Consider the following 144,179-nt stretch of genomic DNA (forward strand, 5'->3'; position numbering starts at 1 on the left):
CCATAAAACGATGAATGAAGAACAAACCTAGATTAGATTCTTACATATTTTCCATTTGTAAAAATATAAAGTAGTTTCATTATGCATACGTATGTGTATATATTATGTATATATATGTCGATAGCGGAGAAGTCTATATTTCACTTTGGGACTCTCTGTATGATCGTAAATAAATTAATAAATGGTTCATATAAGACTTCTCATTATATGTAATACTAAACCGAAAATCAGTGTTATGTCAGGCAGAAAAGAAAGCAACGCTTTTTCCTAGTTTACATATTTAATGAATATTGTCAGTTTTTACAATGTATAACAATTTTTTTTGGAATCGAATTCCAAATGCTCCGTTTCAATCTTCAACGACTTCAGCTTCTTCAGGAAACTCTTTTTCTTATCAGTACTGAGTTGTTCTTCCCTCGTGTAAATCCAAGCTATTTATAGAGAAAATAAATTTAATATAAAAATAATTCTCTTTTAAAATAACAATAATTAGTAATTTTTTCCCTTGATACGAAAGTAAATTTGGAAGATATATAGAATTATAAAATTTTATAGCAGATCGCTAGATACTGAAAATAAATATACTAATGAATAAAATGTTTTGCTTAAATAATGTTATATCGTACTGGATCAAAGAAATAATAGAAAACAGACAACGTTTCACCCTCCAAAGTTTATTCACGAAAACCAAAGACAAAATACTGCATTTGCACACATATAATGTCATAAGAGCTTTTACAAATAAACCCTGACACCAGTGGCGTAGCTAGAACTCTTGGGCCCTTGTGCAAAAAATTTTCCTGCCCCCCCCCCCAATAAATTTACTGTGCTTAAAAAAGGGGGGAAGAAAGTATAGATTTGCAGAGATTTTTAAATAAATTCCAGTAAGTTTTACATGCAAATATATTTCGAGTTTCTATATAAAATCTGCGCCAATCCAAGTTTTTTTCCGCTTAATTTAGCAAGCTAATAAATAACTGGTTATGTTATAAACTGACAGACAACATGATAGGTAAACGTACAAAAAAGAAATTACGCTAATATATGATTACACTCTGTGATCAACTGAGCCTATGAACATGACTTATGCAATAATATGCAAGTCATAAATAAGAACTTTTATAATGTAAATGATACATTTGTTAAATATAAAACATATTTATCATAAATTTCATAAAGAAAACTATTTGAACATACAATTTTTGTAGAAAATAAGTATAGTAAAGTTTTCCCCCCTTTCTTTTAAGAAAACTTTTTGGTACACTAAACTACTCGAATACATGATTTTTATACGTGTTTTAAGTTTTTATTTTAAGTTTAAATATGTAAATGTAGTTCAGTAGGACATTCATGGGCCCCCTAAGCCTTTGGGCCCCTATGCGACTGCATTCCTTGCATACCCTTATTTACGCCACTGCCTGACACCATCTATTGGCAAGCTGGGGATAATCAGAAATTTGTATCCTCCATACATCCATAAATGAATGTGCTAAATTTACTGAACTTCAGGATTATAAATATTTTCAATGGGCCTTCTAACAACAACCTTATCCAATTGAATCCCGCATGATCTAATTTAGCTATGTCTTCCAGGAAATAATTCTGTAAACCTAACTAGTTTTTATTTTAGTATTCTTATTATGTGTAACTTCATTCAAGTCATTTTCGCTTCGATTGTTGAATCGTAGCTTTTTAGTTCATTAATTTTTCTCAATTAACTGTTCCTATAAATCTTAGCTTATTTCCTTTTTTTCCTTTCGTAGAATATCATTTGAAAAAATTCGTTTCGACTTTGGTTAGCAGTTTAATGTTAACTGCCTTACAACAGATTTTTATTTCTAATTTTTTAAATGTACGCTCCGTTTTTTAAAATGTTTAGTTAGTCGAGTCGATTATTCGGAATCGTAATATTCCACAGAGGAAAAATATGTACCTGTCGGTCTTTATTAAATCAGACTGGATCATAGAAATAATACCGAACAAAGCGCCTTTTTCTGTGGAACATTTATTCAGGAACACCAAAGACAACTACTACATATACAAAAGTATAACATCATAGTTTCTTTTACAAATCAAAACTACCTCCATCTATTGGCAAGGTGAGAATACATAATCGCAAACTTATATTTAACCTTTCAGCACACGCGCATGTGCAAAATTTACGACAAATTCAGTTTTTAAGGCACATTTTTCGCATATCGAAGCTGAGACGTCTGAAAGTCATTTCTATTCCTCCTTTCTACCCTTCCCCACATCATGAAATGTGCCAACAGAAAGTCATTTGACTGTTTTTTGTAACTGGGTTTTTGTGCTACGTGGAGGCTTTTTCATAAAAGTTAGGACACGCGCGTGGTCGTGTTTTAAAATTTGGAAAATACTTTTTTTCTCAAATATATTGCAGTTTTGTGTTATTTATTGCCGTGTATTATCTTAATTTAAATACATTTGGCTTTGTAAATTTTATATCGGTTTCCATGGCAAAAAACATATGTACAACCAGCTGATTTTGCTCGGATTCTGCAAGAATTATCTGATGAAGAAAAGGAAGAAAAGAAAACCTTTGGATGGGAGACCAATAGCGATTTCCATTCCTTATTTTAGGTTATTTCTATTTTTTAGAAATAAATAAAAACATTAAAGTCAGTTTAAAGTGTGTTTTTGTAACCAGTAAGAAGTAAATTTCCTTGCAGAAGTAAGTAATGCTAATCTTATTTTTTTCCAAGGTGCTTTCCTTTTTTATTATCTATACTTGTCTTTGATGCATATTAAAATTAGCTTCGATTTTAAAATATAATTATTAAATAATAAATTTAAATTTTTCTATAATGAAATACATCATTGCATTTCCATCTCACTAACATAAGAACTTAAAAATAATTTACTTATATTTGAATGTGATATCATTTGTATTTTGCAATAATAAGATTAACATTTTATTTCTTAACAAATTTATTATCAATATTCATTCATTTCTGTCGTTTTTCGTGCCCAAAACGGTAAAATAACGGATGTCGTAAAAAATACGACGCGCGCGTGCTCATGTAAAATTGCCAAGCGCGGGTGCTGGAAGGTTAGCACTGTACGTTCATAATAAACATTAATATCCATTCATTTCAAATTAAAATACAAGCTATTTTTTCATCCAGTTTAGCTAGCCGTTTAGCAAGCCTGTATGTTTAACCATACTATATTTGAGCATGATTTAGAAATCACTAGACTTAGATTATTAGAATAGCATGATTTAGATATTTATATATCGTATTTTACATTTCTTACAAAACTTAGTCTAAAAATTAATTATAGATTTGGATAAGGGTTTAACTAGTGTTCTCTATTCTTGTGAAAGCATAACATATGATATTCAGTTACCTAAATCATGCCTATAAAAACATTAGTTAAATTACTTACCCTGTTTGTAGAATGGAGAAACATTACAGTGATAGAAAATTAAGTAGTCGTCGTACTTCGCATCAACAATGTTGAAGGTATCCTTAAGTCCCACTACAGTTTGTACAAACAAATAAAATATGTAAGTAACTAGCTTATATAATAAATTCAAATGCTTCTGTTAATGATAAAAATATTTCATTGAATACGGAAGCAGTAAAAAATTAATTTAAAAAAAATATTTCGTATGCTTTTGATTATTGCACCATTTAGGCACTATTGGAATCAGCAGCACAGTTCAGATACTTGGTGGATACTTGGCATAGTTTAGATACTTGGTTAGGTTGTCAGTGGGCTTTGACGAACTGCCAGTTTATTTTAGCTGTGAGAGCATTCGTAGCTCAGTAAAGGCTATAATTTTGAGATAAGTTCAAGAGGATACAGTAAGACCCCGCTTAACGCGGGGGATCCGTTCCATCAAAGTAGAGCGTAATGCGAAACAGCGCTAAACGAGGCTATCTTAACATGTAAATAATGGAGTTAGGGGAAGATGGATAGAAAATTGGTTATGTATTAAATTTAATAATGTTTTTTTTAATAAAAATAAAAACGAAACATTTATTTCTTACAAAAATAAAAACAATATAAACGAATATACTTATAAAAACAAATAAAATTCTAAGCCAGTCAGATCATTCAGTCTATTCTGTGCTTCCAATTTTCTGCCATTTTGTCAAGAAGGCTTTATGATAGATTGGCTTAATGGCATACTGCGTTCAATTTCGTTGTCAGTCCATATAGAAAGTCGTTTTTCCACTTCCTCTATAATGTTTTTTCTAGAACGGGTAATTCTAGTTGCAGAGCTTGACGTAGTTGCAGTTGCCGATGACAGTATTTTTTCTTTATTCTTAAGAATTGTCCTTATTGTTGAAGTTGACATATTCAATGAAGCACTAATTTGAGATTGACTCTCACCAGAATCTAATCTTTAATCATTTGTTTTTTAGTTTCCAGTGAAATGCTTTTTCTGGTTGCTTTCTTTTCTTGTTTTTTATTATCACCCATGGTAAAAACTAAAGATCATAATATTTGTCACTGTATTAATCTTTATAGTATTATGTAAATTTATGCTTACAATAATGTCAACAAATGTTTCAAATGATAAAAATGCGTCCGTACAGCACCGCGCCAAACAAGAAACACGACTACACTGTTTCGGATATGTTATTTGGAAACCTACCGCTGCGCACAATTTCGAGGAATCCCCGTAGTTCATGCAGCGAGCAATTTCGGGGAATCTCGAGATTGAAATAAAAGAGCGCTAAACCGAAACAGCGCTAAAAGAAACAGCGTTAAGCGGGGTCTTACTGTACTTCTATCCATGTTACTGTTTCTAGATGTAGATGCGCTTCTTTCACAAATCGCGGAATTTCGTAGAGCTCAACTGTTGAGCTAGTAGTGCTTATGCAATCTGTGTCTTCATACGAGACACTAGAGGCGAATCTAGGTGGGCGAGGGTGTTGTGGAGCTGCACCCCCTCTCCTAGCTAAACAGAATTCTTAATTTTTTTTAAATCACTACGGCTGTTTGTTCTTAACCTCCATTTCTTTTAATGGTGGCAACATTAGTTTCTGTCTTGACAGGTTATATAATTTTCCATGTTTTTGTAGTCATTCCACTCGGACTCGATATCATTGACGCGGTCGAAAATATTTGATGGCTATTATTTCATCAAGTTTTGATTAAATTAACGAAAGTATTGTAGAGACCTTTGTGATTCAGTAAAGTAAAATTTGGGGACATCCGTCAAAGAAAGCGTACAAAGAACGTATGAAGCTTCGAATCATCAACCATTTAGAAGCACAGCAAGCAATCACGGAAGCAAGGAGATGTATGAATATTTTCAGACAGGCACTTTCCACGCTATAGGAACAATTTCAGAACTTTGGAAATGTGGTAAGAAGACCTGTACAAGTTCGTAAACGAATAGAAAACTGTTTATCAAGATATTGGGGAATAACTGCTTGTCGTAAACAAGCAGTTATTCTCCAATATCTTGATAACAACAGGTAGTCCATTGCTATAACAGGTAGTCCATTGCTATAACAGGTAGTCCATTGCTCGAGTAGTTCATTGCTAAAGGTAGTCCATTGCTCAGGGGAATAACAGGTAGTCCATTGCTCAGGGGAATAACAGGTAGTCCATTTTTCAGATAAAAGGTAGTCCATTACAGGGAATAACAGGTAGTCCATTTTTCAGATAACAGGTAGTCCATTACAGGGAATAACAGGTAGTCCATTTTTCAGATAACAGGTAGTCCATTACAGGGAATAACAGGTAGTCCATTTTTCAGATAACAGGTAGTCCATTACAGGGAATAACAGGTAGTCCATTGCTCGGAGCTTGCAGGTGCTACTGGGCCTGTTACATCATGCCAAAGGGTATGCAAAAAACTTAAGGAAAAAGGCCTTTATGCCAGTCAAGAGTATATGTTTCACTGCCGCCCTCACAACAAAGGAAAATCACTTCCATTAGTTTAAAGAATACCAGAACTGCAGTGAACACTATTGGTCCCATGTTAGTCAAGGTTCAGTTTTACATCTGGTTTTAAACGTATTTATATCTGGAGGAAGTCAGGAATTCAAGATCTTTCCAACATTAAAAAACATGACCGTTTTGGTAATGCAGGTGTGACGGTTTAGGGAAGACGCTTATACACGTTTTCAGCAGAGGATCTGATACCAATTAGGGATATCGGGTTGAGTCTTAGAACCTTACGTAAGATTTTTCAAAGGTACATGGGTATCTGACGTTTTATTTATGCACTATAATTCTCGTTCACATCGAGTAAACCTCGAGAAGTGGAACGAAATTCCCAAAACGTTGTTAGCAGCATTATTCCCAGTAAGAAAGAGGAGGTCTAATCAAGTTCTTAAGTTTTAATTTTTCCAGTTATTCGTTTTTCCTCTGAAATCTCCTTGTACTTCAGTTAAGTTAGTATTATTACCATTTGTATTGTGTTTTGCTACAGTTTTGCACCATGTGAGGTGGTATTAAAATTTTGCCTTTGTGCTACGATGTGTTATGACGAAAATTCAAGAAATTATAGTTAACAGTTTTTGAGCAATCTGTCTTACTTTGGTATAAATATAACTTTGTTAGATGTTTTTTAAAGTACCATTTTAACTACTGTTTATAGGTCACAAACAGTTGAATAATAATGTGCATTTAATAACAATGATTCTGTTTATTTAAATTACATAGAAAATAAATATAGCTGTAGCAGACACTTCTCTGTTATTTGCTTTCTAGAATTAAATGAATGATACGTTAGAAATAAGATACATTGGATAATTTTAAATTAAAGTATGGGCACTACTAGTAGAAGTAATTACACAAGACGAATCAAGCCGTAATCAAATACTTAATCCAGTGAAAGGTTGTAAGGATTATGTTAATTTTATTAACAGTTAAATTTCAAGTTCCTTTCCTGTCAAATTCTTAACTTCAGCTTACTACTTCCGGCTAGAACGTAGTTTTAGAATCACGTCTGAATACATAATGAGGAAGAGCGGTATTTAACCGCGAAGTTCTTTGGTCTTAGCGAGAGAGAATTAGAGTTTCTAATTTACGCGCGTCTGCCTTTTGGCTTCTCTCTCTCTCAAAGCTGTTATTACGCTCAGCCGTACACAGGCCCTTGCTAAGCTTCGTAGTCAAATAAGTTAAGGGGCCAACTCGATTTGAATCTTGATAGCTTCGGCTATATTTCTTTAGTTAATCTTAGTTTTAGTTTAATTCTTTGTCTCTTAAGTTCAAGCCCAAGTGTCAGCTTTGATTGTACACTCCAAGACGGAGTTTTGTTAAATCTTATTGGAATAATAAAGGGTTAGTTACCCTTCCATCTTGTTCTTTCTTATCACACGAACTTAAGCGATAACTAGTTCTTAAGATTCGTCACTTTCTATAGTAACTGAAAAATTACACTAAATGAAAATCTTACAAGGTAAACAAATGATCTTACTTAGTGCTGTTCGGATTCAGCGCCAAGGAATCGAAATAAAGAGCATCTTAATCGATAAAGCAAGAAATACATTATAGTATAATAATCTTTATAGTATTTAATGGGGAAAATATATGTATATAGGATACAGATGGAACGGAGTTGTATTACTTCGCGATTTGTTTGCATTTCCATCGTTTGAGAATGATTACTTCAGTTAAGTTAGTAGTTGATTTGAGCGAGTTCTGAACTCATATTAGTACGTAAGTGACTCAGTTCTTGTTTTTATCGTTTAAATCCCGAAAAACGAAGGGTCCACCAGCGTCCAAGCGGTAAAGCCGCCTAAAGTTCGTTTTACCGTGAACAGGCTGTCTGCATAGTAATATTCGTGGTTTTCTTTTATGTGTAAGGTGTATACGAGCCAGTTTTCCTTGTAACGTACTTCACGAAGGCATCCCTCCCTCTCGGCAGACAGCCCTCGCGGCTTTGCCGCATTCAGAAATACCACTACAAAACTGGTTTCTACTATCGGTAGATATACGACATATCTCAAGTAGAATATATAAAATCAAATAAAACAAACCATTATGATAATATAAACAGTAAAGCTTAACTGCATATTCATCAAACACAAGCAACAAATTATACTATACTCTTTGTTAAATTTTCATCTATAGCCAATCAAAACGATGTTTATTTTTTGATGTTAATAAAAATAAAAAAGGAAATATACCGCTAGGTATCATAGCCAGCACTTTCCCAGGGTTATGAGGATCGCTGGTTATTCTGCCTTTCAATTTACGTTTTTCCTCCGATCTATTTAGAATGTACAATAAAATAGTTTTAAATCGATTTGAACCACATTACATTACACAAATAATTAACTGAATTTTATAATATAAAGAAAGATATGACTTGTATGTATGCAATTGATGAGTGTAATCGCTAGTAAGTAATGATTTATGAAATATTTTTAATCAGTTAAGCTATAAAGTATTCTTCCCGCCTTCCCAGCGTGCCTTCGAGGTGTAGTGGTCACCAATCTGAGGCCGGTCTTTCAGAGGTCCGTGGTTCGATTCCCGGTGAAGGCGGTTGCTAATATTTTATCTTGCCTGCTTTCAAAAAATCCTAATGTCTCTACAAAGCATTGGAGGTAAATTTCTACCGTGAGAAAAATGGGTTTAACTCTGTTAGTTTAGGGGTTCACCAGCAGGGGAGCGCTACAGTCGATGAACACTGGTAGTTTGGACCGAGGTTCGATCCACGAACGGTCTAGCTGCATGAGTGCTTTCGTGGTTTTCCTCATGTGTAACATATATACTATTCAGTTTTACTTAGAGCGTCATCCACGAAAGCATAATTTCCCTTAGGCAGATAGACCTCGAGCGCTTTGCCGTAATCAAATAAACCAAGCATTTTATTCGTTTACAACGTTAGGCGAATAATCCGTTTTTTAACCCTTTCCGGCACGCTAGCTTTTAAAGTCGGAGTTTTGATAAAAAAAAAAAAAAAAAAAAAAAAAAAAAAAAGGTAGGCAGTCTAATTAGGCCTAGAGGAGTGCACAAGTAAAATTTTGTGAAGATAGCATTTATCGTTTTAATTCTGTGGGTGTGCCCAAACTGGCACACTGATTGAATAGAGCTTCGAAACGAGCGCTGAAACGAGCATTGTTGGCAATTAACGGACCGATGAGATGCGCAGAAACAAAGAATACAGACTCTCAGTTGTCCTAGATTATCGGTGAGCCCGGTCTGGGCACGCCTAGGGTTCGCCGTCTGATTTTAGGCAAGATTTCAAGGTAAAAATTTAAATTAATATAGAATAAAAAGATTAGTATACAGCCAAAAAAAATAACATAGAAATCTCTTTTCAAACAATTCCCTTTATACCCTAAAAAAAAATCTGGACGATTTTTTTGAAAAATGAGAGTCTTAAAATCTAAGCATGGCTAAAATATATGGACTGGTTTGTGTTGAGCTGCCATCTACTATAAATAAAGAAGGTTCAGAGTAACCTATAGTAACCTATAAATCCTTTTTTTTTTTTTATTAAATTTTTCTCTGCGTACAGAAAGAAATTTTTAGGTGTGTACAGACCGGACACACTGTGCCGCAAAGGGTTAAGCAAATCCGTATAGGCCTCATTGCACCAGAATTACTCCAGTAGAGTTGTTCTATGCAAAATTGATCTCGTATGGTCATAATGAACTGAAAGTACTAGAAAATTTTCACAGAGCGATGGGGGCTTGCAAAAGGTTACATTTTTGCTAATCCGTAATTTTAAAGACGTTAAATTCCTTTAAATGTTAAAAAAAATAATTCTCATCTAGAGTTGAATGATCCAAAAAATCAGGTGAAGGCAGTGACATCTATGATAATAAATCAAACGATTATTTTCTGAGGGAGCAGTATAAGGTATTTTCTCCTTCCTTTCCGCGTGCCTTCATGACGTAATTGGAAGCATACTCGACGCGTATTCGAGAGTTTCGGGGTTCGAGTCTCACAGCACATTTTTCACGTCTCCTGCTGAAAAATATCTTAATGACTCTACAGGAATTAGAGACATTATTTATTAAATAAACTGAGACTGTAAAATATTTATAATTATCAAACAATAATCACTTGATAGCTAGCATATAACAGATTACAAATATTTAGATAATTATTGATTAAATTAGCTCAATTTCTTAAGCAGTTATAATTTGAAAGTTAAATATAAACATCTTTACGTCATGCCGAATTGTAACACTTTGCAGACTGGAACTGGCAGGTTTTTTGCTCGTAGAAGATGAGCTATTACACGCCAGGCAATGGCAACGCTTGGCAGGTTCCATGGATGGCAAATGACACAGCACTTCTTTTGACGTTTTTAAAATCCATCAGGGTTTCCGAAAATTTCAATATTCAAATGATTCGTTTTAATAACTTAATAATCAAACAAACAATAACTTTTTCAAAACATATTAGAAAAAGCATGAAAGCATTCAAAACATTTCAGCAGTTATCTTCTGAGTTACCAGAAATCTTAAAAGATCAAATGAGCTTTCTGAAGGTATTTAGAAACTCCCAAAATCATTTGTAATACGTTTTATAATAATGTTCTATCGTCATTAGTATATTTTTATGCGGGGAGACGTGAAAAATGAGCATTGCCCTCAGCGGTACTCGAACCTAGATTTCTGGAATACGCTCCGAGTGTAATACTGTTACACCACCAAGGCATGTTAGAAGGAATGAGAATATACCATATATACTTCCCCTTTTAAAAGTTACTTGGGGATTAGGGGACCCAGTCGCCAAATCCTGGTAGTGAAGAGTTATCATCCACCACCTTTTAGTTCGGGCGTCACTGTAGATGTTTTAGGCTCCCTTTTTTGAAGCAGGAGTACATGACAAATGAGCAGTACCCTGGAACTGGAACGTAGACCCAAAGAATATGCATTGTTAAGAAGGAAAGCTTCGCAGCAGCAGGAGTGGCTCCCTTTGAACGAAAAGGGACACAACTGTGCATGCGTGAAATATCTGTCGTCAAAAAGCGCCAAACCTCGAAGCTGATGTCGAAGTTCGAACAGGTTCGACGGTCGCGTTTATCAAGAATTTAAAGCTGTGTGACTCCATTTTTTTCCCTACATATTGAGAGATATAAAATCAGACATCAAACTGCGATATGGATAATACAAGTTCAACTAGTAAAGCAAAAAAGTACGAAAATTCTAGTATCGCGAAAAGTCAAAGGACGATTCATTTTAACCCGTATTCCTCAATTTCTTGTACACGTGGCGGAGGTGGAAAATCTCGCCAACAGGTTCCGTCGCCAAATCCCTTGGCGAATCGTCCCTCTTCTTTCTAGCGGCGCAGAAGACAAACTGGTTTACATTACGTCTATGGAGCATTTCCTTCTTTACATAGACTTTCTTTGCGTAGACCAAAGAATATGTATTGTTACGAACGAAAACTTAGCATCAGTAGGAGTGGCTTCCTTCGAGCGAAAAGGGAAACAGCTGCGCATCCGTGAAATATCTGTCGCCAAAAAGCGCCAAAGCTCGAAGTTCGAAGATCACGTTTATCAAGAGTTTAAAGCTATGTGACTCCATTTTTTTCAGCTCCTCCATATTGACGGATATAAAGTCAGACATCAAATTGCGATATGGATAATGCAAGTTCAACAGCCAGTGAAAGTGGAACTTCACCTAATTTTCTTTCTCATCTTAACCCGTGTTCCTCAGTTTCCTGTACACGTCGCGGAGCAGGAAAATGTCAGCCAGATCCGGTACATCACAGAAGGGGAGATTTTCCCCAACGGGTTCCGTCGCCAAATCCCTTGGCGAATTTCCCTCTTCCTTCTAGCCGCGTAAAAGACAAACTGGTTTACATTACGTATATGGAGGCTTTCCTTCTTTACATAGACGTTCTTTGCGTAGACCTTTCGAATACGCGCCGAATGTACTACCGTTGCATCGCGAAGGTATGCTGGAAGGAGGGGAAAATACCTTATAATGTCATTGGCAAAAATACGTATTTATTTATAAGCATAAAACATTTTTGCTAAAACCTAAAAGTCCATTTTTAAAAGATTTTTAACAAAATATTTTAATTTGAGAGTTTAAATTATTTTTGAGGGACAGAAAGCGTGGTTAAGCAAACTTTAATTCCGTTGACATAAGAAAGCTTTTTCACTTAATTTTCATAAGAAAAAAATTATCTTACTTACTTTCCAGTTTTCTCTAGATAGGTTGACGTGGTGACAATGTCATCGCCTTCTACCGCCATACGCACTGTGTAACATCTCATTGTGCTTGCATTTTGATAAATATTTGGATATCTAGCAAACTCATACCATGTACCTGCGATCTTCGAAGAAGAAAAATTCATCAGATATTAATAAAAGGATCTAGCATACTGTAGAATATTAAACACAGATGGAGCAAAAAAAAAAATCGCTATATTGGCTTTAATGTAAGACAATGCAGTTTCGTATGGGAGGCAAATTTTTATAACTTTTTTATTATAACATATGTAAAACTTTCTCAAATATAAGTATAGAAACCGGGAGATTACGTCCAAAAGTTAGGTTCTGTTATTTGTCCAATTGTTTTTGAAATTTCACATTGCCAAAATATTAATGTTCTTTTTATTTAAAACACTTTTGTAAGTGGAAGTATTTGACTAAAAATGGTTGCGACAAACGATTACGACAAGCAATTAAAATTCTACAAACTATTACGACAAACGATTTTGAAAATAAAGTCCGGGTAAAGACTTTTAAACCGAGTAAGGAAGTCTGTGTGTGTATATATGCTACCGTGAAAGACCGAAATTGGAGAATGTCGACTTTCACCGGAGAATGTCAACATTCATCAAATACCTCGGTGAAAGATCGAATATTTCTTTACGTTCTTGTACATTCGGACACTCACCGGTGTATGTCGACAATCACAGATATGCTCTGATGTAGGTCGAAAAGAGAGGAGTATATGTACACGCTGCCATTGCAAAAGGAAGTGTTCCACAAATAAATGCAGTTGTGAAAGCAGGGGCCTTTTGTGCAATTCAAAGTGTCATAATAATTTAAGTTGTTGCAATAAATAAGCCTTCAATCACATAATTTAGTAAGTTTTTAATTTCTATTATTTTCCTTTCTCATTTTGAATGTACTGTGTGTTTTAAGTTCTTATATTCTTAAGTTCTTATTTTAAGTTTCAAGTGCGTTTTTTCGCGAATGAATTACGGAGAAGGAAAAATAATATTCTTATATGTTCAACATTCATCATTATTACATGGTGAATGTCGACATTGACCGGTGTAAGTCAGAAATAAGAGTGTTTGGAAAATATTTCGTACATACACCAAGCGACTATGTGAATGTAGACATTCACCGGTGAAAGTCGACATTCTCCAGATTTCGGTGTTTCACCGTAACATCTACATATATATACGTTTGGTATTACTGACTGCAATAAAAAGGGGACGTGCACAACTAGACATTACAGCAGTCCCGAGTATTCAAGCATCCAAACCATTATTGCAGTCCTTTTAGCGTCATAATGTTAATTTGTTTTTAAATAAAACACAGATTAAATATTTTAAATTGATTTTTGCACTTCAGAGTCTATTTGACGTATTACGTAACTGGTAAGGATAATGCTATACTATAGTGAAAGTTTTAATCTAATACAGTAAAAATAAAATTTAAGAAATTTCCACGTCCTATGGAATACGTACATACATACACATTCCGCATCATTTAGTAGTAGAAAAATGAGTTAACGTTTTTTTCGAATTATCTAAACAAAAGCTTTCGTATCAAGATCATTAAAGAAAAAAAAAACTGCCGCTAAAACATTTGCAAGAAAAAAAGTAGTTGATATCATAAATCAAGTTTTTTAAAATTCAATTTTAACTGAAAAACTTAAATATACATGCTTAAGAGGAGTAATTTATTTCCTTATACCTTCAAAAGCTGGAAGTCTTCTTTTACAGGAGGCTCGACTTCACAATCGTCGCCAGTTTCGTGAGCTGCAACGACAAAACATAGCCCAATAAAGAAAACTACAAGATTTATTGCGGAAGCCATCGTATGAATGTAATAATTCCTGCAACCAGAGAGGAAATAAAACTGTTTAAACAAAATAGTGTAAAAATCGTTTATATATACCGTTTGAGACCCAAACAGCTGTCTAAATCTCATATTATGTCCCCTTTCGGAATGTTATCGATACGAATCTGAAACTAACACAAATTAAATTGTACGATAATTTGTAGAAATGTGCTTAAGTATTCAATTTCTTGATTTTTGTTTGCAGCGTGAATTTCCTTATCTGTCATATCGTCATATTGTTTTAAGGGATTCTATTATTAAAATCTTTATCATATTATGCTTAAGTATTCAATTTCTTGAATTTTGTCTGCAGCATGCTATCCTTATCTGTCATATCGTCACATTGTTTTAAAGGAATCTATTATTAAAATCTTTATCATATTTATCATATTGCTATCATATTGCTATCATATTGCTATAATCGTTTTGAATATTTAAAATTCTTATTACGAATAATAAATGAAATCCTAAAATGTGCTTACCATCTGTTTTTTCTCGTAAGACAAATTCAGCAGTTCTATTTCACGAAGCGATATAAATTACAAACATTTGGCAATCTTGAAAATTATTTACTGATTTTTTTTCAAAATACGAGTACATCAGCAAATTTTTGAGTGACTCAAAAAGTTAGTTTTTGTGGTCCCAGAGTTAAAATGATACGAAAAATATGCGGATAAAGTAGCTAAATAATTATAATGTACAGCCACGACAATAAAATACTTACACCTTGTATAGAAAAGGCAAACTTTGACGCAGGTTTTACCGAACTGTTTTTTACTTCCTTGTACGAAGTAAAAAGGAAGTATTGTAATCGCGAAAAGTTTCAGGCAGCATATTTCAACGAAAATATCACATTTGTATCTTACAAATGCAATTTAACGATGTATTTCCGTGATATCTATATGTAAGGACAGAATAAAACACTCTTTTCCTCCAAAAAAATTATAAAACTGCTTTAAAATGAATTCTGAAGACAATTTTTCGTGGCGTCTGTACGAACGTATGTACGTAAGTACGTGCGTACGTACGTACGTATCTCGCATAACTCAAAAACGAGTAGCCTCAGAACGTTGAAATTGTGTATATAGGACTGCTATAACATGTAGATGTGCACCTCGTATTTTGGTTGCAATCGTCCGCACCAAACGTATATAAATATATTTATATATATTCATCCACTCTGTTACCCGGCTCAGTGATCTCAGTTTCTTTACTCTTATATGTTTGTAAATTGTACATTTTTTGCTTTAAAAATGATTAAATTATGTTGTTTTTATCTTCCGGTTAAGGTTTTTATGCCTTTAGTAAATCTGTATGCAATATGTTTAGAATTATCAACAATTTTAAAGTTTTTTAAGTGCCGCTAAGCATTTTTTTTATGGCAGCAATTGATTGTTTACATTTGAAACAGCGTACTAGTGGATTTGTTGCCAATCTAGAGGAACGTAGCTTCGCAGCAACAAAGATAACGCCTTCATTTATTATTGTCAATTAAATCATGCTTAATCCTTTCCGGAATTTTTTCGAGGAAATAAGTGTTTAAGATTTACTTCGTAATTTTTAATATAGATTTTTTGAGTTTTTATGTATTTTTGCCTTCTCGCGAAGTGAGAACTGAATTAATTGAATGAGAAATACTCAATCGTCTGTGGAAAACTGTTCCTTTTTTTTTTGTTTTGGTTGCTTAATTTCTTTTATACATCATTCTAGCTTTATTATAGTATTTGAATAGAACATGTGGCAACGATTAGTATAATTCTTTTCTTTAAATGATATAAATTTTGTTCATTATGAGTTATAATATGAACGAAATATAATACTGTTAAATGAATCTAGCGCCGGAGTGTCGCTATGGTAAACAAATACTAGAGTGAATTTTAAAGAATGCATTTATTCTATTGTGGTTTATGCGCTGTCGGCGAAGTAGATTTAATTCAATCCAATAAGTTTAAATGAAATGCAAGAAAAAATGCGTATAATTTAATATTCCGTACAAGGAAGTCATGTGGTGTACACATCAGATTTTTTATTTTCGTTATACATTTAGGATGCAAACTTATAGAAATATCTGGATGATTTGTCTTCATCTGTAAAGATTGCTACTGCTTGGGGTCATTAAAAAAGTTCCAGTTCTTTGGTTAATTTGTCTAACATATTTAGAAGTATTGAAAACGGCATTTGAAAACACTGGAAAATATTAAAACGTTAATTTAATTATTCTTTAAATCTGTGGATGTCAGCGGTTTGTAAGACAATAACTTGTAAAATGGAGTCCTACGTTTTTTAACTTTTATTTTGGAAAACAAGGAAAATGTTACTTTTATGTAATTAAAATTATGAATTTTAAGTTTCCAGTAATGCAACCAATAGGATGTTATAAGTTGTTTTATTCCTCCTTCCAGCGTGACTTTGTGGTGTAAAGGTAACGTTGTATCCAGTCCAGGTTCCAGTCCAGGTTCGAGTATCCAGTCCAGGTTCGTGCTACGTATCCAGTCCAGGTTCGAGTCGCGGTAATTACACGTTTTTCACATCTTCTGCTTCAAGATAGCGTAATGACTCTACAGTGATATAAGTCTTATTATTATGATTTGCATTATGTGGGTAGCTTTGACGTTATTTTTATGATATTATGCGATGAATTGAGTTGCCTACTTTAGTTATTATTTACTGTTACTTTAATTATTATTCCCAGCGTTAGAGGAAGTACATAAACTAATAACAGTGACAATTAGATGCTTACGTCTTACCATACAACACTATCAGAGGTTAAATTTCGGCTGAACGTACCGGAGCTCGGCTCCGGTATTTCTCAGTTTTAAGATAAATCCTAATTCTAGCGTAAGTGTATCAGATCCTTAACACTTGTAGGGTTTATCTTAATTTATCTAACAGTTAGTTTTTAGCTAATCCTTTCCGACACGCTACCTTTTAAAGTCGGAATTTTGATATAAAAAAAAAAAAAATCTGAAATGTTTCAGATTTTAAATTACGTCCAAAGGGGCTTCTTTTAACATTTTGTGTGTTACCTTTCTTTATTAAATATCATGTTCCTCGCACTTAAACCATAAGATCCAGTGCAACAGCAATATCGCAAAATAGTTTTAAAACGAGCATATCTTTAGAATTTCCGATACAGAGACTCACGCGCTGGAGATAAAAATGTTTTTTCTGCACAACGCTGCCATTGCTCGCTTTGAAATCCTTGAGTTTGTTAATCAAAAATTCGTCAAAGTTTTAAAAAATAGGAAATCGATCATAAAACAAATTTCAAATTTCAAATTGGGTCTTCCACATGCTCATATTCGTTGGAGGATTACGTTATTCAAAATTCGATGACTCTATGTACCGTTATTTTATGAAAATGTGAGAAATATACATACATTTACGCAGATTTTCATTATTTAATTTCTTCAAATATAATGCAGGACTCTAACATTTTATGGCAACAGTTTGAAAAGTGAACCGACATTTATCCGTCCGACGCAAAATGCCAAAACGAAACTAATAGTCCTTCGGGATTCAAATCCCTTTGGATTAAAAAGGTAGGCCGTCTAATTAGGCCTAGAAGAGTACACAAGTAAAATTTTGTGAAGATAGCGCTTATCGTTTTAATTCTGTGGGTGTGCCCAAAGTGGCACACTGATTGAACAGAGCTTCGAAAAGAGTGCTGAAACGAGCATTGTTTTCAATGAACTGACCAATGAGATGCCCAGAAACAAATAATACAGACTCTCAGTTGTCCTAGATTATCGGTGAGCCCGGTCTGGGCACACCTAGGGTTCGCCGTTTGACTTTAGGTAAGATTTCAAGGCAAAAATTTAAAACTAATATAGAATAAGCGAATTAGCATACAGCCAAAAAATATTATTAAAATTTATTTTCAAACAGTTCCTTTTATACCCTAAAAAAGATCTGGAAGATTTTTTTGAAAAATGAGGGTCTTAAAAAAACTAAACATGGGTAAAATATATGGACTGGTTTGTATTGAGCTGCCATCTACTATAAATAAAGAATATAAGTATCTAATTGTATAAGTACATAAGTATCTAATTGTCACTGTTCAGAGTAACCTATAAATCCTTTTTCATTAAATTTTATGTGCGTACATAAGGAAATTTTTAGGTGTGTCCAAACCACACTTAAGGGGGCTCATACACCTTAAAACCCATAAGATATTCGAATACGTGACTGTTGCAAGAATTGGGCTGTTTTATTTATTTTAAAAGCAATTACTTCCAACGTTTTACAGCTGACTACATAACATAGCTGCTTTGGAAACTAGTAACCAGAAAGTTAGTGTTGCCATAAATATTTTGTAATTTAATTCGTTTTGTGACAAAATGTTTCGTCATCTTGCGCACAGTTTAAAACATTCTGCTGCATAATTTAATTCCATATTTAATATATACCTTTTATAACATTTGGAAACGACTGTGAACCAAAAATTCTAATTCGAATAACATGTTAAATTTTTAGTTTATTCGGAGTTGAGTTTATAAAATGTATTTTATTAAAAAATCTGTAATGTTTTCGTGCATAAATTTTTTTAATATTAGAATATTCATCAGATTTTTGGTTCAGTTAGAAAATAGTGCTGATATAAAGACTTCCACCAAATTTCAAGTATGTAATATTAGCCATTTTTAAAATATCATGCGCGCAAGGCGGAAACATGACGAAACATTTTGTCCCACAGCGGATTAAATTACAAAATATTTGTGGCAACACAAAATTTCTGGTTACTAGTTTCCAAAGCAGCTATATTATGTAGTCAGCTGTAAAACGTTGGAAGTAATTGCTTTTAAAATAAATAAAACATTCCAATTCTTGCAACAGTCACATAGTCGAAGTTCATAAGGGGTTTAAGTTGTATGAGCCCCCTTAAAGGGCAAGGGACGTAAATTTATGTTCCTCCATCTTCTCTTTCCAGTACGGGCAACGTAGAATTAAGTTTTTACTCGAAATTATATTACGTTGCGTTAATTTTACATTATGCGAACTGGGTTTGTTTCTTGTCACCATTAGTTGCAATACTATCTGTCGGTTGGACCTACGCTGCAGTTTTGCAGTTTAGGTTATTTTTTTAGCAATTTTGTAACTGTTAAAATGGGAAGCATGAAAGAGTTTTCTGTGGAGAATGTGTAAATCTGTGAGGAAATTAATGCAGTTAAGTTATATAATTCAGGAAGTGGTAATGAATCAGAAAACTGTAAACAAAACAAGATATAGATTTGAATTCCTTTCAGGTTCCACTGTTCAAGAATGATTTACAAAATATCATAGTCGTAAGAAACGTTATACATGTATGTAAATAACTTTATCAACTTTCTTTAAATTTCTTTAAAACACTAATGTTATCAAAAATATTGTTGATCAATTAAAAACTGAAATATTTTAAAACCCTATATGCATGGTTATATAATTCTCTTTAAAGTGGCCTGAAATCAACGAAAACAATTTTACAACAATCAGTTTTAGACAAGCAATTTTTACTTCTTTGTACGAAGTAAAAAGGAAGTATTGTAATCGCGAAAAGTTTCAGGCAGCACATTTCAACAAAAATACCCATTTTAACCGCTATCGAATGCAATTTAACGATGTTTCTGCGTGATATCTGTACGTAAGGAAAGAATAAAATACTCTTTTCCTCCAAAAAAATTATAAAACTGCTTGAAAATGAATTTTGAAGAGAATTTTTCGTGGCGTCTGTACGAACGTGTCTCGCATATCTCAAAAACGAGTAGCCTCAAAACGTTGAAATTTTGTATATAGAATTGCTATAACATGTAGATGTGCACCTCGTAATTTGGTTGCAATCGCTCGCACCAAACGTATATAAATATATTTATATATATATATCCACTCTGCTACTCGGCTCAGTGTGATCTCAGTTTCGTTACTCTTATATGTTTGTAAATTGTACATACAAATTGTAGTTTAAAGGAAATGTAAGAAAAAAATGCGTATAATTTAATATTCCGTACAAGGAAGTCATGTGGTGTACACATCAGATTTTTATATTCGCTATATTATTTACATTTCGGATGCAAACTGACGAAAATAACCGGATGATGACTATTTCCAGATATCTTCATGTGGAAAATCTGCTACTGCTTGAAATCGTAAAAAATGTTCCAGTATTTGGTTAACATTTTGCTCTTCTGCCGTGTTTATACAAAGATTTCATATGAACTGTTAACACAAAAAAAAAAAAAAAAAAAAAAATACTAATTGAGTATTCGAAAACACTAGAAAGTACCAAAATCTTAATTTAATTAGCCTTTGTTTTGAAGCTGCGGATGGCAGCGGTTTGTACAGCAATGATTTGTAAAACGGAAACCTAAGTTTTTAAAACTTTTATTTCGGAAAACAAGGATGATGTTAATTTTATATTCTGAAAATTATGAATTTTAAGATTCCAGTAATGCAGTTAGTAAGATGTTATGGTGTGTGTGTGATTATGGCAAAGCCTCGAGGGCTATCTGCCTAAGAGGAGGGATGCCTTCGTGGAGGACTTTCTAAGGGAAACTGGCTCGTATACACGTTACACATGGGGAAAACCACGAAAACACCCATGCAGCCAGCCCGTTCGCGGGATTCGAACCTCGGACCGAACTACGAGTGTTCAGCGACTCTACCGCTCGGCCGCTGGTGGGCTCAGTAAGATGTTATTAACAATGATGTTATAAGCAATGTTATAAGGTTTGGTAATTAATGTTATCGTGGTTCGTAAAGCAATGATGTTATTATGATTTAGGTTTTGCGGGTGTTTTGATGTTATTTTTAAGATATTATGAGATGAATGAGATTTCAGGTACGAGTTGCCTATTTTAGTTACTATTTACTGTTAATTTAATTATAATTTTTATCTTTAGCAGCGACATCAGCATCTTGGTTAATAATTTATTTTGGAAACATGATAGATCCTGAATGGGAATTCAAGCTTACTCAAGCTATGTTCAAATAGATATCGAATGGATAACACAAGCAGGAAGGGTTGACTTTACTCTTTATTTGCTACAAGGTCACAGGTGCTCTCGCACTTTGGGATACAGAGATCAACCACTTGTGGTCTGGCTGTAAAAATATAAAACTACTAGCTAACTAAAAATAAGAGTTAACTTTGAATTAGTTTACGCAATGGCTTAACGCTAAGACTGGCCTTTTAAATTATTACGTATGTAGTATGCTACTACCGAAACTACAATACGTTTTGAATAACCTAAACCTCTACTACTAAACCTCTGGCCTTATGGGGACTCATACACCTTAAAACTCATAAGGTCTTCGAATATGTGACTGTTGCCAGAATTGGGATAACTTATTTATTTTAAAAGCAATTACTTCCAACTTTTTACAGCTGACTACATAATATAGCTGATTTCTGAAATAGTAATCAAAAAGTTGGTGTTGCCACAAATATTTTTATAATTTAGTCCGCTTTGTGACAAAATCTTTCGTCATGCTTCCACCTTGCGCGCACAGCTTAAAACATTCTGTTGCATAATTTGATTGCATATTTAATATATAGCTTTCATAACATTTGCAAACTATTGTGAACCAAAAATTCTAAGAATTTCATGTTAAATTTTTATTTTATTTGTAGTTGAGTTTATAAAATGTATTTTATTAAAAAAAATCTGTAATGCTTTTGTGCATAAAATTTTTTAATATTAAAATTTTCATCAAATTTTTGGTTCAGGTAGAAGATAGTGCCCATATAAAGAATTCCATCAACTTTCATTACTTACAATTAGACATTTTTAAAATACCATGCGCGCAAGGTTGAAATATGACGAAATATTTTGTCACAAAGTGGATTAAATTACAAAAATATTTGTGGCAACACAAACTTTCTGGTTACTAGTTTCCAAAGCAGCTATATTACGTAGTCAGCTGTAAAACGTTGGAAATAATTGCTTTTAAAATAAATAAGATATTCCAATTCTTGCAACAGTCACATATTTGAAGATCGTAAGGAGTTTAAGGTGCATGAGCCCCCTTAAAGGCAAACAGCAGCTGGATGAAGACTCGCATGAAATGCAGTGGCAACTCTGCTCACTTACTCTCTCTGTCTACTCTTGGCAAAAATCCACAACTTAAATACTTAGGCATTAGCAAGTAAAATTTGCATAAACAAGTTAATGCGTTTAAATCTGGCCGGAAGTGGAAAATAAGGGAGGATAGTAAAGTTTTTTAAAAAAATAAACGTTAGTGAAACTTAAGATCCTTACACTATAAAGTATTTCTCCCACTTTTCTAACGTCCTCCGTGGTGTAGTGGTTCTGCACGCTGGGCCAGTATTCCAGAGGTCCATTGTTCGATTCCCGGCGATGGCGGTTGCATATTTTTCATCTCTCTGGCTTCCAAAAAATCCTAATGTCTCTACAGTGGCGCCCGAACTAAAAGGGTTGTGGATGATGATTCTCCACACCCAGGATTTGGCAACTAGGTCCCCTAAAACCCTAGTCACCCGTTAAAAGGGAGTACATAAGGTATTTCTCCCACTTTCCTGGCATCCTTCGTGGTGTAGTGGTTCTGCAGGCTGTGCCGGTATTCCAGAGGTCCGTGGTTCGATTACCGGCGAAGGCGGTTGCATATTTTTCATCTCTCTGGCTTCCAAAATATCCTAATGTCTCTACAACACTGTTAGATCTGTCACCGTCTGTATTGACAATAAATTTGTGTAAAGTTCTAATTTTATCTGCTTTACAATTCTTCAATGCAACGTTAATTTGTTTTACTTCACTTAGAATCATTGTCAAATATGAAAACAAAATCTACATACCTTCTATCTTCGAAGTTATTTCAATATGTAATCTTACGTAGAATTTCAGTAATTGCTTGAAGCATTCTATAATCCAAACTTCTGATATAATATGTAGACTTGTATATCCCACTTCTGATATAATGTGTGGTAATAGCTTCTAGAAAAGAAATCTAAGAAACTACTTGAAAGGACAGCACGTTTAATTACATTTAAAGTATTTACATCTTTAACAAATAAGTTAGTTTAAACTGAATTAACTTCTTCAATACATTTTTATTTACGTCTTTATCGTCGTCGTTCACCTTAATGTGTCAAAATAAGCGGACGCGTCGGGAAACTGGAACAGAGAATTGGGACTATGTTTTTACATAGTTTATTTAATTCATTAAAAAATTTGTCGCGCACAGTTTCAATTGTCTGTTTCGGCAAAACGCGTGATGGGGTTAGCTTAGTTCGAATTCATTTTAAAAAATTTCCCTTGACAAGCCAAAATGAACTAAGGCTAATTAACCATTTACCGCTTCTTAATTTAAATTTTTTATTTTTACCTCAATCAATTGATTAGTATTTTACTTTGTTTCATATCTACTTAATTCGTTTAGCATATACTTAACTATTTTTATTTTTACCTCGATCAATTGATTAGTTTTTTCTGTGTTTTAAATCTACTTAATTCGTTTAGCATATAGCTTACTATTTTTATTAATTTTACTTGTAAATATTCATATGTTGTATATTTCTCCTTTTTTTCACACATTTCATAGCAACTAAATATGCTTATGTTGAAGTTTTCACGGAGCCACAGTTTTTGGTAACTTTTTAGCGTGCGCACTAAAATTTATCTTCTAATTTGCTTAATTTTGCAGCACAATAAGCAAAATTTTTGACCACAATGTCTTTTTTCGTATGTTCTTACTACGTAACTTCAAATTATATATATATATATATATATATATATATATATATATGATATCATATATATATGATATTTTGCAGGAGTCTTGGCACATGAATGACAAAGCTTGGCATTGTGATGGCTGAGTGTTAAGTCGGTATCCAAAGACGACACAGGATTTCACTCTTTACTATTCCATATCTTTATTTCAATTTCAGAAGCATATCAATGTTCGTTACTAAATAAGACTACTTTAAATTTCCTGCGTCATACTTTGAACAAAGAAAAGCAGCAGCGAGGTGTTGTAGCGCAGCAGGAGAGGAGCTTCTGTTATTGCGTGTGTCAAAATAACGCGAGCTCATTATTTATACTAGCGGTTACGTAATAAGCTGGCAAGTTCTGAAAGGTACTGGTCTAAAGGGGAGATTCTAAATTGCAGAAAGTTAATTGGAGGTTGTTTGTTCGCGTAGAGCAAAGCCATCGTATTTTTTATATTTTACATCGTCCCCCCCTCAAAACGAGTGGCCGGGCGAGCGAAGCATTAGTACATTAGTGAAGCCAGGAGTATGAGAAAAGACATGAAAAACATCCAGGACACAGCTTACAGGCTTTAACTATGCCCTATAATAACTCATAATCTTTCTCATATAATTACAAAATTTTGAGTTATATAGTTTTACAAGAGAACTTATTACAGTCATAAAAATCATGAATTTTTCTCAAAATGTCCATGGAAAGTGAAATTTTAGTTTTAAAGTCCTTTCATAAAAATATTTGAAATTCAATGAAATACTTTTTAAAGTCTCCTGATGCCAGTAAGTCCAGAAGATAAAAATGAGCTCACAAATATGATACACTTTTTTCCAATAAATATGGTTCCATAATAAATTCTGAATAGATCTTCTCATTGTAGGTAATGAACAATATACTGACATAATTTAAAAATTCCATACAAAGCATTATGATATAATACCTTTAGAAAACAATTCAATATAAATAATAATATGATACAATAAGACATTAACACTTTGAATCAAAAGTTTGGCATGTCCTCTTCAACAGATCAGCCTGACTAGCTTGCTGATGGTTGGGAGGTGCTAGGTACAAAATATCAAAAACTTCCGTTGCCTAATAAAAGGTAACTGGTTTTGGGCATTGTACATAGTATCAAAGTGTTTTTATAAAAATACAAAATCCTACAAAATTAAAACTTAAGACAAATAACTTGTATAGTCTAGTTAAAGCCTTTGCTAGAAATTTAGAAACTAGAAATAAATATTACCCTACAACAAGAAGAAAGAAAGAAAATTTGTTACAAAATAATCTAAAATTATGTGAAAAAATATCTCATCAAGACATGAGATATATAATTTTGAAACATACAAAATATAAGCTTTTGAACAATAAATTTATAATACGTAAAATTTTGAGTTCAACAATAATTTTTAGATTCCTATGAAAATTTGAGTTTTTAATTCTGTTTATATATACGTGACATTACTTTTTTACTAATTTCTTATCATTAAAATTGTGTATTGGATAATCAGCGACATACTGTAAACGACATAAAATATGCATAAAATGTAAAGCATAGCTTATGAAATAACGAGAATACTCATTAAGTTTGTATTTTTATGTTATTAATAAAATACTTTTTAGATTAAAAATGCATTAGAAACTATACTTTCATTGAAAATGCTACGTACTGAAACATTTGAAATTTACGGATTTATTATTATGCACAATGAAAAAGATTTGTATAGGTATTCATTAATATAAATCTTATTCATTACATTAATACTAATAATACATCAACAACTTTTAAACCATCGCGTCTCTCTCTATGCATATGTAAATATATGATTTATTAGATGTGTGTTTATTTATATGTATATATGAATATAAAAATGAGCATTGCGAACCTGCTTAATTGAAGTTACTTCTAATTCACATAATGATCATGTAATTGGCAGCAACTGTACTCATCAGTTCTTTGCACATTATCCTGGCTGTAGAATACACAGTGAAAAATAATTTCTAAGCGTAGGCACGAAAGAGTGTACACGTTTTGTGTTTGGAATAATACATAATTATATCCTATGTATGATTTACATGGTATAAGCATGGCTCATGAATAACAAGAAATTTAACAGCTATGCATTTAAAAACATTTGAAAAACTTAAAACATACGGTGCACAACTGATTATCACTTTTATGTGTGTTTTCGCTTTCCATCACCTTTTTATTATCTTCCATAAATAACAAAGAAGTTTAAAATGAAAAGAATGTGAGCGATACAATATACAGGGTGGCCCAGAAGTCAGTTTACATTTTGAAAATTAAATAACTTTTTTTCTATTAATATATTTCTTTTTCTCTTTTCAGAATTAAAAAATATAATCCCTGGAAATTTTTGGCATGGATAAGTTTACAACAGAACAACGAGTGAAGATAATTGAATTTTACTTTGAAAATGGACGGTCAATTGTTGCAACGCAATATATGCGCCATTTTAATGTTCGACATCCCCCTAGTAGGCCTGCAATAAGGAACTTAGTGACGCGTTTTCAAGGTTCAATTAGTGCAATCTTTAAAACCAGCAGACTTTCAGAAACGAGTAAATTATGCTATCAGGTTTCAGAGAACTGCAAGAAATGACAATGAGTTTATTCACAAGTTGATCATGGGAGATGAAGCTCATTTCCATTTCAATGGACATGTGAATAAGCAAAAAATAAAAAAGAATTAATTAAATACAGTCATTTAAGAAAAAGTTATTTAATTTTCAAAATGTAAAGTGACTTCTGGGCCACCCTGTACAAGACGGAATTTGAAAGCAAACGTCTCTTTCGCCAATCTGAGCGATAACTGATTCCTATTTGGCTTTCAAGCTTTTACCAAGTGAAGATGGTAACCCAGTTACGTAAGTTTCGCGGAAATGGAGGCTCTGAGAAATGTTTCTTTCGACGCTGTGTTCCGGTAGCAATAGTAAACGTGATAGCGGTTTTAGGCTAGCGCTCATGGCTTTGCTATATTCAGATAGCCTACCATATCCTAACGTAACGTAACCTAATTAATCCCTATTATCATGAAGACATCTTAAAAGCAAGAAGTCTTAATAGTTATGCATGTTCTAAATTCCCCAAAGCTCTTTTGTTAATATACCGTAGACGAAAACGAGTTTGATCTCGAAACAGCACCTTCGGCATAGATTTGTATGAAATTTTATTTATCTGCTAAATAGATTAGTACAATTTCAGACATTTTTATTTATCTTTTGAAGCCATCCTATTTTTAACACGTGCATTGTTCAGACAATCATAATATGAACCTTTTCCTGTAATACATTCAATGAACGCAATAAAAAAGGTCATTGAGAAACACCGAAATTGAATTTTATTTGAAATCAAAATATTTAGCTTGATGTGATGAAGATAGCAATGCAATTCTAATTATTTATAAATTACACAAATTAAATATGATGTGGAATCATTTTCTGATAAATACAAATGTAAACTAAAGTGAAGTGTCTTAACATAAAAGCATTAAGCTTTTTTTTAAATATCTTCATACACTTTTGAATTTCCATTCACAGTTTCAAAGATTTATAATGTATCTCCATGCAGTGGAGGTCTTAATCGATAATGTCGATGATGTCTAGGTGACCGCCTCACTTCACGAATCTGGAGGAAATCTATAAAATGAAAAGCAGCAATTACGGTAAAAATCTAAAATTTAATAATAGTGAAACAATGGATTAAATTTGAGAAAATATTTGGACATTTTATTAACAATTTTATGTAATATTTCCGTACAGGATTATTCTTTTATTTCTCATTTTTGAAATACAGATAATATGGTAAAAATTAAATGCATGTAAAATATTTTTCCTTTTAGTGGTTAGAGTTAATGAATTTTATGTCTTCTGAAGCTTTTGATTAAATAAAGATATGGAAAAACTGTTTCATTTTCTTCAACGTATTTATATTTATATTTTTTATTGGTGAAATCTAAGAAATCAGCTGTTTGCTTTTAATTCTGAGGCGCATACAATGAATTTTGATGGTTTACTGTAAGTTACAGTGGCTGTTGCAATAATTCATTTGCGAAATAATTTTGGAATTTGAAAGCACTAATGAATGAAGAACGAATAATATATTGTTGAATCTGAGAATACAGAATTACTCACATTGACAGTGATGCAAATGTGCATGTGATTGACATCTGCTTCAAACCATAGAGAAATATATTCTGTAGGAGATCCGCTAATGTCCAAGGTTTTCAAATTGAATATAACCATCAGCGCGACTTATTTTTGTTTCTTATGACAGCAATCTTATAGCGTTTTTGTATTTCGATTTTTTTTAAATAGCAGGTTACAAAGACAGAGGTAGACAAAACAAGAAAATATGAAAGAGAAGAACAACAAAACTAAAAGCAGTATAATCTATAAATCCACAGTATAATTTATATTTATCCAGAATATAATTTATATTTATCCACAGTATAATTTATATTTATCCACGGTATTAGCTATAAAGTTATTTTATGCCTCGCCCCCCAATATATCTCCTGGAGTGATCCAGCCTTAAGTGCTGAGCAATTACTCAGATGTGAGGCGTCCATGTCCTCATAGAAGTTGCTTAACTTACAAATTGGGCTTGGGACACTGTTAATTCAATGCAAATGTTGCAAAAGACAATCATGGCCAGTAACAAGACAAAAGAGAGGAATATATTTCTTTCTGGGCCATGAAGGACTGTCAAAAATTCTGGTAATCCATATTTTATGATTGTTCCTTTCAGTAACGTCTTTCCAAAAAGATTCTCTGTAGTGTTTCTATTGCTCTTTTGGCAGTGTCAAAAGAGGGACTCATACTCCTTAAAACCTATAAGATCTTCGAATATGTGACTGTTGCAAGAATTAGGATAACTTATTTATTTTAAAAGATATTACTTCCAACTTTTTACAGCTGACTACATAATGTAGCTGCTTTCTGAAATAGTCATAAGAAAGTTTGTATCGACACAAATATTTTTATAATTTAATCCGCTTTTGACAACATTTTTCGTCAAGTTTCCACCTTGCGCTCACAGTTTAAAACATTCTGTTGCATAATTTAATTCCATATTTAATATATAGCTTTTATAACATTTGGTAAATACTGTGAACCTAAAATTCTAAGAATTTCATGTTAAATTTTTATTTTATTTGGAGTTGAGTTTATAAAATGTATTTTATTAAAAAAATCTGTTATGTTTTCGTGCATAAATTTTTTTAATACTAAAATATTCATCAAATTTTTGGTTCACTTAGAAAATAGTGCCTATCTAAAGAATTCCATGAAATTTCAAGTACGTACCATTAGCCATTTTTAAAATGTCATGCGCGCAAGGTGGAAACGTGACGAAAAATTTTGTCACAAAGGGGATTAAATTATTAAAATATTTGTGGCAACACAAACTTTCTGATTTCTATTTCAGAAAGCAGCTATATTATGTAGTCAGCTGTAAAAATGTGGAAGTAATTGCTTTTAAAGTAAATATAATATCCCGATTCTTTCAACAGTCACATATTCGAAGATCGTAAGGGGTTTAAGGTGTATGTGCCCCCTTAAATAATTATTAGCCCTTTTTTTTTGCCAACAAATCTGCCTTTTCATTTCCATGAAGTACAGTTTGATGGCATCCATTGCATGCTAACGTCTTTGCCATCCTCAGCCATCCAAGTTGTTTAGTAACTGTTGGCATTTTAAAACATCAACAAACATTGGTGAACCAAAAGATGAGTAGCCTTCAGAATCAGAGAGTATGATAACCTTTGAAAAACGTTCAAAGTGACATTAGAGTTGGGCATTCCGATATGTTGTCCTGGGTATCTGACATTTTGATTTTTCATAAAACTCTTAAACGATTCTGCTCTTTGCAACTAGCTGTGGAAAACAAAGCAGTAGTTTAATTAATTAGAGAAATTGAAAGCTGCTGTGATTTTAAAGCATATTTCTGCTTTAGTAGAAAATTAGCTTCAAGTATCGGATAAAGAGAAATAGCAACGGATATTTTGCAGATATCGCATAGTCTTTGACCGCTATTCTTTATAAGGATATATGTTATAGTGATTCTATACAGCAATTTTATATTTTTAGAGAAATGGCAGGAATTAGATTGATTGCTATAACATACTATGGAAAATTAATGATCTTAAAAAAGGTTTAGATGAAATACATAAAAGGTAATTTTTTTTTCTTTTAGAAATTAGGCAATAACCATTCACGTTGAAATCGAGAATTACTTTGACTGTGAACTTTAGAGAGCGAGTCAAATTTAACATAGTGTTAACGTACTCTCTACAACAGATTCGTATGCGAAGTGTCTTCGTATGGGAATCGTAGATCGTATTTCGGTGATAGGGTGTAGAGACATTAGGATTATTTCGAAGCCGGAGAGATGAAAAATGAGCAACGGCCTCGCCGGGAATTGAAACACGGACCTCTGAAATACGCGCCCAGCGTGCAGACCACTACACCACGAAGGCATACCAAGTGAAGAAGGTAACCCAGCTATGTAGGTTTCGCGTAAATGGAGGCTCTGAGAAATGTTTCTTTCGACGCTGTGTTCCGGTAGCAATAGTAAACGTGATAGCGGTTTTGTGATAGTTAATGCTGAAAAGGCTGGAGAAATACCTTATAAGAGAAGATAAATCATCTTTCCTTCCGATGTGATATCTCATTTTGATCAAAAATGAGTTGGATTTCTTTGGTAAGAAACATACCGCTATCAAGATACAGCGTACTACTACTACTACTGTAGAGATACATTGCCAATGCTTCTAGAAATGTCAAGAGTATCGAATACATTATTAGATTCAAATGAATGTTATTTTTAATTTGATCAAATAATAATCTTTTTATATTTCAAATAGAAGAGGGGTGAAGATATAAATGGATGTAGGCAGTTTTCGTCACACTTTCTCAAGATTCACCATTTTGAATAAAAACATAACTTTCAAGCCACAGACGATAATTTTGACTTAAATAGTAGAATTTTGAAAACATAATAGAATTGCAATTACTTCTTTTGCAGCAAACGATATTTTATTACCGCTTACCAAAATCGTCTAAAAAATGTGCGAACAGCCTCTGTAGCAAACATAGTAAGCACATACGAGGAATCAAGGAACAATTTGTTTTTTAAATTTTGTCAATTTTCACCAATATTGAAATGTAGTTTTCGACATAATCCCCATTTAACTGAGTACATCCCAGCAAAAAAACTAATTTCTTCAAGCTATCTTCAAAGAGAGTTTTCTTCCATTCACCTGCATGGTTAAACTCTCAAATCGAAAACCCTGTAAAGATTCTTTTCAAATATGAGAGCAGATATCGAAATAAAAAGCTGCGAACAGAATATCCCTTGCAGACTTTTAACAATTTCTGAAGTTTAAACACCTTCTTTCCATAAAATGAAAATACGTATTCTTCATATCTTACATGGTTGCAAAAACAATGCTATGCAGAATACGCCTGTATCAGTCAAAAATCTTAATCGCTCCCATTAACATTGCACCAGGGAGTTGCATAAGCATACCAAGATTTCTGGCCGTTAGCATTTCCTGTAAGTTCTGGGAATTTGAACTAGAGCTCAATTCCTAAAATTTTGGAAACACATACTACATATACGTACTACTATACGTACTACATATACGTACTACTATACGTACTACATATACGTACTACTATACGTACTACTATACGTACTACATATACGTACTACATATACGTACTCCGCTAACAGAATTAGATATCAAAATATTATGCATTGTATCCGTTACTGGAATACTGTTAATGTATTAAAATGAAACGCGCATTCTACAAGATAATTGAATTCTGCAATAGCGAAGCAAAAGATTAAAGAATATGACTCTCAGTATAAATTTAAATAAATAATTGTTTAATATTATTAGTTTTATAGTAGCAAAATAATTTGACTTGTATGAAATGCCAATTACCTGTGTATCGTTTTGATCCAATAGTCGTAGTTTCTACGTGTTTGGTGTAAATGGGATATCCTTCATCAGGGCGCACATCCTTCCTCAGGGCATATCCTTCCTCAGATGGCAAAGATGTCATGGTAAAATTACTCATTTCTGTTTCAAAAGACTTTGTTGTATCTAGATATTTATTTCTATCAGAAAAATATTCGTGGCTATGGACTGTACTTCTCTCTTTCAAAGCTGAATGAACTCCGTCTGTAAATAAAATAAATAAATAAACAAACATATAAAATAATAATAATAATAAATAATAATAACTTCATTCGAAAAATAAATATATAAAATCGAAAAAAAAAATGTCCAAAGAGACGTGTTTTTCATTTACACATACATACATGTTTCGAAAGCAATTTTGGCTTTGTAATGTTGCGCGCTTTCAACCTGCACGCAACAATAGTGGTGACTGCTAAGAACTGGAAAGTAGACCAAAGTCTTGAGAAGGGTTTAAATCCCTTTTTATTCAACTTGAGAAATTACAAATGCGTGCTCTTGACGCTCACAAACTACGCCGACCCGGCGGTAAAATAAAAATAAGAAACTAAAAATGAATAATAACAAGTGACTACCTACGAGGCTCTCTAAACGTAACTATCTTAACCGCGTTCTAAGATACCGCTGATATTTCAGCAAACTTCTGAATATTAAGTTGAAAGATTCACCTATCTGCCGAGGCAAGCACACAGGCCGAAACGCGTGATTCTTTAATTTCTACCTAGCCACCTCCACGCTCGTGAAGCAAGAAAGCACACTTTCGAACTCGTTTCCCTTCTATTTAACTCAAATTACTTCCGCTGACAATTTGAATCCTTGCGCATTCTACAAAAATTTACATACTCTGGCATTGGCAATTCCAGGGGAAAGTAAGGCTTGACAGGAAAGACAGTTTAAACTTAAAATAAATGTTAGTTAAAATAAATATAAACCCTACAGCTTTTAAAATTTAGACAGAGTCTCTTGCGCAGGAGATAAAATTATTTTATTCCATACAGTGTGTTGCCACTGCTCGCTTTGAAATCTTTGAGTTTTTTATGAGTCCCTACGTTTGAGTACTCCATTTTACATTATTTCCTATGTTTTTGCTATGTATGTTACGTTTTACTGGTATGTTCATACATGTTTTGCTATTTTTAACTTTTATGTTTACACATGTTTGTTATCGTTAAACTGTTGGTAAGCGTTGGAACTCACTTTATTAAATACTTATTTCTTAAGTAATTAATTAAAGTCTTCATTTGCGACTTTACATTACTACAGATTTAGGTGCGTTTTATGACAATGTTTTTAAAGCATGAACTCAGGAATTTAAAATGGCACATAGATTCTGATTTGCAACTTTTAGAACCATCAACTGCGCCTTTTGTTTATTATAATATCGTAACTAATATGTAACAATTAGTAAGCAAAGCAAAAGTTGATGAATTCAAGATGATGCATAATATTAGAAAAGTTTTTCATCTGTTGTATTTACTGACTAGTTTTTAACATTTGTTTGTTTTTATAGCACCATGTGTAGGAAACCAAATGTCTATGAGGGGGCAGTCAAACCATCTATGAGGTCAACGATTGCACAATATGAAGTCTAATACAAGGCAAATTTTTCCACATTTCTTAAAAGGAATACGTTCATTAGGAAATACGTTCATTAAAAAAGCAGAATGTGGCTTTGAATTTCAGCGATTGGAGGCACTTACTCCGAACTCTCGAGAATTATAAGCCATAAAAGGGGGATATATCAGAATTCAAAACAGAATGAATCGTGATTTTTCTCAGCCTGATGTATTTGTTATCATGACAACGGTATATCTAAGGTTACAGTACCCAAGACAATATCTGTATGTGTAGAAAAGCGAACAATTAAACTCTAGTTTCAGTGATATCAGGAGAGCAAAATGTGAACATTACGCAATACAAAATGTGTGTTGGTCTGACATGAGTCTTCGGCGCTGATGTTTCCATTTCTGGAAGATTTTATGCGTGCACCAGTTATTTCAGTGACACCTGATCCTGACTCACTTTCAAAGCAAAGGTTGATAGGTTAATGTTTGGGCAGCTACGTCATGGAGTTCCCAACAGGGCTTATTCTTGAGGTTCATATTATTGTCAGGGATTATCGATGGACCGAATCCATCGAGTTGTTTAAAGTTTGAATTTCTAAGGACATGCCTTGTGTGAAGGTAATAAAGCATCATTCACAACGCAAAACTAATGACAAAATGGTTTGAAAACATCAAATTATATTTGAATATTTCTCCACATCTTGCACAAGTAACGATGGAACCTGTCCTAAGTATATAAGAGAACACGATGGAACCTGTCTTAAGTATATAAGAGAACACAATGGAAGTCCTAAGTATATAAGAGAACACGATGGAACCTGTCCTAAGTAAGAGAAAGCTATTGAGAAACTCTTTTCTAACCTCTTTCCAGGAAGTGAAATTTCCACTGATTTGCAAGAGGAATGACTGCAGAAACTGCATCGGTCATTTCCAAGGAACATCGTTGAAGGTGTCGCCTGGACGGAATAGTGGTTAGGGAAGCCTACTACGGTACTGAAGAGCCCGGGTTGAATCCCGCAGAAGACATGGATGTTTGTAAATGTACAGTATGGGTGCCGCATGGCGACATCCTAAATATGCGGCGAGCCGAAAATCTTCTCGTGTGGATAAGTGGAAGGGGAGAGGGGTAGGAGACACCCGGATCCCCCCCACCCGGTGTACTCTCCCTCAAAATTGCGGGTGGAAAATAGGAGTCCAACCTTTCTTCCGAGAAGTAGCAGTGGTTGCCAGAGCCATAGTAGGCTCCAGCAACCATTGTTCTATGTAATATGACCAAGACAACAACAACATCGCTGAAGGTCTGGCCACTGAAAGAGTGTCTGCACCGTAATAATAAAGTAACACGCTCTAGGTACAGGTGTCTCAGTTTAATTGTCCAAACCCTGCAGATGTAGAATTCCTTTTAAACAATCCGAGTAATTGCACATAACCATTGTTATTCCGGACACCAAAATTAAAATTGTGAATTGTAGATTGAATACACATTGGATTTGTTATATGATATAAATTATTAGTATTTATTCATAAGAACTTACCTTCACCTTTATTCGTCAAATTTACTTCAAGAAACTGGTTTTCCATTATATTTGCATTCTCTTCTTTCACTTGTACCTGTTCTCTCCGGTCAGTAGAATTTATGAGCTCTGTATCAGCAGCTAAAGTATGATTCGAATTTCCATTCGTATCCTGATATTTCATGAAGTTATATGAATCATTTCTTCTAGAAATGCTATTATTGGATTGGTGACTGCGAAGATTCCGTTGAATATCGTCGTATAAGTTTTCATTTGCATGACGAAGTTCCTCATTTATTGCATTATGTATTTCCTTTTCGCTATATTTACCATTGTCTACATTAATACCATTATTTTCTAAATCGTTTCCTATTTCATAATCTTGGTTGAGGAATGCATCATAATCATTGGTGAGGCCGACAGAAGAGCTAGGGCCAAAATCTGAGTCCGCATCATAATTATCGAAATAGTATTCTTCAGGGAAATAATAATAATCGTCCCCATTTTGTACATCATTTCCTTTAAACGGAGCTTCATACAAAGTCGGATACTCAATCATAGGCCTTTTTCTAAAGGTATTTTGAAATTTTCGGCCGCGATACAAACTGTCAGCAGAATTACGGTTTGCTAGAGAAGTATCAAAACCTCTTTTATTATTTGAAAGGTCTGGTTTCAATTTGGATGCTTGCAGTTTAGGATTAAATTGCCCTTTCAACGTCTTTGAAATCGCTGGCTTATTTGGTATCTGTTTTCGAAAATTATGATTGTTATAGTAATTTTGATCTATGCTATCTTTCCCTTTTAAACTTGATTTTAATCTCACATACGGAGGCTGAAATTTAGAATACATTTTAAAGTTTTTGCCATTGTTTGTTCCAGAATTACTGCCTCCTTCAAGATTATAAGCTGTACTTTTTCTGTCTTTAAATTTTGAATAAGGTATTTGATGCGCTAAGGTAAGTCGTGTTTGAAACGACTTGGGCGATATTGAATAACTATCTAAGTGTTCAACGTTATCCTCTGTTTTGGTGGATAATGGAGTCATATTAGCTTTATCCCTTGGAAGTGATTTCTCATATCCTGATAGAGATGGCTTTGAAGGAACACTGAGTCCCTTTCCTCTTTCTGAAACTTTTACTGGAAACTTAGCAAGCATATTGGCCTTAAATTTACTCATATTTTCCGGAAATTTACGAGGGAGACCATATCGGAATCCAGATTTCAAATTTTCGTTAGAATTTGCAAAATGTTCATCATTATCTCCATCTAAGTACTTTTTCTCATCTTTTTGTTTCATTATCATTTCATGGAAAGTTTGCTGGTCGTCAGAAATTTCAGTTTTCCTCTCTCCAACAACTCGAGAAGTTTCGTTTTTCAAAGTGCCTTTGTTACGGAAGAGTGTACTGGTCTTTCTGACTATAGTTTCTTGCTTTGCAAAATTTTCCATCGGTTTAGGTTCCTGAACAAAATGACGTGTTGCGTATTCTGAAATTTGAAAATAATGGCTATCAGAAGGTTTGCTATTCGATTTATTGAATCTCGGATATTGTGTTGTTATTCGACTGTTAGGCAAGGGTGCCTGGACATTTTGTGTCGCAATATTTTCAGGGGTTATTTCTTGATGGTCATTTACAAGCGTATGAAATCGAGTGGCTCCTATGCTGTCTGGGACCATATTACCTCCTTTCATTAAATTTGATTTGGGAAGTCCTAATGTTACACCGCTTCCCGGTATCATTACCCATCCATTTTGCAAATGCACGTTTTGCCCTGGAGTGGTTCCAGGGAGTTCTGGTTTTACTTTTTGCAGTGCAGGTACTGAAACTATTTTTTGATCATTATTAAAATGAGGTTCTTGAAATGCTGGTTCTATGACATTTTCGTGTCCGCTTTTTGAATATAGATCTTGAAGACGTCCACCTAATGCACTTTCTGTAAGTAAGTTTCCTTCGTTTTCTTGATGTCCATAAGGTGGTGATGGGTATTCCGGAATCAACCCCTCGCCATTTTTCGTATTTGACTTTTCAAGTTGAGTTGCGATATATTTTTGGAGCCCTTCCTCATCGCTCATTAAAACAGAGCTCTCAAGAATGGGTGTTACTATACTTTCAGGATATGATTGTTGTTCTTTATTTAAATTCAAACTTTGAAGCGGAGGAGAAGCAATATTTTCATAAAATACATATCTACCGTTTAAATTTTCTGCGGACTTATCAACTGGATTTGGTAAGTCTTTATATTTCGCTTCAGAATCTGGAATTTCCTCCACCGGTTTGTAGAAGTTTCTGTTATTATTCAACAACGATTCCTTATAATGAATATTGGAGAAAATCCAAGGTGATATTGTAGTCAAGTACTTATTCTCTCCAGAGATCTTTATAAAAGGGGAACCTTTTGCATTTAAGAGAGCTTTATATTTGTCCATCACTTTCCCATAAGCTTGAGAAATATTTTCAAAGTTTTTGTATTCGTTTTCACCAAGTGTCGCAAAATTTTCCATAGCTGTTGGATTTTCAAAATTATTATCGATATTTTGGTTTATGTAGTTATTGTTCGTATTTAGACGATTACCTTTTTGTTCAAATGGAAAATATGCATTTGTTTGAAAAGAAAGAGATGCTTGAGAATCATTTGCAAAATTTCCAGCAGTTTTAACATCAGATTCATATTGAAAGAAATTTATTGCATTCATAGGACTCTTTCCAGTTTCAATCTGAACACCATTACTAATTAATCTGTTGTTAAAATCATTTTCCGGCAAGTGCTCGCCTTTGAAACGAATTTGATTAAGAAGCCTTTGCTTTTCGTTCTCAACAATATCGGTTTCTTTGAGCAAATTTTCTCCTTGAACAATAGTTTTCTTTGACTTATTGTCCTCTATTATTCTCGATATCTTTTTATCCATCTCCGGAATACTGTTCGCCCTCTTCTGGATTTTATCACTTTTCTGAGATGGTAAAGGATTCTTTGTGCTTATATCATCCATTGTTTTATTTGTTAGAAGATCTTGATTATTCACCACACTCTCCTTTTCTCCCATATCTTCCACCATTTTTGAGATTTTTCCGTCTTTGTTGAGAATTCCGTCTTGTAGGTGACGTTTCAGCTTCATTTTTTGACGCGGCAAAGAGTACGTTTCAAATTCTCGGTCTATCCTAGCATTTATTTGATATTTTGGAAAATTACGTTTAATTCCTTTGTTCTGGTTATTATAAGTTATAATATCTTCTTCATCATTCCCGAAAGAAGGTTGATCCGATTTCCTAGGAAATTCACTCGATTCATCATAAGATGCTTTTCTAATACCTAACGGCCTGTTGACAAAACCTGGATCTTCATCATTTGAATTTTTTACATAGTAATCTTCATGTATTTGCTTTACAGAGTTTTGTTCATTTTGATATGAAGGTTCATTGACATCATTCATTTGGTCATTTCGATATGAAGGTTCATCGACATCAGTCGTTTGGTCAAACTGGTATGAAGGTTCACTGGCATCAAACATTTGATCATTTTGATTTGAAGGTTCATTGATGTCAGTTATTTGATTTTGATATGAAGGCTCATTGGCATCAGTCATTTCGTCATACTGATATGAGGATTCATTAATATCAGCCATCTGGTCTGTTTGATACGAAGGTTCATTGATATCAGTAATTTGGTCATTTTGATATGAAGCATCATTGAAATCAGTCATTTCATTATTTTGATATGAAGGTTCGTTGACATCATCCATGCTGTCTTCAAATTTAAGCTTATAGTCATCTTGTTGGTAGCTTGAAAGTGGAGAGAAATCTTTAGGTTTTGAATCTGAAAACATTTCACGCCTGTTCTGATTAAAAAATTCATCATCGTTATAGCTTCTGTCTTTTATAGAGCTTGCATGTTTTGGGTATCGAATGTAATTTTTATCTTTTGTATCGAATATTGCCATAGAATTTCTTCGAAGGGAATGCGCTTGAGTAAATAGAGTATCTGAGTATCTATGAGTACTTACTACTTTCGAAGCTGAAGGTAACTTTGCTATTTTATCATATAACATATCGTCATGTGATACATCTGATAAAGGCATGGCATTCGAGTTATTTTTGCCTAAATTATCATTCCTATAAATGCTAACATCTTTATTTTGCAATTTATTTAGGCTTACATTATTGCTTAAAGGTTCATATGAGTTTGAAATTTGAACTTTAAATTTCTCATTTTTTCTGTTATCCTCTGAAATTACGCTAGAACTCATTTCCTTGATCTCAAATTCAGTGACATCAGTTACAAAATCCAATGACTTGTTAGAATTCTTGTCATCATAATCGCTATCAAATACATCAATAGAATAGTTATTTTGGGTCACATTTTCAGATTTAACATTTGCGTTATTTGCTGATTGCCGACTACGTCTGTTATCTTGGTAAAAACTGAACTGGCTAAAACTTTCATCTTCATTAAATTCTGGCTTTCTAGCTGGATAGTCAACGCTCTCATCATAGCTGTCTGATTGTTGCTCATCTTCTGTATAACTACCACCCATTGAAGAAGTATGCGAATGGACTGTCTGAAATCTAACTTTAGGTTCCGGTTTCATAGCATTCTGGGTTTTTTCATGAGCTGGTAAATATTCATGAGATTTCTCATTAGGTGACAAATTTTTGTGAGACGAAACATCTTTGTAAGGATTATCATAAGCAGATAAAGGTTCATGAGATTTTTTATAAAGTGAAATATCTTCATGAAATTTACCATTAGATGGAAAATTTACACGAAATTTTCCACCAGAGGATAAATTGTCATGGGGATTCAGTTTAGGTAGCAGATCATCCTGATGTTCTTCGTGAGGTTTTCCTTGAGTTAGCAGATCATTATCATGAGGTTCTTCGTGAGATTTCAAATCTTCTTGAGGATTTTTGTGAAGTTTTAAATTATTATTAAGCTTTTTGTGAGAGGGTAATTCCTCCTGAAGCTTTACTTGAGATTGCAAATCTCCACGGGATGATAAATCTTCAAGAGAGTTTTCATGAGGTGATTTATCTGCATGTGGTTTTTCATGAGGTGACAAATCATTATTAGAGTTTTCAAGGGGTAGAAAGTATTCCTGAAGTTTTGCATGAGGTAATAAATTTGCTGTTTTTCGAGAATCCAAGGAATTTAGTTTTATTTCAGATTTTAATTTATCACTCTTAAATTCAGAATCTCTTTCGTAATATTTCATTTCTGCAATATTTCCTTCATCATCATTGGGAGGCAAAACACGTCCTTGGTTTGAAACACCAAGCGGCTTCCGCTGAAATTTTCGAAATTTTTCTTCTTTTATTTTTCTATCCACTTTATTAGTGATTACATTTCGATAAGGGTGGAAAGGTTCAGGTAAATATTGTTTTTTATTGTTTTTACGATTATTCAGAGTTTCAGGACTATGATTTCGAGGAGTATGAAAATACTTATTGTTTCTATTATAGCCTTTCACATCATACGTGGATTCATGTTTGATGGCGGGTTTATTCACAGACATTTTTCTCACAATTGGTTTCCTATTACTAATTTTATTCTTCGATGAGCCGGAATTTTCCTCCTCTGAATAGTGACGTCTTTGTGAAGAAATACCAGGCTCTTCCCCATGAAGCACTGCAGGGGCAACCGCTTCTCGTTTTGCAAATCTCCCGAAATGGCTATTTTGGAAAATTAGAGTGTTTTGTGTATTAGTTTTATTTGGGCTTATAGTGTTGATTTCGTTTAAATTACCCTTCACGTATAACCCTATTTCCAGTTTCCCTTGCATGGGGTGCTCAAAAGGCTTCTCGGTCATGTTCCCATTTATTTCATTTTGATTGAAAGAATTATTTGATTCAGACTCATGTCTCATCGTAAGAGATCTTCTGAAGCTTAAAACAGAACTGTTTTGATTTATTTCTCTTTTCGATGGAAAAGTGGATAGTAGTAGGAAAGCTTTATCATCTCTTCTGGATGCGTCTGCTTTTTCTATGAAATCTGCAATGAGATTGAATAATTATGTTCCTGTTTACAAGCATACTAATTGTTACTGCTGTAGTTATTAAATACTTAACTAAACTGGCCGTATTCACCGGAAAATGCACCTGGAATAGTAAAAGAACATAAACTAATTTTTAAAGCTTTTCTTGAGAAAGAATATGCACTACTGGGCATTTGCTAAGGACGCAGTTGCAATATAAAATAACATTAAATGGGGGAAACGCTACGCATGATAAAGTATTGTTGCCATATCTTTTGGACATGGACATTAGAATAAGGGGCATTCATAAAAAATACTGAAGGTTTGGAAACATCCTAAAGGAAAATGCAAAAATGTATATGAACGGCAGCAGGCACCTTTAAAGAAGTTTCACTACTGGATACACAGGATATATACACCGTGAAATGCGAAGAAATTTCCCTCGAGTCATGTCATGTTTTGTACAACATTATCCAGCACCCGTTCAGTCAACTTATTCCATTCCTCTGTCTGTGCACGGATGAGGGTCTTCTTGTTGTGTTGAAGGATATTTTCGAGACCAACAAGCGTCCTACCCTAAACAAGCATTTTCAATGGTGTTTGGATCTGGAGAATGTGTTAGCCTTACGAAGTGTCAAATAATCTGTCTAGAGAATCATGAACAGCAAGTGTTCGATAACATAGTGTGTTATCGTCCATGAAAAGAAATTTTTTAGCGAAAGCATAAGGAAATAAGCGAACATGAAGCAGAGGAACTTCACCAGCTTCTCGTTGGTCGGTCATAGTCACAGGTGCAACCACTCCGTGTGGTGATCGATCATGATGCCAGCCCATAATGTGATACTGCATCTTGAATATCCCTTTAATATTTTCCAAACGATAAGAAGTATCATTCTCACGCCAGATCAGTTGGCGTTTACTATCCGATGGCAGACTGCACCTACTCTGATTTGAAAATTGTATGCAAGCCCCGTCTTGTTAAGTCTAATTGCAATGCTAACGACACCATCACAAACGGGCTGTACGGTACTTTGTAAGCAATCGGACATACACAATAGATTTGTAAAGTATTATTTTTCTTCTACCGAACGTCTGACCACAGTTTTTTGGTAGATCAATCACCATGGTCCTGTGCTTATTCTCCACCTGTTGAGCTGTGATATACAACTTTTTTTTTTTTTTTTTGCCAATAGGATAAAGTACGCTTCTTCTCCAGGCTTTTATATCTAACACAACCTCCTTCGTTGCTGGTTGCATGACCCAGCTGTTTCAGAATCTTTTACAACCATAAAAGAACGATACGGGAGATGTATCGTAAAACGTTTTCTTGGTACAACTGTCCACACGCGTCAAATCCCTTAAATAGTTTATTAACGCTACCACATGAAGAACATTCGAGGTACTTATTTTAGTTTCGCACATTTTGCGTCCTTTCATTTTGTAGTTGTTATGGGGGATACAGTTGTTTGTCTCTAGGAATTTTCCAGCAGTACAGCTACTGATATGATTAGAAATTCAGAAACACATAAAATGAAACCTTACCTAACAGACTTAAACAAGCTGAAACTGAAAAATATAGAAGGGTTTCAGATTACAGCTTACCGTCATTAAATATAGTTTTAAAAATTAATTTAAATTTTCCATTAAATAAAGTTTTTTATAAATAAAAAAGTAAATAAAAAGTAAAGGGTAAAATGGAATTACTATTTAATCTATCTATACGCATTTAAATTTAACACCTTACACAGTTATAAGCTAGCACCTATCATAGGCCTACTAGATAAAGAATTAGTCCACAGGAAATTAAATAGGAACACCGTAAAATCTTGTATTTGAAATCAGCTGTTCAAAATGTCAAAGGATGAAAAAATATCATGGCATTATTTCATAGTAGATGAACTGATCTATTATCTATCTGTGCTGATTTTTGAACTTCTAGAGACTATATGATTTTCCAGAGCAGGGAACACGAAAACAAAAGCTTAATGCCCCCGTGGGTTTGTGCTTCGGATTTTTCCTTTTACTAACTTGACATGCATGAGACTCTATTTGAACATCCGCGAAGGGAGTCCGACAATTCCTCACATTCAACCTCTAACTAAAATCTGATGTGTACACCACATGACTTCCTTCTACGGAATATTAAATTATACGCATTTTTTCCTGCATTTCATTTAAACTTATTGAATTCTACTTCGTCAATAGCGCATAAACGACAATAGAATAAATGTACTAAAGGAATTTCTGCCGAACTAGGTGGGAGAAATGTATTAAAGATGTTTTTTGATGATTTTGATTGTAAGTAGTTTTCGTTACACTTTAAAATGCGCGAAAATAAAGGTTTATGCCTTTAATTTTCAGTCCTGAGTTTCGTACAGAGGCTGTTCACACATTTTTTAGATGATGTATATTGTATTCACAAAACTAAATTACATAAAATTCTTGTGTTTTAAATGCTCTATTTGACATCCCTTATTTTGAACTATCTTTCGACACCGCAATTTCCAGGATAATAATGCCTTTTGAAGTGACAGAAGAGGTATTCTATCCCATTCCTCCCGAACAGCTTTCCAGAGTTCTGTTAGGGTTTGGGGACAACGTTTGGATAATGCAGTTTTTAAAAATCCGAAAGCACAAAAATCCATAGGTGACACATCGGGAGATTTAGTAGGGATATCAGTGAAGGGTATGGCCTTGATACCAGTTTTTTGGTCCATTTCTTTTAGGAAATTTACAGTGGATTTTGATGTGTGACTGCTAGCTTTGTCCTGATGGAGTCTCACAGATGGATGGCACTGTGGGTAAAACGATGGTATTTCATTCAGAAAAATTGGCGATAAAATATGTTCCTGTTAGTATTTGGAGTTAATCTTGACATTTTTTGCACTCTCTTTATTTTTAACTTGTCATTATAAGAAAAACCAGCAACAATCATGAATCCCTTAGAAAAACTTTCTTTCGATTCTTTGAACCATGTACTTAAATTTTTTCTCCCCCTTTATGATAATAAATGGCTCTTTTTTTGTTACAATCATTTAAATATACCCATGCTTCATCTATTGTGACAATTGTTTTCCAGTTTTCTGTGGATAAGTGTTTCTCACATAGAATTCTACAGCGTGTCCTGCGTTGAGCGATATGCTTTGGAAGAAGACGATGCACATTGCGTTTTTTCGCCTTCTTAAGATTTAAATGAACGTTTATCATTTTGTTTACAGTGAACACCGAGCATTTTAAGGCTTTTGCATTTGTCCTTTGACTAGGGGGATTTTCTTTTAACATTAAACAACGTACCTTTGCAATAGTCGAAGATGTCCGTTTTTTCCTTGGATATGTGTTTGGAATTTTATCCCACGTGAGGCTCCAATTTGACGTTTTTTTCTCTTTCTTGTTGATGACATTACCTACCGACGCTTTAGATATCACAAAACCATGACTCTCACATCGTTTTTGGATAATGGAGTATGCATATTTCTCTTCGAAAAGAGCGTAAATGTAGCTTTCGAACCACTGCTTTGTGAAATTCGCCATTTTGAATAAAACAAAGCGTTCAAGCCACAGACGATAATTTTGACTTTTAAAAACATAGTGCAATTGCAATTACTTCTTTTGCAGCGGAGGAGTTTTTATTACCACTTACCAAAATCGTCTAAAAAATGTGCGAACAGCCTCTGTAATAATATGTGATATTACAATTCTAACTGTTGTTTTAATAGCAAGGATTTTTGTATATTAACCAGACAGCGTTTCTGTAATGGAAAAAAGGAAGCTATCTACCAGTAAATTCAATAGCTCTAGGAGCAAAATATTTTTCCGCATATTTTACTGCTTAAGTATCTCTAGGTTAAAAAAATTGGCGTTATTATTAACTTTTTTTAAGTTATTCCTGGCTAAAATGACAACTGTCATGACAGGTTGGTAGCTCACGTTGATTACTGGGCAAATGATACTGGCAAGGAACCACATGATTATAATGAAGATTTAGGCCCCAAAAATGTCAGTTTGATAACAGTAGAAAATTTATTAAAAGGCTCTTTTTTCATTTGATACTATTACTTCTTTTCTGCAGTAGAAATAATATGTGATTAATGTTACTGAGTAACAAAAGCAAAATTTTTAAAGTTATTGTATAAAGAAAATCAGTCGAATATTTTAAGCTACAGAATAAAATACTGAAACATGAAGCTGATTACACATGCATTCCAAATAAATACTCTCTTAATTCCAACTAAAAATATGACCATACAGTTAACATTGGTACTATTCTGTTTTGAGGGCCGTAAAAAGATTGCAGCGAAAATGTATGCGCAAAAGCACCAAATCTAGCAAACGCGCCCATTTAACAGCGCGCCAAATCTAGCGTACGCGCTGATTTCAGATTGCGTAAGTTTATATAGTTCTATATTTCTTAAGACGCCATTGAAATACTAGTTTAATTTTTAAATCCTCTTTTGATTTTAAATCCTTTTTGATATCCTATGGATTTAACAGTTTGGGAATTGCCCATGACGAAAAGTCGGCAATAGAATTTTGGGTAAAGTGCAGAATCACCCACTGCTTGACGCATTTTTAAGAATTGCACATATAACTCGGTATCCATGTGCGCATCGACCTATTTTCACTTAAAAAAAAATCCTAGAATTGCACAAAAATGGCGTTGCGCACACCCTTGGCTTTATCTATGTACGCATCGACCTATTTGCACTTAAAAAGTAAACAATTAACAAAAATCTAATTATTTTTACCCTTGTAAAAAGCGGCAAACAAATAAGTGAACGATTCCGCACTTTACCGAGAATATTTTCAAAGAAAAGGCATCATTATTGTAGAAAATTACTTTTGAACAACCAACGAGATAAAAATTATGCTTTAGCGATAAGTCGGTAGCGAAATAGCGATGCAGGCATCCATTCAGTTATGTTTAGCAATTTTTATATAAATTATAATAATGATCTGAAATAGTTATTGACTCTTATGCTTCCATTCAGTCATGTTTAGCCTTTTTCATGTAAATTATAATAATAAAAAAGTATTATATGAAATTAACCTTTCATCTTAATTAAAACATCAATCTTAAATAGTTATTTATTATTATACTTCCTTTCTTGCCGCAATTATTAGGGTTGCCGCAATTATTTTTGGCAGCATTGGCATCAACAACAGTTTGGCGATTTTTTACGGCCCTCGAAACCAAATAGTACCGTTACATTAAACTACATATTTTTCTGTAGATTACAAAATTAGGTACTTTTCCGTTTCGCCGGCGCAAATCTCGCCAAGCAGACTTAATTGGCGACAACATACAGTATACACATAAAAAATGTTAGCTCTAAGAATTCTTTTAAAAAAAGAAGGCATAAACATTTTAATATCGCTTAAAATTTTATAAAAAGCCAATAAATAAAGACAATAAATTTGTGAAACGACATTAATTTAAGAATTTACTAAGCTTTCATGGTTCAACATCCTGATTCGCCGGTTCATATCACGTAACCCCAAACGATCTCAACTCACGTAAGCTACTCTACAAAAATCTAATGCTCTCAGTAATTATCTACATTAATTTCAAGTTAAATCTTAATTTGGAACACAAGTTTAAATGCAAGAAATATTTCAATTCGTACGAATAGCTTACTCAGAAATTATGTAAAACTGCAGTGCTTTACTTCGCTAATGCATTCTCATTAGAACTGATGAATTTTAACCATTGACTCTACCTTTTCTATATTTTCGGCTTCCGGTAAGCGCTGTGATTGCATCCTAATTGACTTAATTACCGAAAATGGCCTTAGACATAAAACTGAACTATCTGATAAAAATTCTATGTATTCTATATGCCAGTATTGAAAGAAACAATCAATCTGATAAGAAAAAGCTGCGACTTGTTTTGAAAATGATGCGTAGAAGATTACCAGCGAGAATATTCCGTTTGGCATCGGTTGTACCATTATTGGCGACTTTATCGCTTGCGCCAGCAAAACGGAAAAGTACCCCAAATTATCTGTCTTTGATTATAAAATAATTCAACTTCAAATTTGGAAACGCATTTTTAAATCTTTTCAAAAGCACAAACTTCTTACTTAAATGATTTCAAAAATTCAGGAATGAAAATTAATTCTCATTTAAAGTCCAAAGTAAGTTTTAAGTGGAAACCTCTGTGATCTATAATACTATTTTACAGAAGGAAATGCAGAGAAATTGTTTGGTTAAGACTTACTGAGAAAATTTTTGAAACATTCAGTTCAGCTTATCAAAATTTCCAATTATATAATTTCAAGTAATTGACACTCTGTTATACGCACCTTGTAACTAAAAGCAAATTTATATAAACAAAACACTTTCGCGTCTGAAGAAGAATGAAAAGAATTTTATGAAATTCTTATCTTTCTAGGATCGAATTTTAATGAAAACGTACATTCACTACTTGAAACTAAAGAGAGAAAATTAAAGTTATTGAGATGTTTTTCATTACTGAAAAAACAGTACCTCCTTACGAATAGCATTTAAAAGTATAAACCTACTTTTGCTCAAATTTGCACATTTATTAGTTTTGCTCTTTGCGATACATTTCAAATAAATCTAATTCTATTAAGGTTGAGGTTATTTCATAGCATGCACCACTTTGCTCTATGTTAAGCTTTCCGTCAAATGATTTTCTAACTAACATTTACATTATACATTTAGTGAACTACACTCATGTCCATAAATTAAGGATAATGCAAAATCAGGCAAAGGGAGAGTTAGAAGCAAAACAAATTTGACTTATTCGTAAAGCTTATTTATTAAACAAAAGGTAAAGAGCAAAAAAAGATGCTATATGTTTGACGTTATTAAAATAATTAGCGATTTTGTCTCCCTGGAGCAAATTACAAAAAAAAAAAAAAAAAAAAAAAAAAAAAAACTATTTACAAAAAACCAATATTACATGGTTGGTATGATTGTTAATACATTGTATGTCTCCCAGACGATGCAATACAGTCCGTACAACGCCTAGGCATGATGAGTATCAAATTATCGATCTGATCTTGGGGGATATTACACCACTCAAAAAGCAATGTTCTCCGAAGTTCAGGTAGACATGTAGGAGGAGGTTGACCGGCTGCAACTCGTCGGCCAAGCATGTCCCACACGTGCTCTACCGGATTCAAGTCCGGTGAGAATGCTGGAAAGTCCATACGGGGGATATCCTCCGATTGAAGGCATTCGCTTACGATGTTTGCACGGTGAGGACGGGCGTTGTCATCCATAAACACAAATTGTGCGCCCATGGCGCACCGAAACAAACGTACATGTTGTTCCAGAATGACGTCCCGATAGGTTTGGCTTATCATGGTTCCAATTTGAACATACAAGTCAGTTCTGGAACCGAGAATAATTCCACCCCAAACAAGCACTCCAGCACTACCGTAACGGTGTCGTTCAATGATGTTTTCTTGTTGGTAACGGGTACCTGGAGCTCTCCATATGAAAGTCCGGCGAGAATCAGACTGCAAGCTAAACCTGGATTCGTCGGAAAACATCACACAAGCCCACTGTTGCGGTGTCCATAATGCATGCTCTCTACTCCAGGCTAACTGCAGGCGACAGTTAGTTGCGGTAAGCGGAACGCATCTGACAGGTCTACGAGCATATAGACCAATCTGCCCTAAGCGTCTGTACACGGTCTGCCTTGAAATTGTCGTACCAGTGGCTGAAGGGAGCTAACGAGACAGGTCTGAGGCTGTGCTCCGCCTGTTTCTTTTGGCAGTAACTGCCAAATACCGGTCCTCATTCGGCGTTGTAACTCTGGGGCGACCTGTGCTGTAACGTCTACTCACATTACCATTATCTTGGAATCGTTGCCAAAGCCAGGAGATGACACTCTGGGCAATTCCAAGTTCGTCTGATCCTTCCAGTTGGGTACGCCCACATTTCAGACGGCCGATAATTCTACCACGTAAAAAATCATCCAAATGTGTCATTTGTGTCATAACTATTCGGTTATTGCACTGAAATGCTTATAAAGCGCCTGCGAACAATTTTACTTCTTTGCCTGTATTCCTTATATATCACTCTCTTACACTCTCGTCATTGTGACGTACCATCGGTATGATCTGGTTACTTCCTGAAATTTGCATGTGATTCTTGAAGATGTTTGTAGTGAATTTACGGGTGGTATATTTATTTTAGAGTCCGATTTTCGCGGGACTCCGAATTATCCTTAATTTATGGACATGAGTGTACATTAACTTGGATTTAAGTAATCGGAGTATCTATAGTAGTATACGTCATAGAAGTGTACGTAGTAGAAAATCTACTTACCCAATGAAGAATGTTCATTCTCTGAAAGAGATTCCCCAGTTTCATTTTCAATTTTCTCGAAGGGATATGCAAAATAACTTGACTGAATGCAACATAGCAATAGGATCACTTTTATCATTCTACCTCTTTCTGCGTCTAGCGGACATTTACGCCTGCAAAAATAATGACAATTAAATGCTAAAAACTCTTCTTTAATTTGTAGAGTCATTAGGTATTTGAAAAGCGGGAGGGATGAAAGTGAGCAACGCCCTCTCCAAGAATCCAACCACGGAGCTCTGGAATAGGCGCTCAGCGTACTGACCACTGCACTACGAAGGCCTGCTAAGCAGGCGGAAGAAATAACGGTGAATCTTCGGATTATGGTAAATTGGCGAATTTTTGGGGCAAATTTTGGCGACCAACCCTGCTACAGCAACCTGCTAGTTTTTTTTTTTTTTTTTTTTGGACGCCATTTTGTTTTTACGAAGTAAAGGTATTTCCCCCCCCCTCAACATTTTTTCCAACAATCTGTTAGCCAAAGTACGCTTATACTACAACTTTTATGGAACAAACGTGCTTAATCATGACGAAGATTAGGGGCGAAATTGGGAGAAAATGCAGAATCGCCCACTGCTTCGCGCGTTTTTAAGAATTGCACATAGGCGGTATCCACGTGCACGTCGACCTATTTTCACTTAAAAAAAATCCCAGAATTGCACAAAAAATGGCATTGCGCACACGTTTGACATTATCCATGTACACATCGACCTATTTCCACTTAAAAAGTCAAAGAAAATTGACAAAACTCCAATTCTTCTTACTCTTGTAAAAAGCGCCAAACAAATAAGTGGGCGATTCTGCACTTCACCAGCGAAATTATTTCTAAGTGCTTATTAGCTAAAATCACGATCGGAATTTTCCAGAAAATGTCACATGACACGTATCATGATCTCTCATTTCTCTGAGACAAAATAATCTGTGATTCGAACTGTGTACTTCTCAGATTATTACTAAAGTCCTAACCTAGTAACCTTTATCGTCTTACCAAAATGTCGCCAAACTACCTGTTACCATATTCCAAAGATTAGCGGAAATAACTTATATCTTTCTGGCATTACAAGTAAATGCCTTAGTAAAACTTTTTTTATGTGATACTAGATTTTTAAAGAGATATATTTTAAAGTACTCTACTAACTATGAGCTGTAAGGCAGCTGAGAAGTATAATTAATTTTATAAGAAAACGCTAAAAATAAGATGCAAATATTTTGTCAATAGACACATTTTATCGTAAAAATAACGGAAAATAAGGATTAATAGCAAGTATAAAAGAAATTAATACATTTTTACACTTGGATGGAAATCCGTCAGACTTTTACAGATTAAGGTATCCAACTAAGTTCTAATCGACAAAGTCGATGACATTTTTCGACAAAGTAATTTTCGACAAAGACATTTTTCGACAAAGTATTTTTTAATCGACAAAGTATTTTTATTACTGTATTTTAAAGGTTATACATCAAACTTCCCCAAACCACTTTTATTTTGTCTCTGGAATCGTTAGAAATGGAACCTGTTCTATGCCGCGAACCTGTTCTATGCGCGATTTTGGCTTAAGAGCTTACGGAATGCTGATGTCGAAAGCTATACTGCTCTAAATAACTTTAAAATGAAAGTTTTGCATTTTAATATTTTTGGTGATGTTCAAAAGACGATCTTAAACCTTTCTATTTCTTATTGAAGGCTCAGGAGCAAGATCAGTTTTTCAATTTAATTCCCATACTTGGCAATATTTGTTTTTCTTTCTGTTTTGTGTTTGCATTACATTATACCTATTTTTTGAAAACCTTGATTTTTTTCAGCTTTTCTGTTACGAAAAAAGTTTAACTTAAAACATTATAGCAATTTTATGAAACTTTCCACAAGTATTTTGTGAAATATTGTGAATAAAATGGGTAAAAAATTTAGGTTTATTTGCATATCTAAAACGTTTTCGGGCAATTTTATAAATAAAAAGAGAGAAAAAATAAAAAGAGAGAAAATTCGCGAAAAATAGCTAGTGCCCGTACACAAATAGGTATATTTCATAGATATTTTACTTTACCACTTAGATTTCAGTCCATTTAATTCATTGTACCTTAATAAATATAACTGAAAATATATGTGAATAATAATAAGCATGTAAAATTAGTAAAATAAGTAAGTAAGTAAATAATAGTAAATATAGTAAAATGTTGATAAATATTTTTGTGGGAACATATTTAGTAATTCTGAAATTTAACACATTTTTAACCCAAAATGTAAGAAAAAGCTTAAAATTATGCTTTGATAATATGTTTTTCAGCTGTTTTTATCATTTTAGGTAGTATTCTTTTAAATAACACTAGAATTAGATTTATTTATGCTATTTTCCAAAATTTGGGTGTGGAATGTATACGGTTACCTTAAAATAATTTTTTAAAGACGACCTTTTGAGTTCAAAGTGTACAGATATGGGTAGTATATAACGTGTGAATGGAGAAAGGTGCAAGCAAGTGTTATTCCAAACGAAGACAAATATAATTTTATACCAAATTTAAATACAAAGAACAAGTGCAGCATAGATTTACGGTACTGAAATGGATTAGCTATTCAGTGAATTTTGTAAGCAGAATAAAATACGAATGAAATATAAGATAAAGGAGCTTTTGTACTGAGAAACATATATTTTCTCTAATGAATATTCCTAAATTTTCATAAACAGTTATTTATTATAACAACTTTCAATATACCTTGTGCCAATATAGATGTTTAATTTAAATTTTTCTTTGCTAATATTTGAAATATATATTACAGTCGTATTCTTGACATTATTACTTCATCAGTTTACTATAGTCTAATCTATAAATGACACATTTAATTCCCAATTAAAAAATAATTAAAAATTTTAATTACCCCGTAAAACTTTGCAACTCACAGTAGCTACATTTGCATTCACATAAAGGCTAACTTTGGTACAGTTTATAGTAAGAAGAACGATGAAGTAACATAACGTATTAAATTTGTATTTATACCGAACTGAGATTTTGTTGCCAGATGCTATTTCTAAATACAATGCAACTCGTAAATTATTAAATGGCAAAACATATAACATTGTTTTTATTAGAAAATCTTTAAATTCTTTATTTTGGTCATGGTTTGAACTTAAAGTAAATTCGAAACAATAATAAAAAATATTTATGATTTAAAAAACATCACTTTATAGAGTAGAATTTATGCAATGATTTATATGTCAAAATATAAATTTTTAATTAATGTTAAAAAAAAAGAAAAAAAAAAAAGAAATTTTGGCAATACTTCGCAAATGAAATATCCAAGTACAAATATAATGAATACACGTGCGACGAAAGTGAATACAATTGATTGTTTGCAAAGATTATGAAAGCTCTAGAAATAATATAGACTCATCTTGAAATTCAAGTATAATTTTGATAAGCACAAGCTAACGAAGAAAGAAGCTAAGATCCCATAGAAATCTATAGACATCTAGCAAATATCAAACGATAATAATGTTATTTTATTCTTCATACGTGATACTAGACCTGCTCAAGTATTGTTTTCAAGTAGATCTAAATAAAATTCTAGCTGCATGCTAAATATTCTAAGATAGTATCTTAGGAGAGCAGTTTCAATGTAAGCGACCTTCGCAGATATATATTTGTCAGAAATATGGCGGTGCAAAGATCTCAGTTTCTGTTATTTGCAGTCCTAGTTTATATTATTTCAATTTCTATTAAACATGAGAGTAAATAACGCAAGAGAAAATCTATAAATGGAGCTAATTAATTCATAATGTCATATAAATCTTATTAAAAATTTGAAGCTACAGATTTTATTAAGTTTTATTCATTGCTTTCAAAAAATAAATAAGATTAGTATGCATTTTTACACTAAAAATAATCGGTATTGTTCCATTAAGCACTTTGCACACATTTTTGGATGTGCATGCATAATGAAACGTACAGTATGTGAGTCAGCCATCTATAATCTATTCTTATAACTAGTAGAAATTATCTCTACATATAATAAAAGAAAGAGTCTGTCTGACTTTTCGTTCGTGCTGCGCGTAAGCTAATATACCCAGGGCTACGAAATTTGGTATATAGGTGCATCTAGACAAGAGCCAGTGCACCTCGAAGCGATTTTTTCAAAATTCGAATCAGATTTTTTTTTTATTTTATCTTTTCGATATTATCGCATCCTTTTGAATAGTTTCATTTTTTTTTTTAGAAATGTGGTTCTGGCAACAGTTTTTCATTCAGTTGTATACTGGACTGTTGAAAATCATCACTGTTGGCACTTGGAAAAATGATAATTCTGTGCTGTTTTTAAATTTAATGTTTCTCTTGGATACTAAACGTTTGTTGAGAGAAGACAACAGTTGAGGGTTAATTTATTTATTAGGATAATTAGTATTAGGAGATATTGCTTATTTCATAGTAATTTTGTTATATGTAATACATTTTTCTAATTTTTTTTTGATGAACTTGTTCTGCAGAGTAAAATTCTGCGCAGTTTTAAAGTTTAACGTTTGGTATTCCTTTCAGGCATTTTCCGGTACATTTAAAAGCCTGACAAATGCTGACCGATTAGTTGCTAGTTTAACAATAAAAAAACGCGCCAAAATTACGAAAAAGCACCGAATAATCCTTTTGTTTGGGTATATATTTATATATGAACAGCATTTTTCAAAATTGGAAATTTAAACGAAAAAAATCTGATGTGTACACCACATGACTTCCTTGTACAGAATATTAAATTTTAAGCATTTTTTCTTGCATTTCATTTAAACTTATTGGATTGAATTAAATCTACTTCGCCGACAGCGCATAAACCACAATAGAAAAAATGTATTCTTTAAAATTCACTCTAGTATTTGTTTAGCATAGCGACACTATGGCGCTAGATTCACTTAACAGTATTAATAATTATATAACAGTTAACTTATATAATAATTATATAACGGAAACTAAGTTTACTGTTATATAATCCAATAATTATATAACAATTAACTTATATATTTCGTTCATATTATAACTCATAATGCACAAAATTTATATCATTTAAAGACTAGAATTATCTAATCGTTGCCACATGTTCTATTCAAATACTATAATAAAGCTAGAACGATGTATAAAAGAAATTAATCAAACAAAACAAAACAGAAATAGTTTTTCACAGACGATTGAGTATTTCTCATTTAATTAATTCACCTCTCACTTCGCGAGAAGGCAAAAATACATAAAAACTCAAAATATCTATATTAAAAATTACGAAGTAAATCTCAAACGCTTATTTCCTCGAAAAAATTCCAGAAAGAATTAAGCATGATTTAATTGGCAATAATAAGTAAATGCGTTATCTTTGTTGTTGCGAAGCTAAGTTTCTCTAGATTGGCAACAAATCCACTAGTCTCCTGTTTCAAATGTAAACAAGATCAATGGCCGCCATCAAGAGAAGTATTAGGCTTAGCGGCAATTAAACAACTTTAAAATTGTTGATAATTCTAAAAATATTGCATAGAGATTTACTAAAGGCATAAAAACCTTAACCGGAAGATAAGAACAACATAATTCAATCATTTTTAAAGCAAAAAATGTACAATTTACAAACATATAAGAGTAAAGAAACTGAGATCACTGAGCCGGGTAATAGAGTGGATATATATATAAATATATTTATATACGTTTGGTGCGGCCGATTGCAACCAAAATACGAGGTGCACATCTACATGTTATAGCAGTCCTATATACAAAATTCCGACGTTCTTATGCTACTCGTTTTTGAGTTATCCGAAATACGTACGTACTTTCGTACGTATTTCGGATAACTCAAAAAGTAACTTTTTTTGAAGGGAAAGAGTATTTTATTCTGTCCTTACGTACAGATATGACTCAAAACCATCGTTAAATTGCATTCGATAGCGGTCAAAATGGTTATTTTCGTTGAAATATGCTGCTTGAAACTTTTCACGATTACAATACTTCCTTTTTACCTCGTACAAGGAAGTAAAAAACAAGCAATTAACTGATCAACATCTATAATCCAACGTCAAGACAGTTTCTAGTAATTTCTCTCCAAGACTGCAAACTTTATCAGAATAAAAATTCACCCAATATAAAGCAATAAAAAGAAATTAAGAAGTGCATAATTATGCTCACACAAGCATATGTATTTTTATTTATGTTTGGATGAAAACTTAATAGAACACTAGGATATCATTATTTATTCTTAGCCCTCTGCAGAAGGCTCCCTCGATTTGGGCGGAATTATGAATTTGATCCGCTACTGAAGTTCGTCACGTGAAAATCACAGGTGAAGACTTTTTTCCCCCTGTTCATTTCAAGATTTTTCCCCCTTCATCCCGCTCTTTCTCTGTGCACAGTAAAAATACACTTAGTATCCATTATTTCAACGATGCATTGCTGAATACAGATCCATTTCATTATAGAGAATTTGGGTCAGTCTAAGAATTTGATATTTAGCTTGCAGAGTAATTAGGATTTTTTTTTGAAGCAGGAGAAGAGAAAAATGTGCAATGCTCTCGCTGGGAATCGAACCCGCGCATCTCTCAAATACGCGCCGAGTGTGCTAACAATTACACCACGAAACCATGTTGAAAGGAAGGAAAAAATAAGAAATTGTGCCAACAAAAGTAGGTACTTTTCAAGAAAAAAATGAAAGATATTTTTTATTGCAACAGTATTAATAAATGTTAAGTATATTGTAATGTTGCGCGGCCCCAACCTGCACGCAACAATAGTGTTTGACTGCTATGAACTGGAAAGTACACAAAGTCTTGAGAAGTGTTTAAATCCCTTTTTATTCAACTTTAGAAATTACAGATGCGTGCTCTTGACGCTCACAAACTACGCCGACCCGGCGGTAAAATAAAAATAAGAAATTAAAAATGAATGATAACAAGTGACTACCTACGAGGCTCTCTAAACGTAACTAACCTAACCGCGTTCTAAGGTACCGCTGATATTTCAGCAAACTTCTGAATATTAAGTTGAAAGATTCACCTATCTGCCGAGGCAAGCACACAGGCCGAAACGCGTGATTCTTCAATTTCTACCTAGCCACCTTTACGCTCGTGAAGCAAGAAAGCACACTTTCGAACTCGTTTCCCTTCTATTTAACTCAGAATACTTCCGCTGACTATTTTGAATACTTTGCGCGTTCTACTAAAATTTACATACTCTGGCATTGGCAATTCCAGGGGAAAGTAAGGCTTGACAGGAAAGTTGGTTTAAACTTAAAATAAATGTTAGTTAAAATAAATATAAACCCTACATTTGCCGCTGCCAGAATTTGGTAAACTTGGAAGTAGGTCCTAGAAACGACCTGTTGAAGAGTTTCCATATTCTGAACTAAAATTTAGGAGCTTCGTTTACATAAAAAAAAAAAAAACTGTTTTCTCACAAAAGTTAGAATAAATTTCTGTAGATAATTATTTTACCCTCTCTTCTTACAGCAACCTTTCCTGGACTTCAGCAATCAATCTGTTCTCTTCCTTCCAATATTATAAATGAAATACAATTTAAATTTGAACAAGGACCACAAATTTAGAGATGTCTTGAAATATTTAAAGAAAAACGAATTATTTTGTTCATGCAGTCGTCGCCGCATAAACTGTAATAAGCATGATTCAAGATGGTAGCAAGAGGTGCCACATTGGCGTTTATTACGCCATTTTGGGGCCCACCAGCGGCCGAGCGGTAAAGTCGCTGAACACTGGTAGTTCGGTCCGAGGTTCGAATCCCGCGAACGGGCTGGCTGCATGGGCGTTTTCGTGGTTTTCCCCATGTGTAACGTGCATACGAGCCAGTTTCCCTTAGAAAGTCCTCCACGAAGGCATCCCTCCCCTTAGGCAGATAGCCCTCGAGGCTTTGCCATAATCACACACACACACACACACACACACATATTACGCCATTTTGCCTTCCCCGCATTATTTCAACTGCTTGCGTTATACATCCAGTACTTGGGTCTAAGAAACGGTATATGTGGTAAACTGTGAGATGATCATATCCTGTTTCTTTCAAATTCTCTGTTTTGTATGCTGTACAGCAGTCAGAAATAAAATGTACTAGCGTCTGCGACATTTGTTTCAGTCGTGCCAAGTAAGGTTTTAGCTGAGCGATCCGAAACGACTACATGAAAACGTTCTTTCGCTTCTCTACATAGGCCTCCAAAAACCCACTGTGTATGAAGAACTATTCCAACGTTACTCTTTTTTCTCGTAAAAAAGACTGCTACTAGTTTGTTCTTTCCTCTAATTTTAACATCAGATCTACATAACAAGGCGTCAGCGTTAACCTCCCGCATATAATCGTTACAGTCAATGACTATATTGTGGTTAATTCTTTTAATTGCATATTACAAAACTCAACCGGGCACAACCGGTTTATGGCACCGATAGTAGATAAATTTGTTAGATGAAAGGAAATATAAGCGCCATCCTTCAGAACAAGGGCGAGATCTGGCACCTGTTTTTACACAGCAAGATCTGAGTTTGCAAAACTGTTTTGGTGTAGCGTAATAGGTAAAACTCAATATAATTTCATGATTACTTTTAATGATAATTTTGCCTATGAAGAATTCCTTTAACCGGTAGTAGTTTCTCTGCCTCAATCTCATCTTTAGGCAAATCCCAGATTGTGAAATACATTTTCTTTCCTCTTTTTCTTATAAAAAGTGCTTTCAGTCAAGTAAATGAATACGAAAAGAGACACCTATAAAATTGTGTTTTGCGCAGTTCTAAAAAAAAAAAAAAAAAAAAAAAAAAAAGGCTGAAAATCATAATACTTGAATATTTGGCTCGTTTCATTCGATTTAGCTAATCACATTATTTCTATCTTCGACACCTTACTACACACTTTAATAGCGTTTTTTCGTGACCACTGTATAACGCAAAAGTACCCGAATTTGTCTTACATTCGCCAAATTTTAAATTTCAAATAGAAAATAAATATAAATTTAAATGTTTTGCTTTTGTGATATTACTATTATTGTTTATATATGCTTTGATAACACGTAAGGGAAATTTAAAATTTACTCAAAATATTTTTTATTTTATTAATAAAATATTTGTTGTTGTTAAAAACTTTTTAGTCCATCAGTTGCAACTCATACTACGTGCAGACCAAATGCACGTAATGAAAACTATATAGTGCATTCGGTGCCCATGCAATATGAATCCCATGGTGCCCATGCAATATGAATATGGTGCCCATGCAATATGAATGCCCATGCAATATTAATATGGTGCACATACAATATGAATTTGAAATATGGTGCCCACGCAATATGAATGCCCGTGCAATATGAATATGGTGCCCACGCAATATGAATGCCCATGCAATATGAATATGGTGCCCATACAATATGAATTTGCAATATGGTGCCCATGTAATACGAATGTCCATGCAATATGAATTTGAAGCCAGTGTCTTAGTATAACATATGAGGATCTAAAAGTCGGTATCATAGATATCAAAACATCAGAAATACTCATGAAGGTGAAACATGCTTACAAGGAAAAACATTTCTGAAGACAAAATAACCTTTAGATCAGGAAATTACAAAACTTATTAATTAAATTACTCAATTATGATTATTAATTGAAAACGCATTTAAGAGACAACATAGTCTTTTCTCATACTCATACTTTTCTCATACTAAGGCTAGTGAGTTTCGTTTTGTTTGGTTTGCTAAATTATGGCAAACCACTAGAAGGCTATCTGCCTAAAGGGAGAGATACAATGGATGGACAAAAATATGGAAACACCTTGTGAAATGAATGTTTGAAAAGAAAGATTGATTTTAATGAAATATGTAGGTGGCGCTGGCGTTTTTGACTACTGACGCCACCTATAGAACTTCGTAAATGTGCTAAACAGTTCAGTTGTTGTCGGAGTACTGTTATGTGAGGTTGTCATTGCATTATGTCAGAGTTAACAGACTTCGAACGTGGGCAAATTGTTGGAGCACGTATGGTAGGTGCTTCCGTAAGCAAGGTAGCCGAGGTGTTTAGTGTTTCAAGAGGTACTGTATCGAAGATTTATTCCGCATATTTGAAAAGCGGAAAAACATCATCTGCTAAATCACAGCGCGGACGAAAGTGTGTCCTGAGTGATCGTGACAGACGATCATTAAGGGCAATTGTGACGAAAAATAAGAAGACAACAGCTGCAAAAGTTACTGCTAAAATGACTGTTGTGTTACCGAACCCTGTGAGTACCAAAACAATTAGAAGGGAGCTTCATAAACAGGGAATTGCTGGCCGTGCTGCAATTGAGAAGCCACTCATCAGTGATGCTAATGCCCGTAACAGGAAAAGGTGGTGTTTAAGTCATAAAGCCTGGACTATAGAGCAGTGGAAGCGAGTAATATGGTCTGACGAGTCTTCTTTTACATTGTTTCCCACTTCTGGCCGAGTTTTCGTCTGGAGAACGCCATCTCAAGCCTATAATACAGACTGCTTGTTGCCAAGAGTGAAACATGGCGGGGGTTCTGTTATGTTTTGGGCAGCCATATCTTGGTTCTCTGCTAGCCCCATGATAACTGTGTCAGGGCGCATGACTGCCAAGACTTATGTGAACATTTTGGCCGATCAAGTTCATCCCATGGTACAAACTTTGTTCCCCGAAGGTGATAGTGTCTTTCAAGACGACAAAGCCCCTGTTCACACAGCTCACATTGTCCAGGACTGGTTTTCTGAGCAAGAGGATGAGTTGTTTCATCTCCCCTGGCCACCACAGTCACCAGACCTGAATATTATCGAACCTTTGTGGTCTAGATTGGAACGGAAAGAGCGTTCTCGTTATCCACCGCCAACATCGTTATCTGAACTTGCCACCGTTTTGCAGGAAGAATGGTATAATATTCCCTTGGCAAACATACAGGAACTGTATTTATCCATTCCGAGAAGACTGCAAGCTGTTTTGGATGCCAACGGGTTTCCTACACCATATTAAGCAAAGAAACATGTTTTTTTTAAAGGTGATTCCATGATTTTGTCCAATCCCTGTACCTTCGTGTAGGACTCTCCAAGGGAAACTAGCTCGTAGACGCGTTAACGTGGAAAATGCCAATGCAATCAGCCCATTCCCGGGATTCGCACTCCGGTGTGAACTACCAGTGTTCAGAGACTCTCTGCCGCTGGTAGACGTTAGGCCAGTGAGATAAAGTCAACCAGTAGCACATGGCTGTGCTAGTTCAGGATGAGTACAAAATGAAGATAATGAACAAGGGTGATGCTGACCACAGCAAATGAGTAGCGTAAAGTAGACTACAATGGAGTGTGGGAGAGAACAATCTGAGAGGCATGAGTGGGAGGGGTGTATGCGTACAAATGTGAAGTAGATACGTGAAATGCGAATGAAGCAGGCGAGCGATGAGATCTTCAAAATTCAGAAGTTGCAATACAAAAATTGCAAAAATGAAAGTATAATTCAAGAGATACTAAAAAAATGGCTACATGCAATATGTACAAACTTAAAAAGAAGATAATTCTCGCAATGAGAAATCATTTGACTGTCTTCATGGGATTTATAATTGATGCAGCCATTGTGTGACGATTACTTGATGCTTATGTTTGTTTAAAATTAAGAAACCTAATGAATAAACGAATAATACAGAATATAACTTACAGTTATATAATATTATAAATCTCTACATATAATAAAAGAAAGAGTCTGTGTGTCTTTCGTTCGTGTGTGTATTCGTTTTTGCGCGTAAGCTAATTGATCAGGGCTACGAAATTTGATATATGGGTGCAATTAGACAAGAGCCAGTGCATCTCGAAGCGATTTTTTTCAAAATTCGAATCAGATTTTTTTATTTTATCTTTTTTGATGAAATCGCATCATTTTGAATACTTTCATTCTTTTGGAAATGTGGTTTTGGCAATAGTTTTTCATTCAAATGTACAGGGGCATTTCGAAAATTACAGATACAATGGCTCGCATTCCTTAAAAAAATTATTTAGAAAACGTCAGTTACATCTTATTAACTGGATTATTTATTATTTTTCGACATAATCACCCCCATTATCCAAACATTTGTTAAGTCGGTGCACAAGCTTTTGTATCCCACAGTCATAGAAGGTTGCCGCCTGTTGGAACCCAGCGCGCACACAATTTCCTGTACCCTAACTTGAGAGTCACAACTTCATAAAGAGTTGTCATTGACACTTCCCGTATGATCTGATGCAATTCTTTCAATTTGAGACGTCTATTCGTAGGAACTGCTTCCTCTTTACTCTAAAGAAGGGCATCAGAGATCACAGATGGCCGACCTGTTCTTTGTTCGTCTTCATGAACATCGGTCCTATCTTCAGAGAAATGATGACAACATTTCGTTACATTTTGTCGATTAATAATGTTCCCATAAACAGAAACAATTTCGATGTGAATATCCGCTGGTCGCTGACCTTTTGCATGAAGAAAACATATGTTGGAGCGCACTTCGCATTTGGCGGGATTCTGAATCGGCGTAGCCATTTTAAACACGACCTACTCCAACCAGAATCAACCTTGAAATGCCGAATGACCGCGAGGAGAAAGCTAACGGTTCAAGGTTAACACCTGTGTTGCCAACTTGCTCACCAAAACTTTTCCTTTCCTCTGGCGTACGGTGTATCTTTACTTTTCGAAATGCCCTCGTATACTGGACTGCTGACTGCTGAAAATCAGCACTGTTGCCGCTTGGAAAAATGAGGGCTATAATTGTGTGCAGTTTTTAAATTTAATGTTTCTCTTGAATACTAGACGTTTGTTGAGAGAAGGCAATGAAAAGGGTTTTTTTTTTTTTTTTTTTAAATTTATTTTTTTTTAATGAAGTTGTTTTGTAGAGTAAGATTTTGCGCCGTTGTGCATGCCTTTGAGGCATTTTTCCGGTACATTTAAAAGCCAGACGAAGGCTGGCATCGTAGCTGCTAGTATAGAAATATTACTCTGCATAAACTATAAGGTTAATTTATACTAATTAGTTAATAATAAATATAATTATTGATAAAAATAATTTAATATTTTACATTTAATCAGTAAAAGTGCAAGAAAAATAGCAAGGCAGTTTGAAAATGGTGTATAAAGTGTCTTCTTTCGCACCTCTCCTACAAATTATTTTTTCTGCTTTTCTTATTTTATGAACTCGTTAGATGGCGTAATTTCTAAAATTCCATTGATGTTATTGTTCCGTTCGGTATAAACCTGGAAATTTCATAAGCGGAATAACTTTTCTACTTGCCATATGGCCCCGTTTGCTCTAGCTTCCGTTATGTAGCTGGGAAAGCCCACTGTCTCAGTAAAAACAAAACTCTTCTTTACAAATCAGTACTTTGAGCTGTTTTTATCTGATAATCCCAAATCTTACATACTGATTTGAAAATCCATATCATTACATTTTATATCGTTCGAAATCCCCAGCCTTGGTTAATGACCGTTGTAATTTAGGACTCCCTCAATAATATGATATATTTTGGTTTTAAGCTTCACTCAGGTCCTATAAATAAATTTGGGTTTGTTCACAATTACTTCCTTGTTATTCACATTTTGCGCACTTTATGAAGAAATTGTGTAAAGAATGTTTTGTGCGAACCAACCCTATTTGACAGTCCAAAAGGTCTCTTGTAGGAATGTGATAATACAAAATGTGACAAATTATCTTGTAATTTCAATGGTCGTTGTTCTCCCAAAATCCCCTTAGTTGTTGATGCAGATCTCAAAGCAATCCTGTTATTTAAATAAGGCTTTCTGAAAGGCATTTTTCTCCAGTTGTTCAACATATTCATAATCTGTTCCTAAATTTCTTCCACTACTTCATATATCTGTTATTTGAAGGTGATTACAGCGCCCTAGGTGAAACTGAAAGCAACAAAGCGACAGCTGGTTAAATTAGTTTATAAAGGTATTTCTCCAGCCTTCTTAGCATGGCTTCGTAGTGTAGTGGTCAGCACGCTGGACGCATATTCCAGAGGTCCGTGATTCGATTGATTCCCGGCGAAGGAGTTGCTCATTTTTCATCCTAACTACTTCCCCCCCCCGAAAAAAAAAAAAAAAAAAAAAAAAAAAAAACCTAATATATCTACATTGGCGCTCGAACTAAAAGGATAGTGGATGATAATCCTCCACACCCAGGATTTGGCGATTCGGTCCCCTAAACCCCAGTCGCCCTTTAACAGGCGCAGTATGTAATGCATTTCTCCTGCCTTCTTAACATGCCTTCGTAGTGTAGTGGTCAGTACGCTGGGCGCGTATTCCAGAGGTACCTGGTTCGATTCCTGGCGAAGGTGTTGCTCATTTTTCATCTTTCCTGCTTCCAAAAAAAAAATATACTAATATCTCTACAAGGTCAAGAAATTAGTTTTGGAGACACAGCAAAGTATTGCTGCGTTCTACAACTTCGTGGAATTAGAGAGATTAATGACAACTCATGATGAAGAATCAAAATACAATTTATTAGCCAGTATTATTCAGGACATTTCCAAAAACACGTTAACGGTCGTCAAAAAGACTACGTTAAACACGCTGAAACAATCAGCAGCACAGCCTTCGGTCTATCAGGCTATAACGGTGAAGACAGCTTCACGGTAAAGCACTAGAGTACAGCTCCCGACTCCGTCGATCACTCTCGGAGCTCAAGATACTCTTCACAAGATACTCAACACACACAAGATACTCTTCACGATAAAACTCACGATACTTTCAACGATAGAACGCTACTCCCTATACAAGCAGGGTTTATATAGCTTTTGACCTGTCTTCGAGAACCTTCTGGGGCAAACCGAAAAGAATTCGTTCCAGAATGTTCTCGCTCCGTCTATGGCAGGGATGACGAAGAACCTATGGCACACGTGCCACAGTCGGCACCCCGAGCCTCGTTAGCCGGCACGCGACTGAAATATTACTTCCTTAACCAATAATCATAATAAAATGATACTGTGTAATTTAAATAAGTGTTTTAGTCTGTTCTTGAACGTTTCACTTATTTACTTATCGCATAATGCCACTGCCATAGGGCCTAAGCCTAGATATAAGATTTTCATATATCGCCATAGAAATGATATACATATTTATTTACCCTATTTAAGACGTTTCAACTGCTTAGGCCAATCATATTACCTGTTACATGGCAGAAAGAATACCCCAAAGTTGAAGGAGATAATGTTTCGTAGATTAATTCCAATTTATTGCAGACTTCCGGTGAGTTTTAATAATTAGATAAAAAGATAAATTCCAGTTTTCAGATCTACGCATTTTGAGGTAACTACAGAATAATTCTAATTTCATATCTTAAACGGAATGGCATGCGGCCATTCCATTTTGGGCAAGCAGTCGCAAAAAGTTTCCCCACCACTGTGGTATATCGCAAATGAGCAATTTCGCGTCAAATCTGATAACCCTGCTTTCATTTTCTGCTGCTTGTCATTTTCTGGCAACCCTAAACCCGTTTTGCGGAGAAGCTATCTTACCGCGGCTGGGCGTTTCGTAACAGTATTTTAAACCAGACATTTCTTCTTTTTAAAGTATTAATGGGTATTTATCTCGAGATTTTATGGAGTTCGTAATTGTCAAAATCAACGAGTCCTTAAATTTTATACGTACGTTTTATTTACGGTTATAAAAATGAAACGTAAGTCAAAATATTTATAAGACATATTTATTTTTCCTTTATGTATGTAGTCTTAGAAGATATCGATAAGTATGCAAGTTTAATCCAGCATCAAATCAAGATAAGTTTTCAGATCATCTTCGATTGGTAAATCAAATATTCCTCTTGGCAACTGAAAATTGGAATGTAAAAGGCCTCGCACAGCACATCTAGACAAATGTTTTAACGGTGGAGGCTGCTTGAAGCGATTAAAAAGAGCGGGCAGTACATGATATCTGCCTACTAATCGTACGATATTTGTAAGAGGAATGTTGAATCGTGCTAACTGCTGCTCTGCGAAATAAAAGTCTGCGTAAGGGATGGTTAGCAATACAATTTGAAGCATAGCGGCTTTCCGATGGATTCTTTGCCAATACCTTCAAAAAAGGAAAGAAAAGAATACATATTAAGAGAACATTTTAAACAGAATTAACTTCTTAATGAATAAAAAAAATCTGAGGTGTACACCACATGACTTCCTTGTACGGAATATTAAATTATACGCATTTTTTTCTTGAATTTCACTTAAATTGATAGGATTGAATTAAATCTACTTCGTCGACAGCGCATAAACGACAATAAAATAAATGCACTTTTTAAAATTCACTATATTTGTTTACTATAACGGCATTCTGAATGCACAAAATTTATATCATTTGAAGAATTATCGTTGCCACATTTTCTATTCAAATACTATAATAAAGCTAAAACGATGCATGAAAGAAATTAAGCAAAAAAAAAAAAAAAAAAAAAAAAAAAAACAGAAAAGAAACAGTTTTTCACAGACGATTTAGTATTTCTCATTCAATTAATTCAGTTCTCACTTCGCGAGAAGGCAAAAATACATAAAAACTCAAAATATCTATATTAAAAATTACGAAGTAAATCTTAAACACTTATTTCCTCGAAAAAAATCCAGAAAGGATTAAGCATGATTTAATTTGCAATAATAAATGAAGGCGTTATTTTTGTGTTGCGAAGCTTAGTCTCTCTAGATTGACAACAAATCTACAATTCTGCTGTTTCAAATATAAACAAATATGTCAGACATGTTATTTAAAACTTAACCGCACTTAAACAGCTTTTAAATTGTTGATAATTGTGTAAATATTGCTTCCAGAATTACGAAAGGCATAAGAACCTTAACCGGAAGATAAAAACAACATAATTTAATCATTTTTAAAGCAAAAAATGAACAATTTGCAAACATAAAAGAGTAAAGAAACTGAGATCACTGAGCCGGGTAACAGAGTGGATATATATATAAATATATTGAAATAGAAATTGAAAAGATAATAATTAATTGGTTGTAAGGCCTATTTGGTCTTAAAAATTTTGCACATACGTTTGGTGCGGCCGATTGCAACCAAAATACGAGGATCACATCTACATGTTATTGCAGTCCTATATACAAAATTTCAACGTTCTGAGGCTACTCGTTTTTGAGTCATGCGAGATACGTACGTACGCACGTACGTACATACGTTCGTACAGATGCCACGAAAAATTCTCTTCAGAATTAATTTTAAAGAAGATTTATAATTTTTTTTTTTTTTGGAGGAAAAGAGTCTTTTATTCTGTCCTTACGTACAGATATCACGTAAAAACATCGTTAAATTGCATTCGTTAGCGGTCAAAATGGATATTTTCGTTGAAATATGTTGCCTGAAACTTTTCACAATTACAATACTTCCTTTTTACTTCGTACAAGGAAGTAAAAAAATCGGAAAGCTTTTAGATTTTATAAATATTACGCCCAAAGGGGCGTTTTGTGTATTACTTTTAATTAATAAATATCATGTTCTTTGCACTTAAAGCATAAAATTCAATTCAACAGCAACATCAGTAATTTTAAAAGATCATATCTTCAGAATTTCAGATACACAGTCTCACGCGCTGGAGAAAAAAATTTTTTTCCTTGTACAGTGTTGCCATTGGGCGCTTTGAAATCGTTGAGTTTCTTAATCAGAAACTCATAAATGCTGTACAAAATACGAAATAGATAATTGAAAAATTCAAAATTTGGGCTTTCATTTGCCCCTATTCGGGTGGAGACGTACGTTATTCAAAATTTCATGGCTTTAAGTACCGTTGTTTTATCACAGTGTGTGAAACATACATACATTTATGCAGATTCTTCATTATTTAATTTCTTAAAATATAATACAGGGCGATAATATTTGGTGGGAGCAATTTCAAAAGTGATTTTTGTCCATAGCGATGATATGGTTCTCCCTGTATTTGTTCCTGTCCTGTCCTGTATACTGGTCGATATTTGATTATTTTCTAGTGTTAAAAGCTTAAAATTTTTAAATATTAACTGGAGCTATTGCTTCAATTCCTATTGTTAATTTTTTTTCATTTATTTCTTTTATTTTGTGTTATTTTTGTCCTTTGGAACGCTGCGTAGTTCCAGGAGATAAAAAGGGGAAATTTGCCCAGAAGGACTATTAATTTCATTTTGGCATTTTACGTCGTCCATTATAAAACGGCGTTTCGCTTTTCAAATTGTTGCCACCAAATATTAGAGCACTCCATTATATATAAGGAAATTAAATAATGAAGAATCTGCATGAATATATGTAAGTTTCTCTCACTGTGAAAAAACAACCATACACAGAGACATAAAATTTTGAACAAGTAGCTCTCCACTGGAATATGGGCATGGAATTTGGAATTCGTTTTATTATTTATTTTACATCTTGTGAAACTTTAACGAATTTTTGATTAACAAACACAACGATTTCAAAGCGAGCAATGTACAGGAAAAAAAAAAAAAAAAAAACATTTTTTATCTTTCGCACGCGAGACTCTGTATCGGAAGTTCTAAAGGTATGTTGCTTTTAAATATTTTGTGAGATTGCTGTTTGATTGAGTTTTATGCCTTAAGTGCGAAGAACATGATATTTAGTAAATGAAGGTAACACACAAACTGTTAAATAAACGTCCTTTCGGGAGTAATATAAAATCTGAAAACTTTCTGATTTATGTTTTAAATTTTTTATTTGTCCTCGTGTTTTTGTATGGATCAGCCTATGTCAGCCTTAAAATCAGACTCTGCTCTAGTTGAGCGGACTGGGCTATACATACACATAAGTAAATAACGCAAGCTAAAATTGAGATAAATTACGCAAGCTAAAAGAGATAAATTACGCAAGCTAAAATTGAGATAAATTACGCAAGCTAAAATTGAGATAAATTACGCAAGCTAAAATTGAGATAAATTACGCAAGCTAAAACTGAGAAAAATTACGCAAGCTAAAATTGAGATAATACAATCACCTGGCTTTCCTGTATTCCCTGATATGCCTGACATCCAAAATCTTCAAAATATTCAGAGAAATATCCAATAAGACATCTTTTAGAACATGGCCGAGAATCTGCGAGGTCGCATTTATTCTAACTATGTCAACACCGTGTCTGGCTAAGAACAACAACAACTGAGGATTCTTCAAGTAGTCTATAACTTCCAGTATTGTCATCTCTGCAATGCAGTCCTCCCAAACTTGGTCCAGAAAATGTTTTCCTAATGCAATTAGATAAGAAAATTTTTTAATTCTTTTTATAAAGCATGCAGTTACATATTACAAATTAGAGACAATGTTTCATCAAACGAGTAATTCTTTCTTATGACTATGAAGAGACATTAGGTGTTTTGGAAGCATGAGAGATGAAAAATGAGCAATTCCATTGCCGGGGCTCGAACCACGGACCTCTTGATACTCGCCAAGGGTGCTGACCACTACACCACAAAGGCATGCTAAGAAGGCGGAAGAAATACCTTATATACTCTCTCCTTTCCTAGGGCGAATGGGGATTAGGGGACCCAAATCCTGGTGGTGGAGAATCATCAGCCACCACCTTTTTTTAGTTCGGCTGTCACTGTAAGGACATTAGGTTATTTCGAAGCAGAAGACGTGAAAAATGAGCAATGCCTTCGCCGGACCTCTCCATACGCGCCGAGTGTGCTGACCACTACACCCCGAAGGCATGCTAAGAAGGCGAGAGCAATACTTTATAACTAACCTAAATGACTCAGATGACTATCATAATGACACAAAGACAGGGGAAATCTAAAAACCGTCGACGAACTCAGACAGCGTAAAGTCGCGATCACATTATGTTTCGGCTATGCGGGACTTGACGTCGAAAGGGACAATTCTCAGAACCCGCACAATTCCAGGAAACCCATATAGTAGGTTACCATTTTCACTTACTACAAAGACTTGAACGCCAAACACTAATCGATTATTGCTCAGATTGGGATCACGTGAGGCTTCAGAAGCAGAACTTTCGTCTAATTGGTTGTCTCTACCCGGGACGCATATTTCACAAGTGCACATCAGAGTAGCCACTGAGGGAGGGGTTTCGAAAATGGACCAATGAGCTTCTATTGCTCTTGCGATGCTAAATCTTCAGGCATGTCGTTTACGTTTTAATTTGCATTTGTTTCGCGGTAAAATATGTATGGCGTAGTAGAAGAAAATCTCGTAGTGCTTTCGTTTCATGAGTTTAATTAATCGCTGACATTTCACTTTCGCGATTTTTATCACGCATTAATATCTGGATTGATGTGCACGGCATATTATCCCTCCTTACAGCGAGAAAATGATTCAAGCTACAATTAGCCTCGAATATTATGCATTTACTTAACACCTGTGGATTAAAAAAATTCAAGTGTATAGTTTTTTTTTCTTAAATAATTTTTCATATCGACTGCAATAAAAAGTGCTGACTTCTATTTACATACCGTATATACCCGCGTATAAGTCGACCCCCCACTTCGACATAAAAAATTCGTAGAAAATAAGAAACCCGCGTATAAGTCGACCCCCCACTTCCGAAATCGATCGAGAAACTTCGAAAAAAATTTTTTTAAGTACTACATTTATTCAAAATCATCTGAGAAAAAAAAAAGTAAATATACGATAAAAAATACCTTGGTAAATAAACAAAATCAAAATCCTTCAACATCCGATTCATGGTCAGATTCGCCAAACATTTCATAGAACTCTTCTGTCGTCATTGGCTCGTCATCGTACATATTTTCAGTCTCGAACTCTGTATTGTTACAATCACTACTAGAGCCTTCGTCGTCATTTTCACTTTCAAAAACAGCATCATCTTCCGTGCCGTCTAGTTCGTTGCTGATACAACATTTTTTAAATGATTTTATAATCATTTCAGAAGGTATTTCGTTCCAAGCATCTTTAACCCACTGAGCAATTAATGTAATATCGGGCATTTTAATGTTGCCTCCCTTTGTAAATGTTGGTCGACCGGAACTAATCCACTTTGCCCAATATTTTCTAACATTTACGTTGAAGGGCTTATTGAGGCAGACATCTAGGGGTTGAATGACGGATGTCAATCCTCCCGGAATTACGGCCACAGTCATTTTTAGGGGAAACTTACTCTAGCTAAAGTATGAAACTCTGTGATTAGTTCGTCATATAATTTAAGTCATGAAATTACTTCAAGTAAGTGACTTATTTGATAAGTCGTCCAATTTGAGTGCGGGAAGAAAACAACTGCATTATATAAAGAAATTTTTGAACTTCCGATTCTTTTAATTTTTTATGGCCCCGCGTATAAGTCGACCCCCCACTTTGAAGTCTTTTTTTTTTTGTACAAAATATCTCGACTTATACGCGGGTATATACGGTATATAATTGGTGTAAATATTTTTCTCATATGCATAGTTTTATGTAAAGATAGCATTTGGGCTCACATGTTTATCACATACTTCTTTCTTCATCTTATTAACCACTTATTACGTAATATTTCACATAGATATTTTTGCGGAGTATCCATAATGTGTTTGTATTTATTTTAAATTCTTTCAACCAAGTAGTGAAATCTTCACATTCGGTTACATTTGATCTAACTTCGCAATGAAAACTTTCAGAAGTAATCGACGATACTTTAATTATTTTGTACAGAAAAATACGTGGCAAAATATTTTCAACCATTTTGATTAAATCTTAAAGCACACGAAAGGTTATGTGTCATGACAGAAATATTGCTGGATGCCTATTGGTCCATCCTAGAAGCCACACCCTCGGTGGCTACACAGATGTGCACTTGTGAAATATGCCCCCAAGACTGAGGTCCAGCCGACACATTTTCGGTGAGGTTTTGAAAAAATCCCGCGTAGCCGCAACATTGTTTCCGTGGTTAGGCGGGACTCTTTTTCTAGGAATCCTCCCGTTTAAACCAGTGCTACCAGAATCTCGTTTCTTAGAAAAGTCCCGTCTAACAGGGACTGTAGCCATGTGTGATAACCTCTTAAGAGCTTTGGAGTCAATCCGTCTCGGAAGGTATACTGAGTCAGCAGACATTTTTAATGCAATTATTGTACCGTAATAATATAACTAGTGTTAACCAGTATCTTCATTTGTTTCACATTTTGATTTCAAATTGCCTGTACGCGCTGGAGGGATTTATATTTATTTTAACTAACAATTTAAAGCTTGAGTTTAGACCTTTCCTGTAAACCTTCATTCCCCTAATTGTCAGTACCAGAATAGTTAAATACTGTAGCGCGCGGAAAGAATGCAAATTTTCTACTTTGAAGGAACTAGTTAAAAGCCGAGTTTCGGTAGCTGAAAGGGAGAGTCAGGCTTTAGCTACCGTCTCTGCCATAGGTACGTTTGCTTATTGCTGGTTCAAGTGGCTTAAGGGGGCTCATACACTTTAAACCCCTCATGATCTTCAAATATGTGACTGTTGCAAGAATTGAGATATTTTATTTATTTTAAAAGCACTTACTTCCAACGTTTTACAAGTGACTACATAATATAGCTGCTTTGAAAACTAGTAACCAGACAGTTTGTGTTGCCACAAATATTTTTGTAATTTAATCCTCTTTGTGACAAAATATTTCGCCATGTTTCCACCTTGCGCGCATGATATTTTAAAAATGTCTAGTGGTACATACTTGAAATTGGATGGAATTTATATGGGCACTATTTTCTAACTGAACCAAAAGTATGATAAATATTTAATACTGAAAAATTTTATGGACGAAAACATTACAAATTTTTTTAATAAAATACATTTTATAATCTCAACTCCAAATAAAATAAAAATTTAACAAGAAATTTTTAGAATTTTAGGTTCACAGTAGTTTCTAAGTGTTATAAAAGCTATATATTAATTATGGAATTAAATTATGCAACAGAATATTTTAAACTGTGCGCGCAAGGTGAAAACATGACGAAAAATGTTGTCACAAAGCGGATGAAATTATAAAAATATTTGTGGCAACACAAACTTTTTGATGACTATTTCAGAAAGCAGCTATATTATGTAGTCAGCTGTAAAAAGTTGGAAGTAATTGCTTTTAAAATAAATAAGTTATCCCAATTCTTGCAACAGTCACCTATTCGAAGATCTTATGGGTTTTAAGGTGTATGAGTCCCCTTAATTGCATTGCTTTACTGTCGCTTTTTTAGAAGGGGGTTAAAGTTACGGGATCTCGCTGAGCCCTGTAGGCTAGTTTTATCAATTCTTAATATTTCAACTTAAGTTTCAATTATCTGACGTTCAGTTACCGCCCAAGTAGAGGCGATGTTTCTGAGCATCGAACTGACGCATTGTAAATTTTTCCAGATTAAGATTTAATAAATAGATAAAGATTTAATAAAGGTTACTTTAACCTTTCTCCTGTATAGTTTCCTGCTACTCCAGTTCTACTAGACTCCAGTTCATTCACTAGATTCTACAGCCCATTTCTTACACAGAAATCCCAGCTGACTGAAAGTCAGAGTCACGCACAGTTACCAAATTAGTGCATATTTCGTACAGTGAAATCCTTCTGGCATTACAGCACTTTAACGCAATTGCTTCGTGATTAAAGCAACATTGAAACGCATTTGAAAGCTTTCTAACGACAAAAGATTATTTCTGAAATCGCCAATTTATTTTTGAAACTTCCACAGAGGATGTTTACACATTTTTGTAACGATTTTGATGTCCTCCATGAATTTAAATATTAATTTTAAGATACAAACGTGACTGGCATCAAATTTGAATAAGGTTTCTTTATCGTCTGCAGCACTGAAAATATTTTTTTTTCTTTAAAATGTCGCTGCAAAAGAAACAATGAATCGAAGGTTATATTTTTGCTCCGTCTGAAGAAAAATAATCTTATTCAATTATTACAAAAAGATGTGAAAAGCATTTTAATATTTCCACACGTAACAAAAGTGACGTAATCAATATGAAAGTCAAAGTTTACATCTGACTGGGAAAAAGGCATAAATGTTTCAAAGGAAAATCCAGCTTCCCAAATCTTTAAATATCTCTGCAGAAACTGTGAACAAAATCATAAAATCTGACTTAAAGCTAATAAAAAAAATAATAATAAAAAAAAGATAATTAAACAAAATCTGAAATGTTTCAGATTTTAAATTACGTCCAAAGGGGCGTTTTTTAACATTTTGTGTGTTACCTTTCTTTATTAAATATCATGTTCCTCGCACTTAAACCATAAGATCCAGTGCAACAGCAATATCGCAAAATAGTTTTAAAACGAGCATATCTTTAGAATTTCCGATACAGAGACTCACGCGCTGGAGATAAAAATATTTTTTCTGCACAACGTTGCCATTGCTCGCTTTGAAATCCTTGAGTTTGTTAATCAAAAATTCGTCAAAGTTTTAAAAAATAGGAAATCGATCATAAAACAAATTTCAAATTTCAAATTTGGTCTTCCACATGCTCATATTCGTTGGAGGATTACGTTATTCAAAATTCGATGACTCTATGCACCGTTGTTTTATCACAATACGAGAAATATACATACATTTATGCAGATTTTTCATTATTTAATTTCTTCAAATATAATGCAGGACTCTAACATTTTGTGGCAACAGTTTGAAAAGTGAACCGACATTTATGAGTCCGACGCAAAATGCCAAAACGAAACTAATAGTCCTTCGGGATTCAAATCCCTTTGGACTAATAAATAAATAAATAAATAAATAAAATAAAAAATTAAATTAAAAATAAAAAAATAAAAATATTAAAATAAATAAACAAATAAAATAAAAAATAAATAAAATAAAATAAAAAATTTAAAAAATTAAAAATATTTAAAAAAATAAAATAAATAAATTTTAAAAAATATGATGTTCATCGCTTAACGGCGAAACATGTTTCTTAACGTCAGACTATGTGCAAATTGATGTATGAAAATTATTTGGCAGGTGAAAAATAGAAATATATAGTAAAAATTGATGAGGCTTGGATACATTACAATAGAAAAATGTCGCCTTACTACCAAAAAAGAGGAGGAAAAGACTGAATATCTTGGTTCAGAGAAAACAAGGAAAGTTTTTCTAAAGGTTTTATGGTTTTTACTCATTCTTATAACGGAAAACTTAAAATAAGAAGAGAAAAATGTCAAAATTAATTCGGATTACTAACAGAAATACGTTTTATCACCTATTTTTAAACATGAAATTCCATTCCTTTCTGAAACAATCTTCACTATATTAAGTTCCATCAGGATAAGGCTCCGAGGCATACCTCTAATTCTACTGCTCCGTTTATTGAGAAAATGAGAAATGAAACCAGAATTGAAATTATTCTCTTTAAATACACCCCACTCGAGCCTCTGATGTGTCTCCTATGGATTACTGAGCATCTGGAATTTTAAAACAAGTTCTTTATAAGCTGCACCCCAAAAACTGGATGGGCTATGGAAGATTGTAAGGGAGGAGTGAAAAAAAAATCAACCTTGATGTTTTAGAAAAGGACTTTTATCTTGGAAACCAAGATGACATATGATAGTTCAACAAAAGGCCTATCAAACTGAACATATTACGAAATAATATTCTAAGATTTTTTCATATATAAATCTTTGCAAAATCGTTACAAAAATGTGTGAACATCTTCTGTGTATTTGTGCCTTTTTATACTCGTATGTTCCTTACTTTTATGAACAGTTTAGTATCACTATCTTTGCATTTTGTTCTTATTTCTTGTCATTTATTGTGAAAGATGAATAAATGAAGCTGAGGCTATAATTAATTAACATCTACTTGAGTTTTGCTTTCCTGTATAAGTCCAAAAGCTTGAAGAGTAAAATTATTTAAATGTTTTTTCAATTAAATTTTGTTGACTGTGACTGGTTCTGCGAGCGAATTTAAACGTAATTAAAGCAGTTTCGCCATCTCTTGGCAACATAGTGAAACAGAATTAAATATCGCGGTTGTACGAAGAAATCTAGTTTATATTTTAGCAAAACTTTCTTCTTAATATAAGCTTCCGAATAAATAAACGATCATCAATTTAATGCAGACATTTCACAGTGAAATTCATATTCATCGGAATTTTGGGTTTGCTTTTATTTAAGAAAATACAACTACGACATAGAACGACAACTAGTCCAAAAACTTAAAAAAAAAAAAAAAAAAAAAAAAAAAAAAAAATACGCGCATTGGATCGTATTTTTTAACGTTTTGTGTGTTATTGCACTTAAACCATAAAATTTAACTCAACAGCAACATCGCAAAATAATTTTAAAATGAGCATCTCTTTAAAATTTTCGATATACAGTCTCCAGCGCTAGAGATTATTTCCCCCCCCCCGTACAGTGTCGCCATTGCTCGCTTTGAAATCGTCGAGTTTCTTAATTAAAACTTTTAAAGTGTTATAAAATATGAAATAGGTAATAAAACAAATTCCAAATTAGGGCTTCCAGATGCCCATATTCTATGGAGGATTCCTTTATTCAAAATTGATTGGCTCTAGGTACAGTTGTTTTATCACAATGCGAGAAACATACGTGCAAAATTTTTCTTATTTAATTTTTTTCAAGTATAATGCAGGGCTCTGATATTTGGTGGCAACAAACTGAAAAGTGAAACGCCGTTGTTTTATAGTGAATTAATGCAAAGTGCTAAAATAGCCGTTAATATTAAATAGCCATTAAAATGCCAAAATTAGCTATTAATAAATTAATAGCCGTTCTGTGCAAATTGCCCCTTTGGACAAAAAAAGGGGGGCATAAATTGAACTAGTTACAAAACAGTTACATAACTGAAAGTTCTATGTGTCTGCATATTTTAATTAATTTAGAGTAAAAGTGGCCGGCGAATCTATCTTAAGTTAAAAGCCCAAGTGGTGGCTTTCCTGTAAGCCCGAGAAGGGGCCAACTGTATTATTTCTGAGTGAATAAAAGGGTATTTTAACCCTTCTTTGAACACTTCTTTATAATTTTAGTCGCTACACTCTTCCTTAAAGTTCTAGTAGCCAAGGACACGTAAATTAACTAGAACTTTAGAACTTATAGTGTATTTTATTATTTTTATGATTATGTAGTAGCAGTTATATTATTATATATATATTGCTTATTCTTTACAGATCTAGATATTATGCTTTATTGCATCATATAACTGTTCGTTTACATCTTTTTTGTATCACTGAGTTATTTACTTATTTCTTTAAGCAACATACATTGTGGTAAGTAACGTACAACATATTGTTACATACGTCGTGGATCACTGAGTTATTTATTTACTTCTGTAAGCCTCGCGGCATATGTTGTGGAACACGAGGAGTTTTGCATTTGTTTTCCTAAATTAAAATACCTGATGTGGACACCACATGACTTCCTTGTACGGAATATTAAATTATACGCATTTTTTCTTGCATTTCATTTAAACTTATTAGATTGAATTAAACCTACTTCGACAGCGCATAAACCATAATAGAATAAATGCAGTCTTTAAAATTCACTTTGTTTACCATAGCGACACTCTGGCGCTAGGTTCACTTAACAGTATTATATTTCGTTCATATTATAACTCAGAATGCACAAAATTTACATCATTTAAAGAATTATCTAATCGTTGCCACATGTTCTATTCAAATACAATAATAAAGCTAGAACGATGTATAAAAGAAATTAAGCAAACAAGACAAAAAAGAAACAGGTTTTCACAGACGATTAAATATTTCTCATTCAATTAATTAAGTTCTCATTTCGCGACAAGGCAAAAATACATAAAAACTCAAAATATCTGCATTAAAAATTACGAAGTAAATCTTAAACGCTTATTTCCTCGAAAAAATTCCAGAAAGGATTAAGCATTATTTAAATAATAAATGAAGGCGTTATCTTTGTTGTTGAGAAGCTAAGTTTCTCTAGATTGGAAACAAATCCGCTATCCTGCTGTTTCAAATGTAAACAAGTTCAATGGCCGCCATCAAAAACATTATTAGGCTTAGCGGCACTTAAACAATTTTAGAATTATTCATAATTCTAAAAATATGGCATACAGATTTACTAAAGGCATAAAAACCTTAACCGGAAGATAAGAACAACATAATTCAATCATTTTTAAAGCAAAAAATGTACAATTTACAAACATATAAGAGTGAAGAAACTGAGATCACTGAGCCGGGTAACAGAGTGGATAGATATATAAATATATTTATATACGTTTGGTGCGGCCGATTGCAACCAAAATACGAGGTGCACATCTACATGTTATAGCAGTCCTATATACACAATTTCAACGTTCTGAGGCTACTCGTTTTTGAGTTATGCGAGATACGTACGTACGTACGCACGTACTTACGTACATACGTTCGTACAGACGCCACGAAAAATTGTCTTCAGAATTCATTTTAAAGCAGTTTTATAATTTTTTTGGAGGAAAAGAGTGTTTTATTCTGTCCTTACATATAGATATCACGGAAATACATCGTTAAATTGCATTTGTAAGATACAAATGGGATATTTTCGTTGAAATATGCTGCCTGAAACTTTTCGCGATTACAATACTTCCTTTTTTACTTCGTACAAGGAAGTGAAAAGGTCTAAGATTTTCTCTAAAGAGGTTATGAAAATAATCAAGGTTTCTTCTTACCCTGCTCAAATGTAAGTCTTGTTCTGTTGGCATGTTCAATAAAATAATGGATTGCAGAAAATTTAGAAGGCTCTTGGTAAAGTCCACAAAACATGCTTTCGACAAAAAACGGTACCTGTAACAATTATTAGTAAAAGACTAATTCGAAAAAAAGAGCCTGTTGAGATATTCAGTAGAATTATCTGAAGTACAGCGTATTTCAAACAGAATATACGTATTTGGAATGCATATATTTATTAAACTGCATGACATACGAATATGAAACTTTACACACACACATGTATGAACCTCTCAAGTTCAGATTACAGATGTTCAATATGTCCTCCAACAGAGACACGAACGATATCACATCGATACTCAAATTCCTCCCATAATCGGGCAAGCATGTCCGTCGTCACTGATGCTATGACACATGGAGGTAAGAAAGGAAGGAGTGGCCAAATCGGCGTTAGAAGTGAAGCACTGCTCCGAAGCTTCGGTCACCAGATGGTGTGTTTTTTGTTTACATTCAGAAGCTCCCTTGACAGCTCTCTGATAATATTTCGACACACAGTTCCATACAAATCGAAAAACGGGACACTTCCGCATGAAAGACATATTCCTAGTATCACGGATAATAGCAATTTGTATAGTTTAGCGACATTTACGCAAAAATCACATCTTGGTTATTTTTCGATAATTAACAACAGCGATTTTGATTATGAATTTGTTTGATGTGAATTATTCATCTTCTACAACTGCAATCCAAGATCTTCAAACAAAGTTATCAATCTGTTTACTTAAGAATCACATCTCCCGCACATTCTATATCTGCCTAAGAATATTTTCATCGCGATCCCATTAATTATTTGCACTCTCCTACACAAGCCACATGCCAATGAGCCTATTAATCGTAAACTCTTTCCTATCCGCTTTTTGCTTTAGTGTTTGTATTGTGTATAAAAAAAATTAGGAAGCACTTCCGCAGAGAACCCGGTAAATGTAAACATCGCCAACTTTGGCGATAATAGTTCAAACCTGGTAACCTAGCTAATTCATCCTATTCGTTTATGCGAAGGTTGTCGTTGTTCGCATTTGGAGATTTATATTATTTTTCTCATATTTATTATTATTTTTTCTGAATTTTTTAACAACGAATAGATAGAAATATTTTCGCATAATTAAAGAAGTTTTCGTCGAAAGATGCCGGTTCTCGGGTCGTCAGTTCGGGATCAAAGGAAGAAATTATGGCGGGAGGGGTGAATGCTAATTTGTAACATGGCTGTTCACGTTATGTTCTTAATTATTAACAGCTGTAAGCACGCAGAACCATGAGGTTTCCAACCCCTATGATAATTTTAAAATGTATAAAGTTCTAGTTTTATTAAAAATGCTACTGAAGAAAATTTGATTACTGTTGAAGGTTATTTGTATTGTGAAATATATTATGAAAAAGGATAGGTATTTGTTTCAACGTAAAATCTTTAAGCTGTATGCAAGTAACTTGAAAAAAAAAATACTTAAAACTATGTAAAATGGATATATTAAAGGTCATGCATTCATTAATTTATTACATGGGCATGGCTCTTACCGAAATACATCAATCAACAGGCAAAGTACTTAATAGTGAAAAAAGACATTTGTAATAGAAATATTAGTATTCTATATGAATTAGAGAAAATACATATAAGTATATTGTAAACGTAAGTATAAGAATACTAATTGTTATTTTTTAAATGAATTTAATACATTGTTTTCTGTGCTAACTTGAATTTAATAGAAATTTATTTTCGTATATCACGTTTAACCTGTTAGTTTCATATCTACATACTTATTATCTATGAATTTTTACTACCATTGTCTGCTAACTTGAATTTACATCACTAAAAACCACGTTTACAAAATATCACGCTTACGGCTCGGCTCATTGGCGAGTAAAACTGCAACTGCGCCAAAGGGTTCTTTCCCGAAGCGCCAACGGGTTCTCTGCGGATGAAAACCCAAAAATTATAAAAACCAAAAAAAGTATAAAATATAAAATACAAAAAAAAATTATAAAAACCTAAAAACTTATAAAAAAATTATGATACTTAAGTTTTTATTTTCTCATCTCTATCCCTAAATTTTCTCGAGCCTGTGGCTCCCTCTATTGAGCATCAAGTAAATCACTTATGCCAAATTTTTCCTATTTCTGCTCACTTTTAGTAATTCTGATGTGGAGGTACATGGTTTTGAACCATAGGCACTCCGAAAATTGCAAATCATTGGCATTGGAATTTGTTTTATAAAATTCTAAGCTGTTGAACTATAAAAATATAGATTTTAGCAAAAACGTTATGCTTAAAGAATGAAAAATACCTCGCCGTACCTTTAAAACTGTATACATTTTTCGATGCCCTTAATACAGTATTCGCTACTTTTATTTTATGTTCCAGAAGCCAAAATGTTTTAAATAAAATAATTTTTTTTCACATCCACATATTATTGTAACATGTACTTTTTAAAATTAGTCTAAATTACTTACTTTACTCGAAAAATATAGTGACTACACAGAAATTAAAGAATTCCACATGCCGGAAATGAAAAATATGAAATATGTATGGGTACCTGCCTTTAACAAAATGCGTAAATATTTATTAAATTATTTATAAATGTATTTGAAATGAAGAATTTATTCATTCATAAATAACTGTGAAAGTTACTGTGAAGAAATCTAATTATTAAATGTATCTAAATTTATAATGATTATAAACATTATCTAAATATATAATAACCTTAACATTGAATTGTAAACATAAATTGACATCCTCTTGACAAATACGTTATAAAACTATTTAAGCTAGAATTGTTCGTACTGGAAAGCAATCTGTTAAAAGGTATTGTAAAGCAATTTCTATGAGATGCGTATTTAAGAAAGTAATAAAGAAGAGTTTTGGAATATGTATTGTTGAAATTATGAGTGAAAAAAATCTAATAAGTATAATTAAAAGAATTATTCCCCTTACATTTTAAAATAAGTCAGTTACAAGTTTTAAATAATGTTTAAAAAATAATCCTTACTTTATTCCCTTTCAGAAATATTCAGAGAAAGTTAAGCACTATTTAAAGTATTTCGCTATTAAATTAAAAGTGCTCTTATTTGAAATGGGCCGAATAGAGCATTAATTATAAACTGACTGACAGTTTTCGATTTAAAAGATGCCTTAGAAGCTAAAAAATCATGTCATATTTGAGAAAGTATTTTAGGAAGAAGCTCTATAAACAGAAAAGTAATAATGCATAATTTTAATAATACAATAAATTTTGATCTTAATTTTTGTAATCGTTAACAGAATCAAATCAAATTACCTTAATTTTTTTTTTCTAATGCAGTTAACGAAAACTTTTGAAAATATTTCAAGTTAAATCATTCTGAGCAAACTGTTCTGTGAAAAGTATAGCATTTAATTCCGTTCAGAATGAAATGTTGTTTAAAAATGTATTCTTTTCATATACTTAGGACTCTGAAGTATTATAGAAAAAGAAAATATATATAGTAAGACCCCGCTTAACGCTGTTTCGGTTTAGCGCTCTTTTGTTTCAACCCGGGGATTCCACGAAATCGCTCGCAGCATACGGGGATTCCCCGAAATATTATGCAGCGATAGGTTTCAAATACATAGCCGAAAGAGTGTACTTGTATTTCTTGTTTGGTGCGGTATTGTACAGACATATTTTGAAGGGGTAAATGTGGAAGATGTCGAAGAAATAATTCAAGAAGCAGCGGCTAGTCTTTCTAATGATGAGCTCAAGGAATTAACTGAACAAGAAGAAAACAAAAATGTTGACAGCAGTGATTCAGAAGAAGAGCAAAAAGAACTTTCGATGGCGTTTGTAAAAAGGAGTTTGTCTACCATAACTGAAATAATGGATCAATTCATTGAAAATGATCCGAATTTTGACAGGAGCTCAAAAGTAAGGCGTGGTGTTAGAGATGCTCTATCCGTTTATGAAGAACTTTTAAGAGAACAACGCAAAAGAAAAAGGCAAACGACATTAGATGCTTTTGTCACAAAAAGGCAGAACACTGAAAACGAGGAAGGCTAACTAAATATGACTGACTTAGAATTTTATTTGTTTTTTTTAAGAATATTCGTTTTGTTATTTATATTTTGTTTTTATTTTTGCAAGAAATAATAATGTGGTATTAATTTGGGCTTTAAGAAATAAATGTTTGGTTTTATTTTTATTAAAAAAACATACTTTTTAAATTTAATACCTAATGAATTTCCTAGCCATCTTCCCCTAACCCCAATATTTACATGTAAAGATAGCCTCGTTTAGCGCTGTTTCGCATTACGCTCTACTTTGATGGAACGTATCCCTCGCGTTAAGCGGGGTCTTACTGTACATTTATATGCATATTTACGACGTAATTACAAAATATTTACATCCGATCGTGTCAAAACCCATTGAACTCAATGGTAAATTAACCCAATGTTTTGGTCACCAAAGAAGGGATTGCCAGTGCTTCAAACTAGGGTATGGGGAAACCGGTTTAGGGACACTCCATCTAACTTCCTACCTCCACGCTATGACAGTACGGATGCGGTTCTTCACCTCTTCCAGGTTTTGTGGGAGTGGTGGTACATAAACGTTGTCTTTAATGAAACCCCACAGGAAGAAGTCACAGGGTGTCAAACTCGAGAACACAAAATAATTTCTGCTTCAGAATGCCCATTTTAAACATGTGACGGTTATCACGCAAAACAAGTGAACAAGTAACTCACATGTAGCGTTGAACAACTAGTCAACAAGACAACTCACATCTAGCGGCTATTAATATACATTAGACTAAGTATTCGTTTCGCCAATAGCCGAGCCGAGGCGCAGTGGTCGATAGTTTGGACAAAATAACACATTGTAATACGTATATTCTTTTTGAAACACGTTGTATATGACTATATACTTCTGAGTGTTACTATTTCAATTCATAAAACATTTCAGTTCATTTTTTATTTGCAAAATTTTCCCTTTAAATTCCTCAAAGACAGAGTGACGACTTCAAAATTTTCAAATAAACTTTTAATCGTACTGAGCACTAGTAAAGTTTAAAACTACATTTTAATCGTACTGAGTTGAGTAAAGTTTAAAAAACTTAATCGTACTGAGCACTAGTAAAGTTTAAAACTAAATTTTAATCGTACTGAGCATTAGTAAAAGTTAAAAAATTTAATCGTACTGAGCACTAGCAAAGTTTAAAACTAAATTTTAATCGTACTGAGCATTAGTAAAGATTAAAAAATTTTAATCGCTCTCAGCACTAATTTGCTAATGTTTAGTACGATTAAAAGTTTAAAACTAACTTTTAATCGTACTGAACATTAGCAAAGTTAAAAAAATTTAATCGTACTGAGCACTAGTAAAGTTTAAAACTAAATTTTAATTGTACTGAGCATTAGTAAAGTTTAAAAAAGTTTAATCGTACTGAGCACTAGCAAAGTTTAAAACTAAATTTTAATTGTACTGAGCATTAGTAAAGATTAAAAAATTTTAATCGCTCTCGGCACTAATTTGCTAATGATCAGTACGATTAAAAGTTTAAAAATAACTTTTAATTGTACTGAACATTAGCAAAGTTAAAAAAATTTTAATCGTACTGAGCACTTGTAAAGTTTTACAGTAGAAAAGTTTAAAAATTACTTTAAATTACCTCAAATAATGAACTAAATCAAAATTATTTTTGAATGAACTTAGCTTGTGTTTCAGCTAATTACGTGAGCTTTATGTAACAATTATCTAAATATTCCATTCTAACATAACTTTATTATAAATGTCTTCGACTCATAGTCTCTCTTTCAAGAGTTTACATTGAATTCGTAGCATTAATTAGCAGATTAATACTTAGAAATCTAATTATGAAACTATGGGTATTTGGTAGCATATATGTTTCAGGTTAGGTAGATTAGCTTAATCTTCTTTGGCTAATCTAAAGAACTAATAGCAGCTAGAAAATGTTTAATTGTTCTGCGATTGCAATTAAACTCTTGTGAACAATGAAATTCCTAATATTTTGTGAAAAAAAAAATTCACTTGTTTTCGAGAGAACATCACGTTTAGCAAGAGACGTCAGGAATTCTAGGGTACGCAGAGTTAAATATTTTATGCTAAATCAAATTTTGAAACCATTAGTATTGATAAAATGTTAGAATTATAAAACCTACCGAAGATTTAAGAAACAAATTCTCTTTGTCCAGTGTAACATAAAAATAGATCTCCATCACTGACTATGTCATGACTTAACAGAATACTAAGAAGAACACAATTCTTGTTTACTTTTCCTTTTTTTTTTTTAATTTTGAAATAAATAAATATTAAAATAGTATTCGAAAACGGAAATTACTTTTTACACGGAAAGTCAGGGTTGTTCTTACGCACATGCAGCCATAAAATATCATAAATTAAAAAGAAAGAAGGAAAATCGGAATGAGCCTTGTCTTTCTTAAGAAGGAAAATCTGGAAAAGAATATTTGATTCTTATTTCTATCTGTTACTTCAGAAGGCCATCATAACTTACACGAAATTAATACCAGCAATGCTGAATTTCTATGAGTAATCTTAACTCCTGTTTCTTACATGTAACATCTAAGTGTCCCCAATTTTACGAGCAGTTTACAAAAACTATTTATTGAAAATGATCCCCCCCCGTCATTTTTACGATCTCACAGCATTACACTATTGACCGAATGTTTATGACTACTGAATACAGGCTATTCGACCCGTGTTGCATCCCAGATGAAGGGGCTGGCTGCATGGTCGGTTTTCAAAATGTATAACACAAATACGAGTCAGTTTCCCTTAGACGGTCCTCCACGAAGGCATCCCTTCTTTCAAGCAGATAGTAAGTGGTCTACTTTGACATATTCAAGTGACATATCCTAACCGCAACGTGAGTATTCTAACAGATAAGGTATCAGGTAAAAACGAAGTACATAATTTTTTCAAACAGGGAAACTTGTTTATTTAGAAGTTTAAAGTGAAAAATATAAAATTTGTTTGCCTTTACATGTCACGCTATTGTGGCATTTTTATGAAATCATATATTTTATATGAATGATTTATGTAAGTACCTTTTTACATTATGTACATTGATAAATAAATGATAATGCATTTTTTCAGCAAATTACTGTAACGCTCTTTACTCTTACATTAATTAAGTAAGTATTAATTAGCTAAGTTTTAATTAAATCCCTAGAATTAACGAATGATTCTTTGGAGTGCTAAACATGCGCTCACAGCATGGGAGATTCTGGTGTTTAAAAAGCGTCCCATGCAGCATGAGAAACAATTAAAATGCTCTGAAAAAAACTAGAACTTGCCTTAAAACTGAGGTACAGTGGTAGAAATCTGATGAGTATTAAACGAAGTTTCGTAGAATATTGAAATTCAAAACCTTTGAATTCCATGATTGATACCAGCACATTTAGCACACTTAAATCATCCTACTTGCTAGCAAAATTACAGTTCATAATATATGAAATTTTTAACACATACGTCTTCATCTTGATTTCGCTGCGTGAAGCGAAACAGCAGGTGCAGGAAGTGACCATTCATTTCAAAAACACGTGATAAGCATGCAGACACCAGATTTGAATCTTGTATATTTAATGCATAGCAGGTATATGCGTCCGAAACGGGATCCGTGTCGCCAGAGGCCAGATCGGTGTTCCCAGGCGGCAAGCTGCCGCAAAAGCTTTGTAAGCTTGCTTTCAACTCTAATTAGGCAAAACAAAAACAAAAATTTGAGAGCTTTTAAGATAAAACATAAGATAAAAAAGATAAAATAAAAAGATAAGATTTAAAAGATAAAGTAAAAAAGGTAAGATAAAAAGATAAAATAAAAAGATAAGATAAAAAAGATAAAGTAAAAAGGATAAGGTAAAAAGATAAAATAAAAAATAAGATAAAAAGATAAAATAAAAAGGATAAGATTAAAAAGATAAAAAAAAGATAATATAAAAAGATACAATAAAAAAGATAAGATAAAAAAGGCATAAATATGCACTGCAAATAATGACAATAGCCATATTAAAAACCAAAAAAAAAAGTTCTTGATTAAGCAATATTAATTCATAGTAATATGAAAAAAAAAAATCTCATGTGTACATCACATGCCGTTTTTATATGGAATACTAAATTATACGCATTTTTTACGGCTTTTCACTAAAAATTATTTCCTCGAATTTCATTAGGGATATATTTCTCATTCAATTAATTCAGTTGCCACTTCGCGTCAAGGCAAAAACACATAAAAACTCAAAATATCTCCACTAAAAATTATAAAATATAGAAAAACATAAAACACCAAATGCAGTTAAAACAATTAAAAACAATTTTTACAATTAAAATTACAATTTCTAAGCAAACACAAGCATTTCGGCCAGCAGACAGCTTTAGCGGTGCACAAAACTGTAAGTTTCCTGGCCCCACTCGGCAAAAAGACACTTAAGTTGCAGAAAGACTTAATTCACTATTCTTTTACGTTTCAAATATATAAGACCCCCCCCGGGGAAAGCGATTAGAAATACGATTAGAAATGCGATTGATATTATGATTGGTGAATAAAATCGTAATTTTGCGATTATAATTCATTTTATTCTCAGTTTCTTGGGCTTTCCCAGTAGCTCGGGTACCTTGGCGTGGTCGGGGGGGTCCCGCTTTCCAGAAGGTCGAAATCCTGAGCTTTATGAGCCTACTACTTAACTGACATGGTGTGAACCTCAGGGTACCCAGTCAGTTGCCACCAGTAACCCGGGGTCTCCCCCGGGGTCGCTGGGTAATGTCCCGCTGCGACGGGCTCGCCCAAGCGACTGGTAGGAGCATTAGACGACCGGTGCTGCCTGGGGTTTTTTCTCCAGGTGGTGCGCTGCTCTCCTGGAGGGTAATAGTGAAGGTTGAACCTCCACGATGTGCCCACATGGAGGTAGGAAGTAAGAAGGAGTCGCCCTAAACAAGTTTCCCCGTACCCTGCTCTGAAGCACCGGCGATCCCTACGTGGTGACCAAAACATTGGGTCATTTACCATTGAGTTCTATGGGATTTGACGCGTTCGGGTGTAAATATTTTGTAATTACGTCGCAAATATACATATAAATGTATATATTTTCTTTTTCTACAACACTTCAGAGTCCTAAGTATGTGAAAACAACATATTTTTAAACAACATTTCATTCTGAACGGAATTAAATGCTATACTTTTCTCAGAATGGTTTAATTTGAATGAAATATTTTCACAAGTTTTCGTTAATTACATTAGAAAAAAACAAAAAATTAAGGTAATTCGATTTTATTCGGTTAAGGTACAAAAATTAAGATCAAAGTTTATTGTATTATTAATATTAAAATTATGCATTATTTCTTTTCTATTTATAGAGCTTCTTCCTAAAATACTTTCTTAAATATGACATGATTTTTTGGCTTCTTTTGAATCGAAAAATGTAAGTCAATTTATAATAAATGCTCTATTCGGTTAATTTTAAATTAGAGAATTATTGGGAAAATAGTATTTGACTTTCTCTGAACATTTCTGAAAGGGAATAAAATAAGTTTTTTTTTTTTTTTTTTTTTTTTTAAAAGTATTATTTAAAACTTGTAACTGAGTTATTATAAAATGTAAAGGGAATAATTCTTTTAATTATACTTATCAGATTTTTTTTTTTTTTACCCTTCATTTCAACAATACATATTCCAAAACTCTTTATTACGTTCTTAAGTGCGCATCTCATAGCATTTGCTTTACAATACCTTTTAACAGATTGCTTTCCAATACGAACAATTCTTGCTTAAATAGTTTTATAACGTATTTGTCAACAGGATTTCAGTTTATGTTTACAATTCAATATTAAGGTTATTATATATTTAGATAACATTTATAATCATTATAAATTAGATACATTTAATCATTAGATTTCTTCACAGTACTATCACAGTTGTTTATAAGTGAATAAATTCTTCATTTCAAATACATTTATAAATAATTTAATGAATATTTAAGTATTTTGTCAAAGGCAGATACATGCTTTTTGCAAGCACATGCATAAATACCCATACATATTTCCTATTTATCATTTCCGGCATGTGCAAATCTTTAATTTCTGTGCATTCACTATATTTTTCGTGTAAAGTAATTTACACTAATTTAGCATACACCCGAAAGTTTTACATAAAAAATATATATGAATATAATTTGAATGAAAATTATAAGTATTATTTTTAATACCCACTCAAAGGTCAGTTTTTCTTCAAAATTCTCCCACGATGGCCTCTCTCTCTTTAGGCAGATAGCCCTTGCATGCGTTACTCTATTTAATAAAAACTTAATCTGACCTATGTGTCTAATTACAAGTATTTTAACATACATAATTTTATATTTACATTTAGCCATGAAGTTTCAAACTTTTCAAATCTTCTAGAAAATAAATTTTGGCAGATCTCTTTTAGCAATTTTCTTAAAATCTATATTTTTGTAGTGCAACAGCTTAAAATTTTATAAAACAAATTCATAATCAAAATCGCTGTTGTTAGTTATCGAAAAATAACCAAGATGTGATTTTTGCGTAAATGTCAGTAAACTATACTGTCAGTAAACTATTATCCATCACACTATGAATGTTTCTTTCATGCGAGAGTGTCCCTTTTTCGATTTCTATGGAACTGTCGTGATCAGAATCATTTTCATCAAGAATTTTGTCAAGCGAGCTTCTGAATGTAAACAAAAAACACCCCGTCTGGTGACCCAAGCTTCAAAGCAGTGCTTCACTTCTAGCGCGGAATGGCCCCTCCTCCCTTTCCTACCTCCATGTGTGCCCAAAGGGGGAGTAGACCTGTAGGGGGCTTAAGTTCCCGGAGCAGGGAAGCCAAAATCCTCTAGTCAGTTGCCACCCTAGAATTCGAACTTTATAATATTTGCATAATTCTAATGATCAATCCATCATCATGGATTCAAAAGACATTCTTAAAGAAGGACAGGCTTATATAGCCAACCCTGAAACTATTCTAAAAAATAAGGCCAGTGGACTAAATAGAAATGTGGCCGCAGATATTAGGCATCAGTTCCAACTGATGTTCAATTTACTCACGGAGCTATGTGTCGAGATGGCCCAATTAGAAGGCCAACTACAAGCCTCAGCAAATAAAGAAAGAGAAAAGGACTCATATGCGGACGTTCTAAAACGCCCAACACGAGATCGTTCTAGATCAAGAAAAGCAATTTATTACCATCCTTTATCCCACAAAGGAAGGGAATAAAACTGAATCACTCAAGAAAAAAGTGCTAAAGACCATTGATCCTTCAAAACTCCACATCGGAGTTAAACGAGTTAAACAGGTTTCAAAGGGAGGACTATTAATTGAAACGAACAAAGAAAATGACTTAGAGTACTCGAAAAAGAAATCAGTTCTGCACCAGAATTGAAGGAGGAGCTCCAAATAGTACGACCATTAAAACGGTCTCCTAGAATAATAATTTACGATATCCCAAAGGATATCACAAAAGGCGAGCTATTGGAAGCCCTAAATGATACAAATATGCCTGCTATGATTAAAAAAATTAGACTTAGCCGCACATAAACAACTTTTAAATTGTTAATAAATCTACAACTATTGCATGCAGATTAACTAAAGGCATAAAAAACATTAACCAGAAGATAAAACAACACAGTTCATGTATAAAATGCACAATTTACCAACATATATAAGTAAATAAAACTGTGCTCCCTGAGCCGAGTAACACTGCAGCCGTTGCAGAGCCTTGCAGATTTTTTGCTCCTGATGAAAAAGGACCTCTACCTATTTGCCCTCAAAATCGATTGAGATCTTGACCAAAGCTGAGCCGAAAACAAGGTTGTTGTTTTGGTAAATTTATGTAACTTGTACCAGTCAAAGTGTGGATATGCGATTATAAAAAGTCTAGGTCTATCTGTAATAAAAGATGGTAGTTCTTTAAAATGAAATTTGAAGACTATATGAGATTTGTATTAGATTGTTGTTCCCACTATATCCTTCATTCTCAAAGGTCTCAGATGTTGACACTTTTTAAACCTAGTATTCGCGGCCAATTGCAACCAAAATGGAAGGTGAACAAATACATGTTATAGCAGTAATACGTAGAAAATTTCAACATTCTGAGGCTACTCGTTTATCAGTTATGCGAGTTACATACATACATACGAACGTACGTACATGTGTACGCCAAAAAAAAAAAAAAAAAAAAAAAAAAAACTCTTCTGAGACCATTTTAAATCAGGTTTATAATTCGTTTGGGGAAAAAAAGGTGCTTTATTTTATCCTTAAGTACAGACGTCAAGCAGAAACATCGTTTAATTGCATTCGATAGCGGGCAAAATGTATATTTTCGTTGAAATATGTTACCCGGAATTTTTCGTGACTACAATACATCCTTTACATTGTACAAGGAAGTAAAAAGGATGAATGCTTCATTTTATTTCTTGTTTTTAAAATGAGAAAAACATACTGCTCCATTCTTAAATTTTCAGATACCATATGGAAATATCTTTTTAATAAACATGCAAACTTTGGTTAGCCTATATTTAAGGGTGCCCCTTGGATTATCGCCAAGTTGTTGTTTCAGTTATGGTAACCTGAGTATTTGAATGGTATGAAAGCCTATTATGACGTAATTGGTTGCGTGATTGCGGTGAATTTGACTGGTGGGAAAATATTTGTTGGATGTCAGTTAGGAAGCATGTCACGTATTGTGTGCCTTGCATAGTAAAAATGGTTGCCGGTGATAAAGTGGGTTTTTGGTGGTACAGAACGAGAGGGCGGTAGGGTTGTGTTTTTATTTTTATTTATTTATTTATTTATTTTTCAAGTGATTGAGGACAAGAAAAGAAACTTTGTTTTGGATGTAATTCAACGGAATAATAAGTGTTCTGTTTGTAAGAAGGAAAGGCGTATGGTCCGAATGTAAAAATCGTTCAGATGGCTTTGAATGGGTTTGTCTCAAGAAAGGTTCAAATGGTCACCATATAAAGCGTTCATGGTTAGAGGAAAGATTGTGGATACTGTTAAGGAATTTTGTGTGCCACAGACACAGAAATTTCTATATAAAGTAAAGAGATATTTTCTTTGTGTAGTGCGTATGTTACTTCGTTGTTTTTATGTTACTTCATTGTTTGATTTTAAATGCAGTTTACTGAGATTATATATTTTTTGTTTGGCTCTAGTGCAGAATTTGGTGCTCCTTCGGTTTTAAGTGAGAATAGATTTATGTGTACATGGACAAAGTCAAGTTAGTGCGCAATGCCGAGTTTGCGTAATTCTCTGACTTTTTGTAAGTGAAAACAGAGGTCGACTTGTACATGGATACCGAGTTTGAGCAATTCTTTGACTTGTTATTTTGGCTTAGTGTAGCGACGATTTTTAATGCAAAACTCGCCGCTTCAGAAGTTTCAGAGTTTGCAGTGGGCGGAGAAAAGCCAGCGCAGGGCCAGGTTCCTAAGCCCAGACAAATTAAGCGTCCAAAATGTAAGCAACAACCATAAGTCAATCTAAATGTCAAGTCTTCCCTTAACTGTGGATGATTTTTTTTTTCTTCTGTGTATAGTTAAAGTGCATTTTTCTGAAAGAGATGATTCGATCCCGAAAAGAGACATACCGGAACCCAAACATCAACATACAATTTTAATCACTTTAATTAGAATGCTAAAAAAGATACAGAATGTTAAAATGAGTTTTAAAAAGATAAAAAAGTTTAAAAGATAAAAAAGAAGTTAAAAAGATAAGAAAGTTAAAAGTTAAAAAGATAAAAATGTTAAAAGTTTAAAAAGATAAAAAAAGTTAAAGATACAAATTAAAATGTAACTGAAAGAAGCAGCGATACTTTCATATTTTGCAAGGAATCCCCGATAACTGGTTAGTGGTCTGTTTCTTAGCATTCTATTCAGTTCCAGTAAAGCTTCCTCGGGATCTTCTTCGTTAATTTCGTTATTCTCCCAATCCATTGCGTTGCCTGAAATAATATTGTAAAGAATTAAATACAGTTATGCTGCATGATTTTCGTTATATCGGTGATATATTTCTTTGTTCAGATGTGAGGACAGGCTAATCTATGCTATTAAAATCTGTGCGCGTCTATCTGTTAGTTTGTTTGTTTGTAACATAATCTCCGGAACGGCGGAGAGTTGATATTCGAGAGGGATACCTCCGGATTCCAAAAATTCGTGGAAAACCATTTTGACCATTCTCGCGGCTTTAATCAGAAGAGGTATTAATTAAAAAAACTCTGAAAACGCTAATTTGCTCACTCATTTTTCCGAGTGTCAACAGTCTTGCTTGCTGGAGATAAAAATCAAGATCATATTCTGACGTTGAAGAGAAAGCACGCGAGTGCATGTGACGTCATTCATCGTATGTAGAAAAATTTTCGTTAATGTCAGCATTTTAAATCAAGAGCTGCTGTTGGCCATTTTTTCTGTTTCTTCAGATTAGGATTAAAACAAAATCGGATATAAATAATAGATCTTACCTGGTTCTTGATCTTCTGAGCATCTAAAGAGAGAAACTGAAAATTACTTAGGCTTTAATCCTTTATTGACGCATTATAACGAAGGACAATTCACTTGACAAGACACATCTTACACATCTAGCTACATTCTAAAGATAAAAGATGACAATGCGCCTCGACTTGTATGGCGAATTATCGACATTGACCGGTGAATGTCAACATTCACATAGTCGCTTTGTGTATGTGCGAAATATTTTCCAAATACTCTTATTTCTTACTTACACCGGTCAATGTCGACATTCACCGCATACTAATGGTGAATGTTGAATATATAAGAATATTATATTTTCTTCTCCGTAATGCAGTCGCGAACAAACGCACTTGAGACTTAAAATAATAACTTAAGAACATAAGAACTTAATACATACAGTACATTCAAAATGAGAAAGGAAAATAATAGAAGTTAAAAACTTACTAAATTATGTGATTCAAATCGTATTTATTGCAACAACTTAAACTATAATGACACTTTGAATTGCGCAAGAGGCCCTTGCTTTTACAACTGCATTTATTTGTGAAACACTTCCTTTTGCAATGGCAGCGTGTACATATACTCCTCTCTTATCGATCTACACCAGAGCATATCTGTGATTGTCGACATACACCGGTGAGGGTCCGAATGTACAAGAATGTAATGCAATACTCGATGTTTCACCAACGTATTTGGTGAATGTTGACATTCTCCGGTGAAAGTCGACATTCTCCAATTTCGGTCTTTCACGGTAACATATATTCTCAAAAGTGAGTAATACAGATTTTCCGTAAGCCAGCTTTGGTAACAATAATTGTTTCATGAACTGGAATAATTAAATCATGCAAATTTGTTATGCTTTTGCATAATAACTCTATTTGTTAAGAGAACAGAAAAATGCGTTTAGGAAATGCTGAAATATTGAGAACAAATGATTCACATTAATTATCAAATGAAAAAATACGATATTTTTACCGTAATGCAATTATTTAAATATATTGAAGGTGTGCAGTGTAAGAGAGCTATTTTAAATTTGTAGCTTAAAAATCTCGCAAAATTGTAATTTGTCAATGGAGTAATAATGGTGAAAGAGAATGTCCGTTTTGTATAACTAATATAACTAAGTATAAATATTTATTACCTGTAATATAGTTTCCATAACAACGTTTCGCAGCTACTCACTTTTATACCCATAACTATTTGTCCATTAAGATTAAGCAACAAATCGCTAATTTGGAAACGAAGATTGTAGTTAACTAATTTGGAGTTTGTGATTGTTTGATTTATAAAAGCTTTTAATTCAAAACGAAACATTTCGGTATATAATAAGATAATAAAATAGGTAAATGTCCTATAAAATATAGCACTAAAACGGTTTTTCTTTCATCCAGTTATCAAAATAATTTAGCTCTTTTTCTGGAAGGAAAGCAATTAAGGAAAAAAAAAAAGAAATTTAAGAAATATAGTTATTATAAACACTGCAAGCCAAAGAATATATTTTTGAAATATTTCTATTTTGAAAGATGGGGGAAGAAGGTGTTAAATTAAGAAATAAAATTAAATTTTTAATAAGTTATAATAAGAATTAAGATTTTTAATACAATTTAGATATTTGGGAAAAATATGAACTGTCTTCAAATAGTAAATTCTAAAGAATGAAAGCAAAATTATGTAGCTTCTGGATAGCTTATGCTCAAAAGTATATGCAATTTGTATGCATAGCTTATGCAATTTAATACGGTAAGGAAATGACCACAGATCACTTTTGCATCATATATATTGTAATACATTCTGCATTATCTGTACACTCTAGTTTATACAGATACGTTATGAAACCTTAATAGAGTGAGATACAACCTCAGTAAGATGAGGAAATTTCAAATGATTATATTGGATATTTTCTATTATTTAAAAATTTCGAATATCACGGAATTATTTTAATACCTTGAAAAGTATAATACCTTACTGCATCATTAAAACATTGTGGTAGTTACCTGTTCTCACTCTAGTCATTAGAGTTCATCCCTCTAATCATTTAGAAAGCAATCCAGTGTTGCATGACATCTATTTACATCCTTAGTGACATTATATTCATGGCACTTTATTATGCTGCATTCATGTCACTCTATGGCTTTATATTAAGTCGAAATGAGTTGTTACATGAATGTCGCAGTGTGTTTTCACTACAATACTACAATGTAACTTCACAACAAAGTCTCAGCATGACATCACAGCAATGTCACAATGTGACTTCACATCAAAGTCCCAATTTGACTTCACATCAACGTCGCAATGTGTCGCAAAAAGCGGACATTAAGCCATTCCTACAACGTTACTACGACACTGAGGTCGTCAGAATGCGACACGTTTGCAATGTTGAAGCGACGTGCCGTGCTGTTGGGGTAGGCTCTAGCTATTCAAATAAATAAATAAATAAAATAAAATAAATAATTTAAATTCGGAGGCGCCTAAGTTACTTAAATACAAAATGTCACGATAACAAAAGAATACTCGTAGATACTTACCGGAATATTTTATTATAATTTAACTTAAACAAGTGGAGGAACTTATGCAGAAAAAAAAAAAAAAAAAAATGGCTGTACACCTGATTAGAATATTGTATCGAAGGGATGAGAAACGTAAGTAAATTATAACTAATGTTTACCAAAATTCACGCTATATTGCAAAATTATGCTGTTTAGGAATGTTTAGTAAAATGAAAGAAATATTTTGGCAGAAATGAAATATATGGATTTCTAAATAAATTAGAAATGATAGAATAAGAAGTATAAAAACTGAATCAGACTATTTAAGGAAGTATAAGGCATATTATTTTAAATAACGCCAATTTGCATTTAATTAAAGGAAAAAATACTTTTTTTCTCATTTAAACAGTTTTTTTTATTAAATATGATGGATCAGGTAAAATCATATTCTGCATATAGTTATATATAATAGTATTACTAATTATCCAATTAATTTACATTCCCCAACATAAAACCAGCTTCATCATAACTGATACTGAAAAATTGATTTTATGAGAAAAAGGAAGTTTATAGCTTTTTTTTTTTTTTTTTCTTTTGATTTTGTTTCTTGTGTATTGCAACAAGTAGGACTAGTTTATTAAATATTATAAATTCTAAAGCTCCTAAATTACTTAAACACAAAATCTTACGATCACAATAGATCACTTGCAGATACTTACGAAATATATTATTACAATTTAAGTTAAACAAGCGGAGAAGCTTCTATAGGAAAATAAAAAAATCAATTATCTAGTTTGAGCATGCGAATATAGTATAGTTGCAATCATTAACGATAGATGGCAGCACTTATCACTGATAATCAAGGACAAGAAACTGCGTGTTAACATTGCCGACGAAAGCAAAGATCCGCCATCTCTTCTGTCCAGTGTGAAATATGTAAGTATACTTGCAAAGCCAGACTATTTTGATTAGCATTTGTTACAATGATCTGTAGAAGCTAGGTGGAAAGATTTCTTGTGTGTTATGTAAGCTTCTGAAAACTTGTTTAAAAGCGAAATCAACTTAAGTATAGATAATGTAGACCAAAAATTATCTATTATAAGCAAATGAGAAATTCATCAGTTATATAATACTTCTAATGTATCAATGAATGTAAAGTAATTGATGATAATCATTTCCACGTAATTTAGATACATAATTTGTAATGATATTTTTTTAAACAGACATTTTAAAAATTAATGCGGTTAAGAATCTATGATAATTATTTAGGAAGATCAAATTAGATTCAACATTTCAAACTTAATTTTTATTTCATCTTCACCTCCAAACTACACACGTGCACAATCGCGCGCGTTCGACGACTGCTCTTTCCTTGAGAATCTTGGGATAGAATTTTGTGGTCTGTAATCATGTGCTGCCATCTCTCGGCTGTTCTGGGGTTAAATTGGTAGGATATTTTTTTAGACTTTTTCAAATAAGATAAACCACAACACGGATGAAACTGTAATTCTGTAATTCAATTGTTTCGAAAATACTATTGGGTAGGAGAGGGTATCAAAGCTACTGACGTTATTATCATTAAATTCGTATATCACGTGACAGTCTTCTTCCCAATGAGTAGTATTAAGATATAGGTACTTTCGCCTTAGACTAAAGCACAAAAATTTCTGGGACTTGTATATATTATTTTCTATTTTTACTGTACGATACTGTGTCAAAATCTACGATAATGCATAAAAGTTATGGGTGCCCCTTTAAGATCTTAAGATCACTTCGTGATCAGGTGGGTGGGGAGCACTCCAGCGATCTTAATGTCTAAAAGATATGCCAAAGTTATTAGTTGCTATTATTACTTAACCAACAAAGACTTCATCTGTGGCCGATAGATGGCGCTACGCCTGATCAACTTCACTACTGAAGACTTCGCACTTTTATTATAAGTGCACAGGATTTTTCCATTTTTATAGAATTTAACGAACTTTTACAGGTCCTTAGGGAAATGGTAAACATGTAGTGGTAAAGGCCTTCGTATCGAACACCACTTAACGAATGATGATCTCCGATCTCCGGGAAGGAGAGGAAGAAACTTTGACCACGATGATAAGAATCGTATCGTTAACATTTTCATGTATGAGTTGTCGAGAGATTACATCTGTTGAAAATGCCATACATATTTTTATCAAAATTAGTATGTGTATCAAAATTACGTCTTTAAAAAATTATCTTTAGTAATAAAATTACATTTTATTTTGAAAAATTATAATAGGTAAAGGAGTGAATGCTCAGTTGTATATCTTATTCAGTTGACCAAATTCGTTAATAATTTAACTTTTAACTCGAATGGCCATGCATCGCTGTTCTAGATATTATAAATTGTAATTAAAATGATTTGTGCAAAGGTGTCTGCTAATCTAACCTGAATTACCCAGGGCAAGCGGCAAGGACGCCCCTTTGCTTACTGCCCAGGGGGTTTCCGCTTTCTACTTGCTTAATTGCTTAAAGTAGAGTGCAATGAAGGAAACCACTGGCGGTACATTTCTTAAGAGCCCACCGCTAGCTCAATCAATGAAGGTGATTTAAATAATGAAATGTTAATTCACATGTCAAAGATCTCTTTATACACAACATTTCTTGTGTAGATCTTTCCATCATTTTTAAGCTCGCCTTGCAGAGGACCATCCATTATTTTTAATTTTACGTCCGCTCTTTCACGAACTCTTGAACAGGAAGGAGTAAAATTTTAAAAAGGGCATATGGGCCAGGTAAAAAAATGCCTGTCCCATATGCCCAAAATGCCCTATACACACACATCATGTTAATAAATGAAATTGCGCATATATACGAATTAATATGTGACGAATTTTCGATTCGAAATTCATATTCAATTCGGAATAAAAATATATAAAAACCTAGAAAGCGAAAACTGAAAACCTGAAGCACACTGTCAAACTGCAAGAAAAAGGAAACGAAACTTGTCCAAACCAAAAATGAAATAAAGAATTAAAGTCCTTCGCTGCATCGTCGTCAGGGAAAGGAGAACTAATCAGCTGGTTTGAATCAACAAAAACACCAATTAAAGTTTAAAATGTAAAATAATAATTAAAAATAATCTGTGTCTTTGTTAGTCCAACCCCTACAGGCCGAAGGAAATTATGGCATCAAAAACATAAACAAATTTTTAAATATTTTTATTTTGAGCTGATCGAGTCCAAAAAACAAAACAAAATATGCAAATAATAGCACTCTAACACATGAAAAACAATGTTATATGCAAATATTTTGAATCCACATATGTCAAGTTAAAAAGTTGAAAAAAAAAAAAAATCTGAAATGTTTCAGATTTTAAATTACGTCCAAAGGGACGTTTTTTAACATTTTGTGTGTTACCTTTCTTTATTAAATATCATGTTCCTCGCACTTAAACCATAAGATCCAGTGCAACAGCAATATCGCAAAATAGTTTTAAAACGAGCATATCTTTAGAATTTCCGATACAGAGACTCACGCGCTGGAGATAAAAATGTTTTTTCTGCACAACGTTGCCATTGCTCGCTTTGAAATCCTTGAGTTTGTTAATCAAAAATTCGTCAAAGTTTTAAAAAATAGGAAATCGATCATAAAACAAATTTCAAATTTCAAATTTGGTCTTCCACATGCTCATATTCGTTGGAGGATTACGTTATTCAAAATTCGATGACTCTATGTACCGTTATTTTATGACAATGTGAGAAATATACATACATTTACGCAGATTTTCATTATTTAATTTCTTCAAATATAATGCAGGACTCTAACATTTTCTGGCAACAGTTTGAAAAGTGAACCGACATTTATCCGTCCGACGCAAAATGCCAAAACGAAACTAATAGTCCTTCGGGATTCAAATCCCTTTGGACTTAAAAAAAAAAAAAAAAAAAACAGGTTACTGTTCTGTTATTAGGGCCGGATTCAGAAACATTTATGTATTTGTTCATGTATATATGTATGTAGTTATGTATGTGGGTCTGTGCACGTGCATACATACCTACATTTCTGAATCTGGTCCCGATAGCAGACGAGTACCAAAAACAATAATGCAACAAATTCATAAATAAGAAGTAAAGCTTAAAAATCTAATAATGGTAATGCCAATCTAAGTCAACCGAGTCCAAAAAAAAAAAAAAAAAAAAAAAAAACGTGTAAAACAGAAGTAATGGAACATATGAAAATTTGAACTGAAATAATAAAAATAAAAAGAGCAGCTATTCTTAAAATCTGTGACGTTAGAGCAACCAAAAGTTTTGATATGAAAAGATATGTAATTCGTTCTGTTTTGCAACGAAATACCATTGCTAAGCCTATAAATGTGCTAAATAATGGATTTAGACATTTCATGAAAAAAATTAAAACAAAAATGAGTTTGTTTTCTTCATTTATTTCAGTAACACAGAAAACAACGATCATTAACGGAGTTAATTTCTTTCTGAGGTGTTTTCGTTTTGTGTTGTCGTCTGATCTATCCTAAGTATCTTCAAGAACGTTAAGAGTTTATCCTAAGTATCTTCAAGAACGTTAAGAGTTTCTTTTGTAGAATTGATAGCTATCTCTATAAAAAATACTTCCTATTCTATTCATCTGACATAGAACTATTAACTTTTCTCTTCTTCTTTCGCTTAGCTTTCTCCTCTGTATTTACTCATCAATGTTTTTTATGCTTTTTGAACTTGTACGCTATTGGAATTTGTCGATATCTATTCTTGGATCTTCAACTGAGACACTTCTTTCATAATGCTAAAAGCTACCGATGAAATGGTTTTGTTTTACAAAAAGGTTAACTGGAAAAAAATATTCATGTCTTACTATTGACTGTAATCATGCTGCATTAACCAGTGCTGTTTAAACTAATATAAACTCAATAAATTCGGCACAAACAGCCCTTAGAGAGCCATGGCTGGCAGTGCCTTGATAGCTGCTTCCTAGACCGTGTACTCCGGGATGCTTATGCACCTTAGCCTGGACAACTGGTCAGCTTGTCGCAGGACACCAACGCTGTTTACATTTAGGTAATGCACTGAAATCTGCATATATGTTATACAGAGAGTATTCATTTTCTTAATACAGTTAATTATTGCCATTATCCGTCACAGAGTTTTATTAACAGCAGGGTAAAAAATTAGGTTCGTAGAAACAGGAAACACAATTCTATAGTTTATAGCTCTGATTATATCATTTTATCGAATTATTAATTTTGAATTTGGCATAGTTCTGATCCATATATTTCTAATTTTGTAATGATGCTATTTACTTTTGCTATCAGGTGCGTAGTCTTAATTTGGTATTTTTTGAAAGCGAGCTTGATGATAACTAAGTTCGGGTAGAGTAGACTTTAAGGTACCCCTTGTATTATGGCGAAATTGTTGTTTGATTTATCGCCAAGTTATTGTTTCATTTATGGTAGCCTGAGTAGTTGAATGTTATGGACACCCTATTGTGACGTAATCGGGTGCATGATTCTGAGAAATTTTGAATCATGGGATGTTTTGTAAGCGTTTTTGTGGTGTGTGTTGGTTTGATTCTTTAGACGGTAGAATGGCCGAATGTAGTAAGATTAATTTGAAGTTTCTGTATGATTTGGAGCGAAAGGGGAAAAGAGCTTTAATGGACTGGTGCGTAAATGAAGGTTTACTTAGTAGCCATTATAAGTGTCCTGTATGTAGGAAGGATATGCGTTTAGTCGAACGAAAAAACCGTTTAAATGGATTTGAATGGGTTTGTAGGAAGAAAGGTTCAGATGGTCACTATGCGAAGCGTTCGATCAGAAAGAGTACCTGGTTTGAAAAAAGTCATTTGAGTATGATTGATATTTTGATTTTTGCGTGGCTCTGGGTGTACGAAGCGAACTCGAAAATCGTGGTAAGTGAATATTTGCCTTTGGTAGTGCTTAAATGTATACCATGTTTTTCCTTTTTTATGTTATTTTATTGCTTGTTTTAAAATGTATTTTATTGAGATTATGCATTTTTTGTTTGCCTATATTATAGAGTTTACCCTGCCTATATTGATTAGTCTCTCTAACATAATCCCAGTTAATCTTTAGTCGAGGATACAAGGTTGAGTTTAGCACTCGTTTTATTGGCTAAATTTGCATATTACGAGTTAAAAGGTTTATTCCCTCATTAAAATGCATGGTGCTATTTTGGTAGACGGTTGCACGGATTTTGGCGATTTTGTTTTTGGCGAGCGATACGACTTATGGAAAACCCATTGCTGGACAAGTTATTTATGACAACCGATACTTTGTTGCCATTTTATTTTTAAAAAATGCGTTTTATTATGCATAAATTAAGTGTTTTAAATATTATTTATGGCTTCTAAATATTAAAAAATCAATTTAATTTTACATTTTTATTTGAAATAAAAATTTTATTTATTTATGGTATTTTATATAATTTTATATTGCTGAATAATGTAATCAATGACGTCACCTTGCTTTCAAAGTAATTGGTTTTAATATCTTTAAATTTAATCTAATGTTTTAAACATTATTTATGGCTGTTAAATATTAAAATACAATTTAATTTTGTATTTTTTAAATGATGTTATTATATGTATGATTATTTAAATATTTTAATTCTATGGGTGATGTAATCAGCTTCCTGATTGGTTACAGGATATTTGTGCGTTAACAAGCCGTAATCAGCTCCTTGACTGGTTACTGAATATTTGTGCACTACTGCTCCATTTAAAAATTTTATTATTCATCTCTTCGAATTCCTTCGATTTCATAGGGGACGGATATGTGCCTTTTAAAGATTAACATTGTTATTGGTTAGTACTAAGCATTATTGTTATCGGAATAAAAAAATTGTCCTTTGAGATCTTATTTTGGCCAACGTGGCTTTCCTAATCAAAGAGTTATTTATAAATTGTTACAAGGGTTAGAGGAAATTTATTTAAAGTTTTTGGAGGAAACCTCGCTAATTGCTTCTTCAATGAAGTGCGAGAAATGTGGATCACAGATGAAGAACGGTATAAGAGCCGATTCTGAAGACGGCCGTATATGGTATCGTGGTCACGGTGGAAGAAATAACCACTGTAGCGGTAAAAAAAGTATTAGACATTCTCCTTTTTTACCGGAAGTAAACTTCTAATTGTCATTTTAGCTCTAGCGAACGAAGCGTTCTTATTTACTTATTTTAATGTATTTGAATTTAAGTAATATTTTAATTCTTTTAAACGTTGGTATGATGGTTTTTAATCCGATATTCAGTTTAAGTAATATTTTAATGCAATGAAATGATGGCGCAATGTTTTTATAGCGGTGTTTTTATTCTTTTTCTTTGCTATATGAAAGTAATAATTTAACCTTATTTAAGTATTTTATACTCGTAGTCAATCTATTTATTTACATTTGCCTGCCATCTTAAAAAGCAACGACTTCAACAAAAAATTAATCGATTATTTTTAACGATATTTATTTTTTTAACGCTTCGAATACTTTACTATGCGTAAAATACGTAAAAACAGCGTTTTTCAAGATGGCTGACGATTGTAAAAACCGCGCCAACAATTGCGCCAAAGTAAATCGCCAAACATCCATGCAACCGTCTACTAAAGTAGCACCAAATACATTATCATATGTTAAAAAATTGTTACTTTTTAAAACTGTGGCCAGATAAATTGTACGTTCAGCGAAAGATTAATTACAACTTTATGTTGTATAAAGTAACTACGGCTCATGGTATTTGATTAATGGTTTCCTTACTGAGAGCATAATTATCTACTATTTAAAAAATAATAATGAACATCAGAATATTTAATTAGAATAAGATGTAAACATACCTATTAGTAACTTCACTATTGTAATATACTCACGACTTAGAAGTTGCCATTAATTTTTGAAGGAATAATTATTATGTGCGTGTTGCCACTAGTTGTTTTCTTAATCAATTTAAGAAAATTTTCATCAGAGATCTGCTGTTGTTATGAACAGCAGCGCGATGTTGATTATATTTTTACCGATTTTGAAAACAATTAATGAAAATGAAATTATAATTTACATTAATAATAGTTCAGTTACTTAAATCAATTATTTTGCCATCATTTATTAGACAAGGGAAAATCAAAGTTAGTAAATACTGGGTTTTACCGTGAAATTAAGTGATATAGATGTTTGCTGTTAGCTTAAGTAAAAATACTCCAAAATGTCAGGAAATTTTATTTCATCTCGTTATAAACATGACAGGATTAATATAGTTATCACGTTTTTCAAGATGGCTGGCGATTGTAAAAACCGCGTGATGCTTTCAAATCTTTACATATGAATTCAGCTCTTTTTCTCTATGAAGTGATTGAGAGCAGTGATTAAAATGAATTCTTTAACGAGATTATTATATTCACATTTGTTATCCGAGTAATAAAAGAAAAAAATTCCATTAATAATCTGAGTAGTTGCATTGACGACTATAAATGTAATGAGATACATTCCGATGACCTCATTGATCACGTGACTTATGTATATCTTTTGTAAACAAACAATGCAAATGACCTCAGAGATCACGTGACTTATGTGCAGCTAATGCAAACAAGCAAGGTCATTCTTCCTCTTCTTCTCTTGCGGAATGTATCTCATTCAAAGATTGTAGCGGTTCTAGAATTCATATCAAGCAGCAGATAGTTTTTATCACCAGTCATTCTTGTATAAGTTATATTCTTGTATTATATACTAGAAGTACTCGATGCCAATTAAGTTGCCAATTAATGCATCTAACAACAGAGAGAACGATACCGCTTGTAATCCTTCTCTAATTGTTCGCTTATGCGTCAAAATAAACAATTACGCTACCAGCGTATCACGGACTCTAAGAGACTACTAAAATATTCTAAAGTATTCATTTATTTAATAAAACATCGTTCAGGTATATAACATACAATTCATCTTCAATAAGCCTAAGTAACTATCAGAAAACTAAGTAACTATCAGAAACATATTTTCCTAATTCAGTGAATTGCCCTGCTGCCACTTTCAAGAAACCCTACTAACAATTACTAGTGGCTAAAAAGTAAAAGTAATAAGTATTGTAAAATTATAAGTATAAAATTAAAGGAAAGTAAATACAAGACACAAACTACATTGTTTTGAAATCCAACACTAATAACGGTGCAAAAAATACGATTCACAGTCATACATTTTTCAGTCTGGTGCGACATGGAAGCCACATAAAAAATTTCGATAGAAAAATAATCTAATTCTCTCTCATTATATTAGCAACATGGTATGCAGTGTTTAATGATTTTCGTCTTCTTAGTCAAATGGTAGTAAATGCTCAAGTTCCATCTAATATTTCAAATATATTCAAATTTAGTCCATTAAATGCGGCAAAATATTTATCATAACTGATCAGAAATCAATAACGCGAACAAACAAACACACAAACAGACATTCTTCTTTATATGTATAGATTTTGTAAAATTTATAAATTTTTGATTAACCAACAAAGCGAGCAATAGCAACACTTTTCGAAATAAAGCATTTTAATCTCAAACGCGCAACACTGTTGCCACTCGGAAAAATGAGTGAAAATTAGCTCTCTGAGAGTTTTAAATTAATATTTCGCCTGACTAAAGTCGCACGAAGATGGAAATAACCGAAACGGCTTCTCCCAAAATTTTAAAATCCGGAATAATGTATTTAATGTTTGGAAATGCTATTTTTACTTCATCGTAGAACTTCGAAATTTTTTATTAATAAACTCTGGGATTTAAAAGCGAGCAGTAGCAACAACTTTCGAAATAAAGCAGATTTTCATCTCCAACTTAAGAGACTGTTGTCACTCAGAAAAATGAGGGAGGGGGAATTATCGTTTTTTGAGTATTTAAATAATATCTCTGATTTTAGCCCTTTTTTACTTCCTTGTACGAAGTAAAAAGGAAGTACAGTAAGACCCCGCTTAACGCGGGGGATACGTTCCATCAAAGTAGAGCGTAATGCGAAACAGCGCTAAACGAGGCTATCTTTACATGTAAATATTGGGGTTAGGGGAAGATGGCTAGGAAATTGGTTAGGTATTAAATTTAAAAAGTACGTTTTTTTAATAAAAATAAAACCAAACATTTATTTCTTAAAGCCCAAATTAATACCACATTATTATTTCTTGCAAAAATAAAGACAAAATATAAATAACAAAACGAATATTCTTAAAATAAACAAATAAAATTCTCAGTCAGTCATATTTAGTTAGCCTTCCTCGTTTTCAGTGTTCTGCCTTTTTGTGACAAAAGCATCTAATGTTGTTTGCCTTTTTCTTTTGCGTTGTTCTCTTAAAAGTTCTTCATAAACGGATAGAGCATCTCTAACACCACGCCTTACTTTTGAGCTCCTGTCAAAATTCGGATCATTTTCAATGAATTGATCCATTATTTCAGTTATGGTAAACAAACTCCTTTTTACAAACGCCATCGAAAGTTCTTTTTGCTCTTCTTCTGAATCACTGCTGTCAACATTTTTGTTTTCTTCTTGTTCAGTTAATTCCTTGAGCTCATCATTAGAAAGACTAGCCGCTGCTTCTTGAATTCAATGTTTCCAATAATAAAAACATGTCTGTACAATACCGCACCAAACAAGAAATACGAGTACACTCTTTCGGATATGTATTTGAAACCTATCGCTGCATAATATTTCGGGGAATCCCCGTATGCTGCGAGCGATTTCGTGGAATCCCCAGGTTGAAATAAAAGAGCACTAAACCGAAACAGCGTTAAACGAAACAGCGTTAAGCGGGGTCTTACTGTATTGTAATCAGACTGTATTGTATTCAGACTGCATATTTCAACCAAAATAGCCATTTTGATCGCTTTCGAATGCAATTTAACGATGTTTTTGCTTGATATCTGTACGTAAGGACAGAATAAAAGACTCTTTTCCCTCCAAAAAAATTATAAAACTGCTTTAAAATGAATTCTGAAGAGAATTTTTCGTGGCGTCTGTACGAACGTATGTACGTACTTATCTCGCATAACTCAAAAACGAGTAACCTCAGAACGTTGAAATTTTGTATATAGGATTGGTATAACATGTAGATGTGCACCTCGTATTTTGGTTGCAATCGGCCGCACCAAACGTATATAAATATTTTTATATCCACTCTGTTACCCGGCTCAGTGATCTCAGTTTCTTTACTCTTATATGTTTGTATATTGTACATTTTTTGCCTTAAAAATGATTGAATTATGTTCTTTTTATCTTCCGGTTAAGGATTTTATGTCTTTAGTAAATCTGTGTGCAATATTTTTAGAATTATCAATAATTTAAAAGTTGTTTAAGTGCCGCTCAGCCTAGTTTGATGGCGGCCATTGCTCTTGTTTACATTTGAAACAGCTGAGTAGTGAATTCGTTGCCAATCTAGAGAAACGTAGCTTCGCAACAACAAAGATAAACGCCTTAATTTATTATTTAAATCATGCTTAATCCTTTCTGGAATTTTTTCGAGGAAATAAGTGTTTAAGATTTACTTAATTTTTAATAATTAGTAATTTTTAGTAGAGATATTTTGAGTTTTTATGTATTTTTGCCTTTTCGCGAAGTGAGAACTGAATTAATTCAATGAGAAATACTCAATCGTCTGTGAAAAACTGTTTCTTTTTTGTTTTGTTTGCTTAATATTTTTTATGCATATTTCTAGGTTTGTTATAGTACTTGAATAGAACATGTGGCAACGATTAGATAACTCTTTAAATGATACAAATTTTGTGCATTCTGAGTTATAATATGAACGAAATATAATACTGTTAAGTGAACCTAGCGCTATAGTGTCGCTATGGTAAACAAATAGAGTGGATTTTAAATAATGCACTTATTCTATTATGGTTTATGCGCTCTCGGCGAAGTAGATATAATTAAGTCAAATAAGTTTAAACAAAATGCAAGAAAAAATGCGTATAATTTAATATTCCGTACAAGGAAGTAATGTGGTGTACACATCAGATTTTTGGGGGGGGGGAATATTGGACGCCGATCTTTTTCAGGACCCAGAAAAGAAGTGACGGAGTTATTAGAAGACAAAGACACTGACTTTTTTCTTTATATATATATAGATTATCATTTAATCTGCTTTCTGCATCAGTGGTGTGCAAACTTTTAGCTGTCTCGGGCCGCGCTGAGCGAAAAGAATTTATCTTTGGGCCACATATGAAATACAGGGTGGTCTTAAAAAAAACTTCCCCTATATATGAACTTCTAGCGTCCTATCCCTTTACCAGTATGTGTTCGAGATTGGGATGATTTAAAACACAGTTACAGTTAAAATTTCAAAATTTTTGAATAGTATACCCTTGGCAACGGAGCTCGGCTTTAACCACTTATGCCCTTTACGCCCCCGTCTGAACGCAGCTTAAGACTACGGCCATACCTAATAAGATAGCTTTAAATCAACGAGGTGCCCCGAAGGCAGAACACGCTCTACTTAGATCTTCTGAGCTAAATCACTGAACTTCCCATTAAATTCTGGCTCAGCTTCATTTACATTAAACACGATACTGGAAACTCATTCTGGCTGGGAGTTACAGGTGGGAAACCAGAATTTAAAGGAAAGGGTTTCAAAACTGAAAATAACTATTGGAAAATTAAAATAATCCCTACGCTACATTTTTCTGTGTTTAACTTTCCTGGAAAAGCATACTATAGACCAGCGGTTTTCAAGCTTCTGACTATCGCGTACCATCTAAACAAAAATTGAAATCCTTTAGTACCACCACTTATTTTAGAAATTTTTATATCTGAATATTCGGTATTGTCCAAACTGGCGATCTTGCATTTATGACTGCAACACACACCTTTTATGAACTGATTTAGTACTATTTTATGTATAACTATTGTAAAACTTCAGATTTACAGCGCTACGATGCCTGGATACCTCATCGCCAACCAGATGTCTTATCGCTCATCACGTGACATTGGTCACACCCCCTGCATCTGCTTTCCTGTCTCCACGAGAACTATGTTCGGCATTTCCTTACCTGCAGCGGTCCTAGAAGCACCAAAGTTCGATAGCCGGAACACAACCTGCAATTTTGCAGGTTAATCGCGGCAAATAAAGCAAGTTGGAGTTGGACTGGCGATCTACCGGATTTCCTTAGTTAACCAGTTTTATACTAGATGGCACCACCTATTTTTCAGGCTATTTTGTTTGTAACAGCAATGTTTAGTTAATCAGTTTTAAACTAGATGGCGCCACCTCTTTTTCAGACTGTTTTTTGTTTGTAAAAGCAATGTTTATGCTTATTATTTCTTTTACTACTACCACCACCACTCTTGAACTTTGCTCAGATCGCAGAAATTTACGAGTGTTAGAGAAAGAACTCACTCAGGATATTGGGGTTTCAATTTGTTGAATTTAATAGTTAAAAATACTTTGCTTCTTTGATTACCACCTATTTTTCTCTTGCGTACCACCGGTTGAGAACCCCTGCTACAGGCTTTACTGTACAGACTGTACAGTGCCTGACATAGCAGAACTTATAGACTTTGTCATCTTTTACTGTAAATAATTCATTGTTATCGTTTATCTTCAACCTTCTATTGTATCTTCTGGTATCGATATAATTGCAACGTGCATTCCACTCGGACTTATAAATTGATTCTTAGTAATTTCACGAAAACTGCGTCTCAGTTCGCTGCATCATTCAAATTCTTCCCCATTCAAACAGCTTATTCATTTGATGATGTCAAAGAAAACTTCTGTTTCGTTTCAGCAGACAAAGGCACAGTACTCCTCGCTTCATAGCGCTCGTATTTTTTATATGCTACCATCGCATTAGGGAAAAATTCCAAGACAACGAATGAAAGCTACATATAGCTATATGCCAACTGAACCACTCAAAATCCAAGATATATATATATATATATATATATATATATATATATATATATATTGGTAACCATACTGTTGCATTAAGCTGCCAGGATATTTATCATTCTTGTAGCATCGCTAGTGTTGCCATTCCTAAACATAATGCCTTCGAAATATCTTCATATTACCTAACGAATAATCGATTTTTAGTCTTGCCATTTAGAGTTTTTCGTACTTCGTTCATTTACTTATTTCACAAATTATCATACGAAGTTAAATACAATATTATGTATATTATATATAAATACCATATTATCTATAATAATTTGAAGTTAAATATTATGTATATTATGTATGTAAATATGTATTATGAGTAATAGGTTAATGCTGCTTTCATTAATATTTCTTTTAACACGTGCATTTGTATGGCTAAAATATTCTCCCAAAATGAAAATGATAATTCCTATAAATTTAATAAAGCCTTTTTTTCCCCCTAGAAACAAATAAACGTGCATCCCAGCTCTGGAAATATATTAAAAAAAACATAACTTAGACACGATTTCCTGAACATATTTTAACAGACTAAAGTCTTGTCGTTCTTTCCCTTTCCACTGCAAAAGAAATGTTAGCAGTCTGCATTTACAGCTTAAAGAATAAAGGATTCTTTTAATAGAATGAATACCCGAGACAGCTTAAGGTTGAAAAGGTACTTGGTAAAATATTATGGAACTATAGGATTATAATTGATCTCTCAGATGCTTACTTTCCTTCCTCAGCTGTTTAAGGTATTATGGGATTGCTTCGAATAGTTTTCTTTTAACGACCATAATTTCAACATGATTTCATTTAAGATTGTGGAGGCTTCATTTCTTGGAAGATAAATATTTCTTTTTTTTTATTATCAGTTCTTTTATGAAGTTTTCCAATTTCGGAGAAATTCTGAGTTTGACAGCGATGCACTTTTATTTGCAAATGCTATGAATTGTGAAAAATTTTTGAACACGTGTATGAAAAATCAGTAAACCCAAAATGGCAAAGATGAATTCGGAAGCAAATAATTTTTTAAAGACGCACGGTAAATGAAGAGGCGATTCAGAGCATATTTTTTTTATTTTTTTATTTTATAAACTTTTATATCTAAATACTCGGTATTGTCCTAACTGGCGATCTACCGGGTTTCCTTAGTTAGTTAATCAATTTTATACTAGATGGCGCCACCTCTTTTTAGGCTATTTTGTTTGTAAAAGCAATGTTTAGTTAATCAGTTTTATACTAGATGGCGCCACCTATTTTTCAGACTATTTTCTTTGTAAAAGCAATGTTTATGCTTATTATTTCTTTTGCATGCAGTTTTTACGTTAAATTTGCGTTTAATACTGTTTTCGAATTTTTATTAATTTATTCTCAAATAGAAATTTATTTCTTTCAAGTTTAAATTACAAAGAGTTAAAATAAGAAGCAAATAAAATAACTATTATCTTAAGCGGAAACAGTGTTAAATTTATCTTTCTTTTTTTAATACCCTACAACAACAACTTGTTTGTAAATAAATTTTGAAACAACTAAATACAGCAGTACAAAATAAATCGGTTGTATTTTGTCCTACCTCGTGTCTGTTTCATTCGCTATATGCGCGAAAATTTTAACATAATCTATATTCATAGCATTTAGAGGTTTACTTTTAGTTATATCAGTATCAAGTAATTCATTGAAATATTTAAACCAGCTAATCTACTTTATAGAAAATAAATAAAAATACACAAAAATATCTGAAAGTTTTCGGATTTTATATTATTGCGTGCATACGGGTTCGTAATAAATTGAATGCACAAGTCCGATAAGAGTTAATAAAATTTATCCTTATCACAAAAAATAAAACAAAATGTTGGAATTTTTCCTCAGATATATTCGTACAGTATCGCAATATCCCGCAATATAATCAGTAGCTATCCTTTATGTTATATTATGGTATAGTTATCCTTTAAATTACTAAAAACCGTTCCTTATCACAAAAAATAAAACAAAGTGGTGGAATTTTTCCTCAGATATATTCGTGCAATATCACAATATCGCGCAATATAATCAGTAGTTATCCATTAAATTACTAAAATCCGTTCCCTATCACAAAAAATAAAACAAAATGGTGGAATTTTTCCTCAGATACTATATTCGTACAATATCACAATATCGCGAAATATAATCAGTAGCTATCCTTTGAATTACTAAAATCCGTTCCTTATCACAAGAAATGAAACAAAATGGTAGAATTTTTCCTCAGATATATTCGTACAGTATCACAATATCGCGCAATATAATCAGTAGTTATCCTTTATGTTATATTATGTTATAGTTAACCTTTAAATTACTAAAAACCGTTCCTTATCACAAGAAATGAAACAAAATGGTGGAATTTTTCCTCAGATATATTCGTACAGTATCGCAATATCCCTCAATATAATCAGTAGCTATCCTTTGAATTACTAAAATCCGTTCCTTATCACAAGAAATGAAACAAAATGGTAGAATTTTTCCTCAGATATATTCGTACAGTATCACAATATCGCGCAATATAATCAGTAGTTATCCTTTATGTTATATTATGTTATAGTTAACCTTTAAATTACTAAAAACCGTTCCTTATCACAAGAAATGAAACAAAATGGTGGAATTTTTTCTCAGATATTCACAATATCGCGCAATATAATCATTAGCTATCCTTTAAATTACTAAAAACCGTTCCTTATCACAAAAAATAAAACAAAATGGTGGAATGTTTCCTCAGATATATTCGCACAATATCACAATATCGCGAAATATAATCAGTAGCTATCCTTTGAATTACTAAAAACCGTTAGAACACAACGCAATGCACGCAGAGAAAACGAATACGATCAACAAAATTATAGTAGTTAAGTAAACAACAATTGCTCACTAAACAACAGCTGAGATGTTCTCTCTCTAGCATTTTATAGCTTTTTAAATCGGCCGCGCGAGACAGTTCGAGCAATTTCTGGAAAGCAAAAAGAGTGGAATTACGGTTACAGCTAACATAGTTGTCAATTACATTTATTCGAATTACATGTACTTTAACTTAAACTACTAAACTTTTATTCAATGTTAAATGCACGTGGTCCTGTATTTTTACTTTTTCGGCGTAGCTCTGTCTTAATACTCGTCGCGCGCTGCATTGCAGGGGGGGGGATAAAACAAATTTAATTAAAATTCTAAAAAGGTGTCTAACTAAATGCAAAACATTACGCCAAAATAAATACAATATTACGCCCGAAGGGGCTTCTTTTAACGTTTTTTGGTACCTTTATTTATTAAATATCATGTTCTTCGCATTTAAACCATAAAATTCAATTCAACATCAATATCACAAAATAATTTAAAAAGAGCATATGTTTACAGTTTTCGATGCACAGCCTCGGACGCTGGAGATAATTTTTTTTTTCCCGGTACAGTGTTGCCATTGCTCGCTTTGAAATCATCGAGCTTGTTAATCAAAAATTCGTTAAAGTTTTACAAAATTAAATAGATAATAAAACGAAATCAAAATTCCAAATTTGGGCTTTCATATTCCTAGAGTCGAGTGGAGGACTACGTTATTCAAAAATTCATGCCTCTCGTTACCAGTGTTTTTTCACAGTGCGCGAAACGTACGTACATTCATGCAGATTCTAGTATTTTCATATAACTTTTATTTTAGAAAAGGGAGAAAGCTCATGCGCAAAATCTATGGACATTATAGATTTGTCATGAGTATATTAAAAAGATATATGAGTTGTAATAAACGATTGGTAGGATATATTGAATAATATATTAAATATCTAAATATCCTGCGAAAAATAATTTTCCGATAAAGGCCACTATTATAAATATAAGCATTCTGCAGTGATGTTTGGTCGATGGCTAAACGGAGGTTTATTCATTAAAACCATGAAAAAACTCTTCAATATTATATAGGAAAAATCTAAAACGAAATTAAAAAAAAAAATTCCTCTGTGGTGTGTACCTTTATTCTGAAAATTCACATGTGAAAATTCCATTTCTATGCTAATGCGATATGCATAGAAGAGAGAAAAAAGACGAAAACTTTTGCTGCCATATAAATAAATCTTGATGCTGGAATTATTTTATTACTCAGCGTAAGAAATTTGATACTAAAATTGAAAAATTTTAGTTTTAAAATATTCCTGGAATTTGTGTTCGTAGTTTGAATCTTGTCATCATAAATTTCACAAAGAGTTTTCAGTTAAATAGTAACAATCGAAAACTTATTTTAATTTTTTTTAAATAATTTAACTGCTTATACTATAAGACTAGAAAGTTCGGCGGTCATACGAAGTGACTGCTGTTCTAGATATTATAAATTGTAATTAATATGATTTGTGCAAAGGTGTCTGCCAATTCAAACTGAATTACCCAGGGCAGGCGGCGAGAGCGTCCCCTTACTTACTGCCCCACGGGGTTTTCCCCCTTCTACTCGCTTAATTGCTTAAAGTAGAGTGCAATGAAGGACACCATTGGCGGTACATTTCTTAAGAGCCACCGCTAGCTCAATAAATAAAGGTGATAGTAATAATAAAATGTTAATTCACATGTCAAAGATCTCTTTGTACACAACATTTCTTGTGTAAGTCTTTCCATCATTTTTATGCTCGCCTTGCAGAGGACCATTCTTTATTTTTAATTTTACGTCCGTTCTTTTACGAACTTTTGAACAGGAACTCACGAACTCGTGCGTTCAGTTGTAAACCATTTCAAAAACAGATGTTTGCTAATGCAAACAAATGTTCACGTTCCCCCTGACACGCTCAATTTGCGTTCAGCTGAAAATTCAGTTTAAAATATAAAAACAGATTTAATAATTTTAAAGGAAAATGCATTTATTGGCAACATTGTATTTCATATCTAGTTTTGGCAACAATAAAAAAAATTCTGAACTTGGATTTGAAAACCAAATATATGAGAAACCATTGGCTAGTGCAGTTACGCAAGCAACCAATAAACTATCGGCGACAAACACTTAAGTCGCATATATATATATATGTGATGTACCAGCTTTTGTCCGGAATAAATAGATTGGTGAAGAATCATAGATGTAGTCGTAGCTTAAATTATCAGACGATAAGTTTAAAAAACAGGATTTATTTATTATTATTCAGGAGAAATAGCAGTTTCAAAAATGAAGACTCCAGAGTAAATAAAAAAGAATTATTAATAACTTTTTGTATGAAGTTTACTGCATCTTTACATTAAAGAAAAGACCCCGATATTCCTTTGCGAGTCCTTTTATAGCCTCTGCAAAGGCGGAGCTTCAAAGAAATGACGTCAGCCTCGTCAGCCATTCCAGTTCGCTTTAAATATCTCGAGAACATTCTATAACTGTACGTGTAGAAAAGGCGGGAAAAACAACTTGACTACGGGGCTGTGGATTTAATTCCACGTACTTTCAAATAAGAGACCGTCGCCATTAAAAATACATACAGTTAGAATTTTAAGTGTATTCTTGACTATGGAATTTTATTATTACATATATATACTAGAAAGCCAAGCGGTCATACGAAATGATCGCTGTTTTAGATATTATAAATTGTAATTAAAATGATTTGTGCAAAGGTGTCTGCTAATTCAAACTGGATTACACAGGGCGGGCGACGAGGACGCCCCTTTGTTACTGCCTCACGGGGTTTCTGCCTTCTACTTGCTTAATTGCTTAAAGTAGAATGCAGTGAAGGAAACCACAGGCGGTACATGGTGGGATCCGCCGAGAACTTAACTCGGATAGAACTGCTAGTGTTAATTTGTTTCATTTAATTAGCCATGCGTTCAGAGTTAGTAAATATATACATGTGTGTGTGTAAAACAATATTAAAGAAAATAGTATTTTTATCAGTATGTTATCAGCATTTCATTAGTTCATTAGCATAGTTGTAAGGAATAACAAAAGTGATAGAAAGCCTAGAAATGAAACATAAGACATTGACGGTAATCATGTTGTACGCGATCTACAGCTTTTAATTAGATGTTTATTTCTTAGATGGCGCCACTAAAACTCTTGGAATGGACGCTAAAATTGTGGGAACATGAAGTGATTAAAATAACAACCGATATTAGTGCCGCTATGTAAAAAATAAATATCCTGTAGAAACCGGTAGATCCTATCCTACATGATTACCAAAATGATTGTATTCAGGTCAATTAAATTTGTGTTTTATAATTTCGTTTTATTATTTTTTTTTTTTACTGTAACAACAATTTTATTTCAGTCGCGAGTATTGTAATTGTTGAAAAATAAATTATTAAACATTTCAATATATTTAATTTATAAATGAAATCGTGTAATTTAATGTTATTTACGCATATTTTATTGGTTGTTGCCGAATTTACAGAAAAATAATAACTAACAAGTTATCCTCTAATAAGTATTGAGATAATACTCTTAAGTACCACTTGTAAACTGATTTATATATAGGATTTCCTAAAATAAGTAACAAAATGTATTTACTGCGCTTAAAAAATTACTAATGATTTTAAATTCAATGAAAAAGTTTCGAATTCTTTGAGGCATTGAGTATTTTTGTATTTATGTTTTGAACAGTGAATTTTAAAAAAAATTAACATTTTTATTCAATTCAGATTAACATCTCAACTCAGGCAGACTCATATGTTTATCTGCACGCTCAGAAAATAATGTTTATTAAAACGTAATTCATTTTCCACATTTTGTGCTTCATTAAAGCAAAAGAAAAATTCAAATTTTAAATTTTGTGCAAATTATTTATAATGGATAATCTGATTTATTTTTGATATTTCTTTTCTTTTCTTTTTCTTTCAGGAATGAATATTGATTCAAATTTCTGTAAATTGTTCAATAAATATTTTGGAAAGGATTATAACTTAGATTGTGGCCGCAGTATTATTAAAACCAACGAATGGACTCATGCGAATAGAAAATTCGATTTAAAGACACACAGCTTTAAACATCAAGAAATATTTCTTCCTGCGCCATTTTGCTTTCATGAGAAGAACCGAAATCCTGTAGATTTAATGCTGAAAACGCCACCACAAGTGCACAAGACAACGGCTTTACGCAATCCAGAATTTTCTGAAGAGATGTGTGATAAAGAATCTTCAGTGCCTGAAGCAAGTAGCAGAACTATCCGAGGTTTTCTACTGAGCAATTCGTCAAAGAAAGACTCTAATTTTGACAAAAATTCTGAACTCAGTTCGAAGGTAAACGATGAAAAGCAATTAGATAATGAGTTTATTTTTCGGGAGAGAAAGGAAAATACTTTGAATCATAATTTTGAGGCTCTTGTTTGGTGGGACGCCAGTGACGAGAATGATAAAAAAGCTGAAAATGAATCTTCCGAAGAAAGAAAACCTTCAATTGACTTTCAAACTTGCAATCCAACTATTTGGTCTTTTTATAAAAAACTTTTAACATCTAAGTGGCAGAAATAAAAAAGGCTTATATTGTGTAATAATGTATATGTCTATGTTAACATTCCTTTTATACTATGTATACAGGTTTATATAAAATGCAGTTTTTACATAGAGTTTATGGCTCTAGTTTAGAATTGGGTTCCTCGTCGATTAGCGATAAATTTTGTTAAATTTTGGCAATGCAACCTCATTGCTGGTTATCATGATAGTTTTAATTTTGTTTTAGCTTCCTGATGTTTTTTAAATTAAAATAGATTGATGTGCACATGGACAAAGCTAAAGCAATGCGCGGTGCCTAGTTTGTGCAGATTTTTTTAAGCGAAAATAGATCGATGTGTACATGGACACAGAGTTTGTGCAATTCTTTGACTTCTTAGTTTGGTTTTGTGTAGCGGCCATCTCGAAACTGTGCCTTCCTGGCGCCGATCTTGGCGTCAAAGAAGAATCGCTAAAAAACAAGGGGCATCCAATTGTGAACTTTTACCGAGTTTATGACCACTATAACGTAGATAATAGTTTGATTTAAAAATGCCGTTAGCAAAAGAAACAGGCTTGTAAAGCAAATTATTTTTCTTTTGCGATAATGTCGCAAGTCATAGAAGGAAGAAAAATAAATGTTTATGTAGTTAATGCTCCTGTAATAAAAGTACTAGAAACCAGTTGAGATAAACTTTATAACGAACAGTTAGAGAATCAAAGACTGGTTAATATCAAAATATAATCTCTCAATATCGAACTATATCAAATATATAAATAAGTTTGTATGTTACAATTCTTTCATACTTACTCAGTAATGTACAATGCTTGTCAAGTTAACGTTTAATCTAAAAAGTTATACTTATTGATTAAAACGTTTCTACTAATGTCCACTTGTGTAATTATTTACATTAATTACTTGCAACCGAATATAAAATTAAACTTCTGCGCATAGGTATGAGCATGAAGTATGCAAATTAGACCACTAATAACCTGTTGTGCAACAGATGCATATTGGAATTTGGGTGTGTAAAGTAACACTGTTTAAAGTAAATTAATATGATTTGTAAAAATGAGCAGTATTTAATAATTATAACTCGATGGCCATTTAAATGAAGGACAAAATTGGCGCTTGATTGGTATGCTGGACGGGGGAAACACAGGTATGTCCAATATGTAAAAGCTTACTTATTAGACCTTGAACCCAAATGAACATGTGTGGTGGGCCTTAGGCCTCCAAATTGTAGCCCGTCAGATGCTTTTGGGGACCCTCAAGAATCTCAAAAGGGCATTAGCAGAAGATTGGCGTGCAATTCAACAAACAAGGCCTTGACCAACAGTTTGGTAATTTCCATGGAAGTTCAATATCCTTTAATTCCAATACAGAGAGTACGTAGGCATATTGGGTGCTCATCGAACTGTAACCCGAGATTTTCCCCCCGAGGTTTGACTCAGGAGAATTCCTGGGAAAGTCTTGCTAGGATCTGTACTTAGACAGTCTCAACCACGAAGGTAGAAAAACAGTCTTCACAGGCTGTGCCTGAGTTTACTCGGGACGGTGTAGGCTCGGCAGGGACCGTACTGGTACTGTCTCGTCTGCTCCTTGGCCCATGGGGGTCTCAGCATTGTAGATGAATAAGTGCAGGGCGGCATTTAATTCCGACTGGCAAATAGCTTTAGGATGGAAGTTGTTCCGTCACAAGAATTGTAACCCTGTAAGGATCCTAAGTTTTACTAACGTTTATTTTGTTTTAAATCTTTACTATCACTTCTTATTTTCTACTTCCGGCCAGAATTAAAAGCTTTAACATATTTATGCAAATTTGTCTTGCTAACGCCAAGTACTTAAGTTGTGGCTTTCTGCCAAGCAAGAGAGAGGAAAGAGTTATTGTAAGCCGCTTGCCATAGTAGTTTTACTCGGTTGCTGGTTGCCTTCAAGGCCAGAGGTTTAGTCCTCTTGATAATTTTAAACGTATCGTAGTTTTAGCAGCTCTCTGTACTACATACGGATTTTGTTAAATAACGGCCAATCTTAAATCTAGGCACTTGTATATTAATCCAAAGTTAGTTTTAGTTAGAGTTTTAGTTAGTAGTTTTATATTCTTACGTTCAGACCACAAGTGGTTGGTCTCTGTATTCCGAAGTTCCGGAAATCTCTGTAAAGATAGAAAAATAAAGGGTTTCGTATATCCTTCCTGTGTGTATTGTCTACTTCACAATTTATTGAACATAGCTTGAGTAAGCTCCCTGTTCCGAGTCAGGACAGTTCATGTTTCCAAAGCAAGTGAAGAGGAATACAAGTCATGATAACCCCAGGTTGACAGTTTCTCATTCTGAGCTATTGAGAAGTATCTAAATCAGGCTTCAAAATAGCTGTGCTTATTGCTGTAAAAACATCATGTATTTAAAAAATATTGCAGTAAATAACAATTATCTGCTGAAGACTTTTGTACGTTGATTCAAAAGTATCAAAATCTTGAGGAGGCATAGTCAAAGTATTCATAGAATGATACAACGATGGCTAAATTTGGCCAAACAGCAAGTAGTATAAATAGAACGATGAAAATTTTCAGAAAGGGGTAAAAGCAAACTGAACTGGCTTTTACAATCTAGTTTGAGAATCAAAGGGCAAAACTGATGGAAACCAACACCGTGACAAAAATATTGGCACCATTAACGCATGCAGACATCCGAACAATTTCCAGTTAGTTATCAATAATCATTGGACCAAGCGTCTCGAGAACATATTCTTTGGACTGTTAAAAACTGGAAAAGCCGCGTTGTTTGATGAGGTTGGAAGGTTCTTTTAGCTAATACATTATTTTTATGCTAATTCTTTTATGTAGCTTATGCTTCTTCCACTAGCTTTTAACAGAATGCAAATTAGTTGAGATTCAATAGTGAGCGAATTTGTTAATAAAACAGGCAAAGCACTCAAGAAACAATCTGCCGTAAGGGAAGGGATGCCTTCATGAAGGACTTTATGAGAGAAACTGGTCGTGTACACGCTTTGCATAGGGCAAACCACGAAAACCCCATGTAAATAGCCCGTTTGCTGGTATTCCAATCCCGAACCTAACAACCAATGTTCATCGACATTACCACTCGGACAGCGGTGGGTCTCGTAGGTGAGGCAGACAAATAAGAGAAAGAGAATTATGGTAACTCGCCAGGGGGCTGATTATTTACCGAGTCGTCCACCTGTGTGCCAATTTGGTGTGGTACGTTATTTTAAATTGGTCTCGGCATAGCGATATAAGCCGCGGTAATTGTAGCCAGTTTGATTAGACATTGAAGTTACTTATCTGTCGGAAATATTTTAATACATGTAGTTCCACGATCTTCGAAAATAGTGGTGGATAAGTTTTTTTAGTTGTATGCACAAGACATAGTTTCAATAAACCTCTTCTATAAGTTTCATCCCCTTTCTCTGTATTTGAAGGTTTAGAGTTTTAGCGAAATTCAAAGACGAGATTTCATCGGAAACACTGGAAGATTGATTTAGTTTGATAGGTAATTATATATAACATTAATAGCTGCATTTTCTAGCATCAAACTGATATTCTTGCATGTGAATGAGAGGAAAGGTCAGTACATATACAAGCAATGGATTCTACTTGCATGATGTCGCCGCCTAGGCTGATGATGATAATTGTATGAACTGAGGAACATTTCCTAACATCCACTTACCCATTTCCCATGCCATTCTTCTGAGTTATTTTGTTTAGAAATTCAAGACTAGATGGTAAGACATTTGACCACCTTTATGGGTCCAGCAGTTAGAATATAGTGGATCCTATTTGGCATAGGAACTAAACTACTGTGCTGTCGTCTGTCGTGTTACAAAGGGCCTCCACATCGAACATCTGTGCATATCTATAGAAATCATTAAAGAAGAATATTTTATACTTGGCTATTTTGAAAATATATGCCTTCCTGTTAAATGTGAAAGTGTTATTACTATTCATTTACAATTTAAACTGGAACTTTGCTTAACCGAATTACATTAAACTACTTTGTTTTGAGTTTTCTCAAAAAGTGAATAAGGGAGCTAAGTTTGAGGAAGTAAGCAATAAAATTTGGCTTTCGAAAGAGTTTCCATTAAACTTTTTTTTTCTCATTGAAAAAGCAGTGAAGTGCTCTTTAGAAGAGTGCTATTAGTCTTGCCAAAACTGAGCACGTGTACAGAATTCTAAAATTTCTTTTCTCGTTGCACAGACGATCGATGTTAATGATGGCAGAGCTAGGAAGTTGATGGCCCAGAAGGCCTTGATCATGAAATCAGTGAAGCGGCGTTGCTAAAACATAGTTTCATAATAGATATTCGATTACTAAAGCTTTAGTTTTCTTTTTTTTTTTTTTTTTTTTATTCATTTTACGCCGGTCAGTTGTTAATAGCATTTCCTACTGGACGAAAACGTATGTTTTTTTTTTTCATCAGGACTATTTCGTCTGGAAATACTGGACTTTTTTTTTTTTAACTTTTAGCAAAAATATATAAATGAATAACAATGTATAAATGAATCATAATGCATAAATGAATCATGAATTCATTATGATTGAATGCTCATAATAAGGCGAAATAAATCATAATGTATAATTGAAATCACATAAATATAAGCATGTGCTGATTAAATTTATGCGCAACAGAGAATGATTTATCAATTTTTCTGTAGCAGATCAAAAGTATTATGCGCGTTGGCTAAAACTTTCAAGACTTCGAATCAACACATGGTACGCCATTTTCAATTAAAATGCAACGAAAATATCCATTTTGACCTCTCTTGAATCCATTCGAGCGATGTTTTTTGCGTTACATCTGTACGTACAGGCTGAATAAAGAACTCGTTTAGGAATTTTAAAATGGATTCAGAAGAGATTTTTTTCCGTGATCTCTGTACCTACATATGTAGGTATTTCGCGTAACTTAAAAACGAGTAGCTTCAGAACATTGAAATTTTGTACATGGGTTTGCTATGACATGTAGTTGTGCACCTAACATTTTGGTTGCAAGCGGCCGCACCAAACATATATAAATATGCATATGTAGAATAAAAAATATGCAAATCAATATTCTAAATTAGCAGTAGTCGTTAATTCCAATTCTTTATTCTAAAACTAGAAAAATCTTAATAACTTTTCTGGACTGCATCATTTCTAGATCAATTCAGCTGATGACGTTGCTAATTCGGAAAATGAACACAAAATTTCGAGAACTGAAACTTCTCTAATTAAAAACAAAATCTGGCTAATCTTTGGAATATGGTAACAGGTAGTCTGGCGATAAAAGTTACTAGCTAGGACTTTAGCAGTGTACATGGATAAAGTCAAGAGTGTGCGCAATGCCATTTTTGCGCAATTCTGGGATTTTTTTTAAGTGAAAATAGGTCGACGTGTACATGGATGACACCGTGTATGTGCAATTCTTAGAAACGCTGCAAGCAGTGGGCGATTTTGCACTTTCTCCCAATTTCGCACCTAATCTTCGTCACGATTAAGTACTTTTGTTCCATAAAAGTTCTAGCATAAGCGTAATTCGGCTAGCAGATTGTTGGAAAAAAATTTTGAGTTAAAAAAAAATTCCTTTACTTCGTGAAAACAAAATGGCGTCAAAAAAAAAAAAAAAAAACTAGCAGGTTTGGTCGCCAAATTACCATAATCCGAAGATTAACCCGAAATCTTCCTTTATTGAGCCTCCATACTGGATAACCGCTCATTTTCAAAAAACGCCAGTCGCGCTTTGAAAGGTAGAGTATATAAGGTATTTCTCCCTCCTTCTTAGAATGCCTTCGTAGTGTAGTGATCTGCACGCTGGGCGCGTATTCCAGTGGTCTGTGATTCGAAGACGTTGCTCATTCTTCATCTCTCCTGCTTCCAATTAACCCAATTAACCTCTATAAAGCTACCAGCCAACTAGACTTGGTTCAAACACAAATTGCTTCCACAATTGCTATATATTCAGCAATTTAATCTGATTTGACTAGACGTTACAAGCCTATGTGCAATGGGACAGAACTCTTCAATCTACAATACCCATATCATGACCAATATTCGGGTTGCCAACTGTAATAATGATTATGGTGGGCGTGATAACCCAGAAATACCGGATAACGTGCAGGATGAAATGCGTGATCTGAAAAAAAAAAAAAAAAAAAAAAATATGGAATTAAGAGTAACTTACCTGCAAAGGATGACACCTCAAATAATGTGAATTACGAAAAATTTATTTTATCTTGACATCGTGAAAATTTAAATTAATACTAGCATAAATCAAGAAAACATCTCCAGACAGAAGACAACAGACAGCGAACTACTGCAGCAGGCAGAATCAGTCCTACCATTTTGAGTCCTAACCTTTCGTGCAGGAAATGCGTAGTCTTCAATCTGAGTAAATCTCAATTCATCTTCGTTACTTAATAACAAAATTCAATTTTTATAGCGAAGGACATTGATTTGAATTATTATTCCAATATATTTTTGTGGAAACACAGTACCAATTTTAGCACCAAGACGCAACACGTGCACATGAATTCCTTTCGAGGACGTCTCAAGTGGTAAAACATCATTAATTTACCGCAGAAGTCAGCATCTAGATAAATTTGGTTGAATCTTCATACCACTTACTATTATTTTTCTTGACAAAATGCATTCTCTTGAAATTATATGGAGATGGTCGTCAGAAAGGCACGAAAAAGAAACAAATCGACGGACAGCCTTCCGCCCTATACCCTCGGAGTCAAGCAGCAGAAGAGGTAGAAAACCGGTTGAAGTGGTCAATCTCGCTCTGTCATTGAGCGGTCGCAGTAAACAGACTTGATGTTGAATAAATGTGGAAGCTGCCTCCACACCAACAATGAAACATATTAATCGGCATGATAGAACTGGACTCAGGCTAGAATTCTGAAACACATATTCATCATTGCTCTATCTACTTTGCATTCATACCACTCAGACCTAAATAAATTCTTTAAAGAGCGAACCTCGTGGCAAAAAGAGGCAGAAAGTCAGAAATATTTTACACTCATGTCCATAAATTAAGGATAATTCGGAAATCAAACTCTAAAATAAATATATCACCTGTAAAATCACTACACACATCTTCAAGAATCATATGCAAATTTCAGGAAGTAACCACATGACACCGATGGTACGTCACAATGACGAGAGTGTAAGAGGGTGATATATAAGGAATACAGACAAAGAAGTAAAATTGTTGGCAGGCGCTTTATAACCATTTCAGTGCAATACCCGAATAGTTATGACACAAAGGACACATTTGGATGAATTTTTACGTTGTAGAATTATCGGCCGTCTGGAATGTGGGCGTACCCAGCTGGAAGTATCAGACGAGCTTGGAATTGCACAGAGTGTCCTCTCCTGGCTTTGGCAACGATTCCAAGATTATGGTAATGTGAGTAGACGTTACAGCACAGGTTGCCCCAGAGTTACAACGCCGAATGAGGACCGGTATTTGGCAGTTACTGCCAAAAGAAACAGGCGGAGCACAGCCTCAGACCTGTCTCGTTAGCTCCCTTCAGCCACTGGTACCACAATTTCAAGGCAGACCGTGTACAGACGCTTAGGGCAGATTGGTCTATATGCTCGTAGACCTGTCAGATGCGTTCCGCTTACCGCAACTAACTGTCGCCTGCAGTTAGCCTGGAGTAGAGAGCATGCATTATGGACACCGCAACAGTGGGCTTGTGTGATGTTTTCCGACGAATCCAGGTTTAGCTTCCAGCCTGATTCTCGCCGGACTTTCATATGGAGAGCTCCAGGTACCCGTCACCACCAAGAAAACATCATTGAACGACACCGTTACGGTGGTACAGGAGTGCTCGTTTGGGGTGGAATTATTTTCGGTTCCAGAACTGACCTGCATGTTCAAATTGGAACCATGACAAGCCAAATATATCGGGACGTCATTCTGGAACAACATGTACGTTTGTTTCGGGGCGCCATAGGCGCACAATTTGTGTTTATGGATGACAACGCCCGTCCTCACCGTGCAAACATCGTAAGCGAATGCCTTCAATCGGAGGATATCACCCGTATGGACTGGCCAGCATTCTCACCGAACTTGAATCCTGTAGAGCACGTGTGGGACATGCTTGGCCGACGAGTTGCAGCCCGTCATCCTCCTCCTACATGTCTACCGAAACTTCGGAGAGCATTGCTTTTTGAGTGGTGTAATATCCCCCAAGATCAGATCGATAATTTGATACTCAGCATGCCTAGGCGTTGTACGGACTGTATTGCATCGTCTGGGAGACATACAATGTATGAATAATCATACCAACCATGTAATATTGGTTTTCTGTAAATAGGTTAATTTTATAATTTGCTCCAAGGAGAAAAAATCGCTAATTTTTTTAATAATATTAAGCATGTAGCATCTTTTTTTGCTCTTTACCTTTTGTTTAATAAATAAGCTTTACATATAAGTCAAATTTGTTTTGCTTCTAACTCTTCCTTTGCCTGATTTTGCATTATCCTTAATTTATGGACATGAGTGTACTTTACGAATAACCCAAACAAGGACTAGCTGCGCTATACTTTAAATAAATATCGTTTATATTCACAATGATGCTATATGTCCGCAATCCTTCCATATGCAATCAATAATATTAGAACTCGGGCCAAAAGAAAAAGCCGCTGGTTGGGACTTAAAATGCGCAGTCTGGCACATGTGAGGCCTAATTCACCTCTTTTGGATTCCCGTATGTCTGCTCCCCGAGAAAGAGATAACGCTTGCTGAGGCCAATCTACAGCTGTAACTAACAAAGAACTTCCGCTTTTAACACTTTACCGATTGAAAGCTGTCTGTGCCTGCTATTTCCGTCGATTTATGTTTTGTTGAACAAAAATAGAGAAGGTAAAAGGATCATCAGTCATTGGAAAAAAAAAAATAATGTTTAAACAAAGTAGAAAAGGAGATGAATATATAATATATAAATAATATATTTCTTTTAATTTGCCTCGGACTGGCAAATTAAAATTCTATCCGCGGGCCGCATAGAACCTTCCGGCGGGCCGGAGTTGGCCCGCTGGCCGTAGTTTTCCCATCTCTGGTATAGTGAATTATCCCTAAGTACGAAAACGGAAAACGTCCAGAGAAAGGTTGTAAAGAACCCTTTATTTACTTCATTATGATTGAACATGGCACTGACTCGTGCTTACAAAAAGCCAACAATTTTGGATTAACTCAAAACGTAACGAGTAACTTAAGATTAAGTTGAATTAAGTTAGCCTAAAGGTTATAGGTTACTTAACGCGCAGGCAGGCTCTGACTCATAAAAGTTGGCGTAACCGATATACATGGCAAGAAACGCTCAACGCCACCGAAATCTAATTGCTAGTACCGTAATTTCCGGAAGAAACGCCGCGGCGTTTACGTGTTTAAAACTTACATTTTCAGCGGGTGCGGCGTTTCTACCCATGCGGCGTTTAGGTGCACTAAAAATAAAATATTTCCTATGATGGTCATTGTACATAGTTTGGATGGCCTTGTCATTGTGCATAGACTGGTGCTGTTCCCACACAAAAGACCACTCAGTTGCTTTTTGCGAACGTTATTTTGTTTACGTTCTTTCCCTTGAACGGACCAACATGCCTTATTCACCCTAAACGAGATCTCAGAACAATAACATTGTTCCCCCTTTCAAATCAACATTCTCATCAGTTTGAACAGTCTCTCTCTTCTGCCATTCGATGAATCTTCCAGGACCCAACCTCTTTCCACCCCTGCCTTTTCTGCAATTTTTTTCAAAGGCGAACACGACTCCAACTGCCTCGCAATAACGAACTCTGACGTATTTCCCCTTCAGCATGAATGGATTTTTCTTGGCATTCTGCCAAATACAGATCCCATCAGTTAGGGTACAAGTACTTGTTGGATAGTTTTTAATTAGGGAGCGGAAAATTTTTGAAAATGTCTCTAAACGGCACAGAAGCTATACATTTCTTACCTTTAATTTATTTTTGAGTTATGGTTTCATTTCATGTATTTTTCTTAACTGGTATGTCATATATCAGGACTTAGGTTGAGTTTTTGCATCTATACGGCCCACGACGATGTCACGCGCAATTTAATCTATTGCGGCGTTTACGCTGATGCGGCGTTTCTGTGTAATTTTAATTTTTTTCCCGCCAATTTTCTCGAGTGCGGCGTTTACGCTGATGCGACCTTTCTTCCGGAAATTACGGTACATTAAAATAACAACGTGGCCTTCAGGCAGGCAGAACACGCTCTAAATTCTCCTTCCAAATTTTTCCTAAAATACTAATTTCTTTTTACCTCATTTGAATACACGGCGCGCTAACTCATTTGCATTCTGGCAAGAAAGGGTGGGTTGCTTCAAAATAAAATTAACTCTTTAAGTTAATTTAAATACATTTTCACAAATTTAAGGAATGGTAAAAACAACTGCCTCTAATCAGGTACGTAATGAATCGAAAATGAATTGATAATTAATAGTTTTTGCCTAAGATAAAGCTAGACTTCAAGAAAGGATAAAACTTTAAAAGCTAAACAAGCACAAAACAGGCAGAAATGAAGATATCAACATATTTTCATGCGGAAAAACAAAAATGAGTGAAAATTAAAACATTCCCTGAAGATAAGATATGTCGCTATAGTACCTTTCAGTTTGTTTACTCTTATTTTATCTCCCGAAGATTAATCTTATTAACACAGTCATAATGCTACAGGTCAATAACAGGTTAAATTGCAATAACAAGTAAGGTAATAGTTTAAACGAAAGCCGTTAACGTATTTTCAGTTTGAAACATTAAGAATAAAAAAGTAAACTTTTTTCCTCGGAGAAATTATACATTCAGACTGTGAATTTTTTTTTGCTTCTTTTTAAATGTTTAATCTTTTATTAATTATAAGTATTATTGAAATTGTATTTTTCAAGTTCTGATTTCATTGTTAACATATAAGCAATTTTTTCACTGCATTTTAAGCCTCTTTCAATATTGTTACGTTATTCCTTTTCTGATTCTTCTGATACCAGTTGTTACGTTATTTTCTGTGTGGATTTGGAGTGAATCTTGATGTGTGGATTTGGAGTGAATAGCGACGACACTTCTTGAAGTATCGAAACACACTCCTTGAAGTATTCTTCAAGGACTTCACTTCTTGAAGTATCGAAACACACTTCTTGAAGTACTTCACTTCTTGAAGTATCGAAACACACTCCTGATTATTATTGGCTAAAATTAGCCAATAATAATCAGGACAGCTCCAATAACACTTTTTACAGTAGTCGAAGATCTACTATCACCACGTTGACACGATCAGCGACACAGCCTTCAGGTTATCAGGCTATCACGGTGGAGACAGCTTCCTGCAAAGCACCCGACTCTGCTTTCCGGAGTACAGCTCCCGACTCTGCTTCGTCGTTCTCGGAATTCCACATACTCTCGAGACTCTCCACGCTACAACTCGCGATGCACTCGACGACACACAGAGCACGCTCCCGACTCTCGGTTCAGTCGTTTCCGGAGCTCAACACACTCTCTCGACGATGCACTAACCGCGATACTCAACGAGACTCTTTCGGTGCACTCGACGACCACTCGGCACTCGCTGCCCGCCTGTCAACTCGATCGCCTCCGCAGGGATTGACTAGCTAGACGAGACACACTCACTCGATAAGAGACGCACACTTCCTCTCAATGAAGCACACTCCCTGACTGCAGACCAGCACGGTTTATATAGCTTTCGGCTTGTGTTCGGGAACATTCTGGACTAAACCGGTAAGAATTCGTTCCAGAAGATTCTCCAATCGTCCATGGTATACAGCCCATTTTGTCACCAAATGTCGCCAAACGGGCGATTTCTCGCCAAATGTGGCAAACTTGCCCTCCTTGCTATTTTATGGCAACCCTAAAACTGCTCTGCGGGGAAGCCATCTCACCGCGCCTTTATATTTCGTAACAATATATTCTAAACCTTTTTTTTCTTTTTTCTTTGTTCAGATTTCTACAGCACTCCATGTTCCATAATAATGTTGATCGATGTATAGGGGTTCGGGATATTACGCGAATGTTCCTTAAAACCTCCTGAAATTAAAAAAAAAAGAAAAGAAAATATGAAAGGTTTCAAATTTTAAATTACGTCCAAAGGAGCGTTTTTTTAAACATTTTGTCTGTTACCTTTATTTATTAAATATCACGTTCTTCGCACTTAAACCACAAAATTCAGTTCAAGAGCAATATCGCAAAATAGTTTTAAATTGAGCACATCTTTAGAATTTTCGATACAGAGTCTCTCGCGCATTAGAGATAAAAATGTTTTTTTTCTGCACAACGTTGCCATGGCTCACTTTGAAATCCGTGAGTTTGTTAATCAAAAATTCGGTATAGTTTTAGAAAATATGAAATCGATCATAAAACAAATTCCAAATTTCAAATTTGGGCTTCCACATGCCTAATTCGCAGTAGGATTACGTCATTAAAAATTCGATGGTTCTTCGTTCCGTTGTTTTATCACAATGCCAGAGATACACATACATTTATTCAGATTTTTCATTATTTAATTTCTTCAAATATAATGCAGGACTCTACATTTGGTGGCAACAGTTTGAAAAGTGAAATGGACATTTATAGTGAACCAACGCGAAATCGCATAACGAAAACAGGAGTCCTTCAGGGACAAAGCCCTTTTGGCCCCCCAAAAGTTCTTTTTTTACTGGATAACAAGCTGTGTGAAATATGTTTTTTTAATGTTATATTTAAATTATATTTTATTAAAATTGGACCCAAGAATTTAGATTAAAAATAAATTGAAGGCGAAATATTTTCGAATATTTTTTTAATGTAGGCATGTAACGTTTTATAACAATATTTTTCATTTTCGACATGCAAGATTATTTGAATTAAAAGTGTTTTCTTGGAAAATAAATTTGGAGTGTATTTCGTTGAAATTTTGTCTTGACAAGCTCGGGCCAGATTAGAACTTTTGAAAGAAAAAATATAAGTGCAATATTTTTTTTTTTAATTTAGAATTTCTATAGAAAGCCTGACAAAACATTTATAGTTAGCTTTCAAAAATCACATTTACTACCTAACCTCAACATCGCACCTTAAGAAAAATTCCCACAAAATGCCGATTTCGGGTTATCTAGTTGCTCGAAAGTCTGTTCTTTGAAAAAATACTACAAGGGACACAATTTTATATACTAATACACAACGCAAAATATTTTCATGCCGATTGTAAAATGTCCCGTGCAGCTAGCTGGGATATAGGTTTCGGCGAAATATGTTTTCGTTAAGAACCCTCCAATCGTAAAGGAAGCAGAAGCTCGGATTCATAGGTATTTCACGAAAGGATTTATTTATCCTACATGTGTAATATAGTTATTGTAATAATGTAGAAAGGTTGAGCGCGTAGTAGTTGATCCATATGTTACCGAGAAAGACCGAAATTGGAGAATGTCGACTTTCACCGGAGAATGTTAACATTCACCAAATACGTTGGTGAAAGATCGAATATTGAACTAAATTCTTGTATATTCAGACCCTCACTGGTGTATGTCGACAAGCACAGATATGCTCTGGTGTAAGTCGAATGAGAGGTCATAAAGTGCCATAATAGTTTAAGTTGTTGCAATAAATAAGATTTGAATCACATAATTTAGTAAGTTTTTTATTACTGTTATTTTATTTTCTCATTTAGAACGTACTGTATTATTAAGTAAGTTTTTAACTTCTATTATTTTCCTTTCTCATTTTGAATGTATTGTGTGTTTTAGGTTCTCGTGTTCTTAAGTTCTTATTTCAAGTTTCAAGTGCGTTTATTCGCGACCGAATTACGGAGAAGAAAATATAATATTGTTATATGTTCAACATTCACCATTAGTACATGGTGAATGTCGACATTGACCGGTGTAAGTCGTCAGAAATAAAAGTATTTGAAAAATATTTCGGACATACACCAAGCGATTATGTGAATGTTGACATTCACCGGTGAAAGTCGACATTCTCCAGATTTCGGTGTTTCACATACATAGAAACAGCTGAAGTCATGTAAAAGTGATGAGGATCAATCGCGGCAGAATAAAATGTACATTTTTATTTTAATTTACATTTGTGGGTCACATAACTTTGTGCTGTAGTAGTATCTGCTCCAGAACTTTTACATATTCGATATCATTCCTTAACTCATTCCAAGCCGCCTCACAGGCCCTACATTAAGACAACCAGAACCGCCCGAAAATGGCCGAGATCGCAATTTTGTTTTCTTCCCTTCCCCCTAAGGTATACAGTAGCAGGTGCAGTTTCCCCAAACGAATTGTATCAGTCTACTACAGACAGCTTGCCCTAAACAGTTTCTTATCTTTTGGTTGCTCGTGACATTTCGTTGTTGATTCTTTTTTAGTACCGTGTGATTTTAAGCTTTAAACAGCAATAACAATGCAGTTTAAAAATTTAAGGATAATGTTTATTTTTAATCAATTTATTCCTTCCTATAAAAATAGCGGAAGTAAACAAAATCTCATAACAAAGTCATAAAGGCTTGTTGGTCTGACCTTCAGAATCCGGTTTACAAAGAACGAGGTCAAAGGCTAATGCAATCTTTGTTGGAAAGTACAAAGAATGTCATTCGAAATCTTCACACCTATTTTCTGCGTTAATAGGCGGGGAGGGGAGGAAATTGCTGTGAAACTGGAAACGTATTTCGGGCGGTTCGGTATTTTGAGGATACAGGTTAGCGAAGTATCTGGATTTCAAAGAGTTAAACAGAGCAACACAGCTCTGAGTCAAGTTGGCAAGAGAAACACAAAACAAGTGCGTTATCCAATATAGGGTTACTAATTCAGACGAAGAACATTTTGGGTTTGCTTAGACTTCGACGTTATGCTATGGAGACGGGAAATATCCAAACTAAAATTAGAAAGTTAAGGGACGAATTCGAAATTAAAACCGGGTATATGTATTGATCTCACACATGCATATATACAACTTGCACAAATAAGTGAGACACTTCTATATCTCCCGCTCTACTAGTCCGACTGAAGAAATTTAACTTGCATTTTTCATGTCTCAAAATTGCAAGAATTGGACTTTTTCTGAAATGACATACGGACTTTTTTCCACATTTCGATTCTACGACTTATGCCAAAATACCAGGTTTTGAAAAAATTGCACTAGTAGTTTTTAAAAAATTTCCTCTCAAAATTTTAGCTTCTTGTTTTTAATTGAATACGGTATATATTCATTAATATCTCTTTTTACTTGATTCCTTTTTTTCAAAATTTGAAATTTAGGTTCAGTTAGAAGGAAATTCGGAGATATTTTCTGATTTGTTTTCAAAATTTGCATTGTTTAGAAATTTTAAATAAATTTTTCAAAAATTCCTTTTAATTATAACCTCTCAAATTGTTCCCATCATTTTAAAGTAGATGTATTTATAGGTACGCCTGCAAAAAATTAGATTTCTTTACTCTAAATTTCCAAAGATATACGTTAATTTATATAATGGGGCGTTTTAAAATTTGGCATATCTTTTCTTTACATATATAAGCGGCTAAAGTGTGTGTCGCCGATAGTTTACTGTTGCCACTCGCAAAAATTAGCGCGGAAATTAACGTTTCCACAGTTTTTAATTAAATTTAATTTAATCTCAACCGATTAAAGTCGTACGAAGATGAGAACGGTATCCATGGATTCGGAGAAGTTTTGGAATCCGAGGATACGCATCTCGAATTTCAACTCGGCGCTCTTCCGTAGATATTCGAGAAAAAAGAATTCGGCAAGTAGCCAAATCCCTTTAATAGGGAAAACCCAAGAAAGAAAGCGGAAAATTAAGGGAAAACGTAGAGGAAAATTAGTTTTCAATTAATATATCGGCTAACTAAAATCCCAAGAAGACGCGAATGGTCAAAATGGCGTGCCACGGACTTGCGGAATCCAACGGTGTGCTTCGCTAAACCCGGGAGCCAGCCGTTTCGGAGGAGATGATGTTACTTTACCCCATATATATATATATATATATATATATATATGCGGCTTAAGTGTCTGTTTGTCGCCGATAGTTTATGGGTTGCTTGCGTAACTGTACTAGCCAATGGGGATAAGTTGCCGCAGCACAGGGTTGCCGTTTCAATTGAGACGTAGACAATTTCCTGTAAAACTTGCCTTTGCTATGACCATCCATAAGTCTCAGGGCCAAACGCTTAAGCGTGTTGGCATTTTTTTACCTGAGCCTGCATTTGGACACGGTCAGCTTTATATTGCCTGTTCAAGAGTTCGTGAAAGAATGGACGTAAAATAAAAAATATTGGATGGTTCTCTGCAAGACGAACTTAAAAATGATAGAATGATCTACACAAGAAGTGTTGTGTACAAAGAGATCTTTGACATGTGAATTAACATTTCATTATTTAAATCACCTTTATTGATCGAGCTAGCGGTGGGCTCTTAAAAAATGTACCGCCAGTGGTTTCCTTCATTGTATTCTACTTTGAGCAATTAAGCAAGGGAAAAACCCACTGCAAAGGGGCGTCTTCGCCGCGTGCCCTGAGTAATTCAGTTTAAATTAGCAGACACCTTTGCACAAATCATTTTAATTACAATTTATAATATCTAGAACAGCGGTCATTTCGTATGACTGCCAGGCTTTCTAGTTTGTTATAAGCGATAATAACGCTAATTGTCTTTACACACTTTGTTAAAATTATTTGAAAGTATGACCAATGCGTTTTTTTTTTCCGTCGTGCAGAGTGAATAAAGGGAAAGAAAGATAGGTTGCCATAAATTAAGAATTTCGCCAAGTGAATTATTCTTGGCGCAAATTGAAAAAAAAAATTGCTCCAAGATTAATTTTAAAATTTCTCTGTGAGTTTCTCACCAAATTTTATAAAATTTAAAATTTGGTCATTACCTGAATTCTAGAATCGAAATATGTAATAAAATCGGCATGCTATTTCAGGATGTTAAGTTTATGATTATGTATCCTCCGATCGCCAGCCAGTAGATGGCAGTAGTGTTTGTTTGTTTGTGAAGAGAAACTGTGATGTCATAATTATGTATAGTATCAGTTCGTCTTTGGCGTAGGTCAATAAAACGTTGTGTGGAATAAGATTCTCTGTTTATTACTTTACATTTGATCCAATCTGATTTATTAGAGACTTACATATAGTATTTTGTTTACAGGAAAAATCCAATTCTGTGTCAAAAACCCTGCGTTAGAACAATTTTATAAATAAATCTAAAATATATATCCTAAGTCACACTTTCGAAACTTGAAAAATACAAGTTAAGTTAAATTTCGTCAATCAGCCCAGTAGGACGGGAGCTATAGAAAAGCCCCTCCTGTTTTTGCACCCAGATGTACCGTTAGACACACTATTGGTCACAAAGACATATACGTAAGGTTACGAAAATGTTTAAAATGATGCCAATATTCATATTTGACATCTTTAAATTAAAAGAAATCAATTTCGTAAATTTTATTCATATTTGACATCTTTAAATTAAAAGAAATCAATTTCGTAAATTTTATTCATATTTGACATCTTTAAATTAAAAGAAATCAATTTCGTAAATTTTACCAAAACCTAATTTTTTATACGTTTCTCCTATACTTCAGAAATTTATATTTAGGAAATTTTGCACTGTTTTAAAATTAAATCGGAGATCATGTTCAGGGGCCGTTGTCAAATTTTGCACTGTTGTAAAATTAAATCGGAGATCATGTTCAGGGGCCATTGTCAAATTTTGCGCTGTTGTTAAATTAAATCGGAGATCATGTTCAGGGGCCGTTGTCAAATTTTGCGCTGTTGTAAAATTAAATCGGAGATCATATTCAGGGACCGTTGTCAAATTGAAGACTAAAATTTAGAGAAAGGTTTTGGATGTTAAGAGATTACATGACGAACATGTCTCTACAGATTATTGCGGAAAATGCTGACCAGTATAATTTTTTTTTCAAAATGGAGATCTTAATCAAAGAATTTTATAAAATTTACATTCTAGGACACTTTGGCAGGCTTCAGTACTGGCACTTGGGAAACTCACAATATTATTTACACGGTATAGGTCAGTTCGACGCCAACGTTTCGACGCCAGCATTTCGACGCGTGCTCAATTAAACACGAGGTCGTTTCGACGTGGGGTCAGTTCGAAGCCATACTTTTTTTGCTTTTGTTTGACGCCATACTTTTCGTATTTTTATTTATTTTTAGAATAAGTTTGCATCATCATTCAAATAAATTTGGTGTCATCATCATTTGGTGTTTCACACCCCACATTATGGGAATTCATAGATGGTCTCAGGCGTGTTCAAAAATCAATTGTTCAATGTTATGAACAATTTGTACGTGGAGATAAACCGCCGCACAAGCGGAATAGGTAACTGCGAGCTGATATGAGAATTAAAGTAATAGTTGAAGATTTTGAAAATCGAGAAATAATGGAATACCTGAAAGGTGTGGCGCATAATTTTGCAATGGATTAGTATAATGACAGTTCTGTGATGTAATCTTATTTATCTCTAATCTTATTTATGTGTAATCTTATTTATCTGTAATCTTATTTGTCTGCAATGTAATATAACTACTTTGTAACTATATGTTTATTTACCATTTGTGTATTTTGCTTTTTGATGCTGTATTGTGAAATAAATAAAAAGAAAAACCCCTCCCTCATGTCCCGGGGCCTTGACGTTGGCGAGGGGGCTTCTTACTAATCTGGGACACAAACAAAAATCTAGAACACTTTCACACATATACACACATATATTTATTTCAAATATGCATGCAAGCAATCGCTAATTCAATAAATAAAAATCAGTCATATTATTTACTTATATCACTTCATATTTATTCTAAAAATAAATAAAAATACGAAAAAAAAAATATGGCGTTGAACTGCCCCTGCGTCAAAACGTACGGCGTCGAAACTTTGGCGTCACACCGTTGGCGTCGAACCGTCGGCGTCGAAACGACCTGCTTCGTTATTTACATTACTTAAAATAGAAAAACATATGTATTTTAATGAATTTTTTATGAGTATCAGATTATGATTCTAAAGTAGTAAAGCTATAATAAGAAGGCATTGTTCCCTGAGAGGGCACTGTTCATTTTTCGTGTATTTCTTCTTCAAAAATCCTAATGACTCTACAAATCTTCACAAGGAAAGTAATAAAGTATGTTAGTCTTCGAAAACCTCTAAATTACTTGTGTGAAAATTCTTGCAGTGTAAAAGAGATTTTAAAAAATTATATTAAAGATGTTAGCAAATTATAACAGAATATCACTGAATTGCGAAACTAGAATTATTATAATTCATTTATATACCGAATTCTGAATGAAATCTAAAAGTGTCGTCAAAAATCACAATTTTTTGGAAATTAGAATATCACTTTGATTTTTTTTGTCATATGACAATCCAATCATTTTCATTTCATTTTTCTATAATTAATGCAAAATGTTCCTAACTATAGGGCTGAGACTACGTATAAAAACCCAGATTTTGTATTTTATACCAAAATTTATCTTTTGTAATTTAAATATAAAGAAGACACAAATTTTTGCATTAATTAAAACGTTTTTGTAAATAAGAATACTTGTCTATGACCAACGGATACGATAATAAAGACTTTTCTGGGCATGTTATATGTACATGATGATTCAAAAGTATCTGTCAAAAATGTAAAGGCAAGTAGATAAGAACGCAATAACATATTTCATAATGGAATGCGTCTGAGAATATAATGGGATGCGTTGAAGTGGTAGAGAGCGCTGTTGGGAGGTTGGTACAGAGCGCTGCTGGCGTAAAGTTTCATATCCCGTACGAATTTCGAGCGATGTTCATTGCTACATACATTTATCTGAGAGGCTGCGGATTAAAGCGCAGCAGCTGCTCAGAGGAAGTTTTTGGGACTCGGTCTCTCTACCTCTTTTAAGAAGCTTCTCCATTTTAGTCATAGCTCCACAGATAAAAAAATGCACGTCAATTTTTCCATGCTCATACACTAATACACATCGCTCAAAATTCCCTCTGGAGATGAACATTTTTTTCTACCTCTACACAGTGCTATGCGCTGTTTCAATGGAATATTTCTTCACGCAGCATCCATTACATACTGTGCTTATTCCGTTCTCCTTTACATTTTTTGGCAGATTTTTTTGAATCACCCTGTATTTATTTTTCGTGAGAGTTTGTATTTTGGGCTTCATGTTTAGCCGTTTCTTTTGAATGCATAATTAGTCGACCAAAACTTATGAAGAGAAAGTTTGATGTATCAGTGTGATATAGTTATACAGTATTTACTGTATACAAATTCCACATTTGATGTCATTTTCGTTTTTTAAATTTAATTAGAAAGCAAATGAACTTAAAACGCACTTTAAATAATGATCCTAACCTGTTTCATTAGAATGACAGAAACCTGCATTTGTTGCATTAAAATCAAAAGTATTAAAATATAATAATAGAAACATGCATCATTTGAAGATATTTTTCTTCCATAATTAGACTTCTGTAAAAATGTAAGACGTTTTAATAAATGAGAAGCCATATGTAAGGTATACTTAGTAAGAGAAATTCTATCCCTACGGAGTATTTATCAACCAAAGCATCAGGTTACATGTTAATAAGGAGAAATAAATTTCTGAAAAGCGAAGAACCCCGTTTAGAATTTCAGAAGTAATTTTCTTACAGACGACTTTACTTAACTTCCAGATAATCTGCCCGAGGGAAAAATTCCTGTTACGAAATTGTTCCCTTAGAATACTTTTAGTCCCAAATGTATTCGATGAACCTCTTCAGAGCTTATATTTTCAAAAAGAGAAATTAGAACACGTGCCAATCGGTTGCTATGGGAACCAGATATTTATATCTCATACCCCTTTGCAATCTTTCTCCTGTAGATGGCGCGACGGCGGAGTGTAGAGAATGTCAAGGCCGATCGATCCACAATAGCGCGACCGGGGTGTATAGCGTATTGAACAACACAGACCCCATTAATCGAAACTTGCTAACTACGTTTGAATTAGAAAAGGTTAAAGTTTACATTGTATAACGGCAATAAAGTTATCAGACTTATTACATCGAAGGGATGGAAATGGAAATAAAGATTACATAAATAAAAGAGTTGTCACTAAGTCTTAACAGCCTTACTGGACAAGATGCAATAAGAGTCAAATGAATGTATGAAAAGTGTAATTATGTTGCTTTCATATTTAATAACTGAATTATCTAGTAATACAGAGGATCTCTGAATTTCTTTATTGGTTACTATTTCGTTTCTGAATTTTAAAGAAATTTCATGACGTCACTGTTATTAGTGCCGCCCAACCGGTATAGTGGTTAGCATCACTGACTGCCGAGCCGAAGGTACCGGGTTTGAATCCCGGAGAAGGCATGGATGTGTGTAAATGTATGTGTCGGTGCGGCATGGCAGTGGTTGGGTGGAACGGCAGAGGGGTGGACCCATATTCTCCAGTGTGCTCTCCATCAAAATGGGGGGGGGAGGACTGAGCTAAATCGCACTACCAATTGAATGGTGCGTAATCTAGCACTCCTTGCCGCGAGGAATTTCACTTAGGAACCCCAAGGAATCAGACTCATAACCGTGGGGGGCGTTCCCTCCAGGATGCTCTCCATCAAACCTGGGGGCTGAATTGAGAATACCAAAATTTAATAGCTTCCAAAATATCTTTTTCGGCTGAGTTGAGATTATTGAGTTTCACTTTCCGCCATTTCGGAAAAGGCTAGTTTTCGTTCAACGCCATTACGTTAGCAGGCTAGTTTTCGGCAGAATATGACGACCAAGATTGGGACAAGATTGAACCAACACCTATGAACAACCTCAGGATATTATGCGAACTGGTTGCATATCGCCAAGTACACTCATGTCCATAAATTAAGGATAATTCGGAGTTACGGGGAAATCGAACTCTAAAACAAATATATCACCTGTAAAATCACTACACGCATCTTCAAGAATCATATGCAAATTTCAGGAAGTAGCCAGATGACACCGATGGTACGTCACAATGAGCAGAGTGTAAAAGAGTGATCTATAAAGAATACAGGCAAAGAAGTAAAATTGTTCGCAGGCGCTTTATAAGCATTTCAGTCCAATAACCGAATAGTTATGACACAAAGGACGCATTTGGATGATTTTTTACGTGGTAGAATTATCGGCCGTCTGGAATGTGGGCGTACCCAGCTGGAAGTATCAGACGAACTTGGAATTGCCCAGAGTGTCATCTCCAGGCTTTGGCAACGATTCCAAGATGATGGTAATGTGAGTAGACGTTACAGCACAGGTCGCCCCAGAGTTACAACGCCGAATGAGGACCGGTATTTGGCAGTTACTGCCAAAAGAAACAGGCGGAGCACAGCCTGAGACCTGTCTCGTCGGCTCTCTTCAGCCACTGGTACGACAATTTCAAGGCAGACCGTGTACAGACGCTTAGGGCAGATTGGTCTATATGCTCGTAGACCTGTCAGATGCGTTCCACTTACTGCAACTCACTGTCGGCTGCGGTTAGCCTGGAGTAGAGAGCATGCATTATGGACACCGCAACAGTGGGCTTGTGTGATGTTTTCAGAAGATGAGTCCAGATGAGTCCAGGTTTAGCTTGCAGTCTGATTCTCGCCGGACTTTCATATGGAGAGCTGCAGGTACCCATTACCATGAAGAAAACATCATTGAACGACACCGTTACGGTGGCGCAGGAGTGCTCGTTTGGGGTGATATTATTCTAGGTTCCGGAATTGACCTGCATGTTCAAATTGGAACCATGACAAGCCAAATCTATCAGGACGTCATTCTGGAACAACATGTACGTTTGTTTCGGGGCGCCATGGGCGCACAATTTGTGTTTATGGATGATAACGCCCGTCCTCACCGTGCAAACATCGTAAGCGAATGCCTTCAATCGGAGGATATCACCCGTATGGACTGGCCAGCATTCTCACCGGACTTGAATCCAGCAGAGTACGTGTGGGACATGCTTGCCGACGAGTTGCAGCCCGTGAACCTCCTCCTACATGTCTACCGGAACTTCGGAGAGCATTGCCTTTTGAGTGGTGTAATATCCCCCAAGATCAGATCGATAATTTGATACTCAGCATGCCTAGGCGTTGTACGGACTGTATTGCATCGTCTGGGAGACATACAATGTATTAACAAGCATACCAACCATGTAATATTGGGTTTTTGTAAATAGGTTTTTTTTTGTAATTTGCTCCAGGGTGAAAAAATCGCTAATTTTTTAATAATATCAAACATATAGCATTTTTATTTGTTCTTTACCTTTTGTTTAATAAATAAGCTTTACAAATAAGTAAATTTGTTTTGCTTCTAACTCTTCCTTTGCCTGATTTTGCATTATCCTTAATTTATGGACATGAGCGTAGAATATGCCTTGAGTATTCTGGGAATGCCAGTTATCGAATCTCATTTAACCTGTTTATCACCGTGTCTTTTTATTCATGTTAGCCGATGTTTATCCATGCTAGCCGAGGCTTATGTTATCCATGGGTTATAGAATCGTTTCTAAATATGATTTACTTATATATATATATAAGTCATTTCTGGCAAATATTATACCAGTCTGATCGAATATACCAAGCTATTTTCTGTCAAAGAAGACCTTAGTTATATCTTAAGTATGGACAATTCTTTCATAAACGGGATTTTTGCTTTCCATCTTACAAGCTGAACAGGATATTCTTACAAGCTGAACAGGATATGAACAGGAGACACGAGTTTCATATAATTTTCACTTTCTTGTACGCAGTAAAGGAAGTATTGTAATCACGAAAATTTTCAGGTAATATTTTGACCGTTACCGAATGCAATTTAGCGACGTTTCTGCGTGACATCCGTACGTAAAAATAGAATAAAGGACACTTCTTCGCAAAACGACATGCAAAAAAGAATTTAAAATGGATTCAGAAGAGATTTTTTTCATGACCCGTCAGTACATACGTATGTATACATGTACTTCGTATAACTGAGCCTCAGAATGCTGACATTTTGTATATAGGACTGCCATTACGTAGTTGTGCACCTCCCTTTTTTGGTTGCAATCGCCAGCAACAAAAGTATACATATATATATATATATATTAGGGTGAGTAACAGTAATATAAATATGTATAAGGTGTGACTCAAAAGAGCGACACTGGTCCATTAAATCATTGAACTTACAGAATCATTTCTCCGTGACATTATCACCTTCAAAGTACTTTCACTCAGCATTCACACATATCTGCATTCGGTGCTGCCATTGCTGGTAACAGTTTTGGAACGAGGGTTTTGGAAGGCCCTTCAGGAGATTATCCGTTTTTGCCCGAACATCTTCAGCTGAGGTAAAATGAGCTCCCTTTAAGTAAGATTTAACTTAAGGAAAGAAAGAAAGTTCCATGGAGCCAAATCAGGTGAATAAGGAGAATGTCCCATCACAGTAATGTTTTTGCTGGTGAGAAACTGCTTGACAGATAGGGCCGTGTGAGCGGGTGCATTGTCCTGGTGCAACACCCATCCATCACTCCACAGTTGTGGCCTATTTGTTTCCTTAATCTTTTCACTAAGTATTTTTAGTACTTCAATGTAGTAGTGTTAATTGGTTGATTAACAGTCTGACCACTCCCATTCAATCATGATGAGCCCAGCATGTTCATCATCTTCCACACTGAACCTTCCGCCTAAAAACCGCTTATGCCATTCACACACACGTGCATGAGACAAAGTTGCATCTCCATAAGCCTAGGTTAACATTTGAAATGTTTCCTCCTTGGCTGATTTCTTAAGTTGCTCAAGAAACCTAATATTGATTCCCTGTTCGGTTTGGACATCAGACATTTTCCCCGCAGAATGCAGTTGCATGTGTTCACTCAATTACGCAGTACTCCCAATTGGCGGGGTCGGTTAAGTCGAAACTGGCCGTATGGATAGAGGAGGTGTGTGGATGACGGCACCAAAACAATTGTTGCCAACTACACTTTGTTTGTTTTCCAGATACACAGTCTCGTTTTTTCGTGTCACACGTCTTATACATATATAATCTAATATATATATATATATATGTAATAATAAAATTCCATAGTCAAGAATACACTTAAAATTCTAACTGTATGTTCTTTTCATTTTTAATGGCGACGTTCACTTGTTTGAAAGTACGTGGAATTAAATCCACAGCCCCGTAGTCAAGTCGTTTTTCCCGCCTTTTCTACACGTACAGTTATAGAATGTTCTGGAAATATTTAAAGCGAAGTGGATTGGCTGACGAGGCTGACGTCATTTCTTGGAAGCTCCGCCTTTCCAGAGGCTATAAAAAGACTCGCAAAAGAATATCGGGGCTTTTTCTTAAATATCACGATGCAGTACACTTCATACAAAAAGTTATTAGTAATTCTTTTTATTTACTCCGTATATCTGTTTTTGTAACTGCTATTTCTCCTGAATAATAATAAATGGATCATGTTTTTCTAAAACTTATCGTCTGATAATTTAAGCTACGACTAAAGCTGGTACATCATATATATATAAATAAGAAATATATTTTCTCATACATTATTTGTGTTGTGCAGCCGGGTCAACAGGAATGAGACAAATTTTGGAATATAAAGTGATACGTTTATTTTAGCATTTTTCGCACAAGCGTTTTTCCTGTATCTTGAGGAGAAGCTCTATTTATAAATATGTGTGCGTCATGGTACTCATCCAATCAGCGATATTAATTGAAATTACGAGGTGACGCTATTTTCTCATCAGGAGTGTTCTTAAGGACTTTGTGCAATATGACAGATTTATGAGTTTGGCGATTTGGCGGGCGCCAACAGGTTATTATAATTTATAATAAAGAAAGGATTTCGCCAAAATTTAGAAACAGAGATGCAATTTAGGTAGAGAATCGCCAACACATTATTAAGCAATCTAGAGAAACGTAGCTTCGCAACAACAAAGATAACGCCTTTATCTATTATTGCGAATTAAATCATGCTTCATCCTTTCTGGAATTTTTTCGAGGAAATAAGTGTTTAAGATTCACTTCGTAATTTTTAATACCGATATTTTGAGTATTTATGTATTTTTGCCTTGTCGCGTATTGAGAACTGAATTAATTGAATGAGAAATACTCAATCGTCTGTGAAAAACCGTTTCTTTTTTGTTTTGTTTGTTTAATTTCTTTTATACATCATTCTAGCTTTATTATAGTATTTGAATAGAATATGTGGCAAAGATTAGATAATTCTATTCTTTAAATGATATAAATTTTGTTCATTATGAGTTATAATATGAATGAAATATAATACTGTTAAGTGAATCTAGCACCAGAGTGTCGCTATGGTAAACAAATACTAGAGTGAATTTTAAAGAAAGCATTTATTCTATTGTGGTTTATGCGCTGTCGGCGAAGTAGATTTAATTCAATCCAATAAGTTTACATGAAATGCAAGAAAAAATGCGTATAATTTAATATTCCGTACAAGGAAGTCATGTGGTGTACACATCAGATTCTTTAACTAATAAGACAGTTTTACTCAACTTAAGCAGTACAAAAATTAAATTAACAGTGCTTACAAATATTTAAAGTTTAAGCGTTGAAAACATAATTTACATAGATTCTTCATCAGTCATAAATATCTTCGGGCTTATCTATCCAGCATTAACTGCAGGAGTATATTCCAAGACGGTAGGTTAACATAGCTGAAAGAAAAAAAAAAAAAAAAAAAAAAAAAAAAAAAAAAAAAAGAAAAAAAAATACTGAATGACTGATGCTCTGTCTCAGGTACAAGTCTTACGGTGAATCCTTACTCGCCAATATTGTAGCTTGGCGCAAGTTGTATTTTACGTTTCACTCTTTCATTATACAAAAGTTATACTAATTTATTCTAACACTGCCCCTGTTTCCCTGATGAAACTCTTACAAAATTGTAGTTTTGGGAATTTATTTAGTCTTAATATCAGCAACCATTTGCTCTGTTGAAAGATAACATAGTTTCACCAAGCTTTTGTTATGCAGGTCTCACACATGATAAATTTTATTTTCAATATATTTTGAACGCGAACTTTTCAGATTCTACAAATTTTATTATTTGCTGCTTATCTTCGAAATCTTTTATTGGTAGATTTTGGATTTATTGATGGAATGAAATATAATACTGTTAAGTGAATCTAGCACCAGAGTGTCGCTATGGTAAACAAATACTAGAGTGAATTTTAAAGAAAGCATTTACTCTATTGTGGTTTATGCGCTGTCGGTGAAGTAGATTTAATTCAATCCAATAAGTTTAAACGAAATGCAAGAAAAAATGCGTATAATTTAATACTCCGTACAAGGAAGTCATGTGGTGTACACATCAGATTTTTTTTATTTTGTGGAAGGTGTAAAATACTTAATTGGCGTTAGGCTCTCTCTTGTAACGGCCAAACGTCCTATAGGATGTAGTCTGAATCGGTCGATTGTCCGAATATGATAAAAAGTTTGGGTTTTTATCAAGCAGTTTCTGAAGGTAGAATGAGTATTCCCCTTAGCTAATGCATTAATGGTACGATATGATATATGGTAATGGAAAAGCACTTTGTGGGATTTAATGAAAGCAATTTTCCTTACCCTTGGATGGATCAAAATTTCAGAAGCTGATTTGAGACAGCCTTGGGCAAAAATCGGCTGTAGAGTTTAAGACGAAGAGCAATTTTCATTATTTTTGATAATTTAATTTATTTTCATTATTTTATCATTTGTATAATATTCAATAACTTTCAGATATGTTTTAATTAAAGGAAAAATTATCCGTTGCAAAGATGACAATAATTTTCTTTACCTTCACATCTTCGTTTTAAAATCATTAATTTAAAATTAGTTTCTAATTAAGAAACCGAAGAAAATTATATAACTTTTTTTTTTTTTGTGTGCGTAGATCCACTTAAGTAAAAGCCTTTTTGATTAATTAAATTGATTTCTCTTTGATTAATTTTCGTGTCATTATTCATATTTTGTTTAACTTGTTTTTTGAGACAAAATAATCGCTTGAAGGTTTGTTCGAAATAATATTCATTATCAGTAATAGAAACAAATATTTAATTTTTTTTTTGTTTTTATTTAACACGCTATTATGGCATCATTTAGCTTACGATCAATAAAAGACATTAATTTAAATGCTAAAAATAAATGCCATTAATTTTAAATCTTTTAAAGGTATTTAAATCTGAGTAATAACTAATTTAGTTTCTCGTTACAAAATATTTTATAATTATTGGTTTTTGGTGCTTTCTTTTACAGTGAATATAATTATGTTCATTTTATTTTTCCATTTTAACAAGACACGTTAAAGTTGTTACTGCTTTTCCTTAAT

At 33.8% G+C, this 144,179-nt stretch overlaps 4 protein-coding genes across 4 annotated transcripts; 1 reads left to right on the forward strand and 3 right to left on the reverse strand.

The window, feature by feature from the left end:
* Positions 1-261: 261 nt before the first annotated feature.
* Positions 262-14,014, reverse strand: LOC118182006 (uncharacterized). Its single transcript, XM_035351262.2, has 5 exons — positions 13,838-14,014; positions 12,098-12,237; positions 8,121-8,203; positions 3,409-3,501; positions 262-431 (listed from the first exon to the last, which is right to left on the reverse strand). The coding sequence occupies exons 1-5, from the start codon at positions 13,958-13,960 to the stop codon at positions 301-303; spliced, it is 570 nt and encodes a 189-aa protein (XP_035207153.2). The 5' UTR covers positions 13,961-14,014; the 3' UTR covers positions 262-300.
* Positions 14,015-27,033: 13,019 nt separating this feature from the next.
* Positions 27,034-52,059, reverse strand: LOC146997925 (uncharacterized). The gene is made up of 5 exons (XM_035351263.2): positions 51,950-52,059; positions 49,039-49,190; positions 34,794-40,754; positions 31,658-31,897; positions 27,034-27,344 (listed from the first exon to the last, which is right to left on the reverse strand). Exons 2-5 carry the CDS (start codon positions 49,154-49,156, stop codon positions 27,256-27,258), a joined length of 6,408 nt encoding a protein of 2,135 aa, XP_035207154.2. The 5' UTR covers positions 49,157-49,190; positions 51,950-52,059; the 3' UTR covers positions 27,034-27,255.
* A 12,664-nt stretch (positions 52,060-64,723) lies between these two features.
* Positions 64,724-91,701, reverse strand: LOC118182007 (uncharacterized). The gene is made up of 5 exons (XM_035351265.2): positions 91,457-91,701; positions 85,108-85,328; positions 77,596-77,710; positions 67,994-68,237; positions 64,724-65,088 (listed from the first exon to the last, which is right to left on the reverse strand). Exons 1-5 carry the CDS (start codon positions 91,575-91,577, stop codon positions 64,773-64,775), a joined length of 1,017 nt encoding a protein of 338 aa, XP_035207156.2. The 5' UTR covers positions 91,578-91,701; the 3' UTR covers positions 64,724-64,772.
* Positions 91,702-95,457: 3,756 nt separating this feature from the next.
* Positions 95,458-118,045, forward strand: LOC118182014 (uncharacterized). Its single transcript, XM_035351274.2, has 2 exons — positions 95,458-95,533; positions 115,265-118,045. Exon 2 carries the CDS (start codon positions 115,267-115,269, stop codon positions 115,891-115,893), a length of 627 nt encoding a protein of 208 aa, XP_035207165.1. The 5' UTR covers positions 95,458-95,533; positions 115,265-115,266; the 3' UTR covers positions 115,894-118,045.
* Positions 118,046-144,179: the final 26,134 nt, after the last annotated feature.

This window comes from Stegodyphus dumicola, chromosome 3 (assembly GCF_044657685.1).
Source record: "Stegodyphus dumicola isolate Sdum_Otavi_A_Nest chromosome 3, ASM4465768v1".
Taxonomy (NCBI): domain Eukaryota; kingdom Metazoa; phylum Arthropoda; class Arachnida; order Araneae; family Eresidae; genus Stegodyphus; species Stegodyphus dumicola.

Coding starts and splice junctions, on each gene's coding strand:
- LOC118182006 (XM_035351262.2), bottom strand. CDS start 13,960: ATGGCTTCCGCAATAAATCTTGTAGTTTTCTTTATTGGGCTATGTTTT. Junction 12,238..13,837: donor AAGACTTCCAGCTTTTGAAG/GTATAAGGAAAT, acceptor TCTTCTTCGAAG/ATCGCAGGTACATGGTATGA. Junction 432..3,408: donor TTCTCCATTCTACAAACAGG/GTAAGTAATTTA, acceptor CTCTATAAATAG/CTTGGATTTACACGAGGGAA.
- LOC146997925 (XM_035351263.2), bottom strand. CDS start 49,156: ATGATAAAAGTGATCCTATTGCTATGTTGCATTCAGTCAAGTTATTTT. Junction 40,755..49,038: donor GAATGAACATTCTTCATTGG/GTAAGTAGATTT, acceptor ATCTCATTGCAG/ATTTCATAGAAAAAGCAGAC. Junction 31,898..34,793: donor TTTGACGAATAAAGGTGAAG/GTAAGTTCTTAT, acceptor TTTTATTTACAG/ACGGAGTTCATTCAGCTTTG.
- LOC118182007 (XM_035351265.2), bottom strand. CDS start 91,577: ATGGATTGGGAGAATAACGAAATTAACGAAGAAGATCCCGAGGAAGCT. Junction 77,711..85,107: donor AGCGAAATCAAGATGAAGAC/GTATGTGTTAAA, acceptor TAATTGTTACAG/GTACCGTTTTTTGTCGAAAG. Junction 68,238..77,595: donor AAGACTTACATTTGAGCAGG/GTAAGAAGAAAC, acceptor TAATTGCATTAG/GAAAACATTTTCTGGACCAA.
- LOC118182014 (XM_035351274.2), top strand. CDS start 115,267: ATGAATATTGATTCAAATTTCTGTAAATTGTTCAATAAATATTTTGGA.